Here is a 144,179-nt window from a genome sequence, read left to right on the forward strand (position 1 = left end):
GTCCCCAGCGGAGCCCCCCCTTACATCAGGTGTCCCCAGCAGTGCCCCCCTTACATCAGATGTCCCAGCGGAGCCCCCCGTACATCAGGTGTCCCCAGCGGAGCCCCCCTTACATCAGGTGTCCCCAGCGGAGCCCCCTCTTACATTAGGTGTCCCCAGCGGAGCCCGCTCTTACATCAGATGTCCCCAGAGGAGCCCCCCCTTACATCAGGTGCTCCCAGCGGAGCCCCACCTTACATCAGGTGTCCCCAGCGCAGCCCCCCCTTACATCAGGTGTCCCCAGCGGTGCCCCCCCCTTACCTCAGGTGTCCTAGTAGGAGGGGGTATACAAAATAGTGTCTCCCTCCGCCGGCCACATGGCTACAATAGAACCACCGCCCTTTTCCATAACAGACCGCCAGCGGGGCAGGGGGGTAGGCGGGGCAAGGCGGAATGGGGCGGAGGGTGGGCGGCGACGCAGGAGCTCCGTCTAGCCCCCCAGTCATGTTCCTGGTCTTCTTAAAAATGGCAGCTGGCGGAGACAATGTCCTCTAGCCGCGGCAGGCGGCGGCGGCGAAAATTCGTGAAAAAAAGAATTTCTCCGGACATTTCCCGGGAAACAATAAAATCGGGAATAGAGCCTAAATCCCGGGAATGTCCCGGGAAATCCGAGACAGTTGGTAAGTATGTTCTATGCTTTAAACAATAGAGAAGTTTATTTCCCAGAACAGGAAAAATGTGGGAGAGAGGGGATTGGGCACAGGACACCCTTAGTAACGATCAGCAACCGGCAGATTGGCAGACTCCTTAGACAAAAATAGGTGAGGTAAGGTAGACAGCAGTACAGGAATAAAAGCCTTTAAGTTGAACCAGCACATCTGTACTTTGTAGGACAGGCTGTCTCCTCTAGTAACTGAACTTTACTCACAGCTTCATCTCAGATTCCCTTGGATGAGTTCTCTCTGAAGTCCTCCCAGCCACTTCGTAGCCTCCCGCTCACGAAGAGTCCTCTCTCTGGTGCTTCCTTATAACTCCATCCTTCTCAGAATCAATTCCAGGTCTTTGGCCGGGCTTTCCTGTACATAAACTTGAACACCCGGATAGGCCTCCGACAGGCCTAGCAGCTGGAAGTCACCTGGATAGGCCCCAGGCTTCGGGCCTAGCAGCCAGGAACTGTACACACATCCACCCAGGCCTGAAGCCCCGGGCAGGAAGACTGACCCCGATCACCTGACTTCATTTCATTAAATACCTTTTCCCAGCATCCCTCCCAGCAACCATCGATCCCCCAGCAATATATGACCCCCCCCAGCAACAACAAATTCACGCTAGCATCAATAGATCCCATCCCAGCAACATAAGACCCCCCCCCCAGCAACAATAGATCCCCCAGCGGCCAGCTTCAATAGAGGTCATCCTTTTGGAGAGATCTGGGGGTTAAAAAGACCGTAAAACTCTTCTTTACCTTTAAAAACCAAAGGTACAAAAAAGAAAAACAAGTTTTGATGTTTAACTTTAAAAAAAATAAAATATTTGTTTTCTTCCACCCTGGACCGGAAGTGACGTCATGATGTGACGTTATAATGTGTGCGATTTTTTTTTTTTTTTTTTTTAACATTTCGCAGGTAGGCAAGTGGTTAACCAATAAAAACAAACATTTGGTCGGCCACTGTTGCAGTGGTTTTGGGGGTCACCCCGCAGTTTGGGGCCATTCTTCTGTTGCAGCCCTGAAGGAATGACAATAAAATAGATGAACATTGTACAACAGTGCACAGGTTTTACAAAATCTACTGGGGCCCCATGACTGCATAGACTATTTTCTGGAAATTGTGAACTGAGTCCTGGAGCCTGGAGACTTTGTAGAGTTTGGGGGGAAATAAAGCCTCCATTGCTAGGTCCAGCTCTTACCTGGTAGCCAGACTCTCGTTATTAGTCTCAGCAGGGCACAGGCCTTCATAGATGGGGCACAGTTTTGTAATATCTACTTTGGCCCCTAGACTGCATGGGCTATGTTCTGGATAAGGTGAACTTAGTCCTTGAGTCCTTGTAGAGGCTCGGGTGGGATAAAGCCTCCAGCCCTAGGTCCACATCTTACCCTGTAGTCAGACATCTCAGCAGGGCACATGCCTTCATATATGTTCGTTTTTTGATACCTGCTCTGGCCCCTTGACTGCATAGACTATTTTCTTGAAACTGTGAACTGAGTCCTGAAGCCTGGAGGCTTTGTAGAGTTTTGGGGGAAACAAAGCCTTCATTGCTAGGTCCAAGTTTTACCTGGTAGCTACACTCCATTATTTGTCTCTGCAGGGCACAGGCCCTCATATGTGGGACACAGTTTTTAATATCTACTTTGGCCCCTAGACTGCATGGGCTGTGTTCTGGATAAGGTGAACTTAGTCCTTGAGTCCTGGAGCCCAGAGTCCTTGTAGAGTTTTGGGTGGGATAAAGTCTCCAATCCTAGGTCCACATCTTACCCCATAGCTAGGCCTCTCAGCAGGGCATGGGCCTTCATCTGTGGCCATTTTTTAAAACCTGCTTTGGCCCCTTGACTGCATGGGCAAGTCTGAATAAGCCATGTTTTGGATAAGGTGAACTTAGACCTGGAGCCCAAAGTCCTCGTAGAGTTTTGGGTGGAATAAGGTCTCCAATCCTAAGTCAATATCTTACCCCATAGCTAGGCCTCTCAGCAAGGCATGGGCCTTCATCTGTGGTATCTGCTTTGGCCCCTTGACTGCATGGGCTATTTTCAGGAAAAGGCAAACTCAGGGTCTCATTCACACCTGCAGCTATTATTGCTGCCTGGAACAGGTGCAACCGAGCTACTACCCCCTGTGCAATGCCTAGTAAGCCTCAAGAACACAGCACACAGCCTGTGAAGTCTCTGCAAACCTCCATGTAATCCATGCAAAAAGGAAGAAAGGCTGGTGCCATGGAAGTTGGCCAAAACATCGTTTTATGAAGGCATGTGAACAACAGTCAAAAAAGCCAACACGTTTCGGCCATCAGGCCTTAATCATGGCTCATGGCTATTATTGCTACCCATCTGCAAAGCGATCCACAGTGGAACTCTTTTCAGAGCGCATTTGAAAGGTGGCAAAGAGGTGATATATCTGTTTTACCCCCTCAAAATGCTTGGAGGGCAGGTGATACCTCCTCCATGTTCGCCTCTTTGTTGGGCACCAAGTGTGGGTCACATGGGAGGCCTACCCCTGGGTGGGTTCTTCTGGGCAACGTTAGGCGCTTTGTTACAGGGTCACGTTACACATACCTTTTCTTTGTGCTGTCTTTACAAATGCCTTGGGATAAGGCCGAGGCTACCATGGGGGGGGGGGAGATACTCAACCTTAAGGTGGGCCTCTACGTTTAAAGATGAATGTACACCGTTTACTGGAGACAGACCACTGATGGAAGGAGTACAGACAACATCTGCCTCGCTGCTAGAGGCCACACCACCTATAACAGGTACACTCTACAACTTGACAGATAGTAACCCACGTTTAAAACGTCCGTTTTGCCACAGTTACAAGCCTCGTTTAGCAGCGTTTTGCCGCGTGTGCGTTTAGAAGCGTTTAAAAAAAAAAAATAGCCAAAAATGAGAAAAACGCCTGTAAAATAAAACGCGGCTAAACGCGTGTTACCGCGTTTAGAAGCGTTTGGCGCTTGAAATGCCTGTAAACTCGGCTTCTGAACCCATTTTCCTGTCGCATCATGGCAGCATACACTTTGGGTTGTGACTCCGCCCCCACAACCTGATAGGACTACATAGCTATAAGTTGTAGAGATGGCCCCTGCCCAGTATTCTCTTATTTTTCCTCAACTGAAGGACTGAACATATCAGAAGTAGGGATGAGCTTCGAGTTCGAGTCGAACTCATGTTCGACTCGAACATTGGCTGTTCGCAAGTTCACCGAACAGCGAACAATTTGGGGTGTTCGCGGCAAATTCGAATGCCGCGGAACACCCTTTAAAAGTCTATGGGAGAAATCAAAAGTGCTAATTTTAAAGGCTAATATGCAAGTTATTGTCATAAAAAGTGTTTGGGGACCTGGGTCCTGCCCCAGGGGACATGGATCAATGCAAAAAAAAGTTTTAAAAACGGCCGTTTTTTCAGGAGCAGTGATTTTAATAATACTTAAAGTCAATCAATAAAAGTGTAATATCCCTTTAAATTTCGTACCTGGGGGGTGTCTATAGTGTGCCTGTAAAGGGGCGCATGTTTCCTGTGTTTAGAACAGTCTGACAGCAAAATGACATTTTGAAGGAAAAAACTCATTTAAAACTACCCGCGGCTATTGCATTGCCGACAATACACATAGAAGTTCATTGATAAAAACGGCATGGGAATTCCCCAAAGGGGAACCCCGAACCAAAATTAAAAAAAAAAAATGACGTGGGGGTCCCCCTAAATTCCATACCAGGCCCTTCAGGTCTGGGATGGATATTAAGGGGAACCCCGGCCAAAATTAAAAAAAAAAAATGACGTGGGGTTCCCCCTAAATTCCATACCAGACCCTTCAGGTCTGGTATGGATTTTAAGGGGAACCCCGCGCCAAAAAAAAAAAAAAAAACGGCGTGGGGTCCCCCCAAAAATCCATACCAGACCCTTATCCGAGCACGCAACCTGGCAGGCCGCAGGAAAAGAGGGGGGGACAAGAGTGCGGCCCCCCCTCCCTCCTGAACCGTACCAGGCCACATGCCCTCAACATTGGGAGGGTGCTTTGGGGTAGCCCCCCAAAACACCTTGTCCCCATGTTGATGAGGACAAGGGCCTCATCCTCACAACCCTGGCCGGTGGTTGTGAGGGTTTGCGGGCGGGGGGCTTATCGGAATCTGGAAGCCCCCTTTAACAAGGTGACCCCCAGATCCCGGCCCCCCCCCCTGTGTGAAATGGTAAGGGGGTACATAAGTACCCCTACCATTTCACGAAAAAAGTGTCAAAAATGTTAAAAATGACAAGAGACAGTTTTTGACAATTCCTTTATTTAAATGCTTCTTCTTTCTTCTATCTTGCTTCATCTTCTGGTTCTTCTGGCTCTTCTGGTTCTTCTGGTTCTTCCTCCGGCGTTCTCGTCCAGCATCTCCTCCGCGGCGTCTTCTGTCTTCTTCTCCTCGGGCCGCTCCGCACCCATGGCATGGGGGGGAGGCTCCCGCTCTTCTCTTCTTCTCTTCTTCTTTTCTTCTTTTCTTCTTTTCTTCTCTTCTTCTCTTCTTCTTCATTTTCTTCTCCGGGCCGCTCCGCAATCCATGCTGACATGGAGGGAGGCTCCCGCTGTGTGACGGCGCTCCTCGTCTGACAGTTCTTAAATAACGGAGGGGGGCGGGGCCACCCGGTGACCCCGCCCCCCTCTGACGCACGGTGACTTGACGGGACTTCCCTGTGGCATTCCCCATGACGTCACAGGGAAGTCCCGTCAAGTCACCGTGCGTCAGAGGGGGGCGGGGTCACCGGGTGGCCCCGCCCCCCTCCGTTATTTAAGAACTGTCAGACGAGGAGCGCCGTCACACAGCGGGAGCCTCCCTCCATGCCAGCATGGATTGCGGAGCGGCCCGGAGAAGAAAATGAAGAAGAAGAGAAGAAGAGAAGAAAAGAAGAAAAGAAGAAAAGAAGAAGAGAAGAAGAGAAGAGCGGGAGCCTCCCCCCCATGCCATGGGTGCGGAGCGGCCCGAGGAGAAGAAGACAGAAGACGCCGCGGAGGAGATGCTGGACGAGAACGCCGGAGGAAGAACCAGAAGAACCAGAAGAGCCAGAAGAACCAGAAGATGAAGCAAGATAGAAGAAAGAAGAAGCATTTAAATAAAGGAATTGTCAAAAACTGTCTCTTGTCATTTTTAACATTTTTGACACTTTTTTCGTGAAATGGTAGGGGTACTTATGTACCCCCTTACCATTTCACACAGGGGGGGGGCCGGGATCTGGGGGTCACCTTGTTAAAGGGGGCTTCCAGATTCCGATAAGCCCCCCGCCCGCAAACCCTCACAACCACCGGCCAGGGTTGTGAGGATGAGGCCCTTGTCCTCATCAACATGGGGACAAGGTGTTTTGGGGGGCTACCCCAAAGCACCCTCCCAATGTTGAGGGCATGTGGCCTGGTACGGTTCAGGAGGGAGGGGGGGCCGCACTCTTGTCCCCCCCTCTTTTCCTGCGGCCTGCCAGGTTGCGTGCTCGGATAAGGGTCTGGTATGGATTTTTGGGGGGACCCCACGCCGTTTTTTTTTTTTTTTTTGGCGCGGGGTTCCCCTTAAAATCCATACCAGACCTGAAGGGTCTGGTATGGAATTTAGGGGGAACCCCACGTCATTTTTTTTTTTTAATTTTGGCCGGGGTTCCCCTTAATATCCATCCCAGACCTGAAGGGCCTGGTATGGAATTTAGGGGGACCCCCACGTCATTTTTTTTTTTTAATTTTGGTTCGGGGTTCCCCTTTGGGGAATTCCCATGCCGTTTTTATCAATGAACTTCTATGTGTATTGTCGGCAATGCAATAGCCGCGGGTAGTTTTAAATGAGTTTTTTCCTTCAAAATGTCATTTTGCTGTCAGACTGTTCTAAACACAGGAAACATGCGCCCCTTTACAGGCACACTATAGACACCCCCCAGGTACGAAATTTAAAGGGATATTACACTTTTATTGTTTGACTTTAAGCATTATTAAAATCACTGCTCCTGAAAAAACGGCCGTTTTTAAAACTTTTTTTTGCATTGATCCATGTCCCCTGGGGCAGGACCCAGGTCCCCAAACACTTTTTATGACAATAACTTGCATATAAGCCTTGAAAATTAGCACTTTTGATTATTCATGTTCGTGTCCCATAGACTTTAACGGTGTTCGCATGTTCGAACGAACTTTTTTCCTGTTCGCATGTTCTGGTGCGAACCGAACAGGGGGGTGTTCGGCTCATCCCTAATCAGAAGCACCCCCTTACCGAATTCGCCCCAGCCAGGTTCTAGCCTCTCCTGGGTGGAAGTCCTTACCTGTACAGCCTCTAAACGAGCTAGATGGAAGGAGCCCCGCTCTGGTGATCTCGGGGGTATGTTGCGGTCTAGTATAAGCCTTAAACAGGCTTAGTTGTTGTGCAGTGGTCGCCATGCCTCCTTTTTTCACTTTGTGTCTTTCTCCCTCTTTGCTGGGCTCTGTGGTCCCTCTGTGCCTCCCTACAGGCTTCCCGGGCGTCTCGGCGCTTCTGCGCATGCGCGGTGCGCGCCGTCAGGGCGTCCTTTCGATTTTGCCAGTTTCCAAGATGGCGCCGGGCGCCTCGCGCCGCTACTGCGCATGCGCGAGCGGGTAGTGACCTCGGCGGTCATGGCGGCAAATTTAAAAGCCCTGTTTGTCATTTCTGAGCTCTCCTTGCTTCCTGGAAGACTTCTGACTGCTGTATTTTGAACTTCTGCATTCCTAAAGCTCCCTCTCTCTCTGGGTAAGTGTCTAATACTTATGCACTGTTTTGTGGGACCTGGTTGCATGTTCTTACCTTCCTATACCTTTCTCAGGTATTCACCTTCCTCTCCTATGGAGGCCGCTGCCCCAGCAGATCACCACCAGCCTAATAGGTAAGGGGGGGGGGATTCCAGCGGTAAGTAGAGAAGATTGAAAAAGAGAGCAGGACCGTACTAATGCTACCTAATTGGTCAGCCCTGTCAGGTCCGCAAGATCATCTAAATCAGGACGAAGAGAATCTTCGCACAGGAGAAGCCGCTCCGGCCATAGACGCAGCCGCTCACGCGGAAGAAGCCGCTCAGGCCGCAAGGGGAGTTGCAGACGGAGTCGATCCCACTCAAGGCATAGCCGTTCCTACCGCAGAAGATCCCCTGCACGAGGACACCAATCCTCTACGCACCCTTCCCGCCCAGCCGGGAACGCTTGCTGGGTATGTGGGGCCACGGCCCTCCCAGACAAACTAGCCTGCCGCAAGTGCATAGATGAAGCCACCAGGGAGAAAGAGCCGGATTCCATAGAACCCACTGGAGTCTCTACTCCCCAGGTCTCGACTCCTGATGTGGAGTTTACGCCTATAGCACCTCACCCACCATTCCCAGTGCATCAAGAGAGCAAGAACTACCGTCGGATGATGAAGAGCCGGAAGCTTCAGCTGGCTTTGATTTTGCGCTCATAGAACCGTTCATCAGATCGGTTAAGGAAGCGATTAACTGGGAGGAGCTTGAGGAGACACAGCCTAAACAGAGAAAATATTTCCCAAACCTCAAGAAGGTTCCGGAGGCTTTCCCATTCATCGACGAGTTAGAGGAGCTCATTAAGGAGGAGTGGCAGAATCCGGAAAAGAAGTTCAGTCTGTCCAACAGACTTACCAAACTGTACCCTCTCAAGGAACCCAAAGTATCTCCTTTACTTTCTCCTCCAGTAGTGGATGCATCTTTGATGCGTCTAGCCAGGCACGTGACGCTCCCCATTGAAGATGCAGTAACGTTCAGAGACGTGCTTGACAGGAAGGTGGATACAGACCTTAAGAGAGCTTACCTGTTCGCAGGAGGCGCCTGCAGGCCAGCGGTGGCATTAGCGGCGGTTGGGAAAGCTATCTCCAGCTGGTCCTCAGCTACAGCGAGGCTCGTCACTGAGGGCGCAGATCAAGAACAGATCACTAAGGCCTTACAAGAACTTAGCCTTGCGGGAGATTTCATGGCGGAGGCTTCCGTAGATACTATCAGATCCACCTCAAGGTCTATGTTAGCCTCTGTAATGGCCAGAAGGGCGCTATGGCTTAAACCTTGGTCGGCTGACCCCGCCTCGAAGTCAAACTGGTGCAGGATTCCGTATGATGGGGTGAACCTCTTTGGAGCAAAGCTGGATACCGCAATCTCTAAAGTAACAGGCGGGAAGTCGGGTCTCATACCATCGGACAGAAGGCCGAAACAACAAAGGCCACCTCCCTTTAAACGTAACCTTCCGGAAAGATATAGGGATGCGAAATCCTATAGACCCGGGAAGGAATACAGAAGGAGCTGGAAGAACCCCCAGACGTCCTTCCTTAAGTTCCAGAAACCCAAGACCCCTGCCTCCAATGACCAGAAGTCCTTTTGAAGGTTCGCCCGCCCAACCAGCGGTAGTGGGGGCCAGACTCACAAAGTTCAAGTTGGTCTGGGCGGGAATGATAAAAGACCCATGGACGGTGTCCACCATTCATTTCGGTCACAGGTGGGCATTCAGAGGTCGTCCTCCAAGAGACCAATTCTGCTCAACCAGACTTCCTCCTTCTCAAGAGAAAAGACTATCCCTAGTCCAGTATATCCAAGAGTTGCTCCAGAAACAAGCAATAGTGGAGGTTCCGCCATCCCAAAGAGGCAAAGGTTTCTACTCCCCACTTTTCTTAGTGAAAAAGAAATCAGGGGACCTTCGTCCAGTCTTGGACCTAAAAAACCTCAACCGGTCGATACGGTTAGAAACATTCAAGATGGAAAGCCTTCAATCAATCCTCCAAGCAATAAACTTGGGAGATTGGATGCTGTCAATCGACCTCCAGGACGCGTATTTGCATATCCCTATCCATTCCGAGTTCCAAAAATTTCTCCGGTTTACCCTAAATCATCGGCACTTCCAATTCCGAAGCCTTCCGTTCGGGATCTCTACTGCACCCAGGACGTTTACAAAAGTCCTATTACCTGTAATAGCCCACCTGAGAGAAAACGGGCTGAGGGTCCACCATTACCTGGACGACATCCTACTTCTCTCAGACAGCCAGGACTCTCTTGTCCTTCACAGGGAAATCCTGGTCTCCACATTACAGTCCCTAGGGTGGCTGATAAATTGGAAGAAGAGCAACATCCATCCCACACAGAGAATGGTCTTTCTGGGGGCCGAATTGGACACAAGGGAGAATACGGTGGAACTTCCGGGGGAAAAAATCCCTCCTCTAATTCAAAAGGTGAAAAGGGCAATCTCCACTACAATGCTCCCGGCCAGGACCTGTCTCAGTATCCTGGGCTCCCTAGCTTCCACCATTCCAATGGTCCAATGGGCGCAATGGAATTCGAGGCCTCTTCAGATCTCCTTCCTACGTCAGTGGAAGGGCACATCAATGTCCCAACCAATCCTCATCTCTCAGGAGGTAAAGCAATCGTTGATGTGGTGGGTACGTCCTCACAACTTGAGAAGATGCAGGCATATAGTCACTCCCTATCAAGAAACCGTGACCTCAGATGCCAGTCTACAGGGATGGGGAGCCCACTATCAACAAGGTGGCCGTTGCCTACATCAACAGGCAGGGGGGCACCAGAAGCAGGTCCATGTTACAGGAGGTCCGTCCTGTTCTGGAATGGGCGCAGCTGAATCTACTGGACCTAAGGGCGGTTTATGTCCCGGGAGTCCAGAACACCTTAGCCGACTCACTAAGCAGAAATTTCCACTCCAACAACGAATGGTCTCTGAGTCCACAAGCCTATGCTCTCATATCCCGAACCTGGGGTCCTCCAGAGATAGACCTAGCAGCAACTCCGGAGAACACAAAGTGTCAGAGATTCCTATCAAGGACACCGTTTCCTTCGGCAGAGGGGACGGACTGCCTCCAACACCCCTGGAACTTTCACCTGGGGTACATTTTCCCCCCGACGCCTCTCATAGCGAGATTCCTCCTGAGGCTCAAGAAGTCAACAGCATTGGTGGTAGCAGTGATCCCTTTCTGGCCGAGGAGGCCATGGTTTACTACCCTCATGCAGCTGAACACGGCAGAGCCTCTGCCTCTCCCATTGACGACAGACCTACTCTCCCAGGGACATCTTCTTCACCCGAACCCGGGGAAGCTACACTTGATGGCCTGGAGACTGAAAGGGCTAGGTACCTAGAGCAGGGCTGTTCCCAGAAGGTGGTGGATACCTTACTCCAGGCCAGAAAGCCTACTACCAACATCACGTACAGAAGAGTTTGGGAAAAATTTGTCTCCTTCTCCCACCAGCAAGGTTGGGACTCGTCCTCCCCGTCGGTGTCTCACATCTTGGAGTTCCTTCAATCAGGCCTAGAGAAAGGCCTTAGGTCAAGCACCCTGAAGGTCCAGGTATCGGCCCTGTCCGCCTTGACAGGAGTTAAATGGGCGCAAGAGCCTCTGGTGGTTCAGTTTCAGAGGGCCTGTCTAAAGCTGAGGCCCCCCAGAAAACCGTCATTCCCGGTCTGGGATCTCTCAATTGTTCTAGAGTCATTATCCAAGGAACCCTTTTTTCCAATGCAGAGCATATCCCTCTGGGATCTAACGCTGAAGGTTTCATTTTTAATAGCCATAACATCGGCGAAGCGAGTGTCAGAAATGCAAGCTCTAATGGTTAGCGAACCATACTTGGTTGTTCTTCCAGACAGGCTAGTCCTAAGGCCTTCGGATCGATTCATCCCCAAGGTGTCCTCATCCTTCCATTTTAACCAGGAGATTAATCTTCCAGCACTCAGCACGGATCAGGGAGACCCTCATCCACTAGATGTTAAGGGTACCGTTATAGAATACCTCTCAGCAACAAAATCCATCAGAAAGTCGGAAAACCTCCTAATTATCCCACATGGTTTCAGGAGAGGTCAAGCGGCATCCTCATGCACCATCGCTTCATGGCTAGTAAAGACCATCAAGAGATCTTACTCACTGAGTAACCATCAAGTACCTGAGGGCTTAAGGGCACACTCCACCAGGGCAGTGGCAACCTCCTGGGCGGCATATTGTAGAGTCTCGGCGGAGACGATTTGCAGAGCGGCTACCTGGTCCTCCAGGAACACCTTCATGTCTCATTACAAGGTGGATTCCGCCTGCTTATCCACGGTGGATTTCGGAAGATCCGTTATCCAGGCCAATTCCTCTATTATTTGATTAATAAACTTAGTTTGAATTCCCACCCAGTCTTTGCGAGTTACTCCCCAAAGTGTATGCTGCCATGATGCGACAGGAAAACGGAAAATTGTATACTCACCTTTCCGTAATTTTCCTTTCCTGTCGTATCTTCATGGCAGCATACAATCTCCCACCCGTCTAAGGTGAGATATATATATACGGAGAATACTGGGCAGGGGCCATCTCTACAACTTATAGCTATGTAGTCCTATCAGGTTGTGGGGGCGGAGTCACAACCCAAAGTGTATGCTGCCATGAAGATACGACAGGAAAGGAAAATTACGGAAAGGTGAGTATACAATTTTCCGTTTTTTTTGCGTTCCAAAAAAAGCCTCTAATCTCAACTGCCTAGAAATGACTATAAACGACCCTGTGTACATGGACAGATAAGATAACATAGAGGAGAGTTCAGGGGCAGATGAAAAAAACTGCCAACTGCTCCTAAATGTCCGTCTATCAGCAGCAGTGTACATGAGGCCTTAGGCTATCTATCTACTGTATGTGTGTTTATATATGTGTGTGTATGTGTGTGTGCATGTGCATGTATGTATGTGTGTGCATGTATATGTGTGTATGTATATGTGTGCATGTACGTATGTATGTATGTGTGTGTATGTATATGTGTGCATGTAAGTATGTATGTATGTGTGTGTGTGTGCATGTGTTTATATGTGTGTGCATATGTGCATTTATATATACATGTGTGTATTTATATATGTGTTTGTGTGTAAATACAGTATATATATGTATGTATGTGTGCGTGTGTGTTTACATATATGTATGTGCTTTTAATCCTTACCCCCTATATGTGTACAATCAGAACTAATGCTTTTTTCTTGCTTGTTCATAGTACCAGCAAAAAAAGCTGTTCCTCTGAAAAGCGATCAATGCTCAGATCAATTTTCAGAGGCATTTGACAGCCGGTAAAGAGGAAATATGTTGCCTCCTGACCGCCTGTTTTAACCCCTTAAATTCATCATTACTACGCTGCAACTGCATGCAATGCACAACAGTTGTAGGGTGCAAATGAGCAGGTGCGGCCCTGTGGGTGCCTGTCTTGCAGAACACAGGTCACGAAGATGTGCACATGCATTCAACATCCCCCTCCTAGCACAACCCCACCACCCAAAACACCCTTCCAACCCCCCTCCGAACAACCCCCACCCAAATTCCCTCCTAGCACAACCTCCTAACCCCCTTCTTAGGAAAAGCCCCCCCAGCATCCCCCCCTCCTAGCACAACCCCCTCCACCCAAAACCCCCTCGCAGCACAACCCCCCACCCAAGTCCCCCTCCCAACACACCCAAATCCCCTTCCCAGCACAAGCCCCCCTCACCCAAACCTCCCTCCTAGCACAACCTCACCACCCAAATCACCCTTCCAACCCCCCCTCTGAGCAACCCCCACCCAAATTCCCTCCTAGCACAACCTCCTAACCCCCCTTCTAAGGAAAAGCCCCCCCAGCATCCCCCCCTCCTAGCACAACCTCCCCCCCACCCAAAACCCCCTCCCAGCACAACCCCCCACCCAAGTCCCCCTCCCAACACACCCAAATCCCCTTCCCAGCACAAGCCCCCCTCACCCAAACCCCCCTCCTAGCACAACTCCACCACCCAAATCACCCTTCCAACCCCCTCTCCGAGCAACCCCCACACAAATTCCCTCCTAGCACAACCTCCTAACCCCCCTTCTAAGGAAAAGCCCCCCCAGCATCCCCCCCTCCTAGCACAACCCCCCCACCCAAAACCCCCTCCCAACACACCCAAATCCCCTTCCCAGCACAAGCCCCCCTCACCCAAACCCCCCTCCTAGCACAACCCCACCACCCAAATCACCCTTCCAGCACAACCCCCCCTCACCCAAACCCCCTCCTAGCACAACCCCACCACCCAAATCACCCTTCCAGCACAACCCCCCTCCGAGCAACCCCCACCCAAATTCCCTCCTAGCACAACCTCCCAACCCCCCCTTCCTAGGACAAGCCCCCCAGAAGCCCCCCAGAAGCCCCCCTCCTAGCACAACCCGCCCCCACACACAAATCCCCCTCCCAGCACAACCCCCCCCACCCAAATCCCCCTCCCAACACACCCAAATCCCCTTCCCAGCACAAGCCCCCCTCACCCAAACCCCCCTCCTAGCACAACCCCACCACCCAAATCACTCTTCCAGCACAACCCCCCCTCCGAGCAACCCCCACCCAAATTCCCTCCTAGCACAACCTCCCAACCCCCCTTCGTAGGACAAGCCCCCCAGCATCCCCCCTCCCAGCACAACCCCCCCCACCCAAATCCCCCTCCCAACACACCCAAATCTCCTTCCCAGCACAAACCCCCCTCACCCAAACCCCCCTCCTAGCACAACTCCCCCACCCAAATCCCCCTCCCAGCACATCCCCCCACCCAAATCCCCCTCCCAACACACCCAAATCCCCTTCCCAGCACAAACCGCCACAAATTCTGGACTTTGCTCTGCCTTCTGCCCATCTGCCTGATCCCATGTTGCCAACCTCTGCCTGTACCCTGACAAATTCTGGCCTGCTGTCTATGACTGTATCTGACTGTCTGTTGCTGACCTGGCTTGTCTGACATTGCATCCGGTTGGTTATCTGCCCTGCGTGCACCTGCCTAGCTCACTCTGGAGCTTCCTATACTGTGAGCCCCCAGTCTTCCTGCACCTGCTATCAGCTGCTGTCTACTGCTGCCTGCTGTCTACCAGCCCAGGGTCTGCTGTTCCTGCTGACATCTGCTGTTCCAGCTATCCGGTCCACTCTGGTGACGCACCTGCTATGCATCACTACTACTTCCAGTGGAAGACTACACAGGCACTCATACCTCACCGCGTTCTCACGGCCACTGCCTTAATATCAGTGGTCTCCGAGCCGGGGGCTGTACGAGAGGCCTTCCCTCTGCATGCCAGGCTCAGCCGCAAGGTACATGATGCACCTTTTTAGTATCTGCAGACCAGGCAGGGACAACGCTTCAACACTTTCTTTTAGCAAAAGAGCAAAATGGATATTTCACAGTCCAACAGGCAAACATGATAGTTCCCTAATTCCCTAACCATAAACTGATGTGCTGCCCCGGCATACCTGAAAAAGGTGTAGTTCAGAATGAAAGTAATTCAAACACACGTTCCGGTATTGGGGTCTTCAGGGCGAACCCCCAGGTCTCTACAGACGGGCAGCGGTGAACGGCATTCCCTGGTGCCTCCGGGTCTCTTTCTCCATCTCATCCCCCTAGGGGTCTCGGATTTCTGCTTCTCTTCCTTTATCGTAGCAGCATCCAGCACCAGCCGACTTTGAACAGCCATTCTCGCTCTCTTTGACCCAATTTATATCACACAGGACATTGGGGCGGACCCAGAGCAGAACCCGCCAAAAAAGATCACCGAACAGGACTGGGACATCCGGGACAGCACCTAACTGACTGGTTCAACCTGCCTACATGCTGATCGCCGGTTTTGGAGGGTGGCCCCCATTCAATTGAATCAGTCACGTTCGGCCTGCCCATAGAATGCGGCGCGTTCTTCCATTTTTTTCCATGGCCGTGAGGCAGACCATGTGCACAGCCCTGAGCCGCTGCATTTCTGTACAGTGGGACCTTGGTTAACGAATAACGCGGTTAACGAGCGTTTTCAAAGACCAGCAACTTTTTTTTTTTAAATCCTGACTCAGTTGGTGAGTGTTGTTTGGCAAAACGAGCAGAATTAAAGTTAATAGGGTGTGCAATACCGCATTTGGCCAGAGGGGCGCCAGTGACACTCGAAAGGGTTCGGAGCCGTTCGGAAATACTCGGAACCACTCGGAAATACTCAGTTCCCGAGCCTTTCTGAGGGTTTCCAAGTTCAGCCGAGCTGTCCCCGAGTATTTCCGAGGCTCTCCAGCGCCCCCCCCCCCCCACCTCTGGCCACATGCGGTATTGCATGCAATAGAAGTCAATGCGGAACGAGTTATCTTCGGTTCTATTGACTTCTATGGGGAAACTCGCTTTGATATGCGAGTGCTTTGGATTACAAGCATTCTTCTGGAATGGATTATGCTCGTAATCCAAGGTTCCACTGTATTTAGATGGGTGGGCAGCAGTAAAACCTCAACTCAACCTCTTTCATGTGGCGCCCCCTGGCTGCCTAAATGAGCCTTTAGCTCCGTTACTTCTTGCATAGTAGACAGACTCGTGTAGGTGAGAAACCCAGGTGACACCTATATGCCGCCCACAACCTGGCCTCACAAGGCTCATAGTCCCAAAAAGAACTGCTTCCCGCCCATTGTAGTGGTGGCCGATCCCACCACTGCCGCAACAGGGCAGGGACAGCTCTCCTGGGTCGTCCATGACAGTGGTTCTCAACCCTGTCCTCAATCACCCCACATCAGGACATGTTTTGGGAATTTCTCTTAGATAAAATAGCTGTCCAAAATACCAAGCCATTGACTCTGATTTAAAGCACCTGGGCAAGATAAAGGAAAACCTGCAAACCTGGCCTGTTGGGGGTACTTGAGGATTGAGGTTGAGAACCACTGGTCAATGAGACTTGAAGGAAGAAGAGCGCTTGTTCCAATGGTGCTGGAAGTACGGCCAACGTTTGGGCCCCCCCCCTAGATCACAGGCAGGACGGCCCCAGTCTCACACATTAGTAATGGGGACCTTTGATTGCACTGAGCATTTTATTACAGAGGAGAAACTCAAAGACGGCTTTTTCATAAAACGGACACTAGATGTCACCCAAGTTTAAAGGACTGGAAAGCGAGTTCCCAAAAGTGTATTTACAGCTGTGAGTTGGCCAAGCAACACTTTTTATAAGTTGTTTTCATATGGGCGTCTTTATAAAAGGCTGATATTGCTATTTAACCACTTCAGCCCCGGAAGGATTTACCCCCTTAATGACCAGGCCATTTTTTCGCGATACGGCACCGCGTCGCTTTAACTGACAAATGCGCGGTCCTGCGACGCTGTACCCAAACAAAATCGATGTCCTTTTTTGATTACTGCTTTTTATTTTTTGCGCTATACAAAAAAAAATCAATAAAAAAGCGATAAAAGCGAAAGACCGATAATTTTGAAAAAACAAACAAACAATATTTTTTACTTTTTGCTATAATAAATATCCAAAAAAAAACCCCAAATAAAATAAAAAACTAATTTCTTCATCAGTTTAGGCCAATAAATATTCTTCTACATATTTTTGGTAAAAAAAAAAAATTGCAATAAGCGTATATTGATTGGTTTGCGCAAAAGTTATTGCGTCTACAAAATAGGGGATATATTTATGGCATTTTTATTGTCATTTTTTTTTTTTTTACTAGTAATGGCGGTGATCAGCGATTTTTAGCGGGACTGCGACATTGCAGCGGACATTTCAGACACTTTTGACACTTTTTTGGAACCAGTGACATTTATACAGCGATCAGTTATAAAAATGCACTGATTACTGTATAAATGGCACTGGCAGGGAAGGCGTTAGCACTAGGGGGCGATCGATCAAGGGGTTAAGTGTTCCCTAGGGAGGGGTTTCTAACTGTGGGGGGAGGGTACTGACTGGAGGAGGAGACATATCGCTGTTCCTGAACAGCAGATCTCTCTCTCCTCCCATTCAGAACGTTTGTTTACATACACAGATCCCCGGTCGATCGCGATCACGGGGAGCGATCACTGGTGGGCCGACCGGCATCGTGGCCGCCAGCCACCTACATCAGCTTCGGCGACGTGCCCCCTATCGCTCTTAAAGCAGCCAACGTACAGCTACGGCTATTTGCGCAGCCGTGCCAACCTGCCGCAGTATAATGACGGCGGCTGGTCGGAAAGCGGTTAAAGGGTAACTCCACTTTCGTGGGGAAAAAAAAGTTGAAAAAAAAAAAAAATTATATACAGTCATGACCAAAAATATTGGCCCCCCTGCATTTCTTTCAGATAATGCACCACTTCGCCCAGAAAATTGTTGCAATTACAAATGTTTAGGCATTCTCGTGTTTATTTCTTTTGTTTGTACCGGGAAGTGAAGTACCAGAAGATAAAACATGTTGACTTCCAACAGTATGACATAAAAAAGCGGAGAAACAAAAAGACAAATCTGACATATTCCACGCAAAACTCCGAAAATGGACTGGAAAAAACAACTGAAATCAGTGTCTTCCTGTAACAATCAATGAGTTTCTTACACCTCTCTACTGGAATTTTGGACCACTCTTCTCTCGCCAACTGCTCCAGGTTTCTCAGATTGGAAGGGTTCCTTTTCCCAACTCTCTCTCTGCAGGCAGAGCTGTTTTAATGCATGGGCACCCTTGGGCACTGCCCTGGGGCCCCGGGTGCATGGGGGGCCCCATGCTAATCTTGCGTTACATCATACTTGCCAACCGTCCCAGATCTGCTGGGATAGTCATGCTTTTTACTAAGCTTTCTTGGGATGGCCAGCGTCCCGGGAACCTGTACTTTTCCCCCCCTGATTCCAGTATCTTGCCCTCCTGATCCCCACCCTCTACTTTGCCCTTCTGTCTCCCCCCCTGTACTGGGCCCTTTGCGTTAAATTAGTCTTTGATTTATGGCATGTTTTCTTATTGTTAAAAATCGATTTTATTGAAAGTGCTAATAAATCTATGTTTAACTCTATTGACTATTTATACTTTAATTCTTGAGAGTAGATGCATAAATTTGAGCCATGCTGGTAGGGGCCCCAGTGCATTACTTTGCCCGGGGGGCCCATGATGCTATTAAGATGGCTCTATGTACAAAACGATTCTGCGCTGCCCTATATAGAAACAAAAGCAGCTAACACAATCAACAAGGCATAGACAAGAGAAAAAAACAAAACAGGTGTAGCGCTAGTGAAATGAATGTCCAATATGTAAAGACCATAAATGCTCCCAAAGGTAAACCAAAAAAGGCATCTATATGAGAAGTCCTTCAAGAGACTGAAACTTCAGGGAGACATCTATGATGAAAATAAACACACCACCACCTGAAGATGAAGAGGCTTACCAGATGGGATGGACCCAAAGGGCATACGCCGAGTTGGGTCAGATAGACTTAGGTGGTGAGTGACTCAAGACGACCTGGAAAGATGATACTTGTGGATGAACCGGCTTGATGCTGTATCCCTTTAAATGGTGGATGCCCAAACCAGGGGGGACGATGTAGGTGAAGCAAGCCAGGTGGTGTCGTATCCCTCAGAATTGAGTTTTGGCACTTCTAAACTCGATTCTGAGGGATACGACACCACCTGGCTTGCTTCACCTACATCGCCCCACCTGGTTTGGGCATCCACCATTTAAAGGGATACAGCATCAAGCCGGTTCATCCACAAGTATCATCTTTCCAGGTCGTCTTGAGTCACTCACCACCTAAGTCTATCTGACCCAACTCGGCGTATGCCCTTTGGGTCCATCCCATCTGGGAAGCCTCTTCATCTTCAGGTGGTGGTGTGTTTATTTTCATCATAGATGTCTCCCTGAAGTTTCAGTCTCTTGAAGGACTTCTCATATAGATGCCTTTTTTGGTTTACCTTTGGGAGCATTTACGGTCTTTACATATTGGACATTCATTTCACTAGCGCTACACCTGTTTTGTTTTTTTCTCCTATTAAGATGGCTCTGCCTGCAGGTGCTCTATGGGATTTAGATCTGGACTCATTGCTGGCCTAGTTCAGTACTCCCCAGTGCTTTGCCCTAAACCATTTCTTGGTGTTATTTGACGTGTGCTTTGGGTCATTGTCCTACTGGAAGACCCATGACTTCTGATGGAGACCCAACTTTCTGACACTGGGTCCTTCATTGCACCCCAGAATTCTTTGGTAGTCTTCAGATTTTATAATGCCATACACATGACCAAGACATCCAGTGCCTGGAGCAGCAAAGCACCCCCAAAACATCAGTGAACCTCCATAATGTGTAACTGTAGTGACCGTATTCTTTTCTTTAAAGGCCTCATTTCTTTTTCTGAAAACAGTAGAATGATAGACTTTTACCAAAAAAGCTGTCATTTGTTTTGTCTGTCCACAGCACATTCTCCCAAAAGGATTTTGGCTTCCTCAGGTAAGTTTTGGCAAACTCCAATCTGGCTTTTTTATGCTTCTGTGTCAGCAGTGGGGTCCTCCTGGGTCTCCTACCAGAGCGTTCCTTTTCATCTAAATGGCAACGTATAGTGCGAGCTGACACAGTTGTACCTGGTGCCTGGAGGCCAGCTTGAAGTTGTCTGGAAGTTGATCGAGGTTCTTTATCCACCATTCCAACAATCCTTTGTTGTAATGTTTGACCAAGTTTTCTCTTTCGTTCACGTCTCGGGAGATTAGCTACAGTGCCATGGGCTGTAAACTTCTTGACAATGTTGCGCACAGCGGACACAGGAACATGAAGATCTCTGGAGGTGGACTTGTAACCTTAAAATTGTCCATGCGTTTCCACAATTTTTGTTCTCAAATCCCCAGACAATTCTTTGCTGCTCTTTCTCTTCACCATGTTCCATGCGGCACACAGAGACACACAACAGAAAGTTTGAGCCAATTTTTCAAGATTTAACTGCCAGTTGCCGGTTTGATTTCTATATTGTCAGCACCTGTTCATTAATACAGGTGAGTTTAATTACAAATGACTGGAGCATCACAAACTTGGAATGCAATTATTTCTTACAATTTTTAGAAGGTGCCAATAATCCAGTCAGTTTTTGGAGTTTTGCGTGGAATGTGTCAGATTTGCCTTTTTGTTTCTCCACTTTTTTGTGACATACCAATCCAGTAATGGACCTAGAATGATGCCAGTGGCCCGGAGCGACTCGTGTAATGGACCTGGAATGATGGCAGTGGTCCGGAGCTACTCGTGTAATGGACCTGGAATGATGGCAGTGGCCCGGAGCTACACGTGTAATGAACCTGGAATGATGGCAGTGGCCTGGAGCTACACGTGTAATGGACCTGGAATGATGCCAGTGGCCAGGAGCGACTCGTGTAATGGACCTGGAATGATGCCAGTGGCCCGGAGCAACTCATGTAATGGACCTGGAATGATGCCAGTGGCCCGGAGCAACTCATGTAATGGACCTGGAATGATGCCAGTGGCCAAAAGCGACTCGTGTAATGGACCTGGAATGATGCCAGTGGCCAAAAGTGACTCATGTAATGGACCTGGAATTATTATATTATTATTATACAAGATTTATATAGCGCCAACAGTTTACGCAGCGCTTTACAATGTATAGGGGGGACAACACAATTACAGTACAGTTCAATACAGAAGGCACAGGAGGGTCCTGCTCGTAGAGCTTACATTCTAAAGGGAGGGGGTGGTGGTACAAAAGGTAATAGCTGCAGAGAATGATTTGATGGGGGTGGCTCGGGGACAGTTCTTAGGTGGGTGTGGGATAGGCTTCCCGGAATAAATGAGTTTTCAGGGATCTCCTAAAGGTGGACAGGGTAGGGGCTGATCAGACATACCAGGGCAGGGAGTTCCAGAGGATGGGAGAGGCTCTGGAGAAGTCCTGAAGGCAAGCATGGGAGGAGGTAACAAGGGAGCTAGAGAGCAGGAGGTCCTGGGAGGAGCGGAGGGCACGATTTGGGCGATATCTGCAGATGAGGTTGGTGATGTAGATGGGGGTGATGTTGTGAATGGCCTTGTAGGTTATGGTTAGCATTTTGAATTTTACACGGTGGGGTAGGGGAAGCCAGTGAAGAGATTGGCAGAGAGGGGCGGCAGTCATGGATCGATTAGTGAGGTGTATTACTCTAGCAGTAGCATTCATAATAGACTGAAGGGGGAATGATGCCAGTGGCCAAAAGCAACTTGTGTAATGCATCTGGAATGATGCCAGTGGCCAGGAGCGACTCGTGTAATGGACCCTGAATGTTGCCAGTGGCCAGAAACGACTCGTCTAATGGACCTGGAATGATGCCAGTGGCCAAAAGCGACTTGTGTAATGTATCAAATGCCAGTGGCCACTAGCAACTCGTGTAATGGACCTGGAATGATGCCAGTGGCCAAAAGCAACTTGTGTAATGCATCTGGAATGTCTGTCCTAAAACCCCTCCTATATGGAGCTGCAGGATCTCTCCAGGTATTCCCTAGATAGGTAATACCAATCACTAGAAGCACTACATCTCTGTAGTATAGGTCACACCAAGACCCATGGGGGCCAGCTCCTTAATCTAAATCCTGCTCTCTGGACTCTACTCTACCTAAATTCCACCTACTCTCACTCTCTCATGTAACCCACTATTTATCTATTGGAAGGGTGCTACTTTAGTGGCCAAACAGAAAATGGTGCCAACATCCCCTTACAGACTGGTTCTCTCTCCTCCCCCTATAGTTCCGCTGCCTTCAAAGCCTCTGTGAAAAGGTCTATGCAGCGGGTGGCTTGCATCTCCACCAGTCGGAATTGTCCATGTCACACAGACAGTGACATGGACAGCCAGTAGAAGGACCTGCTGGATCTAAACAAAAGAAAAGAGGAAGCTCAGTACCCCAACATCACATAACCACGGCTTCAGGTAAGTAAATAGACCCCTGCCTCATGGTCCAATCAAAGTGGTAACTCCCCAATTTCCGGGTTCAGGAAAATATCAGATTACCTTTCATTTGGCCTCTGTTCATTCATGGTGTATTTTTATTTTTTTTTGCAAGTAATTCCTTTTTTATTGTTCTTTTGTCAGCTTTAGAAGTTTATGGCTGGCTGCAGAGTGGACATTTTTCCATTGTTAACTTACAAAATAGCTTGGAAAGCATTTGCAGTTGCATGATCAATTTGAAGCTTTCCTTTAACTTTTAATTGATGTTTTTTTTTTTCTTTAACATGCGTTAGTTGGACAATACATGAGTTATTGTGTTGGTGCAAAACTTGCCAAGCCTGGGGAAGTTCTGAATAAATGCAACGTAAAGTAGGATTGCCACCTGTCCGGGATTCACCTGGACAGTTCGCGTTTGGAATCATGCGTCCGGGTCTCAGACTGTCTGAAACCCAGACACATGATTCAGACCGGACTAAAGCCTCATACACACGATCGGACTTTGTACAAACTTTCCCATGGATTTTTGTACAAAGGGCGTTGGCCGTAAACTAATTAAGCATACACACGGCAGGACTTTTTCAGCCAACTTTCACCAAATCGTGTGTTTTTTCAGCTCTTTACCATCAGCCTTTCGTCAACTTCTGTATTGTTGTCTGATCTTTTGCATTGGTTCTGAGCATGCGTGTTTGTACTTTGGACTAAAGTCCGATGGTTTTGTGTACACACGATCGGACTAGCCGACCTAGGACTTTTGTTGCCGCCAAGTTTGTCTGTTTGCACAGCCAACATTTGTCCGCTGAAAACCGAAAAAGTTTGCCCGATGGAGCGTACACACGGTCGGATGTTGCCTTAAAACAGCTAATTTGCATGTTTGTTGTCAAAAAGTCCGATCGTGTGTATGGGCCTTATGGCTTCCCAGCAGGGTTGCTGACTCCAGTTGTCTAAGCTGAGAGTGTCTGTAAAGGCCCATACACTCGATCAGGCTTTTTGACAACAAACATGCAAATTAGCTGTTTTAAGGCAACATCTGACCGTGTGTACGCTCCATCAGGCAAACTTTTTCGGTTTTCAGCGGACAAATGTTGGCTGTGCAAACAGACAAACTTGGCGGCAACAAAAGTCCTAGGTCGGCTAGTCCGATCGTGTGTACACAAAACCATTGGACTTTAGTCCAAAGTACAAACATGTATGCTCAGAACCAATGCAAAAGATCAGACAACAGTACAGAAGTTGACCAAAGGGTGGCGGTAAAGAGCTGAAAAACCACGTGATTTGGTGAAAGTTGGCTGAAAAAGTCCTGACGTGTGTATGCAGAACAAGTTCATGGCCAACGCCCTTTGGACAGAAATCCTCGGAAAAGTTTGTTTGAAGTCCGATCGTGTGTACGAGGCTTATCACTCTATTTCACACTGCCCAAAGCCAGCATTAACAATCCCCCCCCTTTATACACATACAGACAGAAGAGGAGAGAGGGCTCGATCTGCGCCTCTTTCTCCCGCCCCTCCCCCTCTGTGTCTACCCACACTCCAATCCCCAGCACTGTGCCTCAGAAAAGGGAAGTGGGGGGCTGGAAATTTGAAGTCCAGCAGCCTCAGATACATCTGGATGAGAGGTGCTGACTGCCAAGGGGTGAGTGAGCTCACCATCCATCCCTGTCTGTGACTGAAGTCTCCCCCCTTCTATCTCCTGCCTCTGAGTGAGTACACTAAGGTAAATCAGGGTTCTCAGAGCACCCCTTACATCAGAGTTCCTGTTTACACCAGAGGCCACAGTGTTCCCCTTTACATCAGAGTCTTCTCCGTACATCAGAGTTCTCAGTGTTCCCCCTTAAATCAGGGTTCCCAGAGCATCCCTTATGTCAGAGTCCCCAGAGTTCTCCCTTACATCAGAGTCTGCAGTCTCCCCTTACAGTGTAAGTGAACTCTGCGGATTCAGATGTAAAAGGGGAACTCTGTGGACTCTGATGTAAAGGGGGACTCTTGTAATTAACTTCATATGATTAGACATGTTATTTAACCACTTACAGACCGCACCGCCGCCGTTTTACGTCGCTACTTTGAAGAGGAATACCATTGTTATGGCAGCAGCTAGCTACCATAACCCTGGTATCCTCTTCTTCAGCGGGCGATCCGCTTCAAGATAAAAGTGGTCTCTGTGGGCCCCCCCCTCCCGTCGCTCTCCGTTGCCCTCTGCCGCTTACCGGAGCCGTCGGTAGGGGCGGAGGCGATCGGATCCTTCTTATGGCCTGACATGGAGACGAGTGAGGGGAAGATGGCCCCCACCCATCTCCATATCATTGCAGGGCAGTAGCGACGTCAAAACGTCACTTCCGCCCAATGCTCCTAAAGGGACATTTATATATATATATATATATATATATATATATATATATATATATATATATATATATATATATATATATATTTTTTTTTAAAATTACATAATTTTTTTTTTCATTGTATTTTAGTGTAAATATGAGATGTGAAGTCTTTTTGACCCCAGATCTCATATTTAAGAGGTCCTGTCATGCTTTTTTTCTATTACAAGGGATGTTTACATTCTATGTAATATGAATAAAAGTGACCCAATTTTTTGTTTAAAAGAACAGTGTAAAAATAAAAAATAAAAGGTAAAATAAATAAGAAAAAAAAAAAAAAAACTTTAGACGTGTCCCGTCCGTCCGAGCTTGCACGCAGAAGCGAACGCATACGTGAGCAGCGACCTCATATGAAAATGGTGTTCAAACCACACACGTGAGGTATCGCCGCGATCGTTATGCCCCACACGGGTCCTTAAGTGGTTAATAGCAAAATATATGTATAGTTTATACTACAAAAAAATACTACTACAAAAAAAAATTGCTGTGCGCTGCTAAAGTGTTCGGGTTTGATTTGAAGAAAAGGTGGCAACCCTAACGTAAAGCCACCAACGTGGACATTTTTCTGTGTATAATTTCTGTTTTTAAATGGCAAGAATCATAAATCACTAGTCAGGATGAGGAGCTCCCTGTCTCCGATTGAAGGTACAGCCATTTCGATGTGACTCAGCCCCGGTCCGAGGGGCCCCCCAGGCTAGCCAGACAGCTCAGCCTACGGACAAACATCCTGCAAGATGTAAACAGGCCATTTCCCAGGCCGATTGTCTTCTCCGCTATCTGTCTAGGCCACAAGGACTTTTACACTAGAATAAGATTAGCTGGCCAGGAAGAACATCTGATATATTCTCATCTGATGATAAAATCCCCCCCCACAGATACGTATCATAGCGCCGCTCACAGGCTGGCTCTCGTCTAGGGTAGCCGGATGGCACCCGTTCTTCCCTTTATGTCTGACAGTGATGGGCGCCAGAGAGATGCTTGGCTGTGCCACCCGGTCTGTGATGGAGGATTTTATGGAATTCCCATTAAAATGTAATCCTTTACTTATCAATGGTGACAGCTCAAACAGTTTACATACATGTGTGTAGTTTAATAGTTACAAAGTTACATAGTTAATCTGGTTGAAAAAAAGACAATCCAGTTCAACCTACTGAAAAAAAGAAAAAAAAAAAAACGACAGAAAACCTCCATAGATACAATCCTATACCTACAGTTGATCCAGAGGAAGGCAAAAAAAATAAATAAAGCATGATCCAATTTGCTCCAGCGGTGGAAAAAATTAATTACTGATCCCCCGAGAGACAATCTGATGTTCCCTGGATGAACGTTACCTATAAATGTTGGTATCCTGTTATATTATGTACATTTGGGAAAGTATCCAGGCCTTTTTAAAAGCAATCTACTGAGCTGGCCAGAACCACCTCTGGAGGAAGTCTATTCCAAATTTTCACAGCTCTAATGCCGCGTACACACGACCCACTTTGCCGTCGGAATAAACTCCGAAGCCTTGTCAGTGCCCATCAAATGCAGCCTCATTAGTGCCCATCAAATGCAGCCTCATCAGTGGCCATCAATGCGGCCTCATCAGTGCCCATCAAATGCAGCCTGCCATTGCCCATCAAATGCAGCCTTATTAGTGCCCATGAAATGCAGCTTTATCAGTGCCCATGAAATGCAGCCTCATTAGTGCCCATCAAATGCAGCCTCATCAGTGCCCATCAATGCGGCCTCATCAGTGCCCATCAAATGCAGCCTGCCATTGCCCATCAAATGCAGCCTTATTAGCGCCCATTAAATGCAGCTTCATCAGTGCCCATGAAATGCAGCCTCATTAGTGCCCATCAAGTGCAGCCTCATCAGTGCCCATCTAATGCAGCCTTATCAGTGCCCATCAAATGCAGCCTCATCAGTGCCCATCAAGTGCAGCCTCATCAGTGCCCATCAATGCGGCCTCATCAGTGCCCATCTAATGCAGCCTTATCAGTGACCATCAAATGCAGCCTCATCAGTGCCCATCAAATGCAGCCTTATCAGTGCCCATCAAATGCAGCCTCATCGGTGCCCATCAAATACAGCCTACCGGTGCCCATCAAATGCAGCCCCATCAGCGACCATCAAATGCAGCCTTATCAGTAGAGTATGTGTCCTCATTAGGGGGACCCCATAGAGCAGACGTCCCCATTAGAATGTCTCCATCAGAGAGCAGGTGTCCCCATCAGAGCATACCCATAGAGCAGGTGTCCCCATTAGAGTGTCTCCATCGGAGAGCAGGTGTCCCCATCACAGCATACCCATAGAGCAGGTGTCCCCATCAGAGCGTACCCATGGAGCAAATGTCCCTATTACATCAGACAGCAGGTGTCCCCATCAGAGAGAAGGTGTCCCCATCAGAGAGAAGGTGTCCCCTTTAGAATGCCCCCATAGAGCAGCAGGTGTCCCCATCAGAGAGCAGGAGTCCCTATCAGAGTCTACCCATAGAGCAGGTGTCCCCATCAGAGTCTACCCATAGAGCAGGTGTCCCCATCAGAGTCTACCCATAGAGCAGTTGTCCTCACTAGAGTGCCCATCCATAAATTTCCATTGTGAACCATCACAGTGCAACTGTAGATTGGTATTTGGATAAGTCTCTTGTAGCCAGGCAGGTTGGGGGGTGGGTAGAGTGAGCGCTTGAAGAAGAAGTATGCTGCAGGGGGCCTGAGCTTGGTGGAGAAACTTGCTGAAGAGGGCAGGGCGCACAATAGACTTCATTGGTTGCTAGGAGGCTGACAGTCCTCTAGATCCCAAGACAGTAGTGAAGTGTGGATCCAGCGCTGCAGACTGGCAGGCTGACGGTCCAGACGGGTGTGTCACTCAGGCCGGGTCCAGACCACGATCCGCCATTTAATGAAGGCTGCCCTAGGCTGAGCCTGATCTGTCGGTGGGTGCGGGATGGGTGCTTGTGTGCCTGGCAGCCTCGGCACTACACGAGAGACCTGGATGTATTCTTAGTGGCCCTTTAGGGATTAAGCTCTACATGTCCATAGTCTGGGCACAGACTTTAAAGGAAAGAAGATCAGCGCCAGCGATTATTCTGAAATAGCAGCATCAATGCTCAAAGTCATCTCTTGTTTTGCTTTCATATTGTTGTATAGCCTTATTATCATGTTTAGGGTTTCACATTCACGTCAGTTATATATCTATAACCTTGTAACTTTTTTTTGAAACTTGTATTGTACAGAATGTGATCTTGGCATTTAGTGAATGCACATTTGTGTCACCGGCTTACTCATTGAATTGCAGTATTGTCTGTATACCGGTGTGTACATGATGACAGTAGCAAGAAACCGGGATTCATGAAACAATTGTCTTCGCTGTTCTAGGTAAGAGTGGTGACTCCAGAGCTGTTTTATCCGGGCCGTTTCCTCAGTATGTTGACTTTCCATGTCTTATTCTTTATATTCGACGCAAAAAATTTTGAACATAATTATTAACAGCAATACATGATTCTTTTGTAGATTGTTTTGCACCAATATGTAGTGCAGCTGGAGGGGGCTGTACATACAGTGGGGATGGAAAGTATTCAGACCCCCTTAAATTTTTCACTCTTTGTTATATTGCAGCCATTTGCTAAAATCATTTAAGTTCATTTTTTTCCTCATTAATGTACACACAGCACCCCATATTGACAGAAAAACACAGAATTGTTGACATTTTTGCAGATTTATTAAAAAAGAAAAACTGAAATATCACATGGTCCTAAGTATTCAGACCCTTTCCTCAGTATTTAGTAGAAGCACCCTTATGATCTAATACAGCCATGAGTCTTTTTGGGAAAGATACAAGTTTTTCACACCTGGATTTGGGGATCCTCTGCCATTCCTCCTTGCAGATCCTCTCCAGTTCTGTCAGGTTGGATGGTAAACGTTGGTGGACGGACATTTTTAGGTCTCTCCAGAGATGCTCAATTGGGTTTAAGTCAGGGCTCTGGCTGCGCCATTCAAGAGCAATCACAGAGTTGTTGTGAAGCCACTCCTTCGTTATTTTAGCTGTTTGCTTAGGGTCATTGTCTTGTTGGAAGGTAAACCTTCGGCCCAGTCTGAGGTCCTGAGCACTCTGGGGAAGGTTTTCGTCCAGGATATCCCTGTATTTGGCCGCATTCATCTTTCCCTCGATTGCAACCAGTCGTTCTGTCCCTGCAGCTGAAAAACACCCCCACATCATGATGCTGCCACCACCATGCTTCACTGTTGGGACTGTATTGGACAGGTGATGAGCAGTGCCTGGTTTTCTCCACACATACCGCTTAGAATTAAGGCCAAAAAGTTCTATCTTGGTCTCATCAGACCAGAGAATCTTATTTCTCACCATCTTGGAGTCCTTCAGGTGTTTTTTAGCAAACTCCATGCGGGCTTTCATGTGTCTTGCACTGAGGAGAGGCTTGCGTAGGGCCACTCTGCCATAAAGCCCCGACTGGTGGAGGGCTGCAGTGATGGTTGTCTTTCTACAACTTTCTCCCATCTCCCGACTGCATCTCTGGAGCTCAGCCTTAGTGATCTTTGGTTTCTTCTTTACCTCTCTCACCAAGGCTCTTCTCCCCCGATAGCTCAGTGTCAGGGACATGGCCGTCCTAGTACTGGCAATGTTGCCCAAACCCTCCATGGATGCCCACGGAGGATCCTGAGATGTGCACGAGTATGCGCCGCACATCAGCGTGCATTGGTGCACGCTGGCGCGCACCGGTGCACACGCACGCGCAATACGGCGTGCATTGGCGCACTCGCAATGCGGCACGTGCGCAACGGCACACAAGTGGCGTGACTGATGCTGGCGCCAGTGGCCCTATTTAAATCAGCCTGTGACCACAGGACGTTGTTGGATTTTCTTCTCAGCTTCCTTGTGTACTTGACCTTGCTTCCTGATCTGTGGATACCTGTTGTTACCCGGCTTGCTTTGACCTTGCTTCCTGATCTCCTTGTTTGACCCTTGGCCTTCTTCTGGATTCCGCTTCTGCATCCGGATCTCCCGGCTTGACCTTCGGCTTGTACCTGGACCCTGCCTGTGCATGACCTCTGCTCGCCCTTGTACTCTCTCTGGACTGATTTATCCGTGTATGACCCCTGGCCTGTCTCCTGGTTTCTCCTTTTACCTGGACACTGCAAGTTCTGCTTGCCAGCATTGACCATCCCTCCGTGGCTGAGCTCCTTGGACTGCAGACAAGCACCTGGCCAACCGTGCTTCTTTGGGCACCGCGCTTCCTGTTCCCAAATCCAGGAACGTGCTGCACTTAGCCGCAAGGGGAGCCCTCTTAGCATCTCGATCTCCATACCCGCATTTGACACTCAGTTTGGCCGGACGGCCAGCTCTAGGAAGGGTTCTGGTCATCCCAAACATCTTCCATTTAAGGATTATGGAGGCCACTGTGCTCTTAGGAACCTTAAGTGCAGCAGAAATTTTTTTGTAACCTTGGCCAGATCTGTGCCTTGCCACAATTCTGTCTCTGAGCTCTTCAGGCAGTTCCTTTGACCTCATGATTCTCATTTGCTCTGACATGCACTGTGAGCTGTAAGGTCTTATATAGACAGGCGTGTGGCTTTCCTAATCAAGTCCAATCAGTATAATCAAACACAGCTGGACTCAAATGAAGGTGTAGAACCATCTCAAGGATGATCAGAAGTAATGGACAGCACCTGAGTTAAATATATGAGTGTCACAGAAAAGGGTCTGAATACTTAGGACCATGTGATATTTCAGTTTTTATTTTTTAATAAATCTGCAAAAATTTCAAAAATTCTGTGTTTTTCTGTCAATATGAGGTGCTGTGTGTACATTAATGAGGAAAAAAATGAACTTAAATGATTTTATCAAATGGCTGAAATATAACAAAGAGTGAAAAATTTAAGGGGGTCTGAATACTTTCTGTCCCCACTGTATTCTATGCCTGCAATGCTTTGCTTCACAGCAAAAATGATACCCCATGTAGGAACAAGGGTACAAAAAAATGGCAGCAAGTGCTCTGAACTAATGAGTCAAAATTTAACATTTTTTGCTGTAGCAGGAGGCACTTTGTTGGCAAAGGACTGGAGAGCAGTACAATGAGTGTCTGCAGCCAACTGTGAAGCATGGTGGAGGTTCCTTGCAAGTTTGGGGCTCCATTTCCGCAAATGGAGTTGGAGATTTGGTCAGGATCAATGGCGTTCTCATTGCTGAGAAATGCAGGCAGATACTTCTCCATCATGCATTACCATCAGGGAGGCGTATGATCGGCCCCAAAGTTATTCTGCAGCAGGGCAACGCCCCCAAACATACAGTTAATGTCATTAAAGAGGAGCTCCAGGCTCCCCCCCCCCGCAAAAAAATGAAAAGTCTGTAGCTAATGACTTTTAGTATAAGGACACTTACCTGCCCCTGGATCCAGTGATGTCCTCAACTGAGCCAATTCTTTAATCGGCTTCTGGTGGAGGCACCAGCATCTGAAGTAAGGGAAAGAGAAAGTGAAGCCTTGCAGCTTCACAGCCAGTTTCATACTGCACATGTGTCGCGCTGAACCTTGTGAATGGTCCAGTAATCTTCTTGGACCTGTGATGTGTCCAAGAAGACTGTGGCAGAAGGACATTGGGTCGAACTCCCGCCTCATTTCGCCACGGCGATCAGAGCCGGAAGTGTGAGCGGGTACCTGTCAAAACCAGGTACCCGCTCCCCCCCACAAAGTTCCAAAGGAGGGGAGTGGGGAGGAGGGGAGTGGGTCGAGCTTCGCTTTAAGAACTATCTTCAGAGTAAAGAAGAACAAGGAGTCCTGGAAGTGATGGTTTGGCCACCACAGAGCCCTGATCTCACCATCGTGGAGTTTGTCTGGGATGACGTAAAGAGACAGAAGGATTGGAGGCAGCCAACATCCGCAGAAGATCTGTGCTTATTACTCCAAGATGTACATAGAACAACCTACCTGCCGAGTTCCTTCAAAAACTGTGTGCAAGTCTACCTAGAAGAATTGAAGAACTGATGCTGGTTTGAAGGCAAAGGGCGGTTACACCAAATATTGATTTGGATTTCTCTTCTCTTCATTTACTTTCCATTTTGTTAATTGACAAAAAAAAAATCTAGCACCCTGATGTTTAGGCAGATTCGCTATTAAATTTAGTTGCCAGGCGATAGTTGCCTTGGCCAACTGTTAGGAGGTCAATTGATTCCTCTAAATCTGGACTTGTTGCACCCTTTCCTTTCTGTCACTGGGTGGCACTGTGCTAGTGACATTAGATAAGACAGGGGTGTCTTAGCCAATGGGCAGGGATTTTCTTTGGTCCCTTGCCCTGCTGGGAGAGCCCACTTATTTGGGTGGAGTCAGGGGATTGGGGTTCTGTGCCACCTGGACAGCTGAGGCCTATCCCGGGGACATCTGGCTGCTAGGCTGTCTGAGGCCTATCCAGAAGCATGAGAGCAGCACAGGGTTGGGACTACTGGCATGCAGTCCAACGAGAAGTAGTGGTTCAGCCTCAAACTCAACGGTTCAAAAACAGAACTTCTTCTCCTACACGCAAACCAAAATGCCAAAAACAAGACTCTGTGGACACCACCCACCATCTTAGGACAGACCATCTCTCCGAGCACCAAAGTCAAGAGTCTCGGAGTTATCTTTGACTCAGAAATGACAATGGATGTACAAATAGGATCGGTAGTCAGTGGATCCCACCATCTCCTCTGCCTGTTACGTAGACTTATCCCCTTCATCCCAGAGGAGGACAAAGCAGCAGTAGTTGGAACAATCATCGATTCCCGACTCGACTACGCTAACTCGCTCTATATAGGATTACCCCAATATCAGCTTGCGCGCTTACAACTCATCCAAAATACGGCGGCAAGACTGTTAACAGGAAAAAAACCCTGGGAGTCAATCTCCCCATCTCTGAGGAGCCTACATTGGCTAACCGTAAAGAATCGGATCACATTCAAGACCCTCTGCCTCACCCACAAATGCATACAAGGAAACGCGCCTCAATACCTTCGAGAGACAATAAAACACTACACACCAAATCGCAATCTTCGATCATCTAACCAAAACCTCCTTCTCATTCCCAAATACCGCTACAAAGCAAAGGGTGAACGAAGGTTCGCAGTCCAAGGACCTCGACTATGGAACGCACTTCCGCCCCACATCCGCATGGAAGAAAACCATCTGGCTTTCAGGAAAAAACTCAAGACCTTCCTCTTCTAGAAGCTAACAACACCAATCGCATTAGCGCCTTGAGGCGATTCAGTTCGCATTTCCAGCGCTCTATAAATTTTTCATTCATTCATTCATTCAGCCGGACGGGGAACCATCTGTGGTCGGAGGTAGAAGGGGAAGCTGTCGCCACTAAGGGACCATCCACCTTGTTACCGGAGACCACTGTGAATAATCTGAAGTCAGTACCAGAACAGTCTTCTCGCCAGCCGGGGACGGTGAAGAAGTGGGAAAACATTAGTGAGTGCCAAGCCAGGGACCCAGCGGGACAGCAGAGGTGACGCTTGCGGAGCATTAGTGGGTGCCAAGCCAGGGACCTAGCGGGTCAGCGGGGGTGACGCTTGAAGAGTATCTGTGAGTGCCAAGCCAGGGAGCTAGCAGTGAAAAGGGGGTGAGGTTTGAGGAAGATACTAACGGTGAAGGAGCTCAGGGGATCCAGTGGCTATTGGATCTGAAGTCTAGTGAAAGACTGGGAGTTCATTGAGCGAAGATCCACAGTGAGTAATTGAGGAGTAAACAGAGAACTGCTTGTGTTGTCAATAGTTGAATATACTACCGTTAGTATCTACTAAAAGACTGTTGCCATAGGAGACAGCGGCCCTACCTATACAGAAGTGGTGTCCGCCTGGAGGCCTTTACCTGTATAGCTGTCTTCCTATAGACGTCTCGGAGTCTGCTAATTATAATTGCATCTCCTTAAGAGTGTCCTGGCCCTAACCCTCTCTCCCACAGTTCTGTTCAAGAGACAATAAATCTTTTTGCATTCAAAAAGTGTCTGGCGCCCACCATCTTGCATTACACCCACCATGCCTTGCAACCCACTATACACAGAAGCTGTCCTTTACTCTGGAGGTCACCACTAGACCTTTGGAGGTCTCGGACCTTGCTACATAAACTATTAACACTTCTATTTCTGAAAAGCGTTCTTCATTTACAGCATTAGCAACACATCTGCCTAAAACATTTGCACAGTACTGTATATATATATAAATATAGGGTTGCACCGTTAGCGTTTTTTTACCAACGAGTACGGATGCTTTCGGTCAAGTACTCGGCGATACCGAGTACCGGTACCTTTGCAGAGCGTTTTGAGCCCATCCAAAATGAATGGGCTCAAATTGCACTGCAAAGAATCGCATATGATTTGAACAGGAATGTGGTGGGATTCCTGTCCGAATCACATGCGATTTCCCCCCCACCGCTCCTGTGTGAACCCAGGTTGAAATCACTATGACAAGCCTGGGTTCACACAGGAGCAGTGTGGTAAACCGCATGTGTTTCAGACAGAAACCGCACCACGTTCCTGTTCAAATCGCATGCGATTCTATGCAGTGCGATTTGAGGTTATTCATTTTGTATGGGCTCAAATCGTACCGCAAAGGTATCGGTTTCTAGGATCGGAGCATTTTCATAAATAGAAATTACTCTAGAAAATACTTGGTACCAGCACCCTTATGGATGGTCTGGTATGGATTTTAAGGGGAACTCCATGTCAAAATTATTTTTAAAAAATGGTGTGGGGGTCCCCCCCCCAAATCCATATCAGACCCTTATCTGAGCATGCGGCCTGGCAGGTTGGTAACGTCACATAAGGGCGGTGCCACCAGGGGATATCCCCAGGTGGCTGTGCCCCTTACCTATATAAGAACTGTAAAATGGCTGAGCTTGCAGTCGGTGGTTAGCCTTCGTCGCCTGCAGAGCAGCGGACGTCGTGATTGATGATGGATCTACATCGGGGAGGAATTGTCAAAAACTGTGTGTGTGTTTTTATTTATTTTTGACACTTTTTTGGTAAATGGGTTGGGGTACTGTGTATCCCATACTCAATAACATGGGGGGTGGGGCTGGGATCTAAGGGCCACCTTGTTAAAGGGGGCTTCCAGATTATGATAAGCCCCTGCCTGCAGACCCCCACAACCACAGCCCAGGGTTGTCAGGAAGAGGCCCTTGTCCTCATCAACATGGGGACAAGGTGCTTTGGGGTAGGGGGGCCAAGCTTTGTATGGTTTTGGGGGGGCACCCCTTTCCTGGCCTGCCAGGCTGCATGCTCAGATAAGGGTCTGGTACGGATTTTGGGGGGGACCCCATGCCTTTTTAAAAAATGAATTTGGTGTGGGCGTGACCCAAAGGGCCCCCACGCCGTTTTTTAAACATTTTTCTATTGCCGGCAATGGCATAATAAATTTCTTTTTTTTTTTTCTTTATAAATGTCAGTTTTGCTGCAGCAGGTTCTATACACAGTACAGATGCGCCACTTTACAGGCAGAATAAGGTGACCCCTCAGGAATTTTTCATTTGCATTGTTTCACTTTAAGCATCCTTAAAATCATTGCTCCTTAAAAATGATCTTTTTACAAAAACTTTTTTGCATTGATACATGTTACCTAGGGCAGTACCTGGCCCTACATACCAGTGGTGGCTGGTGCTGGAGGATTATGGGGGGGTGCCAGCAGGCCCCTCCAGGTCCGCACTCACCCTATGGGTGGAGCCCTCCAGCGGTCACGGCTCCCCTGTTGCCCGGCACCGCGGCTTCTGTGTTGACCCTGTCTTCTTTCTGGGTTCTGGGTCTTTGGCCTCCTGTCCTGAATGGCCAGGCGGAAGCCGGAAGCCGATGGCAAGTGTTGATTCGCTGGTATCGCAGGGTGGGAGGGTTCGAGGTGCAGTGATCTGCGCCCCGAAGACAACATGAAACAGACCAATTGGGGCCTCAGGCTCGGGTCACGTGCTTGTGAGGGGGTGACAGACTTAGTAGAGACCTGTTGGTCCGGCGCCCCGCACAGTGCACGGTCACACACATGGTGCGGGCTTGGCGCCCCTACACCCCTTGTGGACCAGCCGCCACTGCCACTGCCCCCATACCCTTTTTATGGCCAATTACTTGCATATAAGCCTTCAAAATGGGGACTTTTGATTTTTCAAACTCGGGTTCCATAAATTTTAATATGGTTCGCGGCTCGGCTCTAAACTTTTTATATGTTTGGGAGTTCTGGTGTGAACATAACAGGGGGGGGTGTTCGGCCCAACCCTACTGGTGATGTTGTATAACCAAAACTTGTATCGGCTTCAATTGTTATATGAGAAAAGCCTCAAGCTGCCCAATAATGTTTCGAAATGCTCTATATTACATGTTGTGTTCCCTTAGAATTCAGTAAAATTCTTTGAAGCCAAAGTGAAAATCCCAAAAACTTTCCTTCTGTTCATAATAGAAAACTGGTCCTCTAATAGGACTATCAACATGTTCTATATTCTTAACTTTCAGTGAGTCCAGGTTGCATATTATTAACTTGAACAAAATGGTTAGCCACATTAGAACCATTTTTATTATTTATAAATTAAAGTTAGTCCCTAAATCTGTCACACAATCTCCAGGTGGTTCTCCCAGTGTATTGGTTTGGGCAATCTGCAAGTTATTACATTCAGATCGATTGTTGCAATTGACTACATATAATCAAACAGTGTTCCTTGGGCCATAAAGAAGGGAGAAAAGCTACACCTACAACTCGACATGTGAAATCGACCTCTTGGTAGGTATGTCATCACAATTTGAAGACATACTTCACATGGTGCGAGGCACGGAAATTTCACCCTGGGTGATACTCCGTGGGACATTTGCTGTCCTGTCTCCAGTCTAGGCTGATGCAACATGTGGCTTGGAGCACCCTGACCTGTCAAATTTTGGCCTTGGCTATTCTCTTTCAGAGACCTCTAGCAGTTCATTCATTGGTGAAGGCTTATGTTTGGTGGGGGACCAGCGTTCATGCACCTGTCTTGCTCTAGGATCTTAACTTAGGCCTGTTGGCTCTACAGAACCTTTGAGCCTATTTGAGATATTCCCCTGACTGTCCTTCCTCGTAAGGTAGTTTTTTTCTTGGTTATCACATCAGCGATTCGGGCCTCAGAACTGGAGGCCTTATCCTGTAAAGACAATCCTTTCCTTGTTCTAGACATGATGGTCTCTTCCTTCCACCTTAATTCTCTCTTAGTCCTCTCTTTGTCTTTGTTTGCTCCATAGGAACACCGAAGAGATCATCCTACACTGTAGTGTACACAAGTGCGAGTTTATCCCTCGGCCACTGCTTCCAACCAAGGTTTGGATTCTCTCTCTTATATGCCTGTGAGCTCTTGCAAAGGGTGTCCTGCATTTCCCTCCACCATTTCTAGGTGGATTGGACAAGTTTTTACTTCGGTTTTCACTTTGAAGGATAGGATTCCTCCCTTCCCTGTTAAGGCCTACTTGACTTGTTCAGTCGGTACTTCTTAGCATTTTTTTTCAGATTTGCAAGGCCACCACCTGCTCCCCCCCATTCTTATGTCAAGTTTTATCAAGTGGATGCTCAGGCCTCTGCTGATAATGACCTCGGCTGAAAGGTGCTTCAAGCATCCCTTTAAGTTGGGGACCAGATTCTTGTTTTAGGTACGTTGGCATTATTTGCTGTGTTGCCCATCCTTCATTTGTATTGCTTGGTGACAGAGTTTATAACTTACCTGTAAAATCTTTTTTTTTGGTGTACAGTTCACAGGCCATTGAGGCCACCCTCCCCTCTGTCCAGGTGTTTTCCTCTGATTACTCGCTAAAAAAAAAATTAAGATTGCTTGGAGCAGAATGGGTTATATGGGCTGTCCTAACAACTTTGTTTACCCACATCCTTACCTGAAGGTGGGAGCATAATCCAGTAGGTTAATATTGCATGAGTAGCACCCTGTAGTTTAGGCAGGGAGCTCATGGCAAATTTACTTGCCAGGAGTAGTTATCCTGGTTGATTGATAGAGATCTATTGAATTCTCCCTAAGTTTGGCCTTGTTGCACTTTTCTCTTCTACCACTAGGTGGCCGGGTACTTGGTGGTGCTAGATATGAGAAGGGCAACCCAAGGTCAAGTTATGGGTATGTGGGGTATCTCAGCCAATGGGCAGGGGTTTTCTTGAATCCCTTGGCCTTTAGACATCAAAGAAATTCTGGACAGCCGCACTCCGAAAATATTTGTCTTTATTCAATAAGGTGTAATCCAAAATACAGGTCACAGCAAAGTGGAACAAAGCTTACGCGTTTTGCCCTACAAGGAGTGCTTAGTCATAGCTCCCTTGGCCTGCTGGGAGAACCTATATATTTAGGTGGAGTCAGGTGATCTATGTTCTGTGCCACCTGGACGGTTGTCTGGGTGGACGTGTGTTGTGTGCCCTGGGCTGCTAGGCCGGAGATTGTGCCTATCCTGGGAGCATCTGGCTGCTAGGCTGTGTGAGGGCCTATCCAGACACAAGAGAGCAGTGCAGGATTGGGATTGCGGCTTGCAGTCCAACCAGAAGTGACGGTTCTGCCGGCCGGAGAACCTGTCAGTGGTCGGAGGTAGAAAGGGAAGCTGTTACCACAAAGGGACCATCCACCTTATTACCAGGGACCACAGTGAGTAACTGAAGCAAGTACCGGAGCAGCATTCTCACCGAACAAGCACAGCGGAGAATCGGAAAACTTCAGGCGGTGACCAAGTCAGGGACCCAACCAGCGGAGGTGATGCTTGCAGAGCAGCCTTGTGTGTTAAGCCAGGGACAGAGCCGGTCAGGAGGGGCGAAGCTTGAGAAGTATCTGGAGTGCCAAACGAGCGACCCAGCAAGGAAGCGGGGGTGATGCTTGAGGGAGATACCACCTCAAAGATTGGAGGAGCTCAAGGGATTCAGAGTCAGTGAATCAGAGGGTCTAGTGAGAGACTGGGAGCTCAAGTGCGGCCCTCGTCTCAAGTGGGGATGAGGCCCTTGTCCCCATCAACATGGGGACAAGGTGCTTTGGGGGCGACCCCAAAGCATCTTCCCATGTTGAGGCCATGTGGCCTGGTACGGTTAAGGGGGGGGGCGCTCTCTCGTCCTCCCCCTATTTTCCTGCGGCCTGCCAGGTTGCGGGCTCGGATTAGGGTCTGGTATGGATTTTGGGGGGACCCCTTTGCAATTTAAAAAAAAAATTGGTGTAGGGTTCCCCTTAATATCCATACCAGAACTGAAGGGCCTGGTATGGATTTTGGGGGGACCCCCATGCATTTTCTGTTTTAAATTTTGGCGAGGGGTTCCCCCCAGTCCAAAGGGCCTGGCAATGGACTGGGGGGGACCCATGCCATTTTTTTCAATGATTTTTATTGTTTAACTTTAAGCATTATTAAAATCACTGCTCCCGAAAAAACTGTAGTTTTTAAAACTTTTTTTTGCATTGATACATGTTCCCTGGGGCAGGACCTGGGTCCCCATACTGTTTTTTTCAATGATTTTTATCTATATTGCTGGAATCCAATACATTACATTTGCGAGTAGTTTTAAATGACATTTTTCCTTTAGAAATGTCATTTTGCTGTGGTACTGTTCTAAACACTGGAAAAATGTGCCACTTTACAGGCATACCAAGAACACCCCCCCAGGCACGATATTTAAAGGAATATTTCATTTTTATGGTTTCACTTTAGGCATTATTAAAATCACTGCTCCTGAAAAAACAGAAGTTTTTAAAACTTTTTTTTGCATTGATCCTTGTCCCCTGGGGCAGGACCCGGGTCCCCAAACACTTTTTATGACAAAAACTTGCATATAAGCCTTTAAAATGAGCACTTTTGATTTTTCATGTTCGTGTCCCATAGACGGTGTTCCTTGTTCATACAAATTTTTTGCTTGTTCGCATGTTCTGGTGCGAAACTGAACCGGGGGTGGGGGGGGGGTTGTTCTTGTTCGGTTCATCCCTACTTGCTACACATGTTACACATTTATAGCGTGAGGGCTGCTGCAAAGTCTGCCCTTAGCACCCTTATCTTGACTGCCAGTCCCATACTCTTATCTTAGAATCACGGTTGAATTTTTAAGAAGTGTCTCAGACTGTTTTTTGGTCCCATCATCTTGTCAGGTTGGGCTGGAAGGAGCTTCCTAAACCATTCTTCACACTTTTTCATCTTTTGCTGCTCTATACTATACATTTTGTTGGCATCCAGTTTGGATTCCATTAACTTCAATGGGACTTTCAGTTCAGGAAGTCCACATTTCTGAGAAACAACAGTTTTTGGGAAGCTTGGTTGCACCACAACTGATCAAACATTTGCAGAAGTCTACTAAGTCTAACATGTTCAAATATATAGGGGGTCCATATAGTGAACTTGGTGTTGAGTTATTCACTTTAAGGTCATCACAGAGGACAAGGGGGCACTCTTTACATCTAGAGGAAAAAAGATTTCATCTCCAAATACGGAAAGGTTTCTTCACAGTGAGAGCTGTGAAAATGTGGAATAGACTCCCTCCAGAGGTGGTTCTGGCCAGCTCAGTAGATTGCTTTAAGAAAGGTCTGGATACTTTCCTAAATGTACATAATATAACTGGGTACTGACATTTATAGGTAAAGTTGATCCAGGGAAAATCCGATTGCCTCTTGGGGGATCAGGAAGGAATTTTTTCCCCTGCCGTAGCAAATTGGAGCATGCTCTGCTGGGGTTTTTTGCCTTCCTCTGGATCAACTGTGGGTATAGTATTGGGTATATTGGATTGTACAATATTTTTTTTTTATGGTTGAACTGGATGGACTTGTGTCTTTTTTCAACCTGACTAACTATGTAATTATGTAACATTCTTTTTTATAATAAATATAATAAATTTTATAACATTTTTTTTGTTTCTTAGATGCTTTGTAATATTATATATACAGTGGCCACCATTCAGCCTTCATGATTGACAGTTGAGATATGATCTCAGCCAGACAGAGAGTGGATTGTTTCCAGTCTGGTCCTAAGCTTTTCTTATTAAATTATCTTCAGATTTACCTTGAGATATGTAGTGGAAGTACCTGCCTGATTGCATACATAATACACTATATTACTAAAAGTTTTGGGACACCTGCTTTTACACGCACATGAACTTTAATGGCATCCCAGTCTTAGACCGTACAGTTCAATATTGAGTTGGCTCACCCTTTGCAGCTATAACAGCTTCAACTTTTCTAGGAAGGCTTTGCACAAGGTTTAGGAGGATGTCTATGCTTTGTGCACTGGTCCAAGTCATTTGGACCAGTGCACATTAGCCAGATTAGCCAATCCAAACTCTGATCCTCAACATCAACAGAACTCACATGATCAAATGCTTGGCCTGCCAAAACATGGCCAGCACTGCATTTGGTGGAGGGAGGATTATGGTGTGGGGTTGTTTTTCAGGGGTTGGGCTTGGCCCCTTAGTTTTTAGGGAACTCTGAAGGTATCAGCATACCAAGACATTTTGGACAATTTCATGCTCCCAACTTTGTGGGAACAGTTTGGGGATGGCCCCTTCCTGTTCCAACATGACTGCACACCAGTGCACAAAGCAAGGTCCATAAAGACATGGATGAGCGAAATTGGGGTGGAGGAACTTGACTGGCCTGCACAAAGTCCTGACCTCAACCCGATATAATTCACCCCAAAGGTGTTGTGAGTGGAGACTGTGAGCCAGGCCTTCTCATCCAACATCAGTGCCTGACCTCACAAATGCACTTCTGGAAGAATGGTCAAACATTCCCATAGACACACTCCTAAACCTTGTGGACAGCCTTCCCAGAAGAGCTGAAGCTGTTATAGCTGCAAAGGGTGGGCCAACTCAATATTGAACCCTACAGACTAAGACTGAGATGCCATTAAAGTTCTTGTGTGTGTAAAGGCAGGCGTCCCAATACTTCTGGTAATATAGTGTATATTATATAATGTATGGCCAGCCTTACTTGGTAGACTTGCACTGAGCGAGAGCAACAATAAGGTATACCCAGGGCTGGTGCTTGACTATTCTGCCCCTAGGCAAGACCAGCTACCCCCCCCAAAAAAAACAACCCCTATACTTACAGCACACTCCATGCATTCCCTATACACCCCTATACTCACAGCACACTGCATGCATTTAGCAGTCCTTCGTCTTCGTTCTCCTCGTTTTTCCAGGGTCTCTCCATGCCCCACCCACCTATATCGTTCTGTACATCATCCTCTATAAAATCTATAAAATCTGGGATGTAGTAGATTCACCTTGAAATGTGACCCACCCGACACATCTGCCCTTCTGCTGGGCAACTCACTCAACATTTTGGAATGTTTTCCGGTGCTTGAATAAAGTTTTCTCCATACAAACCCTTGCATTCTGGGAAATATAGTTCTGAGCTGTGTCGGCTGCCCCAACACGGAGGAGGATGTGGGCCATGGATTTCCCAGAGTGAAGTGCATGGCCCAGTGTTCTACATTAGGCAGGGATTGGCTGGGAGAGAAGTCGGTGTCTCTGTGCTGGGATAGAGTAAGATGGTGGAGACACCAGCTTCCGGAGAAGATCCTCTGCTCCGGGAGCTGGTGTGGAAGAGAACCACTGAGACCGGACAAGGTCCGCTTCCTCTGGAGGGGGGACCCGAGACAGCAGTTGTGAGATCCTGTATAATGTGATCAGTATACCAGCCCTAAGCGGCTGCCTAGTTCGCCTGGCGGTAGCTCCAGCCTTGGGTATACCCAGAGTATATGACAAATGAAGAGAGACCACAACTTACATATGTAGTGATCAAACTATACATAGAGAAACATTTATAAGATATTAACACACAATGATAAAGCCAAGTTCACCATTACCAGGAAACTATAAAGTTTGTGAACCAGTTTTATTTTAGTTTATACAGCTAAAAATTTTGTTTTTATATCTGTTTATTTACATTTTGTATACAACCTTTGCTTTACAAATAACATTTCATACATTACAAAGGATTCCCAGAGCACAATGAGTTATCTAAAGAGACACATCATTCAATGTCTTCTTTCAGGCAGATTAACTCTCATTGAAACCTCTGGGAGAGGGTGAGTCACTATGAGGAATCATTGAGTTCTGTGTGCAAATTTTACATATTGATATCTTTAAAATAACAAAAACGTATTCCATGGCTAAAAAACAAAACAAAACATAAAAACACTATAATTTCCTTTTAAAATGGACCTATACTAAGATATTAGGCTATGTTAGCAGCCTTGCAGGGCAGTAGTAGTAGGGTAGAAAAGAGTAGAGTACAGTAGAGTAGATTAGAGTAATAAAAGTACCTTTCCTGGAATGCTGCTGTGGACTCCCCTCAATGCTGTCCAGTTGTCTAAAGACCTAAGTTCTTGTTCATGTGATTTTTTTTTTTTTTTACTGAAGGGGAAGATTAGCCAATCTAAACTCTGATCCTCAACATCAACAGAGATCATATCATCAAATGCTATGCCTGCCAAAACATGGCCAGCACTGCAGCTAGCTTGAACCAACCTTTTGTCCAGGAATGGTGTTTCAGTCCTTCTATTACTCATAGTTTATCTATTCTAGCAAGACTGTTAACATAGCTTTAAGTTAACATTTGAATATACAGTGCCTTGAAAAAGTATTCATACCCCTTGAAATTTTCCACATTTTGTCATGTTACAACCAAAAATGTAAATGTATTTTATTGGGATTTTATGTGATATACCAACACAAAGTGGCACATAATTGGGAAGTGGAAGGAAAATGATAAATGGTTTTCAATTTTTTTTACATATAAATATGTGAAAAGTGTGGCGTGCGTTTGTACTCAGCCCCCCTGAGTCAATACTTTGTAGAACCCCCTTTCTCTGCAATTACAGCTGCAAGTCTTTTTGGGGATGTCTCTACCAGTTTTGCACATCTAGAGAGGGACATTTTTGCCCATTCTTCTTTGCAAAATAGCTCAAGCTCTGTCAGATTGGATGGAGAGCGTCTGCGAACAGCAATTTTCAAGTCTTGCCACAGATTCTCAATGGGATTTAGGCCTGGACTTTGCTTGGGTCATTCTAACACATGAATACCTAAACCATTCCATTGTAGCTCTGGCTGTATGTTTAGGGTCGTTGTCCTGCTGGAAGGTGAATCTCCGGCCCCTGTCTCACAGTCTAATGCCCCGTACACACGGTCGGACTTTGTTCAGACATTCCGACAACAAAATCCTAGGATTTTTTCTGACGGATGTTGGCTCAAACTTGTCTTGCATACACACGGTCACACAAAGTTGTCGGAAAATCCGATCGTTGTAAACGCGGTGACGTAAAACACGTACGTCGGGACTATAAACGGGGCAGTGGCCAATAGCTTTCATCTCTTTATTTATTCTGAGCATGCGTGGCACTTTGTTCGTCGGATTTGTGTACACACGATCGGAATTTCCGACGATGGTATTTGTTGTCGGAAAATTTTATCTCCTGCTCTCCAACTTTGTGTGTCGGAAAATCCGATGGAAAATGTTCGATGGAGCCCACACACGGTCGGAATTTCCAACAACACGCTCCGATCGGACATTTTCCATCGGAAAATCCGACCGTGTGTACGGGGCATGTCAGGTTTTCTTCTAAGATTGCCCTGTATTTGGCTCCATCCATCTTCCCACCAACTCTGTCTCTGTTGAAAAAAAGCATCCCCACAACATGATGCTTTCACCACCACATTTCACAGTGGGGATGGTGTGTTCAGGGTGATGTGCAATGTTAGTTTTCCACCACACATAGCGTTTTGCTTTTAGGCTAAAAAGTTCAATTTTGGTCTCATCTGACCAGAGCACCTTCTTCTACATGTTTGCTGTGTTCCCCACATGGCTTCAAACTGCACACGGGACTTCTTATGGGTTTCATTTAACAATGGCTTTCTTCTTGCCACTCTTCCATAAAGGGCAGATTTGTGGAGAACACGACTAATAGTTGTCCTGTGGACAGATTCTCCCATTTGAGCTGTGGATCTCTGCAGCTCCTCCAGAGTTACCATGGGTCTCCTGGCTGCTTCTCTGATTAATGCTCTCCTTGCCCAGCCTGTCAGTTTAGGTGGACGGCCATGTCTTGGTTGGTTTGCAGTTGTGCCATACTTTTTCCATTTTCGAATGATGGATTGAACAGAGCTCTGTGAGATGTTCAAAGCTTGGGATATTTTTTTATAATGTAACCCCGCTTTAAACATCTCCATAACTTTATCCCTGACCTGTCTGGTATGTTCCTTGGCTTTCATGATGCTGTTTGTTCATTAAGGTTCTCTAGCAAACCTCTGAGGGCCTCACAGAATTGCTGTATTTATGCTGTGATTAAATTACACACAGGTGGACTTTATTTACTAATTAGGCGACTTCTGAAGGCAATTGGTTCCACTAGATTTTAGTTAGGGGTATCACAGTAAAGGGGGCTGAATGCAAATGCACCCCACACTTTTCAGATATTTATTTGTAAAAAATTTGGAAAACCATTTATCATTTTACTTCCACTTCGCAATTATGTGCCACTTTTTGTTGGTCTATCACATAGAATCCCAATAAAATACATTTACGTTTTTGGTTGTACCATGACAAAATGTGGAAAATTTAAAGGGGTATGAATTTTTTTTCAAGGCACTGTAATTCTCGATTTAAAAGGAGCTGATTTACTCCTGAATTCTAACAACAGTTTAAAATATATAACTTATATAGTGACCTTTTTGGTAATTCTGTTGAGATTAGGTAAAAATGTTCATGTCTCCAAACACAACCAGGTTCTGGTTGAAAATATTTATAGGACCAGGTTCTGAATGGGTATAAGTTAAACATGTTCATGTCTCCAAACAACTAGGTTCGGTTTGCAAATATTTAAGTCTCCCAATAGGACCAGGTTCTGGATGGGTATTAGTTAAAAATGTTTACGTCTCCTAACACGACCAGGTTCTAGTTGGATGTTAGGTAAAAATATTCAGGTCTCCTAACAGGACCAGGTTCTGGCCGGACGTTAGTTATAAATATTCAGGCCTCCTAACATGACCAGATTCTGGCTGGGAATTAGTTAAAAATGTTCAAGTGCCCTAACATGACAAGGTTCTGCTTGGACATTAGGGGAAAATGCTCTAATTCCATAATATGAACAGATTCTGCTTAGATATCGAGTAAAATGTTGAAGTCTCCTAACACAACCAGGTTCTGGTGGCACATTCATTAAAATGTTCAGGTCTTCTGACATAATCAGGTTCTGGTTGAAAATTTCAAGTCTCCTAACCCAACCACGTTCTGGTTGGACATTTGTTATAAATGTTCAAGTCTCCTAACATGTCCAGGTTCTTGTTGGACGTTAGGTAAAAAAGTATGAGTCTTCTAACATGACCAGGTTCTAGTTGAATGCTAGGTAAAAATATTTAGGTCTCCTAACACGACCAGGTTCTGGCTAGGGATTAGTTAGGAATGTCCAGGTCCCCTAACATGACCAGATACTGCATGGACATTGGGAAATATTGAAGTCTCCTAACAAAACTATGTTCTGGTTGCACATTTGTAATAAATGCTCAGGTCTCCTAACATGACCAGATTCTGGGTGGACGTTAGGAAAAATGTTCAAGTCTTCTGACATGACCAAGTTCTAGTTCCATGTTAGGTAAAAATATTTAGGTCTCCTAACACGACCAGGTTCTGGCTAGAGATTAGTTAGGAATGTTCAGGTCTTCTAACATGACCAGATTCAGGTAAAATGTTGAAGTCTCCTAACAGAACTGCATTCTGGTTGCATATTATTTAAAACTGTGCAGCTCTTCAGACCTGATAAAGTTCTGGTTGAAAATATTTAAGTCTCCTAACCCAACTGCATTCTGGTTGGACATTTATTATAAATGTTCAGGTCTCCTAACATGACCAGATTCTGGCTGGGTATTAGTTAAAAATGTTCAAGTACCCCTAACATGACCAGTTTCTGGTTGGACATTAGTTATAAATGTTCAGGTCTCCTAAAGTGACCAGGTTCTGGTTGGAGGTTAGTGAAAAATGTTCAAGTCTCAACATTACCAGATTCCGGTTTGACATTAGTTAAAAATGTTCAAGTCTCTTGCAACCAAGTTCTGGCCGGGCATTATAAAATAAAATGAATATACAATAACACTTTCAGTCTGAGATGATTTATGTGGTCACATTTGGAGATATGTGCACAGTCGTTGTGTATTCAGCCTCCACAAGGAAGTGTGGTGTCACGTGGTTGATGTTTTTGGAGCAGTGATGGTTTCTTCTTCGTGGTATTCTGAAGGTAGATGGACCAGGGGCTCCAGAGTATAGTCCTCCTGGCCCTTTTCTTCTGTCTTGGGGATTGCACGTGAGGTGAAGGTTCCTTTTACTGTTCCATGAACAGCGTCTTGTAGCTGTGGAAATTCAGAGATTAAATGGATGAATGTTTGATGTCATGATCGTTATGAACGATCCTTACACACAGGCTTTTTTTAAGTAAATATACAGTACATGTAATATCTGTTGAGTTGTATACAATTCTTGGCAATTCCATGGGCCAGCTCTCTGAAATGCTTAAGTGTCCTTTCCATAAAATTTTCTTGGTGAGTTTTTTACAAGGCAAGTTGCCAGTACTTTACTTAACCCTCCCCATCTGCTTGCAGTTTTAGAATTGATTTCCACTTTAAGTCATCCTACTAAAATGTTGCTCAAACACATTTACAAATAGCTTTAAATACAGGGCCATTGTCAGGGCCTTGCCAGGGATGGATGGCGACTAAGTTGGGCATTTTTGCTGGATCCCTCCTGATGCTGGTTGCTAGGGCACACAGCACCATAACAGCCACTGATGCTGTGTCCCCCGGGGATGAATATTCAGGCTGGTCTCAGTGCTGCCCCCCACCGTGCTTCCATAAGTCCTATCTAAGTGTGGTTGCCTTAAATGGCCTCATGGGTGGCAGGACCTGGCCGTTATTTATAGTTTATCAGTAGTGAACTCTGTGCTTGCTTGACTTTTGAGTTGTTCATCCTAAGTTGGAAGGTGGTAGAACTCTACCTGAAGCCTTTGAATATTGTGAGGCAGTGTTTGCCAAACTCTCTACTGTTGTCTATGGAGGAGGAGTTGTGAGTTTACATGAACCGCCAGTTTCTGAATCTTAAGCAGTGATTCCTTTAGCCTGTTCAGACCCATCCATTCAGACAGGTTGCATTGCAATCAGTTGTAAAGTTCATCTGTGTCTAGCAGACTTACTACGTAATTTTAGTGTGCATACTCGAAATTAACACTAGGTGCAAGAATGCACAAAAAAGTGCACAAGGTGTACACATGGTTCTTCCCTAAAGAGAAAGGACCCTAGCACTCATTCCTCACAAGATCCCTAACCGGGACTGGGGTGCTCAAGGTTCACCTGGCTTAAACCGGCTTGAGCCCATAATTCAGGTGACCTGCCGAGGCAAGGTCCACCCAAGTACTAGGTGGAGCTCCCTTGAAGGGTGACTCTGACCATAAGGCCACATGCTCTCCCCTCCAAGACTTTCACAGGCAGTCCAAGGATCTATGCCCTACTAGTATGGAGTGAGTAAGTGCCACAAGCTGTGCAAAGTGACCTATGATGTCATACCTCAGTCAGGGAGACGACTCCTACCAGCCGTCCTGTGTTGGTGACATAGGCCCTGCGCAGACCGAGGAGGTTGAACAAGTCGTAAACCTAAAGAGAGAGGAGAACATTTCCACATAAGAACTTGTTACTGAACATGAAAGTGTGTCGCTGTGTCATTATTCTGAACCTTTCTGTCCTGGGGGGTGACCACAAAAATTTCACCTTTCATGAAAGGGACAGAATAAAGTGTATCGTGCAAAATGGTGCCACTGTGACTGGTGGGCATAGTGAAAGGTGGGTCTTCCTAAAGAATGTGGCTTATGATGACAAACCTTGTCGCACCATCCAGCTTCCTTTGCACCTTTCGGCATTCGGTCACATGCCATCTCAGAGCCGTACAGGAAGTTGGTGCTGGAAGACTTGCCTCTGCTAGGTGCTGTAACCACATATCTGAAAGAGGTAGCTTTATAATGACCACCATTTGTTGCTGACTCTGAGTCCCTCAACCCAGTTCTCCTCTGGCTGCAAGCTTTTGTTGTTTAGACTTTCCACTCCTCCAAAGTCTGACACCCCATACCCTAATTCAGTGGTCTCCAAACTGTGGCCTGGTGGCCGGATTTGGCCCTTTGCTTGCTTGTATCCGGTGCTTGGGTCATTATTTTATCCTCTGACACCAACAATGGGTCATACTTTTCCCCACTGACACCAATAATGGGGCTCAGTTCCTCCCAATGACACAAACAATGGGGCATGATTCCTCCCATCCAATGACACCATCAGTGGGGCACAGTTCCTCCCAGTGACACCAATGATGGGGAATGATTCCTTCCATCCAATGACACCAACGATGGGGCACAATTCCTCTCACTGACACCAAGGATGGGGCATTGTTTACTTCTACCGATGCCAGGACATTTTCTACTTCCAATTGCCGCAGTTCAGCCCCCCTAAAGTCTGAAGGACAATTAACTGGCCCTTTGGAAAGTTTGGAGACCCCTGCCCTAGCTGAAGGAGATAGAAGTATTAGGTAAAAGAAAGGTCTTAAAATTGAAACTAAAGATGAGAGAACTGAGCCGTAGAGGTCAAGATCCAACTCAGATCATCTGATCAACCTCTGATTCTTCCTTACCTGGTAAAGAGTCTGCTTCTCCAGAAGCCTGTACGGAGCTGGATCGATCATCAGGTCCACTATAGGCACCACTTCATTAAGCTGACGGCACTCCCATTCCTCCACCTATTAAATAAAGTTCTGTTAGGATACAATGAAACTTAACCTGGTAAGTCAGCAATATTTACCATCAAATGTGTGGTTTGCTGGCATACCTGACTGGATTGTTTAAAAGACATCTGTACTCTTCCTACAAGTTGTCCCTTAATGAATATAGCTATCCTGCAGAGAACAGCCCACCTAGTCGTAGACTCATCATCCACCTCCATCCAGCAATCTTCACTCTGCGGCCTTGTTGACCCCTTAATCATAAAATGTCCTCTGTGGGTCCTCTTCAGCCTGTGCATGCACTTCACAGTCCTCTTTATTCCTATGAGGCTATGAGGGGAACCGTATGCATGGCGACCTCCAGCGGTCATACAGAGTATAGTTGTCCCCCCCCAAGCTAAACTCCGGCCTTCCCTTTAGTCTTGCACAGGTACTGACTCCTCTCCTGGACTGAAATTACTTACTCTGGTTTCACTGGATATTGCGAGCTTCTCAGAATGTGCATTAGAAGCTGCAGAAAGTCAGATAGAACCCTCTTCTTTTCCTGCCTTGAGGGCATCCAGCATCATCTAGTTCTAACTTGCCCATCCCCTTCATTTAATGAAATGTAGTTTTTTCAATCATGGAGGCTCAGCATCACATGTGGGCATTACTGTACCTATTGTGGTCTGCATGCAAACACAGTCTGTCTAGGAACACCCACTCCTCCAGACTGACATCCACCCATCAAGGCATTTTGATATTTACATAACTCTTCCCCAAGAACCAGCCCAATGCTTGGACCAGGGCTGAAAGCTCATGAGTTATAAAGACCCGTCACCCACTGTATAAAGGTCCGTCACACAAGGTTTATAGATCCATCACCCATGGTATAAAGGCCCGCTACCTACTGTATAAAGGCCTGTAACCCATGTCACCCCCAGGATAAAAAGGTCCATCACCCATGGTATGAAGACCTGTCACCCACGGTATAAAGGTCCGTCACCCATGGTATAAATATAAAGGTTTAAATGTACAGTATATGGTATAATGGCCCGTCACCCACGGTATAAAGACATGTCACCTACGGTATAAAGACCTGGCACATAGGTATAAAGACCTGTCAGCTATGACATAAAGACCCATCAGCCTTGGTCTAAAGACCTCTCAGTTATGACATAAAGACCCGTCAACCAAGGTATAAAGACCCATCAGCCATGGTGTAAATACCTGTCACCCATGATAAAAAGGTCTGTCAGCCATAGTATAAAGACACGTCACCCATGATATATAGACCTGTCACCTACATTAGAAAGGCCTGTCACCCATGGTATAAATGCCTGTCACCCATGGTATAAATGCCTGTCACCCATGGTATAAAGACCCGTAACCCATTATATATAGACCTGTCATCTACGTTATAAAGGCCTGTCATCCACAGTATAAAGACCCATCATCCATGATATATAGATCTGTCACTCATGGTATAAAGGCCTGTCACCCACGGTATTAAGAGCCGTCACCCACGGTCTAAAGAGCCGCCACCCACGGTATTAAGAGCCGTCACCCACGGTGTAAAGAGCCTTCACCCACGGTGTAAAGAGCCGTCACCCACGGTGTAAAGAGCCGTCACCCACGGTGTAAAGAGCCGTCACCCATGGTGTAAAGAGCCGTCACCCACGGTGTAAAGAGCCGTCACCCACGGTGTAAAGAGCCGTCACCCACGGTGTAAAGAGCCGTCACCCACGGTGTAAAGAGCCGTCACCCACGGTGTAAAGAGCCGTCACCCACGGTGTAAAGAGCCGTCACCCACGGTGTAAAGAGCCGTCACCCACGGTGTAAAGAGCCGTCACCCACGGTGTAAAGAGCCGTCACCCACGGTGTAAAGAGCCGTCACCCACGGTATAAAGAGCCGTCACCCACGGTCTAAAGAGCCGTCACCCACGGTATAAAAAGAGCCGCCACCCACGGTATAAAGAGCCATCACCCACGGTATAAAAAGAGCCGCCACCCACGGTATAAAGAGCCGTCACCCACGGTATAAAGAGCCGTCACCCACGGTATAAAAAGAGCCGTCACCCACGGTATAAAGAGCCGTCACCCACGGTATAAAGAGCCGTCACCCACGGTATAAAGAGCCGTCACCCACGGTATAAAGAGCCATCACCCACGGTAAAAAGAGCCGCCACCCACGGTATAAAGATCCGTCTCTCATGGTATATGGACCTGGCCAATACAGCACAGTGGTGTATCTTCACACATGTCTGATTTGACCTCCTTCCAGCACACAGACCCTCCTTCAGTATGATTACTGAGATTGGCTTTAGTATTATAAATCCTCCAAGTAAATGTGAGTGATGTGTGCACAGCCCCGGTGTGACTTGTATCATTGCATTGTAGTAGAAGCTCTCACCATCTTCAGGTACTGGCTGCGGAACCTGCCCGAGCGTCTCCTGCGGCTTTCACTCCTTGGCTTAGGCGTCTGTAACAAAGAGAACACGGAAGATTTTTTAGTTTACTAAATGAAGCCAAAGCCCAGGTAACAAGGGCTGGTAGGCATAGGTGTTAGAAGGGGGGGGGGGGGCAGTTTTAAGGGTAGCTAGGGTTAACCCTGGAATTCTACTTTAATGAAAATAATTTCCGGTAATAGAAACTTCCTATTATGGGGTGGCAACACTCTCCCTTGTCTCCCAGTTGTGGTCCTGGGCTGACACCCCATCTAATGGGCTTCCGATGGAGACTACAACGGGTCATTTCAACAATCAGGCATGGTCAACTGTTGGCACCATCAGGAGAAATGCCATGCAGCCTCCTCACTGCCTGCTTTAGCCTCCTAAATGCTGCACTACTTTGCCACAGCCGCTAGTAGGCAGGTGCAGTCTGTATTCTTCACTGCAGGTGGCGCTCGAACATGTTTCTTCTATGGCTTCCTTGGTCACAAGGGGGCGGATATCTGATTGGATGCGGGCACCCCATGTGACTCTGACTGCCATCTTGGGTCAGGCAGAGTCTATTGAAGACTCCCGCCTCCCAGGCTTGGCGCACTGAATGTGAGTGACTGGTGTGGGGAAAGGATCCCAGTCTGTCAGGGACAGTACTAGATAGGAAAATGTTGTGGAGGAGTAGGAACAGTTTAGGTTTTTAAGTCTACCTTCCAGGAAGCCTTCACTTTTGGATGTGGACTGTTCCACATGGCAGGCGCTGTCGGCATCTTGCATTTCGCATCTCACTGGCTCACCGTTGTCTCTGTTGTAGTGGCTCTGGTCAGGGGTGCTCCCCCGCTGTGCTTGTTGTATTTACTGAACTTTTCTACCATATTTTGTTACTATCAAACTGTGTTCACTGCCCGCCGCACAAAGCTGCACCCATTAGGTGTGCGCACAGGGTGTGCTGGATGTGCCTGGGCACACCCTAATCACTCCATGTGGTACTGATTCCCCCTGCTTCTGGCACCCCCCTGTCTCCCCCGTGCAGTGCTGCCAGCCCCCCCCCCTCCGCCCACTCTGGGGGTTGTTTCAGGATTGAGAGTGGGAAAAGGGGCCGGTGAATATTTTATTTCCCGGCCCCTTCCTTTTCTGAAAAAAACACAGGGTCAGCGATCTGTACCGATCGCTCCTGTGTTCATTCCTAACTGAAGCATAGTAAACTGTGCCGCTCAGCACAGAACACTTCCCATGCCTTCGCTGTCCAATGCAGCTGAGGCTGCAGAGAAAGGGACTGAGGAATCTCTGTCCTAAGTTCCTTCCTCTTTCTCAAAAGTGAGACCTCAGGGGTCTGTTTAGACCCTTGATGTTTCACCAAAGCTCCCAAAAAAAAAAAAAAATGGTAAAAACAAATAAAAAATATCGTAAAAAAAAAAATTGTAAATAATAATAATAAAAAACGACTGACACCGTCCGTCCACCGCCCTACTGACACCAATCTTTGCTCTACTGACTCCGTCCACTGCTCTGCTGATATACACGCATGTGTGTTTTTGCTCTGGGGTGCACTCCCTAATGCAGGGGTCCCAAACTGGCAGCCCTCCAGCTGTTGCAAAACTACAAGTCCCATGAGGCATTGCCAGGGCTTTTCTTCTCAGAATAGGTACAGGAACTCACTCCTTATGAGTCCCCCTTCGTCTCTGCCCCCTACCCACCTCCGAGCAATGTCTCGTGGCTCCACCCCCTACCCACCTCCCAGTACCACCCCATTTTAGGGAATACAGAACCATCATTTTGTGCTACTAAATTGTATGGAATTTGATAGACCCCACCCAAGCAGCAACAGAAACCACCACAGCAACAATAGATCCCCCACACACAACGACAGACCTCCCCCCAGCAACAATGGGCCCCCCGCAACAAGATACCACCCCAGCAACAGTAGACCCCCACAAAAAAAATATTTTCCCAGTGACAATAGATCCCCCAGCAGTCAGCAATTTATTGACTCTCCAGCACACTTTGCCATAGAATACATTCAGTGCTGGAGGTGCCGGAACTGCGTTCCCCCGCGTTCCCGCTGAAAAAAAGCCCTGGGCATTGCAAGGCTGACAGTTACAAGCATGACTCCCTCAGGTAGAGGCATGATGGGACTTGTAGTTCCGCAACCGCTGGAGGGCCAATAGGTAGAGACCCCTGCCCTAATGCAATAGGTTGCACACACCTATGGCTGCACCCACCCACACATGTGCGTTGTGCGTGGCTGTGGTTGCAGCGTGACCCCATTCATTTGAATGGGTCATGTTTGGCATGTGAAAGAGCCCTCAAGGAGAAGCCAGCAACTGCCACTCCCATACATCTACCATCCATTTATTGACTGACTTGCATACGGTATATAGGGGCTCATTCACACCTCTGTATTCTTTTGTTTTGCGTGGTGCGTTTTTTTTTTTTAAAGTGGTCTACCTGTGGGAGGTGCAATGTCTGGAAATCGCACAAACATGCAGCAAGCAGCATTTTTTAAAATCTTGCACGCCAATGTGAGTTCTATAACTTACCTCTTCACTTTCAAATGTGACGGTGTCCTGGTTGCTGTACGCGATTTCTGTAGCTTCTGACTCTGGTAAAGTGAAAAAAAAAAAAAAAAGCATACAAGGGTTTAAGGAAATAACTCCAGCCTGAACCCATTCCTTCACCTACGTATTTCCTCAAACAGCTGGAAGTGGCTTCTAAAAGCTAAGACTGGAGCTAAAACTGAAATCAGCCTTGCAGTGGGTGTGCCTTTTGGATGGGTGTGGGAGGTACCATGGTGACCTTCCAGGAGGGGGGTGGGTAGGGTGGAGGTGGTGGGAACCATTTGTAGTTTGGTGTGCAGAATGGAGACCTGCTGCTGGTATTGCGGTCTACATGCAGTCATAGTTACATAGTAGGTGAGGTTGAAAAAAGACACAAGTCCATCAAGTCCAACCTATGTGTGTGATTATGTGTCAGTATTACATTACATATCCCTGTATGTTGTGGTCATTCAGGTGCTTATCTAATAGTTTCTTGAAGCTATCAATGCTCCCCGCTGAGACCACTGCCTGTGGAAGGGAATTCCACATCCTTGCCGCTCTTACAGTAAAGAACCCTCTACGTAGTTTAAGGTTAAACCTCTTTTCTTCTAATTTTTAATGAGTGGCCACGAGTCTTGTTAAACTCTCTTCTGCGAAAAAGTTTTATCCCTATTGTGGGGTCACCAGTCCGGTATTTGTAAATTGAAATCATATCCCCTCTCAAGCGTCTCTTCTCCAGAGAGAATAAGTTCAGTGCTCGCAACCTTTCCTCATAACTAATATCCTCCAGACCCTTTATTAGCTTTGTTGCCCTTCTTTGTACTCGCTCCATTTCCAGTACATCCTTCCTGAGGACTGGTGCCCAGAACTGGACTGCATACTCTAGGTGCGGCCGGACCAGAGTCTTGTAGAGCGGGAGAATTATCGTTTTATCTCTGGAGTTGATCCCCCTTTTAATGCATGCCAATATTCTGTTTGCTTTGTTAGCAGCAGCTTGGCATTGCCTGCCATTGCTGAGCCTATCATCTACTAGGATCCCCAGGTCCTTTTCCATCCTAGATTCCCCCAGAGGTTCTCCCCCCAGTGTATAGATTGCATTCATATTTTTGCCACCCAAATGCATTATTTTACATTTTTCTACATTGAACCTCATTTGCCATGTAGTCGCCCACCCCATTAATTTGTTCAGGTCTTTTTGCAAGGTTTCCACGTCCTGCGGAGAAGTTATTGCCCTGCTTAGCTTAGTATCGTCTGCAAATACAGAGATTGAACTGTTTATCCCATCCTCCAGATCGTTTATGAACAAATTAAATAGGATTGGTCCCAGCACAGAACCCTGGGGAACCCCACTACCCACCCCTGACCATTCTGAGTACTCCCCATTTATCACCACCCTCTGAACTCGCCCTTGTAGCCAGTTTTCAATCCATGTACTCACCCTATGGTCCATGCCAATGGACCTTATTTTGTACAGTAAACATTTATGAGGAACTGTGTCAAATGCTTTTGCAAAATCCAGATACACCACGTCTACAGGCCTTCCTTTATCTAGATGGCAACTCACCTCCTCATAGAAGGTTAATAGATTGGTTTGGCAAGAACTATTCTTCATGAATCCATGCTGATTACTGCTAATGATATCGTTCGTATTACTAAAATCCTGTATATAGTCCCTTATCATCCTCTCCAAGAGTTTACATACTATCGATGTTAGGCTAACTGGTCTGTAATTCCCAGGGATGTATTTTGGGCCCTTTTTAAATATAGGTGCTACATTGGCTTTTCTCCAATCAGCTGGTACCATTCCAGTCAGTAGACTATCTGTAAAAATTAGGAACAAACGGTCTGGCAATCACATGACTGAGTTCCCTAAGTACCTAAGATGCAAGCCATCTGGTCCCTGTGATTTATTAATGTTAAGTTTCTCAAGTCTAATTTTAATTCCGTCCTCTGTTAACCATGGAGGTGCTTCCTGTGTTGTGTCATGAGGATAAACACTGCAGTTTTGGTTACTGAAGCCCCCCGATTCACTTGTGAAGACTGAGGAGAAGAATAAATTCAATACCTTTGCCATCTCCCCATCCTTTGTAACCAGATGTCCTTCCTCATTCTTTATGGGGCCAATATGGTCTGTCCTCCCTTTTTTACTGTTTACATACTTAAAGAATTTCTTGGGATTTTTTTTGCTCTCCTCCGCTATGTGTCTTTCATGTTCTATCTTAGCCATCCTAATTGCACCTTTACATTTCCTGTTACATTCTTTATAAAGTCTGAATGCTGTGGATGATCCCTCAACCTTGTATTTTTTGAAGGCCTTCTCCTTTGCTTTTATATGCATTTTTACATTGGAATTAAGCCATCCAGGACATTTGTTCGCTCTTTTAAATTTATTACCCAATGGGATACATTGGCTAATGCCCTTATTTAATATGCTCTTAAAGCAAACCCATCTCTCCTCCGTATTCTTTGTTTCTAATATTTTATCCCAGTTTATGCCTTTTAGCAAGGTTTGTAGTTTAGGGAAGTTGGCTCTTTTGAAATTCAGTGTCTTTGTATTCCCTTTATGTTTCCTATTTGTGTGATTTATACTGAAACTAATTGACCTGTGATCGCTGTTACCTAAATTGCCCCGCATTTCCACATCTGTGATCAGGTCTGTATTGTTGGTAATCAGTAGATCCAGTAATGTTTTATTTCTAGTTGGTGCGTCTACCATCTGACCCATAAAATTGTCCTGCAAGACATTAAGGAACTGGCGAGCCTTAAATGAATGCGCGGTTCCCTCCGCCCAGTCTATGTCTGGATAATTAAAATCCCCCATTATGATAACACTTCCCATCCTTGCTGCTACTCCAATTTGTGATAGGAGATCCGTCTCCACTTCCTCCCTCAGGTTAGGGGGCCTATAGCATACTCCCAGTATTATTTTCCCCTTAGCTTTATCCCTTTGGAGCTCTACCCATAAGGATTCCACCTCCTCTCTAGCTCCCTCAGTGATGTCATCTCTCACATTCACTTGTACATTATTCTTGATATATAGGCATACCCCTCCCCCTTTTTTACCCTCTCTATCCTTGCGGTATAGGGTATACCCTTGAATGTTTGCCAGCCAATCATGAGAGCTGTTGAACCAGGTCTCTGAAATTCCCACAAAATCCAAATCCTCCTCGTACAACAGTATCTCTAGTTCACCCATCTTGTCCGCCATGCTCCTGGCATTGGTGAACATGCCACATAGTTTAGACCGGTCACATATTGTCTTCATATTGGGTGTTTCGAGATTGCAACTAGGACTTGCTACTATACTCACCTTGTGTTTTTGTGCTTTGGTTAACCTACCACTAATGCCCCCAATACTACCCTCTGGAATATCTTCCGCGCTGGCTATCTCTGCCTCTGGACCCTCCCCCCCATCGCCTAGTTTAAAAACCCCTCTAACTTTTTGGCCATCTTCCTTCCCAGCAGATCTGCACCCTCCTCATTTAGGTGCAGTCCGTCCCTTCTATAGTACCGGTTACCGACTGAGAAGTCGACCCAGTCCTCCAGGAACCCAAACCCCTCCTTACTACACCAGCTCTTCAGCCACTTGTTTACTTCCCTAATCTCCCTCTTCCTTTCTGGTGTGGCTCGATGTACCGGTAGTATTCCTGAGAATAGCACTGTAGAATTTTTTTTTAATTTTTTAGATCATTCTAATTGTATATCATTTTAAGTAATGTTTAAGTAATGTTATTATGTTATGTATCATGTTATGTATCATGTTATGTATATCATTTTAAGTAAAATCTTACCTGTTCTGTTGAGACGGGGTTTGGATGTGTACAATTCTCCCATAGACTGAAATAAAGAAAAATTACTTTTAATTTGTGTTCTATAATTGCTACATGGATATTCATTCTATAGGCCGCAAGCAAGTGCATGTCAGTGCAGTGGTAGAGTCTGGTGCAGTGTCAAAGGGTGCAGAAGTGTGTCAGTACAGTGGGGGAAAGTAAGACGTGCATATCGGTACATCGGTATGAGTGCATCCTTGGAGTGGTGGTGAGTGCAGAAGTGTGCATCTGTGGAGTGGCGGTGAGTGCAGAAGTGTGCATCTGTGGAGTGGCGGTGAGTGCAGAAGTGTGCATCCGTGGAGTGGTGGGGAGTGCAGAAGTGTGCATCTGTGGAGTGGCGGTGAGTGCAGAAGTGTGCATCTGTGAAGTGGCGGTGAGTGCAGAAGTGTGCATCCGTGGAGTGGCGGTGAGTGCAGAAGTGTGCATCCGTGGAGTGGCGGTGAGTGCAGAAGTGTGCATCTGTGGAGTGGCGGTGAGTGCAGAAGTGTGCATCTGTGGAGTGGTGGGGAGTGCAGAAGTGTGCATCTGTGGAGTGGCATTGAGTGCAGAAGTGTGCACCTGTGGAGTGGTGGTGAGTGCAGAAGTGTGCATCCATGGAGTGGCGGTGAGTGCAGAAGTGCATGTTGGTGCAGTGGCATAGTGTGGGGTAGTGTGCGATGGTGCAGTGGTGAAGAATGCAGAAGGGTGCTCTGGTGCAGTGACAGTGAATGCAAAAGTATGTGTGAATGCAGTGGGTATGACAGTGCAACAGCAGTGAGTGGGATAATGCACGTTGGTGAGATAGGGCATATTGGTTCAGGGGCAGCAAGGGAATTAAGCGTCGGAGCAATGGATATGAGTGCAGAAATGAGCGTTGGTGCAGAAGCGGCAAGTGAAGAAGTGCGAATTGGTGCACCGCAGTGTCGTGAAAAAGTACATGTGGATGCACTGAGGCAAATACTAATATTGCAGACAATGCCGAGGTTGCCTTTTGTGAGTAGACCGGTTTTAGATGTTTTACATAATGAAATGAACACCTTCATGAGCAAAGTCAAAACAAATCTTAATGCCCGAGCATGTACTTTTGCAACTTTGGCATGTACACATGTAACAGCAGTAATGCCCCGTACACACGGTCGGACTTTGTTCGGACATTCTGACAACAAAATCCTAGGATTTTTTCCGGCGGATGTTGGCTCAAACTTGTCTTGCATACACACGGTCACACAAAGTTGTCGGAAAATCCGATCGTTCTAAACGCAGTGACGTAAAACGCGTATGTCGGGACTATAAACAGGGCAGTGGCCAATAGCTTTCATCTCTTTATTTATTCTGAGCATGCGTGGTGCTTTGTCCGTCGGATTTGTGTACACACAATTGGAATTTCCGCCAACGGATTTTGTTGTCGGAAAATTTTATAGCCTGCTCTCAAACTTTGTGTGTCGGAAAATCCGATGGAAAATGTCTGATGGAGCCCACACACGGTTGGAATTTCCGACAACACGCTCCGATCGGACATTTTCCATCGGAAAATCCGACCGTGTGTACGGGGCATAACACTGTATGGACACAAGAATCATGTCAGCATACGTTCACTTTGGAAACCTGCAAAGGATTCAGGTGCAGAATGGATGTTCAGCTCTTCTACTCCCCTAGCTGGGATCTACTAAACCTCAACCCAACCTTAGGGCCATTGTGGTTGGATTCAGAGTCCCAAGGCATTGGCAATTATGTCAGCATACGTTCACTTTGGAAAGCTGCAAAGGATCTAAATGCAGAATGTTCAGCTCTTCTACTCCCCTAGCTGGGATCTACTAAACCTCAACCCAAACTTAGAGCCATTGTGGTTTGGTTTAGAATGGATGTTCAGCTCTTCTACTCGCCTATCTGGAATCTACTAAACCTCAACCCAACCCTAGGGCCATTGTGGTTGGATTTAAAGTCCCAAGGCATTGGGATTTATGTCAGCATATGTTCACTTTGGAAACTTGCAAAGGATTCAGGTGCAGAATGGATGTTAAACTCTTCTACTCCCCTAGTTGGGATCTACTAAACCTTAACCCAACCTTAGGGCCATTGTGGTTTGGGTTAGAATGGATGTTCAGCTCTTCTACTTTCCTATTTGAAATCTAGTAAACCTCACCCCAACCTAACTGGAATCTATTAAACCTCAACCCAACCTTAGGGCCATTGTGGTTGGGTTCAGAGACCCGCATTGGGAATTATGTCAGCATACGTCCACTTTGGAAAGCTGCAAAGGTTCCAAATGCAGAATGAATGTTCAGCTCTTCTACTCCCCTAGCTGGGATCTACTAAACCTCAACCAACCCTAGGACCATTGTGGTTGAATTCAGAATCCCAAGGCATTGGGATTTATGTCAACATATGTTCACTTTGGAAACTTGCAAAGGATTTATGTGCAGAATGGGTGTTCAGCTCTTCTATTCCCCTAGCTGGGATCTACTAAACCTCAACCCAAACTTAGAGCCATTGTGGTTTGGGTTAGAATGGATGTTTAGCTCTTCTACTTTCCTATTTGAAATCTAGTAAACCTCACCCAACCTAGCTGGAATCTACTAAACCTCAACTCAACCTTAGGGCCATTGTGGTTGGGTTCAGAGTCCCAAGGCACTGGGAATTATGTCAGCATATGTTTACTGTGGAAACCTGCAAAGGATCCAGGGGTAGAATGGATGGTCAGTTCTTCCTCTCCCCTAGATGGGATCTACTAAACCTCAACCTAACCTTAGGGTCAATGTGGTTTGGTTTATAATGAATGTTCAGCTCTTCTACTCTCCTATCTGGAATCTACTAAACCTCAATCCAACCATAGGGCCATTGTGGTTGGGTTCATGGTCCCAAGTCATTTGGGAATTATTTCAGCATACGTTCACTTTGGAAACTAGCAAAGGATCCAGGGGAAGAATGGATGTTCAGTTCCTCTACTTCCCTAGCTGGAATATACAAAACCTCAACTCAACCAGGTGCAGAAGGGATGTTGAACTTTTACACTCCCCTAGCTGGGATCTTCTAAAACTCAACCCAACCTTAGGGCCATTGTGGTTGGGTTCAGAGTCCCAAGGTAGACGGGACTGCATGTGAGCCTCACCCCTCTTCCGGATATTGCATGCACCGATACGTAGTGTTGATATTGCTGTTTGCTGCCATTGTTTCAGAAAATATCAACAGTGCATGTCCTCACTATTGACATTTTCAACACTGTGTCTGATGGCTGCTGTTGGACAGCTAAAAGACCTGCAGTGCTGTCTGGCACCGGCCAGGAGGTGAGAGGGGGAGTGACGTTAGCTATCCCTCTCACCTCCTGGGTTTTTCTATGATAAGTATAGGATTTTGTACCCTTCACCCCTCAGTTAAGTCCCCAACAGTTGTCTTACAGTAACAGTTAGGTTGCTGTCCAGGTGGGTGCCAGTTTGGTTTATCATGAATTGGATCCTGCGTTCTGTGCTGAGCTGATCTGCCAAGAGTTTGCTGAGGGATTTTTTGCTGACCGAGCCGAGGAGGATCTTAGAGTCTGGGTGAGATAAGAAAAGAGGGTTCAGTGGCATATTGGGAGAGAGAGAGAGAAACACAACAGCAGAGACTGAGCTTATAGTAGAACAATTACTTTTTTTCAGCTGCATTTGGATGTGTTCATTTAAAAATAAAGAGACTGTAGAGTGTTTTTTGTACATATATTCTGTGTATATAAATATTACTGTATGTAGCCTTCTCTCCAGCCAGCAGAGGGAGCACTCGGCTCATTTTTACATGTTTTAAGGGTTCTTCCTAGCTACTCTGCCTGCTTATGGTGCTCACTAGTGCAAATTAAGTTTGCACTTACTGGTCAATGGGTTAGTGCCTATCCCAGCATGTTTCTTCTTAGAAGGCTTCTTCAGGAACATTGACTGCTCCTGAGAAAGTCTTCTAAGGCAAAATGCATTGGGGGCAGGGCTAAGCATTGTGAGGTCATCATACACAGTGGCAACGACTCAGAAGTAGTAAGTGCCCTGTGGTGCAGCGTCCTTGGATGAGTAGATGTGACATACAACTAGTACAGAGCTGAGAGTTGCTTTTGTAAAGTAATATTTTTTTTAACTAAATCACATTTTATGAAGCGAGAATTTCTCCTTTTGAATAGGGAAGGAGAGCACACTGTGCATGCGCAGGTCTTGAAAGCAGGAGATCGCTCATTCCATGCCGGGACCGCGCCCAACATTCGGGGCATCCTAGATCACAGGCAGGATGGTGCAGAATTTAGTCGCTTTTTTAGCCAGGCTGCTGGTAAGCTGCGATTGGCCTATAAGTACAGCACTTAAATCAAACTCCATATTTTAAAGCTTTGCATTCTTTTACAACACATGGGGGTCCCTGTACAGCACGGTACTCGTTATTACAATGGTGACCTTAGCCTTCAAGGCTACAGATATAGAAAAGGGGAAGGTACCAACCTTCGGAGTCCACGATGGGGTACTGCTTTAGATCAGAGGTTTTCAGCAGGTGTCGGATGTCCTTGTACTTAAACCCTTTCACCAGATATCTCAACTCTGTCACCATGAAGTCCTCGGCACACACGTCATGGGCACTGGGAGGGGAAGAGCACATAATTAGGTCCACTATAGAGAAAAATAATATATTCTGGTTACTGTACGTGTTTAAAACCTCTAATCATTGTATTGAGAATACCTAGGCCTCGTTCACATGGGCCGTACCATAGCGTACACCCATGCAGGGCCATGTTTACCCTCACAGGTGTTCTGTGCATTCCCATACAGGGAGTTCCATCGGTGTCAATTCAGATGCAGTTCTAAGAGGACCCTAATACAAGAGACACTTGTACCCCCCTGGTACAAAGGGACTTTGAAGGTGAACCAAGGAAATTTTTATAAAAACATGTTATTTTTTTGAAAAAATGCTTAGAAACGCATGTATAAAACCATAATAGTAATCTATACAAAACATTGGTACAATACAAGACAGTTTGCACATAGTATATTCTCTAAAAATTCAAAGGTGAGTACAAATTCCTCCATAAGCCTAACATGTTTCACGATGGTGTCCCTTCTTCAGAGGCGTTATTAGAAGAGGAAAAAAGTATGTTCAGTATTGAATTATATAAAGAACTGTGTATATATATATATATATATATATATATATATATATAAAGATATGTGCAGAAAAAGCGATTTCCTTAGAGGGTTAGATAAACTTTCGCCATCAATTGTCCAACCAAAGGGAGGATAAATTCCGTCCGAGCCCGGAAAAGCCCACACAAAGGTCCCAGAGTGGAATGACCACAACAACAGCCACAGTGAAGCCTTTCTTGAAAGCAGGAGGCTGGACAGGAGGCTGGACCGTTGTTGTCAGGCGAAGTTTTTCAAATAAATAACATGTTTTTATAAAAATTTCCTTGGTTCGCCTTCAAAGTCCCTTTGTACCAGGGGGTATAAGTGTCCCTTGTATTAGGGTCCTCTTAGAATAATATATTTTGGGGCGTTGGCAACGCCTTATTGAGAATTCAAATTTTCTCTTTGTGGTTTACCCATGTATACAATTCAGATGCAGCGACTTCACGGACATAGACACTGCTCCCGGTATGACCTCTGTGCTGGTGCGTGTCCTCAAATGCAAACAGTGCGAATTCGGGGACATGCACCTGCCCGGATGTCATATTGGGAGCAGTGGCTGTGTCCGTAAAGATGCTGCACCCTAAATAACATCAATGGCACTGACTGCATGGAACACCTCTGCATCCCCATGCGGGTAAACATGGGCCTGCATGAGCGTACGCAATGGTACGGCCCATATGAACGTTGCCTTATTTTTTTATGTTGTTTTACATGCCTTTACTAATAATTTTCTCCACATTTACATGCAGACCAAGCTATCCATAGCAGCCTTTTCCTATGGTTCAAACCCAAAAGAGAAAAAAAAAAAAAAGAAACCTGTTGTTGTAGCTGCTTAGAGTGGAGCTCCACCCAAAAGGGGATGCTTCGTCTGTCTGCCTCCTCCCCCCTGCCGCTGCCACATTTGGAACCTTTTGGGGGGGGGGGCGGGTACCTGGGTTTGAGAATTACCCACTACCACTTCCAGCTCAGTTCACCGCGGCCCCCCTCCTTCCCCCGCAGCATTCAAGGAAACTTCACAGGTCCGAGAAGACTGCGGCCCATTCACAAAGCGCAGCGCTCTTCGCGCATGCCCAGTAGGAAACCGGCTGTGAAGCCTCAAGGCCCGCTTCCTGATTTGCTGGGAGGAGAAACATGAAGACATTAGTGAATAATAATTCATCATTGTCACACAACTGGGTGGGCTCACTGTGCCCCAAGCCCACCCTTTTTGAAGCCAATTAGAGCCTCAGGCTCTAATCACGTGCTTCGAAAAAAAACCCCATTAGAATCCGAATTAGCGTCCGGTGCCCTGCATGCAGATTAGGAGTCAGGCGCATGGATTAGGGGGGCGGTGCCCCTGCGCCCTGCAAGAGCAGCCACCACTGGTGCTGGAGTGTTTGCGTGCAAAATAAAATAAAAAAGGCCCCCAGGAGCGAAAAGGGTTAATGCTACTTTCACCCAGCAGAATCAATCCCATAATTAACCGATTTGTGCATTACCAGTTCTTCCCAATTTTCAGCTTGGGGAGGTACGGCAGTTTCTTGATGATGATGATGAGGTCGAAGAAGGAGTTCTGGCAGCTCTGGCTGATGGCATTGGCTATGAGAACAGCGATGAGGACCGGCAGAATGTGGGACATTTGTCCCGTCAGCTCAAACACCAGCAGAGCTGTAGAGAGGGTGTGGGTGACCGCTCCGGAATACGCCGCGGCACCTGCGGGAAGGAGAAAATACGGCGTGAGGAGAGGGGCAAGATGGCAGAACATCACAGGGTATAAAAGGATTGAAGGAACTGAAATCCAATGAATGAAAGGGGAAGGATAGTCAAGCTGGAGTTGATGCTGGATGTCCACCAACCAGGAAATGAGGAAGACTCTGGACGACTTGCTGCAGCTTCTAATGCACCGAGTGCGGTGAAATCGGAGGAAGCGATTTCATTCCAGGAGAGGAGCCGGTACAACCAGGGCAGTCTTTAACTCAGGGCAAAAGGGGAAGCTGCCCTGGGCCCAGTCATTGTTGTGGGGCCCAAAGCAGCTGCCCCTTGAGTCCGCACTGCCAGCAAATAGTTGATAAGTGGATTCGGGAGGGCCCAAGAAAATGTTTGTCCAGGGTCCAATCAATATTAAAGATGGCCATGGGTACAACTGTGGAATGCTGAAGGAAAGGCCGGAGATCACATTTAAGAGCACGTGTTATTTTGTAACCTGCGAGTGCGTATCCTGCCGGAGTGATCTTGATGGGGATGCCTTCTGAGATGAAGCCATTTGGGAAGATCTTTGCCATAATTTCTCCGTACAGTCGTCCGAGGCCGGCACCTGTAAGAGACACGAAATACGAGGATGTGAATGACATCTTAAGTGACCACCCCAGACGGGAAAACCATCCAATATCTAATGGAGGGCTTCTAGGAACCTAATATGGAATCACTAATCTTTTTACCTAGGAATACCATCTGCTTGTAATTAATCTGAATGATTAAAGCGTAGTAATGGTTTATAACCCCTATTATTGTGTCTGTGTAGGGTGGTAGCCATATTTGACCTTTTATTTCTCCAGCCACTGCCTCCTGTTCGGGGATTTCACTTTTTCTGCTCCTTGCATCCAATGCAAATCTTCCCAACTGACCTGATAATTATTTTGCAGACTTTCTTTCTGCAGACGTGTTCAAGAAGTGCAAAAGATACCAGATGATCCTGCCAGAAATCCAGTGAGCTGATGACTGATTGCGCTCTCTGTCTGTGCTGCACTGTTCACAGTTAACATTGTTCCTAGCTACAGAACATCTCTCCCAATCTTCTGGAGATGAGGAGACTGGGGGGCGTTCTGTAGTCAGGCTTCTCCTCTATAGATACAGTGCAGCGATTGAGCATTGTCACCTTAGGACAGGACTACAGAAAACCTATATAGGAAAAGACTACAGTGCTGCTGTAGCCTCCCAGAGATGCACTAGGGTAGATGTGAGGGACAAATTGAATCCACATTCTGGAATATGGACACTCAGAGCGAAGAGGCAGCTCCCCTGTAGAGGTCCTGAGTCAACCTAGTAAACATAAAAAAAGAGCAGAGGGCACCTCCATCTGAGTGTAGAGTGTGCAAGCCAGCAAATCGTATAAATAGATGAAAATAATGCACTCACATGTGGTAGAGGAAATGTCAGCATGACATGTGAGTGTATTATTTTATCTATTATCTATTAACTGACAATTGCACGGTTGTGTGACGCAGTACCCAAATAAAATGTATGTAATTTTTTCCCCACAAAGAGAGCTTCCTTTTGGTGGTATTTGATCACCTCTGTGGTTTTTATTTTTTGTGCTATAAACAAAAAAAAAAGGACAATTAAAAACAAACCCAAAAAACAAAACAATATTTTTTAAATTCTGCTTATAAAACATATCCAATAAAAACATAAAAAAAATGTAATTTCTTCATAAATGTAGGTAAATATGTATTCTGCTACATATTTTTGGTAAAAAAAAAAAATCCCAGTAAGCGTATATTGATTGGTTTACGCAAACGTTATAGTGTCTCCAAACTATGGGGTATTTTTAAGGAATTTTTATTTGTTAATTTTTTACACTAGTAATGGCGGAGGTCAGCGACCTATAGCGGGACTGCGATATTTTGCGGCGAACAATCGGGCACTAACTGACACTTTTGACACTAATACAGTGATCAGCGCTAACAATATACACTGTCACTGTACTAATGACACTGGCTGGGAAGGGGTTAAACATCTAGAGCGATGAACGGGCAAAATGTGTGCCTAGCCAGCGTTTATGTGTACTTTGTGTGCTGTTTTTACTCCGGGAAGAGATGGATTTTGATCTTAGCTTTGCAGGGACACAAAATCCATCCCTTCTCCCCTGTCAGAACGAAGACCTGCCTTGTTTACATAGGCAGGTCTCCGAATCTGTGTGTTTTACCCACCGACGATCGGTGGGTGCCGATGGACATTCAGTCCCTGGAACCCGCAGATCGGCTTCCGCTGTGATTAATCGCAGCAGAAGCGGCCCGTGCGCGCCCCCTGTAGGTGGAAGTGTATATTCATGTATATATACGTGATCCTGCACAGGAGGGCCGCCCTATAGCAGTAAATCTGCTATAGGGCAGTCCGGAAGTGGTTAAATGAGAAATGTGCTACTGGTACATGAATAGAATGTCAACAAAACATTCATGAATGGCTTCCGTTCATAACTGTTTTACTTAGTTACTGTGATGCTGGGATTGGCCCACAGCTATCACATTGTGTCTGGGCCAATCACAGCACCCTGTACCCTGTGCTTAGCTGTATCCAGTCAGAGATCACAATAGTAAATCAAACTGTCATGAATGAACGCCATTCATGACATCTAAAACTATTGCTTACAACAGTGATCATCACTGTTATAAGCAATAATAAAGTAAAATTAAAAAAAAAAAAAAAAAACCCACCCCAAAGAAAAAAGGTAAAAAAATTGAATAAAAAATTATTATTATTACTTTTCAATATTTTTTCATTTATATGCTAAAAAAAACAAAACAAAACAGAAAACGCAATGGTGATGAAATCCCACCAAAAGAAAGTTCTATTTGTGTGAACAAAATTATAGCAAATTTCATTTGGGTACAGTGTTGCATGACCACGCAATTACCAGTTAAAGTAGTGCAGTACTGAATAGCAAAAAAATGGTCATGTAGGGGGATAAATCTTCCGGAGGTCAGGCGGTTAAGGAGGAGTTTCAACGTCATTACAAATATCCAAGGATGGAACTTCTTTCTCCTATCTCTTAGCTAACAGGCCATTAGGGTGTAGGGACTGATGTGAATGTATAATGTATATGTAAAGCGCTGCGTAAATTGACGGCGCTATATAAGTACCTGAAATAAAATAAAATAAAATAATTACAGTCCCTCTTTAGCTCTCTAACAATCCATAGATAGCAGCTGTGATAACTCGGTGTAAAAATTCTGATTTGCAATCTCTGTGTTGGGCCTGCCTGGATACAGTAACGTCATCTTTCCTTTTCTGATTGGCTGCAATTATTCTTTTTCTACTGACTGACCCCAACCAATATATTGCACTACGTGTCGGAGTGACTTTACGTTGACAGATGGAGGAGGAGTCCCGTAGTGTAGAGGTAACTCACCATAGACAAACACAGGCAGGAAATACCCGGCGGGGATGATCATGGTGTTTGCAAACAGCAGCATGAAGAACTATGGAGAGGAGAAGAGCGCTGTCAGTGTCTCAGAAGATACAATACTCGCAGTCATTGGACTGTGGGAGAACTTTAGAGTGACTGTAAGCTCCTCTGGTGCAGAGACTGATGTGACCGGCTCAGTGATCCCTGTACAGCACTGCGGTATATGTAAGAGCTATATAAATGTATAATAATAATAATAATAATAGTGTGTGAATGTTGGGGGACAGTAGAGTGTAAGCTCCTCTGGTACAAAGTCTGATGTGACTGGCTCAGTGTTCTCTGTACAGCACTGCGGTATATGTCAGAGCTATATAAATGTATAATAATAAAGTGTGACTGTGGGGGGACATTAGAGTGTAAGCTCCTCTGGTGCAGGGTTAAAGCATATATTATATCTGTAATTAGACATAATTTTCCTCATCTATTCCACCCTAAAGTTTCCATTACCACCTTATATCTATGGGCCTCCTTTCATGGTAAAGCTGAGGTTACAGTAGAGGCATGGACTGGTGACAACTGACAGGAGTCGTACCTACCTTGAGAACCATGAAGATGGCGAGCTTCTCTACAGCTGACAGTTGTGGGTGTGTCCATTGCAGCCAATTGTCATCATATGTGGGATTCGGCGGCTGTCGCGAGGCATTCAAAGTCAAGGACAATTCTTCCTCTCCCCATGTGATATTGTTGATGAAAGTCTCTATATGTTCTTTCATCGTCAGCTGCAAAAAAAAAATATAACACAATTTATATAATATAATAATTATAATATATACTGTATAATTGAATATAATCAATATAATACAATGTATATAAATACAATCTAATGTATACTGTATAACATAATATAATACCGTTTATATAATATGTATATATTTATATATTATATAATATAAACTGTATAATATATACTGTATAATACAATATAATATGATATAATTAATATAATACAATATAATATAAACTGTATAATATAATAGGATACAATTAATATCATATAATACAATTTATATAAATATATATATATATATAATAAATATACTGTATACTGTATAATATAATGTAATTGATATAATATAACACAATTTATGATTATATATATATATATATATATATATATATATATATATATATATATATATATAAAAAATATATATATATCTGTATAGGTCTCCAATCCTGGACTACAGAACACCATCCCCAGGAATACATTTTAATAATTAAAGGGGTAGTTAAAATATAAATAAATAAATAGGTGAACACCCAACACCCTCCCGGTCCCTACTGTACTGACCTCTGTAGGTGATAAGCTGTCAGTGCCCTGGGTATTTGAAATCCCCGCTCTCCCTTACCTTCATTCTGTGGGGCTTCTGGGACAGATCAAAGGGATTCTGATTAGTTCAGCGCCGTCAAGTGTGATGCTTTGACCAATCAGAATCGGTCTGATCCATCCCGGAAGCCCCACAGAAAGAAGGGGAAGAAGAGCAGAGGACTCCAGATCCCCAGAGCGCTACACCCACTGCGTGGGCACCATTAGCTGCTCAGCCACAAAGGTAAGTACAGCAGGGGCCGGGGTCAGGGGGTGGGCAGGAGGGGCAGCTGCCCCGGGCGCAGTGAAGCAAGGGGGCAGAGAATAGGAGCAGAGATGTACACCCATTCTATGGCATGTATTAACAGTGGAGGTAGTTGAGGTGCAATTCTGGATCCTTGCCCTGGGCAATGGACCACCCTGTCCCGGTACTGGCCGGGGTAGGTGAAAAGGTGAACTTACACTTTAATATTTTGTTTATTGCATTTGCTCTTGCCACTGAGATTTTCACAGTTTTCCTTCCCGTTAAGCAGCCTCGGTGACTGCACAGTGTACTTACCCGAGTCCCCCCCATGTACTGTCCAAACCCATGAGGAAAGGTGATGCTGGCCAATACCAGGGAAACAAATGCAGCGTAGACAATGCGACTGTAAAATAAAAGTATCACATGGGCGTCAGCGTGACTGTCAGCTCTCTTGACTACTACAAAAAAAGATTTACAAATAAATCCGTATGCTAACTGTCCTCAGTTGTCACTGCCAGCTCAGGACCCCACTAACTATCAGGAACCAATCAGGGCGGTTCCCGATCATGTGATCTCTATTGCCCGCTATGGTGGAGCATTCAATGACAAAATAAGTATCAGCCTGCAGGTGGCAGTGCAGATGCTGCTGAGGCACAACGCTGGCAGCGTTCATTTGTTTACCACTGTAATTGTCAGATACAATTACAATATTGCAAAAATAAATAAATTAATGAATAATTAAAAAAATATAACATCTTTGCACATTTGTCAGCTCATATAAAACAGGAGTTTCTTTTATTATAAAAATAATAATAATATATATCCTTTAAAAAAAAATATATAAAAATTGTCAAATACTGTAATTGTAATTTTAAAGAAGATATGAGCAGGGCTGCTGATAAGGCAGTACAGCCAGCCCTCCTGTACTGGGCCCCGGGCTCCGTCAGTTCAAAAGGGGGGCCCAGGCACCTGCTGAGCCCGAGGTCCGGCTGTACTGTCTTATTGCAGACACCGATCCGCTTCTGCCTCCCCCTGCAGCGCTCCCAGCTTCTCCTCATTCCTCCTCCAGCTGCACTGCAGGGGGATGGGTTCTAGCACATGCGCCCCTTCCATCTGCTGTCCGGGCCCCCCTGTGAGCTTCCCTCCTCTCCTTTCCGGCTGGCAACTGCTGGGGATGTTTCATGATAGAGAGCAGGGGATGGGGTCGGTAAATAAGTTATTTATTGGCCCCTTCCTTTCCTGAATGAACACAGTGAGCGATCAGTACCAATCACTCCTGTGCCCATTCATCACTGAAGCATAGTAAACTGTGTTTATTATGCTTCAGTTTGTGAATGAGCAGGAAGCCTTGGAGCGCTTGCTATTCATTCATCTGTGCAGCTGAGCCTACAGAGGAAAGGGACTGATAAATGTATGTCCGTTCAGCCGGGGGGGGGGTAGGGGGCCTGTAGGGTAGACTGTATGGGGCCCCCGTGATTTCTAACAGCAGCCCTGGATATGAGGATTTTAATTTATTTGAAATAACCCCCTTCCCTTTTTTTATAGGCTGACAAATTTGCAAAGATGTAAAAAAAAAAAAAAAAAAAATTTTGATTTTTTTTTTTTAATTAAAAAAAAAAAAAAGTGTTGTACTACTGTTATTGTATTGCAAAAAAAATTGTGAAAAATTGAAAAAAAAAAAAAAAAAAAAAAAAGTAGTTGTACATCTTTCAAAAAACAGAGCAGGGGGAAAGAAGACCCCCCCTGAGAAAAGGAAGTCACGGGCGGACCAAGCTGCTTATCAAGGGAACTTTATTATTGCACAATTAATGAAAACAAGAATACAAAAACTAGGTACCCACCACCAACACCTAGACTAATAGTAAAATAAGACAACGTTGTCTATATAAAAGCAGCTGCGTCACGTATATACAGGCACACACAACCCATATGCACCCAAGTGAATAGGCGGTTAGATAGGCACGTAAGTCCTGGTGACTAGCGCCATCACTAAACGTGCATATCCCTTCACTATTAACCATCAAGCCCCCTGCTGGGGGGTTAAGGGGGTAATTTATTGGGAATTCACACACTTGAAAAGTAGACCCTATAAAGAGTGATGCCACTGGGTTAACTTAGTTGACTCTTATTCCACTGGTGATAAACACTTTATAGAGGGTGGCATATAGCCACAAGTAGTCAGTAATTCGTTCAGGTTTTCAGCTTCAGGCCAAGCCGTATAAGCAAGGGTAACCCAGTGTAAAGTTTATTTAACTAGGATAGTGGGTAAAGCTCATCTGCAGGTCAGGACACAAGCATTGTGCAATGATATGGACAATCACAGGACCAATGGTCCGCTCACCCTGACCGTTGTGGACAAGAGTCTCTAATAGATGGCAGGTGTCCCAGGTATCTCTATAGGATGCCGTCTCTAAGGGGATCTCTCGCGAGCATCCTATGGAGATACCTGGGACACCTGCCAGCTATTAGAGACTCTGACTTGTTCACAACGGTCGGATGAGGGGACCAGCGAGATCCCCTTAGAGACGGCATCCTATTGAGATACCTGGGACACCTGACAGCTATTAGAGACTCTTGTCCACAACGGTCGGGTGAGGGGACCAGGGAGATCCCCTTAGAGACGGCATCCTATAAAGATATCTGGGACACCTGCCAGCTATTAGAGACTCTCATCCACAACGGTCGGGTGAGGGGACCAGCGAAATCCCCTTAAAGACGGCATCCTATGGAGATACCTGGGACACCTGCCAGCTATTAGAGACTCTTGTCCACAAGGGTCGGGTGAGGGGACCAACAAGATCCCCTTAGAGATGGCATCCTATGGAGATACCTGGGACACTTGCCAGCTATTAGAGACTCTTGTCCACAACGGTCGGGTGAGGGGACCAGCGAGATCCCCTTAGAGATGGCATCCTATGGAGATACCTGGGACACTTGCCAGCTATTAGAGACTCTTGTCCACAACGGTCGGGTGAGGGGATCCGCGAGATCCCCTTAAAGACGGCATCCTATGGAGATACCTGGGACACCTGACAGCTATTAGAGACTCTTGTCCACAACGGTCGGGTGAGGGGATCCGCGAGATCCCCTTAAAGACGGCATCCTATGGAGATACCTGGGACACCTGACAGCTATTAGAGACTCTTGTCCACAACGGTCGGATGAGGGGGCCAGCGAGATCCCCTTAGAGACGGCATCCTATGGAGATACCTGGGACACTTGCCAGCTATTAGAGACTTGTGCGCAATGGTCTGGTGAGGGGACCAGGGAGATCCCCTTAGAGACGGCATCCTATGAAGATATCTGGGACACCTGCCAGCTATTAGAGACTCTCGTCCACAACGGTCAGGTGAAGGGACCAGCGAGATCCCCTTAGAGACGGCATCCTATGGAGATACCTGGGACACCTGCCAGCTATTAGAGACTCTCCTCCACAACGGTCGGATGAGGGGACCAGCGAGATCCCCTTAGAGACGGCATCCTATGGAGATACCTGGGACACCTGCCAGCTATTAGAGACTCTTGTCCACAACGGTCGGGTGAGGGGACCAGCGAGATCCCCTTAGAGACGGCATCCTATGGAGATACCTGGGACACCTGCCAGCTATTAGAGACTCTTGTCCACAACGGTCGGGTGAGGGGACCAGCGAGATCCCCTTAGAGATGGCATCCTATGGAGATACCTGGGACACCTGCCAGCTATTAGAGACTCTCGTCCACAACGGTCGGATGAGGGGACCAGCGAGATCCCCTTAGAGACGGAATCCTATGGAGATATCTGGGACACCTGCCAGCTATTAGAGACTCTTGTCCACAATGGTCTGGTGAGGGGACCAGGGCGATCCCCTTAGAGACAGCATCCTATGGAGATACCTGGGACACTTGCCAGCTATTAGAGACTCTTGTCCACAATGGTCTGGTGAGGGGACCAGGGCGATCCCCTTAGAGACGGCATCCTATGGAGATACCTGGGACACTTGCCAGCTATTAGAGACTCTTGTCCACAACGGTCGGGTGAGGGGACCAGCAAGATCCCCTTAGAGACCGCATCCTATAAGGATACCTGGGACACTTGACAGCTATTAGAGACTTTTGTCCATACCGGTCGGGTGAGGGGACCAGCAAGATCCCCTTAGAGACAGCATCCTATGGAGATACCTGGGACACTTGCCAGCCATTAGAGACTTGTGCGCAATGGTCTGGTGAGGGGACCAGGGAGATCCCCTTAGAGACGGCATCCTATGAAGATATCTGGGACACCTGCCAGCTATTAGAGACTCTTGTCCACAATGGTCTGGTGAGGGGACCAGCGAGATCCCCTTAGAGACGGCATCCTATGAATATATCTGGGACACCTGCCAGCTATTAGAGACTCTTGTCCACAACGGTCGTGTGAGCAGACCAGTGGTCCTGTGATTGTCTATATCATTGCACAATACTTCTGTCCTGACCTGCAGATGAGCTTTACCCACTATCCTAGTTAACTTTACACTGGGTTACCCTTATACAGCTTGGCCTGAAGCTGAAAACCTGAACAAATTACTGACTACTTGTGGCTATATGCCACCCTCTATAAGTGTTCATCACTAGTGGAATAAGAATCAAGTAAGTAAACCCAGTGGCATCGCTCTTTATAGGGTCTACTTTTCAAGTGTGTGAATTCCCAATAAATTACCCCCTTATCCCCCAGCTGGGGGCTTGATGGTTAATAGTGACGGGATATGCACATTTAGTGATGGTGCTAGCCACCAGGACTTATGTGCCTATCTAACCGCCTATTCACCTGGGTGCATGTGGGGTGTGTGTGCCTGTATATACGTGACGCAGCTGCTTTTATATAGACAACGTTGTCTTATTTTACTATTAGTCTAGGTGTTGGTGGTGGGTACCTAGTTTTTTTATTCTTGTTTTCATTAATTGTGCAATAATAAAGTTCCCTTAGCCCCGGTTCACACTGGGACGACTTGTCAGGCGACCTAGTCGCCTGAGGAGTAGCATCCCGTTCTGTGCAATGGAACCGTTCTAATCGGAGCGACGCAAGTCACTCCGACTTAGAAAAAGGTTCCTGTACGACTTTGGGGGTGACTTGCATTGACTTCTATACAGAACTCATCTTGCAATTTGCCGCTGAGTCGTGTCCTGGGTCGCCTGAGGCAGTCGCGCTGTAAGTCGTGCTGCCTCAGTGTGAACCGACCCTTAATAAGCAGCTTGGTCCGCCCGTGACTTCCTTTCTCAGGTGGGTCTTCTTTCCCCCTGTTCTATTTTTGTCCGAATTTAAGCCCCCCCGGAGACAGCACCATAGCCGGTGAGCCTGCATCTTAAGGGACGCTACACCTGTTACGCACATCAGCTTGATGGTGCAGTGTATATACAATAGTGAGCTGATGGTTCCCTATCATTTTGCACTAGTTGTACATCTTTTCACATTTCTCAGCCTCAGGAAAAAACAGAATTGCAGTTTTACAGAAAAAAAAAAATATAAAAGAATATAATATCTTAGATATCAGGATAAGCCACTTAGAGATGGCGTTCTATTCATTCTCGCTGAGCAGACCGATTAACCAACGTTGAGAATGACACTTACTTGTTGCGGAAGAATTTGCCGACGCGCTCGTTGTTGTTGATGAAGAGTAAGGTGACGCGGTGTAAATACAGGTAGACACAGCACACACAGCCGCACACAACGCTGGAAAGACAAGAGAGCACAATAAACAGTAAAAGAGGGTCTGTGAGTCTACAATAAAGTGCGCTCATTACACTCCATCAGGTGGTCATTCAGTGGTTCAAATATTCCTGCCATAGTTAGAAACATAGAAGAGCGATGGCAGATGGTCCATCAAGTCCACCATTTTTTTGTTAACATATTGGGTTAAAATGTCCTGAGCTGTACAGTCTTTTCAACAAAGACATCTTACTGAGCATGCTCACTGCGGCCTCATTCATATCTATAGGTGGGCCTTACTCACTATGGTTCTCATTCATACCTATAGGTGGGCCTTACTCACTGTGGCCTCATTCATACCTATAGGTGGGCCTTACTCACTGTGGCCTTATTCATACCTATAGGTGGGCCTTACTCACTACAGCCTCATTCATACCTATAGGTGGGCCTTACTCACTATGGCTTCATTCATACCTATAGGTGGGCCTTACTCACTACGGCCTCATTCATACCTATAGGTGGGCCTTACTCACTATGGTTCTCATTCATACCTATAGAGGGTCGTTTATTTGTTGCAGTGCCGTGTGGCCTTCAATATGTGGGCAGGACTAAGCGCCTTCTCCAGGTGCGACTTAACGAACACATCACTAATATTATCACGGGATTCAGGTATCATTCAGTGTCTAAGCACTACTTATTGGTGCACGATAGGGACCCCTCAGGTACCCTTTTTTTAGGGATAGATAAGTTTAGACCTCATTGGAGGGGTAGTGCACTAATTAGGAGTATATCCCAGCTTGAGATGAGCTGGATCCATAGGTTAAGGACGTATACACCCTATGGGTTAAACATTGACATGGATGTGAAGGCGTTTATTGATAACTCATGAGGTGACTTTATTGTATTTTTTATCTATACCTTTTTATATGTCTATATGTGTGAAATGTACCCGTTCTGAGATGTTCGCTAGAGGACGCCATGTTCATTATTTGATGTATTCTATATATAGATATTTTTCCTCTTTATTCACTTTTTAATTCTTTCACATTTATTTATATTGTTGGGAGGTTTGAATATACTCCTACAATACTTACTCCCTCCTACTATGAGCCTTATTACAGGGGGTTTTGGTCACTTTTTCACATTTAGGTATGTGGTAACATTTTTTTATTCTTTATTTTTGTTTAATATTTCACGATATTAAACTTCCACATTTTGGTAGAATTGTTATGTAATATTTTTTGGGCACGTTGTTGGTTTTTTGCGTGCCCTAATTTAGGGTGCGTTTTTCGCCCGTTCTTTAATGGTTAGGGCACTTGCCCATACCCATTATGGTGTTTTAACGTGTTCCTGTTGACATTGTGTGCATATCAGCCAACTACATGCTTCAGGGATAATTAGGGCTTTTCGCCCACATTTAAGATGGCGTCCTCGCCATCTTGAATGGCACTTGCCCATACTCATTATGGTGTTTTAACCTGTTCCTGTTGACATTGTGTGCATATCAGCCAACCACACGCTTCAGGGAGAATTAAGGCTTTTGCCCACATTTAAGATGGCGTCCTCGCGCTCGCAACTCAGAACGAGGCTTGGATGTCTATTTATTGGTGGTGGCTCACTGCGTTGCTCGTCCCCATTGAGAACGTCCTTTTGATGACGAAACGCGTCTGGGTACGCACGCAGCGACGCTACCACGAGACCAGGAAGTAGGACGAGCTTCGCTTCCATGCTTGTATGCCGGCCGGCGACATATACTTATGCGATATAAGTGCTTTTATTCTGTGAGTGCAATATTTTATTTATTAAATTCGTTTTTAAACGTACTTCACCATGGAGAGTTTATTTTTTATATTCTGGGTGGTTTACTGACGATGTGAACTTCGGGTTAATGAGGACGTATCAAGGTGCTCTATGTCAGCTCCTAACCTATTAAGAACCTGTTTATCATCGTGAGTTGGTAAGCACAATCTACAGCCACGGTGGTGGGGTTTTTTTCACTTCCCTCCCCCTTTTTTTTGGTTGTTTTTATGTGCACACCAGGGTGATTGGTATGTTCGTATGTCCATGTTTAGCATTTAACATACTACACTATGGCCAGTTTTTCTTGTGTTTGCTTCTCTCCTGCATTCATTGAGGGGATTTTGATCTGACCACGGACGGTGCTGATTGGTCCAATACCTCAGAGGCCCTGGCAAGGGTTTTTTGCCATCCGCTTATATCTTTGGATTTCTGGTAAGAGCAATCATAGCTCATTTGGAACAGCATCCACATTTATACTGAATACCTACTACTTTGGGAATTTGGACTTTTATTTACTGGACTTGTTTTCTATATTTTTGTTGGTGTTAGGTCACACTATTAACTCACCCAACACATATAGCCTTTGTTTTAGCGCAGTTTATTTATTTTTATTTGTTTTGTTGGTGTTGTCGCACTGTTTACTGCTGCTTATTCTTTTGTATTTCTAGCGCGGAATTTTTTCTGTTTTATACCTATAGGTGGGCCTTACTCACTGTGGCCTCATTCATACCTATAGGTGGGCCTTACTCACTACAGCCTCATTCATACCTATAGGTGGGCCTTACTCACTACAGCCTCATTCATACCTATAGGTGGGCCTTACTCACTATGGCCTCATTCATACCTATAGGTGGGCCTTACTCACTATGGCCTCATTCATACCTATAGGTGGGCCTTACTCACTGTGGCCTCATTCATCCCTATAGGTGGGCCTTACTCACTGTGGCCTCATTCATCCCTATAGGTGGGCCTTACTCACTGTGGCCTCATTCATCCCTATAGGTGGGCCTTACTCACTGTGGCCTCATTCATCCCTATAGGTGGGCCTTACTCACTGTGGCCTCATTCATCCCTATAGGTGGGCCTTACTCACTGTGGCCTCATTCATCCCTATAGGTGGGCCTTACTATGGCCTCATTCATACCTATAGGTGGGCCTTACTCACTACGGCCTCATTCATACCTATAGGTGGGCCTTACTCACTACGGCCCCATTCATACCTATAGGTGGGCCTTACTCACTACGGCCTCATTCATACCTATAGGTGGGCCTTACTCACTACGGCCTCATTCATACCTATAGGAGGGTCTTACTCACTGCAGCCCCATTCATCCCTATAGGTGGGCCTTACTCACTGTGGCCTCTTTCATACCTATAGGTGGGCCTTACTCACTATGGCCTCATTCATACCTATAGGTGGGCCTTACTCACTGCAGCCTCATTCATACCTATAGGTGGGCCTTACTCACTGCGGCCTCATTCATACTTATAGGTGGGCCTTACTCACTACGGCCTCATTCATACCTATAGGTGGGCCTTACTCACTACGGCCTCATTCATACCTATAGATATGTTGCCACCTCATCCCTTTAAACCCGAACACATATGAATTACACAGGTTCTGTGGCTGATTAAGGTGCTAATTAAACTCACTTGGTGCCTTATCTGCATTAAATTAGCCTCAGAACCTGTGTAATTCATAGGTGTTTGGGTTTAAAGGGATGAGGTGGCAACCCTACCTATAGGTGGGTCTTACTCACTGTGGCCTCATTCATACCTTTAGGTGGGTCCTACTCACTATGGCCTCCAACTGTCTAATGGAGTTTGGCTCACCCATAAGAATAAATGAGGGTCATGGTGCGTATGCAGAATAAGAAGGGGGCTTACTTACAGAAAAGGCTGTGCAGTACCGCAGGGTCACACAGTGAAGATCACAGGGATGGGAGGAAGGTTAGTATTCGATCGGGTGGGCTGCACTACAAGGGTGGCAGTTTTCATATAGAGAAAGAGAGAAAAATAATAGAGAGTGAGCAAAAGAAGAGTGCACAAGAGAGAAGAGGCAGAGAAAGAAAAGGAAGAGATACTAAAAAAAGAAAGTAGAGAAAGATTAAAAAAAAGAGACAACTTTTTCAGGAGTCAGACATGTGACTAAAGGAAATGCACAAGGAGCCAGGAGAGGAGACCTCTATATGGGGCATGGTCTATATGGGCAATTGCCCTTCTCAATAGTGCTCCATTGATCCATGGGCATATGTGGTCCTTGCATGGGAGAAGGTAGAGAGTGAGACTGACACACTGAAAATCAATAGCAATGTTGTGGTTGTTGGAAATGTATCCCTGAGGAAGAAATTGATTCTGGAGGTTCGAAACATGTTGGATTACCCATTCCATTAAGCAAGCTACAACTAGGAATCATACCTGTGGAATGTAAATGGTTTTGGGAATACCACCCAGCATGTATACACAATTTGTTGCCAAATCTTTTTGTGTAACGGATGTTTTTGTACACCAATTTTCACTATGTGAGATTTAAAATTATTCAGAGATTAAAGATGCAACTTTATAGAGACTACAAAAATTATTTTGATTTTTTGACTTTGTTGGGTTGCCCTCAAATCCCATAGAGGGTTTAATCAAATAAAAGAGAAAGAGAAGGAGAGAGAGAGAGAGAGAGAGAGAAGAGAGAGAGAGAGAGAGAGAGAGAAAAAAAGGAGAGAGAAAGGAGAAAGAAAAAAGGAGAGAGAAAGGAGAAAGAAAAAGGAGAGAGGTGGAATTTTGAAAAAGGAGAGAAAGAAAGAGAGAGATGGAAAAAATGAGAGAGAAAGAGAGAGAGAGGAAAGAAAAGGGGAAGAGAGAATAAGAAGTGGGAAGAGAGAATAAGAAGGAGAAAGAAAAATAAGAGAGGGAGAAAGGAGAGAGAGAGAGAGAGAGAGGGGGGGAGAAAGGAGAGAGAGAGAGAGAGAGAGAGAGGGAGAAAGGAGAGAGAGAGAGAGAGAGAGAGAGAGAGAGAGGGAGAAAGGAGAGAGAGAGAGAGAGAGAGAGAGAGAGGGGGAGAAAGGAGAGAGAGAGAGAGAGAGAGAGAGAGAGAGAGAGGGAGAAAGGAGAGAGAGAGAGAGAGAGAGGGAGAAAGGAGAGAGAGAGAGAGAGAGAGAGAGAGAGAGAGAGAGAGAGAGAGAGAGAGAGAGAGAGAGAGAGAGAGAGAGAGAGAGAGAAAAGAGGAAGAGAGAATAAGAAGAGAGAGAAGAGAAAGACACATAAGGAGAGAGAAAGAAAAATAAGAGAGAGAGAAAGAAAGAAAGAAAAGGGTGAGAAAGAAGAGAGAGCTAGAAAAAGAAAAGAGAAAAAAAAGGGAAGAGGATAAGAAGAGGGAGAGGAGTAATAAAAAGGACAGAGAAAGAAAAATAAGAGAGAACAAGGAGAGAAAGAGAGAATGAAAAGTCAAAAAGGAATAGAGAAAGAGAAGAGAGAAAAGGAGAGAAAGAAGAGAGAGATTGAAAATTGAGAGAGAGAGAAAGAAAAGAGAAAAGGGGAAGAGAATAACAAGAGAGAGAAGAAAAAGAAGAGAGGTAAAAAAAAATAGGAGAGAGAGACAGAAAAGAGAGAAAAAAAAAGGAGAGTGAAAGAGAAAGAAGATAGATATAAAAAAGAAAAGAGAAAGAAGGGAGAGAGAGAGAGAGAGAAAGAAAAGAGAAAAAAAAAGGAAGAAAGAAAAATAAGAGACAGAAAGAAAAGAAAAAAGGGAAGAGTGAATAAGAAGAAAGAGAAGAGAAAGAAATATAAGAGAGAAAGAAGAGAGAGAAAAGGGAGAGAGAGAAAGAAAAGTGACAAGGGAAAGATAATAAGAGGAAGAGAAAGAAAAATGAGAGAGAGAAAGAAAAGAGAAAAAAGAAGAGAAATAAGAGAGAGATAGAAAAAGAAAAGAAAAAGGGAAGAGAGAGAAGAGAAAGAAAAAGAAGAGAGAAAGAGATAAAGAAGAGAGCGAGAGAAGAGAGACTAATGCCCCGTACACACGGTCGGACATTGATCGGACATTCCGACAACAAAATCCTAGGATTTTTTCCGATGGATGTTGGCTCAAACTTGTCTTGCATACACACGGTCACACAAAGTTGTTGGAAAATACGATCGTTCTGAACGCAGTGACGTAAAACACGTACGTCGGGACTATAAATGGGGCAATAGCCTATAGATTTCACCTCTTAATTTATTCTGAGCATGCGCGGCACTTTGTCTGTTGGATTTGTCTACACATGATTGGAATTTAAAGGATCGGATTTTGTTGTCGGAAAATTTTACAGCCTGCTCTCAAACTTTGTGTGTCGGAAATTCCGATGGAAAAAGTCCAATGGAGCCCACACACGGTCGGAATTTCCGGCAACAAGCTCCGATCGCACATATTCCGTCGGAAAGTCTGACTGTGTGTACAGGGCATGAAGGTATACAGGTAGTCATCCTTCAAAGTCTAACTAAACCCTCAGCAATAAAGTCATACAATTTTACAGGTCATTATAAAAAATAAAAAAAAAACATCTATTTTTTTTTTTTTTATGATCAGAAGGTTCCATGTGTAATTATAGAATTGCTCCTCTATACTCCATGTTTGGACCATGCACGGTCCAAAGCGCTGATGTATGCAGCAGGTGTCTGGGTACACTGAGGGAGAGTGTGCATTCTGAGGGTGACTCTGCATTTGGCATCCATTTACCATTAAATATAATATACTTGTGCGCTGCTATGGACCTCACAACCAACCAAAACTGATATACAAAAAAAATACCAAAGAATATTATATCACTCTAAAAATACACATGAAAAAACTGCAACCATTAGCAAGTGACCTCAACACTCTAAAACAAATAATGATAATAAAAATGGCGTGCTATTAAATTATTAGCGAACGATTTTTATTATCATCCATTTCACATATTAGTGAGATGATACTCAGATGTTTTTAATATATAGGTAATGCGACATTGCCTTACATTACTCTCCGTACTCACAGGAGCTTGACTTTAATATCTACATGTACTCAGCCAAACTGTATGACTGGTAGGAAGTTCATATTTTGTCTATGGCTCCTTCATGGAAAGTCACTATATTTATTACCATCAACCCGCGACCTTTGTGCTCAAGTTTATGCAGATGTTTTTTGTTGATAAGGAATGAGGTGAAATGCATCTCAGGAGGTGATTGCTGGGAATCCTTTGAATTTGTTTTGTACATGTGAACTCCTATATATGTAGGGACCTGCCCTAAGCAGGAGTTTCCTGCAGCCTAAATGTAGGGTTGAAGCTGGGCTGTAGCTGAGCTTGGATGGTTATAGCTCTGCTTTTGTTGGGTTTCCCCTAAGCATGGAGTATTGTTTACTTCTGCCTGTGTTAGAGTAGTGTAATATTGCTGACTTATAAATATTCGTGTCCACCTGGCTAATCACTAGGAGGTTTATTGCCAGTGCTGCATGCTGGAGAAAGATTTAAATATGTGGGGTGTCCTTCTAGAAGGATCATTGTCTCCTGGGCTCCTGCCAATAGAGGAGATCCTTGTGTTTTAAGCTGTGGTCAGCAGAGGAGATCCTGGTCTCCTAGCTGTGGTCAGGAGAGGAAATCCTTGTCTCCTAAGCCGTGGTCAGGAGAGGAGATCCTTGCCTCTTAGGCACTGTGGTCAGGAGAGGAGATCCTGGTACTCTAGGCTGTGGTCAGGAGAGCAGATCCTTGTCTCCAAGGCTGTGGTCAGGAGAGGAGATCCTGGTCTCCTAGGCTGTGGTCAGGAGAGGAGATCCTGGTCTCCTAGGCTGTGGTCAGGAGAGGAGATCCTGGTCTCCTAGGCTGTGGTCAGGAGAGGAGATCCTTGCCTCCTAGGCTGTGGTCAGGAGAGGAGATCCTTGCCTCCTAGGCTAAGGTCAGGAGAGGAGGTCCTTGCCTCCTAGGCTAAGGTCAGGAGAGGAGATCCTTGCCTCCTAGGCTGTGGTCAGGAGAGAGGATCCTTGCCTCCTAAGGTGTGGTCAGGAAATGAGATCCTTGCCTCCTAAGGTATGGTCAGGAAATGAGATCCTTGCCTCCTAAGCTGTGGTCAGGAGAGGAGATCCTTACCTCCTAGGATGTGGTCAGGAGAGGCAATCCTTGTTTCCTACGCTGTGGTCAGGAGCGAAGATCCTTGTCTCCTAGGCTGTGGTCAGGAGAGAAGATCCTTGCCTCTTGGGCTGTGGTCAGGAAAGGAGATCCTTGTCTCCTAGGCTGTTGCCAGGAGAGGAGGTCTCTATTGGAAGTCTCTGCCTCCCAGGCCTGCTACCTGGGGAGGGTGAAGCTAAGAGTTGGCCTGTGTTTAGGGGCTGAAAAGTCAAACATAAAAGAAGATCAGGAGAGGTGATCCTGGTACTCTAGGCTGTGGTCAGGAGAGGAGATCCTTGTATCCAAGGCTGTGGTCATGAGAGGAGATTCTGGTCTCCTAAGCTGTGGTCAGGAGATCCTTGCCTCCTAGGCTGTGGTCAGGAGAGGAGATCCTTGTCTCCTAGGCTGTGGTCAGGAGTGGAGATTCTGGTCTCCTAGGCTGTGATCAAGATAGGAGATCCTTGCCTCCTAGGCTGTGGTCAGTAGAGGAGATCCTTGCCTCCTAAGCTGTGGTCAGGAGAGGAGATCCTTGTCTCCTAGGCTGTGGTCAGGAGAGAAGATCCTTGCCTCTTGGGCTGTGGTCAGGAGAGGAGATCCTTGTCTCCTAGGCTGTTGCCAGGAGAGGAGGTCTCTATTGGAAGTCTCTGCCTCCCAGGCCTGCTGCCTGGGGAGGGTCAGGTGAAGCTAAGAGTTGGCCTGTGTTTAGGGGCTGGAAAGTCAAACATAAAAAGTACGGCTACTACTACTAGTACTTCTTCTACTAGTACTACTACTTCTCCTGTTACTGATATCGGCCAACATGATATGCTTGTCTGTGTGAACTGGTGCAGAGCGTTTAAAATAACTTGTCAGGCTACAATGTGCTACAAAAAACTGGCAACCGATCCCACACAGGACGTCGACTCACTGTTACCAAAGCTAAATCAGGTAACGTAAGATGGCTTCAGTTCTGCTCTCCACCCGCAGAAGAGGTTCCTCAGACGTGTTTCAGCCCCTAGTGGATTTAATCGATAATCAACGATTAGTCCCACTTGGGGGTGAAACGTGTCTGGGGGACCTTTTCTGCGGGTGGAGAACAGGGCTGAAGCCATCCTACATCACCTGGTTTAGTTTTGGGGTCCTGTGTGAGATCAGTTGCCATTTTTCTGTAGGGGCTGGACGGGTTTTACATCACCTTTAGAGTGCATCAAGGAGGAATGGAGCAGGAAGATGGCTGCCTGTATGGGGCATCTTGAGCATTGAGCGCTGCTGGACATTGCAGGATGCCAGAGATGCTTGTTCTAAAGGTACTCTTGATGTTGGGTGATGTTCCACAATCTGAAGAGTACAGATTGCTGGTTTCAGCTTGAAGGCTCCTAGCTCTGTACTGACTGTGCATAAAAGCCTGGAGTTGCACTTTGTCCTTTTTTGGGTATCCCGTGCCTCTCTAAAATGTTCTAAACTGATTGGTGCCCAATTTCTTCAAACCCACAAAGAGTCAAGGATTGTGAGGTTAAAAATGCTGGCCCACCAAGGAATGTCCTCACCTGCCTCTCAGGGGTAAGGGGGTGCTTCATATACAGCACCTATTGATGGTCTACTTTTATACTGAAGGTGGACAGAAACTCTCTACCATCATTTCATTCATGTACTGCCGGGACCATTTCACATGATTTACTAGAAAACTAAAGAGCATTATGGTGCCCTAAAAAACCCAAGACCCTGCTTCCTGGTTTCAGGAGGGAATGCATCCCACAGTGCATTGTGGGGAACTTTTTAGTAGGCTGTTCTGGCTCCACATTGCATGGAGAGATGCTCCAGAGGCGATCTTCATCTCTGACTTTTGGAAAAGCAACAAATGTGTATACTGCAGAGGACTGGTTTTCAGAGGGGTCCTGGGGATGCACTTCAGCAGTATACCAAAGTCATACCAAGCAGCTTCGGGTGGTGAGAAGTATTGTAATACACGGGGACACATGAGGAAATGCAGGGCACATAGGGACACAGAAATATAATAATAATTTAATCCTCAGCTTGGGGCAGTAAGCATGGGGTCACTGTAATCTTTGGAGGCTCCCCAGAGTTCCCCCTACTCCAAGGGTGGGTGGAGCAGTGATCAGTGTCCTATCACTAGGCAGAATGGGGAAATGCTTGTTTACATTAGCATTTTCCCGTTCTTCCTCTCCGTGAAACGATCGCGGGTATCCCCGCGGACATCGATTCGGCGGGACCCGCGATCACACTCACGGTGCTCCCGGCGGGTGCGCGCGCCCGCAAGCCGCCTCTTAAAGGTCAACGTACAGGTACGTTAATCTGCCTGTACGTGCCCTTCTGCCGCAGTATATCTGTGTGAGCCGGTCGGGAACTGGTTAAGACCAGGCCTTGTCTGACACTTTTTGTTTTGTTTGTAAAAATCTGTATTTTTTGCGCGAAAATTACATAGAACACCCAAACATTATATATATATATATATATATATATATATATATTTTTAGCAGAGACCCTAGAGAAAAAAAAAAAAAAAAACGACATGGATGAGCGAGTTTGGGGAGGAGGAACTTGACTGGCCTGCGCAGAGTCCTGACCTCAACCCGATAGAACACCTTTCGGATGAATTAGAGCGGAGACTGCGAGCCAGGTTTTCCCGTCCAACATCAGTGCCTGACCTCACAAATGCGCTTCTGGAAGAATGGTCAAACATTCCCATAGATACACTCCTAAACCTTGTGGACAGCCTTCCCAGATGAGGTGAAGCTGTTATAGCTGCAAAGGGTGGGCCAACTCAATATTGAACCCTACGGACTAAGACTGGGAGGTCATTAAAGTTCATGTGCGTGTAAAGGCAGGCGTCTCAATACTTTTGACATTATAGTGTATTGCGGTCAGCAAGTGGTTAATTACTTTTAACATTGTGATAACATTTTTTATTGGGCTCATATTGCACCGCAAAGATATTGGTACTCGGTATAGGCGAGTACTTGACCGAAAGTACTGGTACTCGTTGGTGCAAAAAAACGGTATCGGTGCAACCCTACTAATATTACAAATTATAAAATGATGAAGTCTTCTCACCACCAGCATTATATATACACCGTACTTGACTATTCTAAACCAGAAGCGGTGAGCCGCAGGATCACTCACCCCAGAATGGCGTAGGAGAAAAATTCCGGCAGATCAAACGGGAATTCCACTTTCCAGCCGGTATTAAAAAGAACGGCGACGGTCTCTGAAAGAATGGTGAGAAATCGAGAGAAGATCATTAGAGGATATCAACAAAAAAGTCAGTGCTACTACCCATACATCACATAGAAAGCAGAGATCCCAGGTGCTCGATCCACAGTCGCTGGCTGAGTAGGAAAATGAGGAAAAGATGATCCGCACTCTGGTGATTGCTCTTAGGAAGTATAATATTTATTGACAAGCCACAGTGACCAAACGCAAATAAGAACAGTTGACGCGTTTCAGCCTATAAGGCCTTAGTCATAACTGCGGTTCTGACTAAGGCCTTATAGGCTGAAACACGTCAACTGTTCTTATTTGCGTTTGGTCACTGTGGCTTGTCAATAAATATTATACTTCCTAAGAGCAATCACCAGAGTGCGGATCATCTTTTCCTCATCATTAGAGGAGCCAGACTGCCGGCGACAATCAACTTTAGACAGTTTTTGTTTCCTTTTATGTTGATTTGTATCTGTTCTCTTGTCTTTGAGGCCCCATTCACACTTCGATCTAAAGTAGCGGAGCGGAATCACCGCGACTCCAAATTGCGTGGCAATCGCTGCAAAGCGTGTTATGCATTTGGCCGCCATTCATTCTAAATGGCACCCCAAACACGGCTCGACCTTGCCGCGATAGAATTGCGGCAAAACGCGCCTTTGAAAATCTCGTCGCCCCCAAAAAAGAAGCAAAAAAAGAAGCATGAGCTTGTGGAGGGTCCAGGATAGAGCATAAAAAAAAAAGGTAAGCTGCAATTTTTTTTTAAATTTTTTTTTTTTAAGTTGAGCTATGTGAATGAGACATGTAACACATATAAAAAGTAGGTATTATCCCAATTCGGCTGCAAACGTGGAAATACACTTTAACCACTTGCCTTGCCCCCTTCCTTCCCAGGCCAATTTTCAACTTTCTGCGCTGTCACACTTTGAATGACAATTACGCGGTCATATAACACTGCGCCCATATAACATTTCTACCATTTCTTTGAGACAAATAGAGCTTTCTTTTGGTGGTATTTAATCCCCACTGGGGTTTTTTTAGTTTTTGCTAAACAAACAAAAAAGACCGAAAATTGTGAACCCCCCCCTACATTTTTCTTAGTTTCGGTTCGAAATAAGTAATTTTCCTCTTTCACTGATGTGCGCTGATGAGACTGCACTGATGGGCACTGATAGGTAACACTGATGTGCGCTGATAAGGTTGCACTGATGGGCACTGATAGGTGGCACTGATGTGCGCTGATAGGTGGCATGATGTGCACTGATGAAGCTGCACTGATGTGCGCGGATAAGGCTGCACTGATGGGAACTGATAGGTGGCACTGATGTGCACTGATGAGGCGGCACTGACAGGTGGCCCTGATGGGCACTGATGAGGCTGCACTGATGGGCATTGACAGGTGGTACTGATGAGGTGACACTGACAGGTGGCACGGATGTGCAATGATGAGGCTGCACTGATGGGCACTGATCGGTGGCACTGATGTGCGCTGATGAGGCTCCACTGATGGGCACTAATAGGTGGCACTGATGTGCGCTGATGAGGCTGCACTGATGGGAACTGATAGGTGGCACTGATGGGCACTGATGAGGCTGCACTGATGGGCATTGACAGGTGGTACTGATGGGCACTGACAGGTGGCACGGATGTGCAATGATGAGGCTGCACTAATGGGTACTGACAGGTAGCACTGATGGGCACTCATAGGCATCACTGATGGGCACTGACAGGCATCACTGATGGGCACTGACAGGCATTACTGATGGCCACTGATTGGCAGCACTGGTGGGTACAGATGGGCAGTGATAGGTGGCACTAATAGGAACTGATGTGCACTGATGAGGCTGCACTGATGGGAACTGATAGGTGGCACTGATGTGCGCTGATGAGGTGGCACTGACAGGTGGCACTGATGGGCACTGATGAGGCTGCACTGATGGGCATTGACAGGTGGTACTGATGAGGTGGCACTGACAGGTGGCATGGCTGTGCAATGATGAGGCTGCACTAATGGGCACTGACAGATAGCACTGATGGGCACTCATAGGCATCACTGATGGGCACTGACAGGCTTTACTGATGGCCACTGATTGGCAGCACTGGTGGCCACTGATTGGCAGCACTGGTAGGTACAGATGGGTAGTGATAGGTGGCACTGATGAGGCTGCACTGATGGGCACTGATAGGTGGCTCTGATGTGCACTGATGAGGTGGCACTGACAGGTGACACTGATGAGGCGGCACTGATCACCAGGATACTGATGATCAGTGCCCTGATTGTCAGTGTAGGTGTCCCCTCTCACTGTCAGCGTAAGGAGAGCATTGCCAATAACCGTCAAATCCTATTTACACCGTGATCAGCTGTGATTGTAACATCTACGAGACTTCACATTTCTCCAGTATCCGCTGGATTTCCCTGATCTCCGAGGACTCACCTCTTTCGTGGTTAATCACGGCCAACAGACGGAACATTAAAGCTGCACACGTGGCTGCGAAGAATCCTCGCCAGTAGTTGCGTACGGCAAAGTGTGTGGCTGTGGCCTCTATGCTGAACAGGACACCTGGGGAGGAGAACAACCAGGAGGTCAGCCACATAGCAGGCCTATTTTTAAAAAAAAATTTTTCATTTAATACATTTTTATTGAATCGAGATACAATAAAAAAAATATCACAAAACAAGGAGAGAATTAGATACAATAACCTTCACCATTATTGACGTACACATAATATTTAATATGCATAAAAACCTCAAATAATTTCTAGAATATATAAAACATATATAATAAAAAAAAAAGTAAAAGTGAAAAGAAAAGAAGAAATGGAAAAAAAAAGGGGGTATAAGAATGAAAGATGCAGAAGGAAACTATGTCATACTAGCATGCTTTATAGTGGCAAACAATATAAAAATTTAACAAGTACTAAAAAAACCCCCAAAAAAACAAAAACACAGGCACCTAACCAATCAAACATGACTATCTCTAAAGTGGACACCTGATATCTACATAGCGCAATGTAGACCCAAAGGCCAACCTTCATGCCCATATCCCAGTAGCCAATGATTGGGCGTTATGGCCTTCAAAAACAATGTCTTCCTTGGAGCAGTTGTAATCCCTTGTTTGTAACCAAGATCTCAAGGTAGACTTTATTTTTTCCCCTTTCTTCAGAATATATGAAAGAGGGAGAAAAAATAGTGAGCGCTACCCCACGTGCAAAAATTGTGAGGGATTAGTGCTCAGAGCGTCAAACCCTGAAGTGAACAACACATACAACACTAATGTTCAGAAACACTCAAACTAAGCAGCCTATTAATAAAGAATGATGGAACGTGGGTCCAATGCAGGTCCTTCACCAACAGATTACCTGTCCTATTATTGGCTTTGTTTACAAACCTCCATTGCCCGGATTCGCAACATTCCCCGTTATTTTCCAGCCGCTGTTTTTTGCCCAGTGGAGGAGCCAGGCCTCAGTAACTTTCACAGTATTTATCGTGCAGTCAGTTACATTCATGAGTGGTCATCATTCATTATTTTACAGCTTACAGTCTAAGACAACGTTTCTCAACCTCTTTTGCAGTCACGGCACCCTTTAAAATTCTCAAGCACCCCATTCCAAAAAATGTAAGAAAAGGGAAACTAATAGTTTTGCACAAGTTTTTTTTCCCTTCTCAGAGAACAGTTAGGGTTGCCACCCGTCTGGAATTCACCCGGACAGTCCGGGTTTTGAATCACGTGTCCGGGTTTCAGACCACTTGAAACCCGGACACAATATTCAGAATAGACTGTGGCTCCCCAAGTAACAAAGTACCACACCCGCAGAGTGCATAGGTGTGTACATGGGCCCATACACGGACAGGAGAGGAGAGAGGGCTTGATCTGCTCCTCCTCCTCTCGCCCCTACCCCTCTGTCTGCCCTCCTACACTCCAATCCCCGGCGTTCTGTGCCTCAGGAAAGGGGATGTGAGGGCTGGAAGTTTGAAGCTCAGCAACCGGCAGATACATCGTGGATGAACGGTGTTGATGCCTGAGCCTCCATCTTCCGGTGAGTGTGCTCACCATCAAATGTCTGTGTCTGAAGTCTCCCCCCTCCCTCCCATCTCTCTGCTGCCTCCAAGCAAGTGAGTACACTAAGGTAAGGGGGACTCAGATGTATGGGGGGGGCCCTTTGGACTCTGATGTAAGGGGGGCTTTGGGAACCTTAATTTAGGGGGGGGGGGGGGGGGGCTGGGAACTCTGATGTAAGTACGAGGTTTGGTGAGCAGAAACCCCCTTACATCAGAGTTCCCCTTTACACCAAAGTCCACAGCGTTCCCCCTTAAAAATAAAAATTTGCAGCTAAAGGGTTCTGGTTTGGCTTGAAGAAAAAGGTGGCAACCCTATCTCCACCCCCTACCCACCTCCGAGTACCGTCCCTTGGTTCCACCCCCTGTACCGCCCTTTTTAGAGAATGCAGAACCAAGTATCATTTTGTGGTGCTAAGTAAGTTGTCCCCAGGCACTTTATTAGGTCCATCTTGCTAGTACCAGGTTGGACCCCCTTTTGCCTTCAGAACTGCCTTTATTCTTGGTAGCATAGATTCAACAAGGTGTTGGAAACATCCCTCAGAGATTTTGGTCCATAGTGACATGATGGCATCACTCAGTTGCTGCAGATTTGTCGGCTCCACATCCATGATGCCAATCTCCTGTTCCACCAAATTCCAAAGGTGCTCAATTGGATTGAGATCTGGTGAGTGTGGAGGACATTGGAGTACAGGGACCTCATTGTCCAGTGGTGAGATGATTTGAGCTTTGTGACATGGTGCATTATCCTGCTGGAAGGAGCCATCAGAAGATGGGGACACTGTAGTCATAAAGAGATGGACATGGTCAGCAACAATACTCAGGTAGGTCGTGGTGATTAAAGGATGTTCAATGGGTACTAAGGGGCCCAAAGTGTGCCAAGAAAATATCCCCCCCACCATTACACCACCACCAGCCTGAACCATTGATACAAGGCAGGATGGATCCATGCTTTCATGTGGTTTACACCAAATTCTGACCCCACCATCTGAATGTCGCAGATGAAATCCAGACTCATCAGACCAGGCAACGTTTTTTCAATCTTCTATTGTCCAATTTTGGTGATCCTGTGCGAATTGTAGCCTCAGTTTCCTGTTGTTGGCTGACAGGAGTGGCACCCGGTGTGGTCTTCTGCTGCTGTAGCCCATCTGCTTCAAGATTCAATGTGTTATGCATTCAGAGATGGTATTCTGCATACCTTTGATGTAACGAGTGGTTATTTGAGTTACTGTTGCCTTTCTATCATCTGGAACCAGTCTGCCCGTTCTCCTCTGACCTCTGATATTAACAAGGCATTTTCCTCCACACAACTGCCACTCACTGGATATTTTCTCTTTTTCCCACCATTCTCTGTAAACCCGAGAGATGGTTGTGTGTGAAAATCCCAGTAGATCAGCAGTTTTTTAAATTCTCAGACCAGCCCATCTGCTACCAACAACCATGCCACGTTCAAAGTCACTTAAACCCCCTTTCTTTCCCATTCTGATGCTCAGTTTGAACTTCAGCAAGCCGTCTTCACCACATCTAGATGTCTAAGTGCATTGAGTTGCTGCGACGTGATTGGCTGATTAGCAATTTGTGTTACCAAGCAATTGAACAGGTGTACCTAATAAAATGGCCAGTCAGTGTAGATCCTCTGCAGCCAGCAACAATATAATCCCCAGCAACAATAGATCTCCCAGCAACCAGCACCAATAGACCCTCCAGCAGCTAGAAACAATAGACCCCTCCCTCAACAGTAGGTCCCTTCAAGCAACAACAACTGACCCCCCCAGGAACATAAGACCCTTCCCCGCAGCAATAGATCCTCCACCAGCAACAATAGACCCCTTCATCAACAAAAGATCCGCATGCGTGACGAGAATGGGAGAACGTCATATGAATGAGATTGCTCCCGCCCGTCCGTCAATTTGCTATACGGCAGGCGGGAACCAGTTAAAAAGCTCGGAGACCCCTGATCTAAGGCATAGCCCCCAACTGTCCCTGATTTCGAGGGACTGTCCCTGATTTGGAACAATGTCCCTCTATTCCTCTTTCCTCCTCCTTTGACCCTCATTTTGGTCTGATCTATAGAGTTGTATGTAAAATGCACTTTTTATCTTTCTAAAAGTGTTTCCCAGCGCTAAAACTTTCATCCAAATTTTTCAATTCAAAAGCCATCATAAAGAAATAGCAGTGGTAAAAAATAAAGCACTTGTGGGTTAAACTAATTTTTTTTTTTGTATAATTCTTCTTTAAGGTGGCGTCACATGGGGTGTGTCCTATGCCTACAAACTTTTGCCAATAGGTGTCCCTCATTCCCATCTGAAAAAAGTTGGGAGGTATGCTAAGGCGCTGCTGCCTCTGACTTCTAGTCTCAGGGGCTTTGGTGATGCCACTACTGTGTGGCCTACTGTTCTGGTTGTGCTTCCGTCAGGACCCCGGTCTGAACCCACAACATCTGCTGTATCTAGCAGTATCTCTTCTTGCTGAGCCACCTGGAATGCTGGACAGTGGCCTGGAAAGTTCTTTGAATAATCTTGCCTTGAACCTTGCTTCTCCTGAGCCTTGAACTCTTTGCTTCTCCCATGAACTTCCTGATTTAAGCCATGTCTTTGCACTTCCTGTTTGCCAGATTGTGCTCTCTCCAGCCAATATTTCGCTCTTGTCAATCCTGCTGCCATCCGTATCCCCACTACCATTCGTTACCGACCTTTGGCTTGTACCCCAACAGCGCTTCTGTTTAATCCCAACCTGCGACCACTTGTTACTGACCATTTGCTTGCTCGACTACACTACTGTTTAAACCCAACCTGCGACCACTTGTTTTCAACCTTTGGCTTGTTCCTCAACTATGCTTCTGTTTAATGCCAACCTGTGACCAATTTTTACCAACTTTTGGCTTGTTATTCAACTACGCTTCTACTTAATCCCAACCTGTGACCACTTGTCGACCTTTGGCTTGTTCCTCAACTACGCTTCTGTTTAATCCCAACCTGCAACCACTTGTTACTGACCTTTGGCTTGTTCCTCAACTACACTTCTGTTTGATCCTAACCTGCAACCACTTGTTACCAACCTTTGGCTTATTCCCCAACCACGCTTCTGCTTGATCCCAACCTGCGACCACTGGTTACTAACCTTTGGCTTGTTCCTCTACTATGCTTCTATTTAAGCCCAACCTGCAACCACTTGTTACTGACCTTTGGCTTGTTCCTCAACTACACTTCTGTTTGATCCTAACCTGAAACCACTTGTTACCAACCTTTGGCTTGTTTCTCAACTACGCTTCTGTTTAATCCCAAACTGCAACCACTTGTTACTGACTCTGGCTTGTTTACTGACTACGCTTCTGCTTGACCCCTACCTGCTATATCTGCTACTTGACCCCAGTTTGTTCACCTCCTGGTGGGGCGATCCTGAGGCCTGTCACCTTGTACTAACATGCAACAAAACCCATGTCCACCATCAGGCGCTCTAGTAAACACCAATTAGTGCTTAGACTTCATGCCTCGGGTGAGCCCCAGGGTGATCTACTTGTATACCTATCCTGCTGGTTGGTGAGAGCCTCTCTACTGCTATAGTTACCAGACTCTGAGACTGACCCCTTACCATGACAGCTAACTTGCTTGAGGCTCTGACATAAGGAAGCAGATCCCTGCCCCCGAGATGGCCACCTCCACACAGAGACAGAAACAAGGTATGGTAATACCGTGTACACACGACCGGACTTTCCATCAGAATAGACTCCGACGGTCTTTCTGACGGAGTTCCGACAGAGTTCCGCTGAAACGGACTTGCCTACACACGATCACACCAAAGTCCGATCGTTTAGAATTCAACAAGACTAGAAAAAGGAAGTTCAATAGCCAGTAGCCAATAGCTGCCCTTGCTTTGTTTTTGGTCCGTCGGAATAGCATACAGACGAGCGTTTTTTCCGAGAGGAACTGATTCCATCGGAAAGATTTGAAACATGTTTTCTATTTCTAGGTCCGTCAGAATTTTAGAAAGAAAAAGTCAGATGAAGCCCACACACGATCGGAATGTCCGACGTTGTGATTCCGTCGGACCTTTTCTGCCGGAAAGTCTGGTCGTGTGTGGATACGCGGCATAAGCCAATAATGGGAAGAGATCAACTGCATGGAAACAACAGGCAATACTGGTGACTATTCAAGTGGACCTTTGCCCTTTGCCTGCCTTTATTTGGACACAGCTTCCAGAGTCCAGGTCCTCTTTAATTAGTTGGTAGAATTTGTACATCTGCAAACCCAATGTGTGTTAAAAGCCGTTGGGAGCAACAGTTGTGTCCATGCTCAACTGACATGAAGGGAACTGCCTACACAGGTATGCAGGAAACACCTGTGCATCCCCGTGGGGGAAAAAACAGCCCTTGCGCGGGTGTACCCTGTAGTATACCTGTGTGAACGAGGTCTTTGACATGCAACCCTTGACATTTTTATTGACCTTTGCTAAGCAAGTAAAGGCTTGTTAAAAAGCAATCCCATGCGAAAAAAAAAATGTTTTTGCTGGGAACTGATTAACTAAATTGGTGAATGAGATTAAAAGCGGCTTGCTCCAGTTCTGAATCTTTACCAGCCCCTTCGTATTATAACAATATCTTGTACCGAGCAGCAAAGAAGACAAAGTTCACTGAACAAGAAAGGAAACTGCACACATAACCTGATAACTGGTGACAATTACTAACTGGAATTCTACTCTAAACACTTGCTGCATGGCTGTCAGTGTGTAATATGTGGTTACAAATCGAAAGCTTGGTATAATAAAAACATAATAATGTAGACCACCTACCTCCTACTGGGGCAACAAAGCAACAAGCCACACCCACCGCAGCTCCGGCAATCAACAGTTCATACTTGCGGCTTGGATTCTAGATGGCGCCAACAAGAGAAAAATCAGGTACACCAATCATTCTACAGGTACAGCTCCACACGAACTGGAGAAAGTAGATCGCATGCTGCAAGGCTTCAGCTATAAGTGGATCAGTGAAGCACAGTCTTACCTCTTTGGTGCCGACAAGTTTAAGCATGACCTTTCCCAGCAGAGTTGCGAGTATGGTGGCCATATGGACAAAAGGCCCCTATTAAAACATGAAAATTACAATTACTGTACCTTCATCCCAGGCTGCACCTCCCCAGAATTCCTCTACTGACCCCTCACACAGTTCTGTATGTCCAACCTGTATATCTACTATTTCTGTACTGACCCCTCACACAGCGCTGTCACTACACCTCCATCCCGCCTTGGATATCTGTACTATTCTTATAGGGCGTACACACGGTCGGACTTTGTTCGGACATTCCGACAACAAAATCCTAGGATTTTTTCCGACGGATGTTGGCTCAAACTTGTTTTGTCTACACACGGTCGCACAAAGTTGTCGGAAAATACGTCGGGACTATAAACGGGGCAGTGGCCAATAGCTTTCATCTCTTTATTTATTCTGAGCATGCGTGGCACTTTGTCCGCCGGATTTGTGTACACACGATCGGAATTTCCGACAAAGGATTTTGTTGTCGGAAAATTTTATCTCCTGCTGTCCAACTTTGTGTGTCGGAAAATCCGATGGAAAATGTCCGATGGAGCCCACACACGGTCGGAATTTCCGACAACACGTACACACGGAAAATCCGACCGTGTGTACGGGGCATTATACTGTTCCCTCATACTGCTATGACACGACATCTCCATCCTGTCCTATATATCTACTAATTATGTATTGATAGTATAGTGCCACCATCAGGTGACAGAGGGGCTGTGGTGCGGAGACTCTTTACGATGCAGTAGACCAGAGAGTAGTTGGGTCCAGGCAGAAGTTATGACTGGTGACAGGCAAGAGGGCAGTCAGATGCAGGCAAGTCAAAGATGCAAAGTCACCAGCATAAGAAACCAATGTTTTGGGGTTCCCTCAGGGTCCCTTTCTTAAGGTAACTTAGTGACACAATTGGCCACTATGTTGCCTTGAGAAAGGAACCCCGCGAGGTCCCAAAACCTTGATTTCTTAGGCCTTATATGACACTAGCTTCAAAATGAACACGTGAAAGGCATTCATTTGGAGTGCTGGCATTCACTTTGAGCACCCATTATTTTGAGGTCGAATACTGCGAGGAGTGCACTAGTTTCCATTTTGGACTTTATAAAGGTCCAGGCAGGGGTCCTAGAAGGTAGCAGCCAAGACAGTAGTCAAGTTCGAGCAGGGTTCCGGCCAGGAAATGTGGTGGGTTGGCAGCAAACAGGCAACTGGCAGATAAGTATTATATCTCTTAAAGCGGTGTTCCGCGCCCCAAAAAAAATTTAAAGCCAGCAGCTACACATACTGCAGCTGCTGGCTTTTAACAATAGGACATTTACCTGTCCAGCTGATGTTTTCCTACTGCGCAGGCGCGAGGCCCCGCTCCTCTCTCCTACTGGCCAGGCGACAGGGAGAGGAGGAGGGAGCCCCGCGGTGTTGTCACAGGCTGTGTCCCAGACTCCCTGAAGTAGGAACTGTTAAAGACAGGTATCCTGTCCCCCCTCCCCCCCGAAAGGTGCCAATTGTGGAACCGGAGGGGGAGAGGAGACAAATGAGCAGAAGTTCCACTTTTGGGTGGAACTCCACTTTAAGCTCACAGGCAGCTTGTGATGAAACACAGTACCAGCCTGTCAGAGGACGTCTCCTGCCTCTGCTCGCCGGGCTCCTGCGCGGCGGACTGGCGCTTCGGCGCACACCCATACATGGCCAGATGGTGCGGCGCGTGCGGGTGCACAACAGTCCCCGGGTGCGCGCGGTCGCTCGTGCGGGTGCACGGTAGCGCGTCGCGGGTGTTTGGCGCACGCCGACGCACGCACTGTGGCGGGACTACTTTAGATGGCTCCAGCGCCCAGACGGGTTGCTGGTTTGTCGTCAGCTTCCCGTAGTTCCTGTTTACCGTGTTGCTTCTTCTGATCACCTGCTTTACCCCGGATTGTTGTACCCGACTTCGCCACCTATCTCCTCGATCTGACCCTCGGCTACCCAAACGGACTCTGCTTGATCTGATTACCTGCGCTTGACCCTCGGCTTACTCTAAACGGACTCTGCTTTGATCTGCTTACCTGTGCTGACCCCTGGCCTGCCTTACGCATTTACTTGTCTGCTCACCTTGGTTTTTGACCCCTGGCTTGTTTCGCGGACTTCTCTGTTTATCCTGCACCTGATCCTCCGGCCCTGTATTAGGACCTCCAGTCAGTTTTTGAAACTTAACCACCCTGCATATAGTCCTTCGAATCCTCTGGAAAACTCACCTGCTGGTGGCCCGTGCCTCTGCATGCCCCCTGTTCCCTGTATCATCTCCGGGGGACAGGGTGCGCGTGGTCGTAAGGGCGAGCCGCTCTCGGCATCTTGGCCTCGGTAAGTACTAGTCGTGACACAGCCCCTTCAAAGGCTGGAGCCTAAATACCCTTCTGGCCAGAGGACAAGCCCCATCATCTTTAGTGGGAACACAGAAGGTCCTGAAGGTAGTGGAGATCATTGGCATCCCTGCAGGGTTCCTGCAAGGAATCCAGGAAAGATCCTGCAAGTATGCTTTGAGGAATCCTGAAAGACCTGGAAGGTATCATGCAAGTACTGCTAACATCGAACCACCCCACAGGTAGCTTCTGGATGCCCATAGAGCTAGTTTTTTAAGGATGTGCACAGTAAATGAGGAAAAGCTCCGATCATCCTGGGGGCACACATGGCTTGCAAGATCCCTAGAGTTTTTCACTGTGCCAAACCCTTTTCAATGTAATCAGATACTGAATGTCAGGAAGGGCATGCCAGCAGACAAGATGGCTCCCCTGGGAAGATTCCTGTTCAAGGCTCTTCACGTGCACATAGGAAATGTGCACATGCTCGTGCTCACCTGCATGCGCATTCGTGCACATAGATATGTGCGAGCGCGCATTAGCGTGCGGCGCGCACACGCACCCTGTAACAAATGTTGGCACCAAATAGACTATTTAAACTGGGCCAGTACTCAGGATCAGTGCTGTCTTGTCCACAGTGTTCTGTGTTAACCTGCATCCTGTTACTCTTCATCTGTCTCCAGTTATTGACCTGGCTTGCCTTGAATACTCCTGAACTCTGCCTGCCTCAACCCCAGCTTGTCTCTGACCTTGCTTCTGCCTGTGTCCATTACTGCTACTTTGCTGATTTGTTACTGACCTGGCCTGTACTGTGACTTTGCTCTTGCTTCCGCATCTGTACCTGATCTGTCTGCCTGTGTATGACCCAGCTTGTCTGACCCTGTCTATGTTCCAGTCATTACTGGATTTCCAAGCTGTAAGCATGTGCCTGTTATCCACTGGTGCCTGTTCTCCATCTGTCTGCAACCTGCCTGAGGTTCACCTTCTTGCTGCCTCTAGTGCCAGCCTGTTCCTGCCTACTGTTCATTGGCTGCTACCTGGCATCTCTGCTTGCTGTAATTAACTGACGACAATCCACTGCTTGACCAGAAGATCCTGTCCAGCCCTGCAGCTAGCAAGAACATCAGCCACTTGTGCCACTCTGTACTCCTGCGCTACCTGTCTACTCCATCAGGAACCCTGAGTCAGAGGCCTTCCTCATTGTATCAGGCTCTTCCACCAGGTACGTGACACTGAAGTTGTCCAATGTCCATGTAGAATTCACAATTGTTTTAGCTTTGAATTCTTGGGAGCCATCCATGGGAATAGGAGGTGGTGGTGATATTGATCGGTCGGAAAAAGGACCCAGAGCTACTGGCTTCAAACAAGAAATGTAGAACACCAGGTGGACCTGTAACAAGTCAAAAAACTTGACTTTGATTGCTACTGGGTTGAAGATTTCGGGGATGGCAAACAGGTCACTCAGCTTCTTCTTTGCCTATGACTAAGCGCAAGAAAGGGACTCTTGCAACTTCAAGTTTGAAATGAAGAAAGCAAAGTGCTTTTACACATTGAGGACAGGGTATTCTGAGAAGCAATTAGGAAGGGCAAGAGGATGAAAACTATAAATGATGAAGAAGGGGGAATGGGAGGGAGGGAGAGGAGAGGACGGCTTCCAATCCAGAAGGCCTCACATGAAAATTATAAAGGAAGTGACCCAAGGTCCCACAATAGAGAGAGAGGTTAGTCTGAGGATGACACAGGTGTTCTTCAGAGGTCTGGAAAGGTTGAGGTGAAACTTATGCCTGAGGGCGGCACACTCCACCAACAAGAGCGGATTCTGCTTTGGCAGCTCGGTGAGGGTCATCATATACTTCAGCCACTGCCTCAGATAAGGATAAGACTTTGGTCAATAACTCGCTTCCATGTTCCAAGAGATAAAAAGTCCAAACTTCATGCTCTTCTTGAAATAGAGAGACTCTGGTGCCCACTCTGGTGCATTTGTCAGCGATGGCTTTGGGACACAGAGAGCAGTATAGGAGATAAGCACTGTGAAAGACCCTAAACTCCAGAGAAACGGTCCCGAAGGGAAACTTTGAGCTCAGGTGCAATTGGCGAAGATGAGGCATGAGTGACTGAGGGACCAGCAGAGTACTGGCAGAGGATGGCGCAGAAGTAAACAGGGATTAAAAGTGGCTCTGTAGCTGGAAATACCAACTTGCTGGGACAGAAGGACAATGGAGGTTGTTCACGATGCATTAGACAATAGAGTGGTTGGGTCCAGTTAGGGGTTATGCCAGGTGGCACACAAGATAGTAGTCTGGTCCAGGTAGGGATCATGGCAGGCAGCACACAATAGAGTAGTCAGGTCCTGGTAGGGGTCATGGCAGGCGGCACACAAGAGGGTGGTCCGGTCCAGGTGAGGTCATGGCAGACGGCACACAAGAGAGAAGTCTGGTCCTGGTAGGGGTGATGGCAGACGGCACACAAGAGGGTAGTCCAGTCCAGGTAAGGTCATGGCAGGTGGCACACAAGAGGGTAGTACGGTCCAGGTAGGGGTCATGGCAGGTGGCACACAAGAGAGTAGTCTGGTCCAGGTAGGGGTGATGGCAGACGGCACACAAGAGGGTAGTCCGGTCCAGGTGAGGTCATGGCAGGTGGCACACAAGAGGGTAGTACGGTCCAGGTAGGGGTCATGGCAGGTGGCACACAAGAGAGTAGTCTGGTCCAGGTAGGGGTGATGGCAGACGGCACACAAGAGGGTAGTCCGGTCCAGGTGAGGTCATGGCAGGTGGCACACAAGAGGGTAGTACGGTCCAGGTAGGGGTCATGGCAGGTGGCACACAAGAGAGTAGTCTGGTCCAGGTAGGGGTGATGGCAGGCAGCACACAAGAGGGTAGTCCGGTCCAGGTGAGGTCATGGCAGGTGGCACACAAGAGGGAAGTACGGTCCAGGTAGGGGTCATGGCAGGTGGCACACAAGAGAGTAGTCTGGTCCAGGTAGGGGTCTTGGCAGGCCGCAGGCAAGAAAAGATTCAGGTCCAGGCATGGGTTGTGGTAGGCAGCACAAAAAAAGAGTAGTCAGGTCAATATGGGTTGACAACCAGCAGGTAAGTATTATAGCTCCTTGGCTCTCAGATAGCTGGTGAAAACAAACAGCACTAGACACTTCAAAGGCTGGAGCTTAAATACCCTTCTGGTCAGAGGACATGCCCAAGAACTCAAGAATTCTTGGTAATGGTGACCATATGAATCCAGGAAATTCTGTCAGGGATCCTGCGAGGAATCTTGGAAATTCTGGAAAGAATCCTGTGAGGAATCCTTGAAGACCTGGCAGGGATCCTACTAGTACTGCAACAACTAACACCTCATACAGCTCTGTCGCTACACCTCCATCCTGTCCCGTATCTCTTCTTCTGTAATGACCTGTGCAGTGATACTTACCACTTTCCCAAGGAATATTGTACTTCCAGCAGCAAGGGTGCAGGTGACACCGATTAATTTGGCAATAAATGTGCGGAAAGTGAAAAATTCAGTAAGGACGACCCCTCTCAACGTAACCTTGATCTCCGGAATACCAGAACCTGCAAAAGTTTAAAAAAGACCATTAGCTTTTTTTTTTTTAAAACATCTCTGGAAAAGGAGAGACAAATATTTCCTTTAGTGTGTGTCACCCTGCAGGAGGAGGACAGGCTCATATCTCCTTCTATATGTGTCACCCTGCAGGAGGAGAACAGACTCATATCTCCTTCTATATGTGTCACCCTGCAGGAGGAGGACAGACTCATAGTAGGGATATGCTTATAGATTCTTTCTTAATGGAAAATGTATAGAGACTGGACACCATACCTGCAGCTTGAGGTGAGATATACTTGGCCACTGCCGCTGATATACACATGAGTACAACATGATAAAGGACCCAGGAGAAGTACTGCAGATACAGGTATTGGTCGAGGGCATCGTACACCCACAGGTTAACTGTGCAAGAAAAAAAAAAAAAAGGTAGAATGAGACTATTTTAATTTAATTAAATTTATATCTTGATTTTAAATTTTTAGATATCAGTGTGGATGTTATAATTTACATTAAGAATGCAAATGCTTAAAATAATGAAGGTCTGAATTAGGGTTGCACCATTACTGATAGAGGTCTCGGTGCCGATACTAAGCATTCGCTCCGTGCAAATGCTCCGACACCTGAAACTGATACATTTTAAGGCTCGGCTCTTTCATCCGTCAGTGGGATTCCCCAACTGACAGCTGAATTGTAAAAAAAAAAAAAAAAAAAAAAAAAAAAAGCCGTCAATACCGATTGTTAAGGAGCGCGACTGCCGCGTCCTTAACAACCGATGACTCATTCAGCTGTCAGCGGGGTTCCCCTGTTGACAGCTGAAGTGTAAACAAAGTCACGGCTATTGGAGCCGTCAAAAAAAAAGAAAAAAAAAAAAGAAGAAGCAGCCGGGCAATGTTTATCAACAACATTGCTCAGCCAGAAACATAAAAAAGAAACATTGTTTCTTTTTGTATCTTTCTGTTTTATTCATCTACAGATGAAAGGGACATGGATCGGCAGATGAAGTCAGTTTAACCGCTTCAGCCCCGGAAGATTTTACCCCCTTCCTGACCAGAGCACTTTTTGCGATTCGGCACTGCGTCGCTTTAACTGACAATTGTGCAGGCGTGGGCAATTGTCAGCAACAAAGAAATTTGTTTTGTTTTTTGGGATATTTATTATAGCAAAAAGTAAAAAATATTATTATTATTTATTTATTTTTTTTTAATTGTCGCTCTTTTTTTGTTTATAGCGCAAAAAAAAAAAAAAAAAACACAGCAGAGGTGATCAAATACCACCAAAAGAAAGCTCTATTTGTGGGAAATAAAGGACGTCAATTTTGTTTGGGTGCAACGATTTTGTTTGGCTGCACCCAAACAAAATTGAAGTCCTTTGTTTCCCACAAATAGAGCTTTCTTTTGGTGGTATTTGATCACCTCTGCTGTGTTTTTTTTTTTTGCGCTAGAAAAAAAAAAAAAAAAAAAAGCGACAATTAAAAAAAAAAAAAAAAAAAAAAAAAAAATGATATTTTTTACTTTTTGCTATAATAAATATCCCAAAAAACAAAACACATTTCTTTATCAATTTAGGTCAATGTGTATTCTTTTACATATTTTTGGTAAAAAAAAAAAAATTGCAATAAGTGTATATTGATTGGTTTGCGCAAAAGTTATCGCAGCTACAAACTATGGGATATATTTATGGAATTTTTATTATTCATTTATTTTTTACTAGTAATGGCGGTGATCAGCGATTTTTAGCGGGATTGCGACATTGCGGCGGACAGATCTGACACTTTTGACACTTTTTTAGGACCAGTGACATTTATACAGCGATCAGAGCTAAAAATAGCCACTGATTACTGTATAAATGTCACTGGCAGGGAAGGAGTTAAACACTAGGGGGTGATAAAGGGGTTAAATGTGTCCTAGGGAGGTGTTTCTAACTTTGGGGGGGAGGGGACTGACTGGGAGTAGAGAGACATCGCTGTTCCCGATCACTAGGAACAGCAGATCTCTCTCTACTTCCCTGACAGAACGGGGGATCTGTCTGTTTCCATTGACAGATCCCCTTTCTGGCTCCCTGAGGAGCGATGGCGGGTCACCGGCGGACATCGCGGCCGCCGGCCATGTGATTCGGCTCCGGCGGTGCAGGCCCCCTATAGCCCTTAAAGCATCGGCCGTACAGCTACGGCTGAAACAAACATTTTTTACCTTATTGCAATGAATGCATTAAGGTAAAAAAATATTTAGGTTTTACAACCACTTTAATTAACTCCTTATTCTCCTTCTCCATTAAATTATATTTTGCTGCTGTTTTTTTTTTTTTTGTTCACTCCTATTTTACAAACTATAAATAATTAAAACGTTTGTTTTTGTTTGCTTTGTTCGTAAATATTTTACACCTTAAACATATATTTATACATTTAACATTAAAAAAAGTGCAAAATAAAAATAAAATAAAATAAAAAATTCCATTTGTAAATAACTTTTCAGTGCTTTGTACCATTGTTGACAGCTGAAGTGTAAACAGAATAGTTGTGGTAGGTATTACCCCCCCCCCCCTCGCTCCCCTTCGTGACCAGGCCATTTTATTGCTATCCAGTACTGCGCTATTTTAAATGACAATTGCGCAGTCATGCAACGCTGTACCCAAATTAAGTTACTATCATTTTTTTTCACACATATGGAGCTTTCTTTTGGTGACATTTAATCACCTCTGTTTTTTTTTTCCAGATATATTTTGCTATATAAACGAAAAAAAAAAAATACAGAAAATTTTGAAAAAAATATAACACATTAACAATAACAATAACAAATAATCTTTTTTCATAAAAATGTATTCTGCTTCATTTCTTTTGTGAAAAAAAACCCAAATCAGTGTTTATTATTTGCTCTGTAGGAAAGTTATAGAGTCCAAAAACTATGAGATATATATAGATATTTATATATATATAGATATCTATATCTATATCTATATCTATATCTATATCTATATCTATATATATATATATATATATATATATGAAAATTGATCAATCCCGATGTACTGATCTAATTTCTTGAGGGCCGAAAATGTCAGGACATTACAAATACCCATCAAATGACCCCCTTTTTGGAAAGTAGACAGTCCAAGGTATTTAGTAAGAGGAATTTTTTTGTCACAATTTTTTTGAAAATTACGAAATGTAATACATTTTTTTTTTTCTGTACATACTGTCACCAGTTCATTTGGGTCCAGTGCTGCATGACCGCGCAATTGTCATTCAAAATGCGACAGCGCTGAAAGCTGAAAATTGGCCTGGGCAGGAAGGGGGTGAAAGTGCCCGGTATTGAAGGGGTTAATATGATGGCGTGTAAAAAGTGCTCCTATGACAATGGTCAGAGGCCGGGTGATTTTGCCACAGTGATCTCTCCTACATGGATACTCACGTCGTTGTAGTTTGGCAATGGTGACATCCAGACCAAAGCTGATTGTAGCCATACTAATCCCCAACAAGAATAGGAAGATCCAGTCTTCGCCGAATCGCTTCAGAGCGTAACGTATGGCCCTGCCCACAGCTGTGATTAATAGACAAATCACAATTAATACATTCTAATAAATTAATAGACAATCAACACATTCTAATAATGGTAAGATAGTATTATATTGTACATGTTGAGCCCTCCTACAAAGGGCTACCTATCAATTCTCTGAAGGAAATTTTTGCCTTGTCTGTGCTCACGGAAGTCCGGGGCCTCCTCGCTCACCCATATCCGACAGTGCAGTCTCCGGACACAGCAATCATTTTTCACAGTGCTCAATAAAACCACATTTTTTAAATCAGTGCATAGACTGTAAACATGATACAAGAGATGGTCAGAGACTGCAGACTTGATACAGGAGATGATCAGAGACTGCAGACATGATACAGGAGATAAGAGACTGCAGACGTGATACAGGAGATGATCAGAGACTGCAGACATGAAAAAAAGATGGTCAGAGACTGTAGACATAATACTGGAGATGGTCAGAGACTGCAAACATGAGACAAGAGAAGGTCAGAGACTGCAAACATGAGACAAGAGACGGTCAGAGACTGCAGACATGATACAAGAGATGATCAGAGACAGCAGACAGGATACAAGAGATGGTCAGAAACTGCAGACAGGCTACAAGAGATGGTTAGAGACTGCAGACATGATACAAGAGAAGGTCAGAGACTGCAGACATAATCCTGGAGATGGTCAGAGAGGATGTACAGCACATGCTAAGGAGTGTGACAACTTAGCTGCCAACCAGGGCTCAGCCAGGTTATGCAGTTTGATGGAGCGAAGCCTGGTGGACATTGTGTTCTGCAGGACATTAAGAGTGGTTCTGAATTCTTTCTTTAAAGTTCAAATTCATCTAACGCAACGATATATATATATTAGAAAAGAGAAGGGTTAGCTGTCTATGTCTCCACTTGGGATGTGAGGGAATACCCAACATTATGAATGGTCACAGCAACAATAGTGGTGTGGGCTCCTTGTTAGTTCCTCGCTCCTTGGTGTATTTTTGATGTTCAAAAGGAAATAGACAGCCTCAGTAGGTCATGGCCAGGAAAGGTGACCAATTGTTCTAGATTTGTTCATCAAGATCATAAGACAATCAGATAACTACCTCTGTTGGTCATATTATAAGACGATGAGCCTATGATAGTCATAGGCTGTATTACTGGTCATGAGGTAACAAAATCCAGTAGGTGTGTAAATGACTGCCAATGTAATGGACTTCATGGACTGACCCTGTACACGGCTGATTGGAAATCCACCAATCTGAGAATGAGGTTGGACCTGGACAACCATCTTTTATGAGAAACGAGAACCACCTCTTTTCACAGGACACGGGAAGTGATTACATATTTTCGATATAACATATTAGACTAGAATATGCCCACCGGAAGATTTCCCCTCTACTGTTCCAATAAAATGTGGGGTTTTATCTCATTTTCAATTCTGGTGAGAAGAAGGAATTCAGGACCATTCTGGATATCTTGTAGGCCTGACTGACCACCAGGCTTTGCTCCACCACTCTGGATAGCCTGGCTCAACCCTGGCGGGCAGCCAAGCTATCACACTCCCTAGTTCATGGTTTTCTATTATCCACAGTATTGGAGAACATACAAGGCTACATATACTAAAGCTGTTCCTATGTAGGCAGGTGCAGTTTGTTCTCTCCACTGTAGGTGGCGCTCAACCGCAGCATGCAGAGGGAGAGGGAGTTAGGAGGAACATGGTTTCTCTATGGTTTCCTAAATCTTTTGGGCAGAGATCTGATTGAATGCTGGCTGCTCATGTGACACTGGCAGCCATCTTGGATGTGGCAGAGTCGATTTAAGACTACTGGGTTTGCCACGGTGAGTAAGTAAAGTGTAAGACTCTGCACTCTTTGGACACCTTTCCATTTGGGCTTGGAATGGCCAGGCCACATTCCACCCCTCCAGACAGATGCTGTCAGTTTGGCTGAAACCTGCTCTGGCACACGCTGTTGGCATCTCTGAGTGTTCCTAGCTGGGCCTCCTCTCCTCCCACTGGGTTTGTTGTGAATTTGTTTGCCTTTACTTCAATACAAGTTCTACTTTTTTAACCTGGACTGTGTGTGTGTGTGTGTTATTGCCGCCACACCACGCTGCACCCACCCACACATAGACCGATCGGTTCAGCAGGACACATTTCCACCCATCTATGGGCAGGCTGGCTGTACTTTTTTCCTTGTTTGATCACTGCCTGTGGCTATAGCTGCCGGCAGTGATCATTGTATTTTGATGGTTGGGAAACCTCCCGCTGTCAGAATACAATAGCGCAGTGGGAGGGATTCCCCCATCAACACTGATTGTGTTTGATTGATGGGGGAATCAAGCAATTTTCTTTTCTTCAACCTGTGGTTGAAGAAGAAAATTGTATAATGTATGGCCAGATTTAGGCATAAAGGGTGAAGGCTGGGACACACAGGCTGAATATCAGCTGGTATCAGCCGGTTCAACAGAAACTGGACATTGTTCAGCCAGTGTGTACAGCAGCCTGTCTGGCAGAAGCCAGTCCAACAACCGGTTTCTGTCAAAAGGGCGTGCTGGAAGTCAATGGCTGCAAACACTGATCATTGTGTTCTGCTGGGGGGGGCAGTTCCCCCATCAGAATACATTACCATAGCGCATTAATTTCAGTCTGTAGTGAAGTTCAGAGGTCAATAAATCCACACTGCTAAGACTGATAAGTAAAAGCTTCTTATTGCACAGAGGGGGATCTGTGACTGGTGAGGTCCTTAGGTCTAACTTCAGCCCCTTCTATACTGGAAAACATAACACTTTACCTTTACAGCCTCCCTAATGGGGCCATCTTCCTACCCAAGGCCCCATAGCAGTCACGTGGGCTGCTATGGATATTGTTACATCAATGGTCACTTGTTAGTCCCTGAAAATGTGTAAAGCCGGCCATAGATGGATCCAATCTCAGCTAGTTCAGTAGGGACCAGCTGAGATTCGATCTATCTATGGGCAGGCCAATTGGATCGACTTGGGCACAACCAGCATATCTAGCATGTGATTATTGCCAGTGGCTATAGTGTGTGTTCTCCCGGCTTCCTGTTCCACACCCCTCACCCCCTGGCCGAAGAACCCAATAGCTTCACGGGATGGAGATCCTATTGACACTGACTGTATTAACGGGGGAAATTAGCGATTTTCTATGGCCTGTTCAGGAAGAGTCTGCAGTGCTTGTGCCCCTGGCAGTGGCAGTCCAGGGGGTGCCGGAAAAACTCACTTTGGGATAACACAGTGTTTTTATTAAGGCAGTTAATTCACAGCGCCCCTGCATGCTTTTTTCTACACTGGCCTCCCGGGTTGGGCTTTTAATGCCAACCTAAAGGCCGGGCATTGTCCTGCACTTGGGCACCCTTAAGCATTATTTATTTTTGCACATGCACATTACTCTCTTGGGATTAGAAGGGTGTAGGTCCTTGGACTTGCCCTGAAAGTCTCAGGGAGGAGGGCACACGACCTTATGGTCAGATTCTCCCCCTCCCATGGGTAGTCCTTTTGAGGATCCCTATCTAGTACTTGGGTGGATCTTGCTTTCCCTTTGTGGAAGCCCCACATAGTACTTTGGTGGACCTTGCTTTCCCCTGGGGGGAGCCCCACCTAGCACTTGGGTGGACCTTGCTTTCCCTTTGGGGAGCCACACCTAGTACTTGGGGGGACCTTGCTTTCCCTTTGGGGGAGTCCCACCTAGTACTTGGGCGGAACCTTGCTTTCCGCTTGGTGGAGCCCCACCTAGTACTTGGCTGGGCCTTGCTTTCCCTTTGGGGAAGGCCCACCTAGTACTTGGGCGGACCTTGCGTTTTCTTTAGGGGAGCCCCACCACGTTCTTGAGCGGACCTTGCTTTCCCTTTGAGGGAGCCCCACCCAGTTCTTGGGCGGACCTTGCTTTCCCTTTGGGGGAGCCCCACCTAGTACTTGGGGGGACCTTGCTTTCCCTTTGGGAAACTCACCTAGTACTTGGGCGGACCTTGCTTTCCCTTTGGGGGAGCCCCACCTAGTACTTCGGGCAGATCTTGCTTTCCCTTTGGGGGAGCCCCACCTAGTACTTTTGGCGGACCTTGCTTTCATTTTGGGGAGCCACACCTAGTACTTGGGGGGGATCTTGCTTTCCCTTTGGGGGACCCCACTTTTTCTTTGGTGGAGCCCCACCTAGTACTTGGGCTGACCTTGATTTCCCTTTGGGGGAGCCCCACCTAGTACTTATGCGAATCTTGCTTTCCCATTGGGGGAGCCCCACCTAGTATTTTGGAGGACCTTGCTTTCCCTTTGGGGAACCCACCTAGTACTTGTGGGGACCCCCACCTAGTACTTGGGCGAACCTTGCTTTCCCTTTTGGGGAGCCCCACCTAGTACTTTGGCGGACCTTGCTTTCCCTTTGGGGAGCCCCACCTAGTACTTTGGTGGACCTTGCTTTCCCTTTGGGGAGCCCCACCTAGTACTCGGGCAGACTTTGCTTTCCCTTTGGGGGAGGCCCACCTAGTACTTGGGGGGACCTTGTCTCGGCAGGTCTGCTGAAAAATGGTGTCTGCCTGGTTTCAGCTGGTAGTACCTTGTCCCCACCAGGAGTTTAGGACCATGTGTTGCACCCTGTGCACTTTTTTGTATGCTCACTTGGGAGCCGTCTCTGCTGGGAGAACACAGTGATTACTGCCAGCGGCTATAACCGCTGGCAAAAATCGCATGCTAAAAATCCGACATGCTGGTTGTACCCAAGTCAATTCATGGATGGACTTTGGTACAATTAGCTTGGCCATAGATGGACTAAATCTCCGCCGCTCCCTGCCGAACCAGCCGAGATTCGAACCATCTATGGCCAGGGGATGTCTGCAGGGGTAAGGATGACCATACACAAAGCGACCTGTGCTCATTTTAGATACCAGCGATTCATCGTAAATTAAATAAAACAATTGATGCAATTTTTACGACATTGCTCCGGACATTTATAATCGGCTTAAAATATTGATCGGTAATCCAGCCTATCAGTTATAAATGCAAAGGGCCTATTAAAAGTTATAATTAAATGGTTTCCAAATCAAGATCGGTTCTCCCACATATGCTCGGATATTTGTTCAGCTGATCAGAAGCGATCGTCAAAATTTCACCATGGCAGATCACAAAATTGATTAAACAGAAAGTCTTTGCTTTGCAATATTTTTTTTTTTTTCCAAGTCAATCAGTTTAGTCGCATTAAAAAAAATCAGTTTTAACGATCATATTGATACCGTGTGCCCACCATTAAAAGTGTATTTGCAGATATAAAAACTTACAATCATAATGACTTGTATCAGGCGCCATCATTTGGACTTTCCCTGAGCCTCTCCCATCCTATGGAACTCCCTACCCCAATCTGTCTATTTTTTTTTAGGCAATCCCTGGAAACCCTTCTCTTCAGAGAAACCTATCCCGCCTCCACCCAACTACTGTACTTTTAATTTTCTCAAACAGCTCGTCCCCCACAGTATCACTTGACCCCCCCCCCCCTTTTTAGATTGTAAGCTCTAATGAGCAAGGCCCTCTGACTCCTCCTTTATTGAATTGTATTGTAATTGTACTGTCTGCCCTAACAATGCAAAGTGCTGTGCAAACTGTTGGCGCTATATAAATCCTGTATAATAATAATAAATAAATAAATCAATAATAAATAATAATAAAAAAGTCATGCATGTTGCGTCTAGAGTTCAGCGGTAATGTGCCTAAAATGAAACACACCAAAAAAGATTGCAAAATCATAAGGGCTTATTCACACTTGTGGTTGAGGGGGGTGGTAAAACCCTATAGTTGAGCCATGTTTTTACCCACAACCCTTCCCCTTTAGCATATGCCACAACGCTTGCTTCTGAGCTGCTGTAGGAATTATACCCCTTGTTGCTTTGGGTGGGCACGGTGAGCGGAAACCCACTCAGGTGCATGCGGCTGCTCTGCACGCACTAGCGTGGGGTCCATTTGGTTAAAGTAGGCAGTGAGGAGGGGATAGAATGCCTCTTCGCTGCCTGTCACATCCTCTTTGAAGAGCAATCCAAAACGTGGATCGCTCTTCAGAGACCAAAGCAAGTGCGCAGGAGCCCCTTAGAGTTGCACCTGCTCTTTTCAATTTCGTGAATTTTTTTCTTTCTCAGAAAGGAAAATCCTCGTCCTTATCCTATAGAGCAGGGGGGCTCCAAATTTTTCAAGCAAAGGGCCAGTTTACTGGGGGTAAAAATGCCCTGGGGCCGAGCATCAGTGAGAATAAACACGGCCTTAGTGTTAGTGGTCAGTAGGAGGAGGAATAGTGCTCCATCATTGGTATTAGTGGAAGAAATAGTGCCCCATTGTTGGTGTCAGTGGAAGAAATAGTGCCCCATTGTTGGTGTCAGTGGAAGAAATAGTGCCCCATCATTGGTATTAGAGGGAGGAATGGTGCCCCATCATTGGTATTAGAGGGAGGAATGGTGCCCCATCATTGGTATTAGAGGGAGGAATGGTGCCCCATCATTGGTATTAGAGGGAGGAATCGTGCCCCATCATTGGTATTAGAGGGAGGAATGGTGCCCCATCATTGGTATTAGAGGGAGGAATGGTGCCCCATCATTGGTATTAGAGGGAGGAATGGTGCCCCATCATTGGTATTAGAGGGAGGAATGGTACCCCATCATTGGTATTAGAGGGAGGAATGGTGCCCCATCATTGGTATTAGAGGGAGGAATGGTGCCCCATCATTGGTGTCAGTGGGAGGAATGGTGCCCCATCATTGGTGTCAGTGGGAGGAATGGTGCCCCATCATTGGTGTCAGTGGGAGGAATAGTGCCTCATATCATTAGGAGCAATAGTGTCCCAAGGGCCAGATGAAGGCTAGCAAAGGGCCACATCCGGCCCTTGGGCCACAGTTTGGAGAGCCCTGCTTTAGAGTATATTTAGTATGATAGGCATGCTATGCTTGTAAACCCCCCCCCCCCCACCCTGGCTCTACCGTCTAAAAAAAAATGAAAATAAATCGAAATTAAAAAAAATACATAAAAATAAATCTAAATAAAGAAAAACATAAATAGAAATAAAAGTAAATCTAAATAAAAACAATGCATAAAAATAAATCTAAATTAAAAAAAAAATACATATAAATAGAAATGAAAAAAAAAAAAAAATTAAATTATAAACAAAAAAAAAATAAATATATAAAATAAAAATAGTGCAGCTGTACTTACGCCTCATACAGGTCAGGAAACGGGACCAGATGAGGAGGACCGTGCTCTGGTTCTCCTTCTCCTTCGGGTTGTAGGAATAGGCCTCGCTCTCCGTCATCTCGCTCTCGGCGTTGCTCTCCCCCCTCTTCTCCTTCCTCTCCGGCAGCTCCGCCATCTCCGTCTTCTGCTCCATCACATTTTGCTCCTCCAACTTGACTTGAGTCATGGTGGCCATACAGAAATCTGGAATGTGGCTCTGCTCATCCTTATATACCGAGATATCTAGATTGCAGCCACACCTGCCAGCCCTGCCCAGCACAGTCCAGGAATGAGAGACACTGAGTGTGTGTGTGCAATCACAACACTGATTGTTTGTCATCCCTGTCTACATGGAGGGGGGGGGAGAGAAATGTTCCTTGAAGATAAGTACTCAACTGGAAGTGAGAATTCCAGCAAACTCTGCACAGGTGCCAAAGCCGAATGTCCTCTCAGGTCATTACCAGGAAATTCAGTTTTTTCAAAATTGGCTCAAAGTAAGCTCTTATTATTGTGGATTAGCGTTTTATAAAACTCATCTCTGTCTTTAGATTAGAATTGTCCATGAAGTATAAAGTGCTTATTAGTGCTGCCTAGTACTTGTGCTTAACTGTTCCTTCCTATGACAGTGGTAGACTGTCGGTGTACCTCTTTAGTGAAGCATCTGTCCAGCACCATGATTGCTGCTATACACAGAGAGCCACTGGAGAAACCTTTCCCAGGGTTCCTCCAGAGTTTGCTGGGGTTCCATGAGCATGGAGCAATTTTTGCCTCTCAGATAAGTAACCACTGACTGCCAATGTAAGGAACATTCTTCCCACTGACCACCAATGTAAGGAACATTCTTCCCACTGATCACCAATGTAAGGAACATTCTTCCCACTGATCACCAATGTAAGGAACATTCTTCTCACTGATCACCAATGTAAGGAACATTCTTCTCACTGATCACCAATGTAAGGAACATTCTTCCCACTGATCACCAATGTAAGGAGCATTCTTCCCACTGATCACCAATGTAAGGGACATTCTTCTCACTGACCACCAATGTAAGGAACATTCTTCCCACTGATCACCAATGTAAGGAGCATTCTTCCCACTGATCACCAATGTAAGGAACATTCTTCCCACTGATCACCAATGTAAGGAACATTCTTCCCACTGATCACCAATGTAAGGGACATTCTTCTCACTGATCACCAATGTAAGGAACATTCTTCTCACTGATCACCAATGTAAGGGACATTCTTCTCACTGATCACCAATGTAAGGAACATTCTTCTAACTGATCACCAATGTAAGGAACATTCTTCCCACTGATCACCAATGTAAGGAACATTCTTCCCACTGATCACCAATGTAAGGAGCATTCTTCCCACTGATCACCAATGTAAGGAACATTCTTCTCACTGATCACCAATGTAAGGAACATTCTTCCCACTGATCACCAATGTAAGGGACATTCTTCTCACTGACCACCAATGTAAGGAACATTCTTCCCACTGACCACCAATGTAAGGAACATTCTTCCCCTTCCCACTGATCACCAATGTAAGGAACATTCTTCTCACTGATCACCAATATAAGGAACATTCTTCCCACTGATCACCAATGTAAGGGACATTCTTCTCACTGATCACCAATGTAAGGAGCATTCTTCCCACTGATCACCAATGCAAGGAACATTCTTCTCACTGATCACCAATGTAAGGAACATTCTTCCCCTTCCCACTGATCACCAATGTAAGGAACATTCTTCTCACTGATCACCAATGTAAGGGACATTCTTCTCACTGATCACCAATGTAAAGAACATTCTTCTAACTGATCACCAATGTAAGGAACATTCTTCCCACTGATCACCAATGTAAGGAACATTCTTCCCACTGATCACCAATGTAAGGAGCATTCTTCCCACTGATCACCAATGTAAGGAACATTCTTCTCACTGATCACCAATGTAAGGAACATTCTTCCCACTGATCACCAATGTAAGGGACATTCTTCTCACTGACCACCAATGTAAGGAACATTCTTCCCACTGACCACCAATGTAAGGGACATTCTTCTCACTGATCACCAATGTAAGGAACATTCTTCTCACTGATCACCAATGTAAGGAACATTCTTCCCACTGATCACCAATGTAAGGGACATTCTTCTCACTGACCACCAATGTAAGGAACATTCTTCCCACTGACCACCAATGTAAGGGACATTCTTCTCACTGATCACCAATGTAAGGATCATTCTTCTCACTGATCACCAATGTAAGGAACATTCTTCACACTGGCCACCAATGTAAGGAGCATTCTTCTCAATGATCACCAATGTAAGGGACATTTACATTGGTGATCAGTGGGAAGAATATCCCTTACATTGGTGGTCAGTGGATAGAATGTTCCTTACATTGGAGGTCAGTGGGAAGAATGTCCCTTAAATTGGAGGTCAATTGGAAGAATACCCCTTACATTGGTGGTCAGTGAGAAGAATGTTCCTTACATTGGTGATTAGTGGGAAGAATGTTCCTTACATTGGTGATCAGTGGGAAGAATGCTCCTTACATTGGTGATCAGTGGGAAGAAAATTCCTTACATTGGTAGTCCGTGAAAAGATTTCCCCTTGCATTGGTGGTCAGTGGGAAGGAGGAGGAGGACACACCCAAGGAGCTCTCTGAGAACCAGCCTTTTTTCAATCCTGGGCCTTGCCTGTTAGCTTGGCCCAGGAATAATGCCTGATCCTGGGGGAGGCCCAGGGAGGGATCCCCCTAATGACACCGGGCCTAGTGAGGAGGAGGTGGAGGATCTGACTGTGGGTCCAGGCCCTGGTATGGATGCAAGTATCTTCAGACAGAAGATTGTTGATCGTTTTAGGGAAATTGGAAGGGCTGAAGAGAAACTTCAAGTTTTGAAAACTGAACATAAGAACTTCAGAGCCAAATACTTCCAGGCCTGGAGTAGAAATCGCACAGCCATGAAGCCTGAGTTACAGGAATTAGAGGAAAAAGTAAAGCAGCAAACTTTATTGTTGGAGAAGTTAAAAGCCAGAAGTGGAGCTTTTAAAGAAAAATTTGACAATGAGAAGAGATTTGCCAGCCAGTCGTCAGTAAGTTGCATGGATCAGCAGCCTCAGGTTATGGATGACCCGGGTCCATCTGCCTCTGCACCTCTCCCCCCATGTAAGGCCTTGGAATCGCCAGCGGCAACCAGCCAGGGGGTTGAGAGTGAGCATGGCACCCTGACCTTCATCCAGCAGATGGAGTCACCCCTGAGAGCAGACAAGGTTGCCATTTCTGATGATCCATCAGAAATCCCTGAGGATGAGAGGAAAAATAAACCAGGGAATGAAGATGGACCTGCACCAAACACCCTGAACATGGATGTTTCTACTCCTGCATTTGCTGAGACCAGTAGTTCCTCTACCAAGTTTTCTGCATGTGTTTCACACAGTATGGCTGACACCAGCAAAGAGATTGCCTCACCTGAGCCTCTCTGTGTTCCAGCAGAGCTGATTGATGCTGATGGGGGAGGGGATCAGCACATTGCACCATGTGCAGTGGAAGCCATGGATGTGTCAGACCAGCCTGCTGAAAGTCCTGTCCTGATGGAAGAGAACAGGCCAGCTGAAGATTCCACCAGCACAGCAGTGGGAACTGACACTGTTGGGAAGACTACAGGAACTGTGAATATACCACAAGTATTAAGAATGACAGTAATGATAAAACAATGAATGTGGTGGGTGGTGGTGAAGGGGTTAATACTGCTGGGAAAAATAAAAATGACATTGCTCTCCCTGCTCAGCAGAGGAAAGACTCATCGATTGTTCAGACCAAATCTGTACAATCGATATCTGCTAGAAATGTGTTAGACGGTTCAAAACACACAAATGTTTCTTCTGCTGGGAGAAATGTGGGCAGTTATGCGTCTGTTCTGGGGAGTTGCACCAAGGAGGGTGGAGGGAATTTTAGTGGTCACAATTTGGGGGGGCTTGGTGGTGGGATGGTTGGTGGGTACAGGAGGAGGAATGTGGTTCAATTGAAGTGGGAGGGGACCCCACCAGTAAGGGGGAGGGTGGCTGAGTTGGTTCTGGAAATGGGGTTTAAAGCCTTGGATATCTTTGCTTTGATTTGCCCAGTGGGGAGTTATGAATTTGATTTGTCCTTTGTAAAGCCTGAGGGTCTGGATTTATTTTGGGAGAGGTATAGTAGGTGCAAGGGCCTTCCGCAGTGGAGTGGTTTGGTGCCAAAGGTGATTTCCAGGCAGCCTCTGATAAAGTCGGTGACGATCTTGGTGCGTAACGAATCCATACCAGAGGCTGATTTGATAGTATGGCTACGCCGATATGGTGAGGTCCTCGCTCCACTGCGGAAGGTCCTTGATGAGCATGGAATATGGACAGGGGCCTGGACAGTGTCACTAAAATTGGGGGTGCTTGGAAATGTAGTTCAACACCTTCCCTGTTCAGCTTTTCTGGGGAGAGATAGGCTGACTATTTTTTACCAGGGTCAGCCTAAAGTCTGTAATAAATGTGGTGACAAAGGCCATTTTGCATCTACCTGTACCCGTAAGAAATGCTCACTATGCCAGGATCTGGACCATTTGGCTAAGGATTGTACTGAAATTCGGTGCAATTTGTGCCAAAAGCTGGGTCATCCTTATAGTCAGTGCCTGGAGGCATTACATAACTTGCCAGGATTGGAGGCTGAGTTGCAGAGACTTGATAAGGAGGATGAGGCCGCTAAAACTGTTATTGCCCCTCCTGTTTCTTTTATATCTGTTCCAGATTCTGTTTCCCCTAGTAATGTGGTCCCTGAGTCTGTCCCTCTTGTGTCTGTTACATCTGTTGTTTCGGATTCTGTTTCACCTAGTAATGTGGTCCCTGAGTCTGTCCCCCCTGTGGTGGTCCCTAATCCTACTGTACGTAGATCTTCCAGACTGGCAGAAGCTGCTGGGGGGGCAGGTTTGGCGGATCTTCCCACTCGGCCTCCAGTCCCTGTCCCTCAGCGGCACAAACGTGGTCAGGGGAATGTGGGGGTGCTGGATGGGGGTGGGGCTGATAGAAGGGTGTCCATGTCTCACCCTCTGTTGAGGGGGATTCGGATGATGAGGGGTGGGAGAAGTTTAGGAGGAAGAAGAAGAAGAGGAAGACAAGTAAAGTGGTCATTTCTTCCTCAGGGTCAGACCCAGGAGGGGTTCCTCTTGGTAATACCTTTTCAGTTTTGTCGGGTGATGAGATGTCTGATATATCTTTCTCTTTATCATCCATGGATGAGGGGGAGTCACGTAGTCTGAAGAGAGCTGTTTCTGGTGATGAGAGTGTGGCAAAGGTTAAGAAACGACTACCCCAATCATCCTGATGGCAGTTCCCACTCCGATAAAGGTGGCGACTATTAATGTCGCCAGCATTAAATCTGCAAGAGCTCGTGATATTGCCTTATTTTTGCTCAGCGAGTTTGATGCCGAGATTTTATTTTTGCAAGAGACCTGGCTCAATACTTTGGCCGATGTCCATCTAGCAAAAAGGGAGTGGAGATGCGGTCCCTCCTTTTGGTCTCTTGCGGCTGAGCCCTGCAGCGGAGTTGCGGTCCTTTTTAAAACCGATGTGGTAACGTGCCGGCGGGTAATTGAGGTAGAAATGGGGAGATGCATGGTCTTAGACGTCTCTGTTAGGGGGCAGGACCTGCGCCTAATCAATATCTATGGACCGCGGTCAAAATGGGGCAGGAAATGCCTCCTCACAGAGATCAACCCTTCCTTTTTACGTCCCAGCAGGTTGTCTTTGGAGGTGATTTTAACACCATAATTAGGCCTGAAGACAGGAGAGGCTCCATAGACAGGCTGGGTTACGATAGCGTTTTTCTTAGAGATATGGTGAGACAAGCAGGCCTGGTAGATGTGCATATTAAGCACTGCCCTGGCAGCACGGGATTCACATTTCAGAGAGGAAATAGTCAGAGTAGGATAGATAGGTTTTTTTTTAAAGGAGAACTCTGCTTTCTCGGCTCCTGAGTTGAGGGCGGTGGAGTTCTCTGACCACTGTATGCTGTCTGTGACTCTGAATGCCTCGGACACTCCCACCCAGGGGAAGGGGTACCTGGAAACTGAATTCGACTCTCCTGGAAGATGTAGAGGTAAGACAATCCTTTGAGGTTTTTTTTCAGGCACAGGTTTCTATTCTGGACTTTTGCAGCAGTAAGTCAGAGTGGTGGGAGCTTGTGAAACAAAGGGCAATTGGACTTTTCAAGGCCATAAGTAAGAAGAAGCAGCTTGGTATGTACATTGCCTACCAGCATTTGCGGAGGAAGCTTGATCGTCTTGTCTCGTATAGAGGAGATCCAGGGGAGATCTCTGAGGTGAAGTTTCTTCTTAGGAAGTGTCAATATGACCGGCATGCCTCCTTGGATCTGGAGAGGGATTATGGAAAATATCACTCGCCTGATCCTTACCAGAACTGTAAGCAAGGCATAGCAGTTAAGACGGTCATAGGCCTGAGGGATAGTACGGGTTCCCTGGTGAAGTCCAGATCAGGGATCCTGGAGATCTTCAGATCATATTACGCAGACCTTCTGGGAAGAAAGGACCTTTGTCGGGACAGGATGGAAAGCTTTCTGGATTCTACTCCAGGATTGGGAAATGGTACGTTGCCTTTGATGGATTTGACAGAACCAATTTCAGTGGATGAGGTAGTTAATGCTATAGAGAAGCTGGCAACCAAAAAATCGCCTGGGCCAGATGGGTTGACAGCTGAATTCTACAAGTGTTTTAAGTCCATTCTGGCTCCCTTTTTAGCAGAGGTTTATAACAGCTGTCTAGAAGAGGGTTCGCTCCCTCCCTCCATGAGGCAATCCGCTGTGATTCTTCTGTCAAAAGGTAAAGACCCCTCAATGATTGAGAACTGGCGCCCCATCAGTCTTCTCAATGTTGATAGATCCTGGCGAAGATTCTTTTTTGGCGCTTGTCGTCAGTAGCAGGCGATTTGTTGTCCAGTCATCAGCACTGCTCAGTCCAAGGTAGAAGTACCTTTTCAGCGGTTTTAGCTGTCCGGGAGGCTTTGGAACGATGCAGGGCTGCTGGATGGAGAAAGTACTTGCTGGCATTGGATCAGGCGAAGGCTTTTGATAAAGTCAATCACGAGTACCTGTATTTGCTACTTGGTAGATACGGCCTGCAGGGGAGGTTTATAGATTGGCTGAAGACATTATATAGAGGGGCTGAGACCTTCCCACTGGTTAATGGTTGGGTTGGACGGCCTTTTGAGGTTGGCTCTGGTGTGCGCCAGGGATGTCCTCTGAGCCCCCTGTTATATGTATTCGCAATCGACCCCTTCATAAGAAGGCTAGAGAGTGGATCTTTGTGCGGGGTGCCTTTGGGCATTGCTGGTGTGCCGCCTCTGAAGGTCGTGGCCAATGCAGATGATGTGTCTGTTATTGTCTCTGGGACAGAGGAGGCCCAGGAGGTGGTCTCTATAATAGAGCAGTACACGGAGGCTTCTGGTTCTAAAGTCAACCATGAAAAGAGTGAAGTTTTCTGGATGGGTGAGGAGGGTGAAAGCTTCAAACTTCCGGATGCCTTCCCAGAGCCCCAGCAGGAAATTAAAGTATTGGGCATCAAATTTGGTCCTGGTGACTATGGTCATTGAAATTGGGAAAGCAGGTTGGTGTGTGCCAATGCCAAAGTAGCAAGCTGGAAGAAATGGAAGCTTTCCTTGAGGGAGAGGGTTGACTTGATCAAAATGTACCTGGTCCCAATCTTTTTATATGTCAGCTTCGTCTGTATCTTGCCAGCATCTCTCTATGCAAGGGTGTACAGCTGTTTTTTCCAACTGTTATGGGGAAGTAGGCTGAACCTGATCAAACGCAATGTAACTTACCTGTCTAGGCGGGAGGGTGGCCTAGGAATGGTCAACCCAATAGTTTTCTTTTCTCTGCTCTTTTTAAAGTACAATCTTGGTAACATGCTAGCAGAGAACCCGCCGGGATGGGTGGGCATTTTTCAATCTTGTTTTAGGCCTTTTCTGCGATGCTGGGAAGATGGCGGGCCAGTGAAAAGTCTGAGAGTCCGACATGGCAAGCTCCCGGCTTATGTTGCCCCGTGTCTGAAAATACTTCGGCAGTGGCAGGTGACAGTGGAGGATATCAAGTCCCTCCCCAGGAAGCTTCTGGAGAAGAGGATTTTGAGCTCTGCTTTCAGTGTGTCACTGGCCTTAAGGGATTGCCCAGGCTCTGTAATAAGGGAGGGGTTGCGTTTAATCAATTTAGAAAGAATTCCCTTGAAGTTTAGGGATCAAGCCTGGCTCGCTTTCCATGGAAGGCTCTATGTCAGAGGGAACTTGAAGCATCGCCCTGTGGATGATCGGGATTGTCCTAGAGCGGAGTGTGTTGGTAAAGTGGAGTCTATGGACCACTTTTTGCTGCAGTGTCCCTTTAACATAGAGGTGTATAAAAGGGTGGGGAGGGCTCTAGGCATCCCCTTTTTCTATTGCATGAGTTATGCGGAGTGGGCGTACGGGGCATTCCCGACTTGCTGGGATTTTGATTTGGATACACTGTTTTTAGTTAGTATAGTTGTCCGTTACTTCACATGGAATGCACGGTGCCAGATTACCCTGCGGAAAAAAGTCCTCTCTGTTGAGGTGGTGGTGCACGATATTCTGGGTGAGGTTGGGAAAATTCGGGGTCTTGAGAGGGGCAGGGAGCCTCGGGCGGTCTGGAAAAGGGCGTGGAGGAATATCAGACCTGCCTTTGGTGAACTGCCCATCTCTGGGTGAGGTGCTGTTTTCTTTTTCTATTTCTTTCACTCCCTTAGTTTTTGTTGGTTAGTAGCTTCTTTTTGAAGAAGGGCTGCATGCATAATGGGTGCGGGTTTGTTTCTTGACCTCACAGTTTGGATGTCTGGTGTATTGGTGTGAGTTGTAGTGAGATTATCCCCAATAATGACATGTTCATGATGAGTTTTGTTTTTGCTGTAAAGTCATTTTTTGTTTGAGAGCAGATTTGCTATATTTATTTTCATTTATGTAAATATGTATATATTTATGTATATTATATATAGTGATTTTATGCTTATTGATTGCAAGACTTTTAATAAAGAAAAATTGGGAAGAATGTTCCTTACATTGGTGGTCGGTGAGAAGAATGATCCTTATGCCGCGTACACACGAGCGGACTTTACGGCAGACGGGATTTGGTCGGACAATTTGATCGTGTGTGGGCTCCAGCGGACTTTGTTTTCTCAAAAGTTAGTCGGTCTTAGATTTGAAACATGTTTTAAATCTATCCGTCGAACTCGAGTCCGGTCGAAAATGTCCGCTCATCTGTATGCTAGTTCGACGGACAAAAAGCCACGCTAGGGCAGCTATTGGCTACTGGCTATGAACTTCCTTGTTTTAGTCCGGTCCTACGTCATCACGTACGAATTCGACAGACTTTAGTGGATTGTGTGTAGACAAGTCCGTTCATTCGGAAAGTCCGTCATAAAGTCCGTCGAAAAGTCCGCCGGGCAAAGTCTGCCGTAAAGTTCACTCGTGTGTACGCGGCATTACATTGGTGATAAGTGGGAAGAATGTTCCTTACATTGGTGGTCAGTGGGAAGAATGTCCCTTACATTGGTGATCAGTGGTAAGAATGTTCCTTACATTGGTGATCAGTGAGAAGAATGCTCCTTACATTGGTGATCAGTAGGAAGAATGTCCCTTACATTGGTGATCAGTGGGAAGAATGCCCCTTACACTGGAGATCAGTGGGAAGAATGCCCCTTACATTGGTGATCAGTGGGAAGAATGCTCCTTACATTGGTGATCAGTGGGAAGAATCTCCCTTACATTGGTGATCATTGAGAAGAATGCCCCTTATGTTGGTGGTCAGTGGGAAGAGTTTTGCCCTTACAGAAAGCTTAAGAGAGTATTAGTGTCATTGGTAACTTATCTGAGAGGCATAAATAGCTAATTTCTGAAGGAACCCCTGGCAACCTCTGGAGAAAACCCATGGTTTCACACTACCCTGGTTGATCCAAAGTACTTCATAATACTGGACAGTGTCAACACAATGTTTCCAAGTGTACACAGATGTTGGGACATACAGTATGTGCACCAAACAGACAGAGCCACGAAAGGCCCACTAGCTGAAGAGCAAGCAATAGAATGCTCACTGTCACAGAGAGGACCGGCATGTTACATCACAAGGAAGTGGGGACTTGAGGGGTCCACAGACTGCTCTGTAATTCAGGTGGCCAAGGAACGATCTGAATGATGATGTGTTATTTTACTACGGCTGCAAAGCGATTGGATGATTAGGGAGCAGCAAAACACTGATGAGCACGTCCTTCTCTCCCTTTAAGCAAAACTCATGGCCCCCAATACCAGTTATGATACTGTGTTTCCATTCTTTTTTTTTTGTAAGAAAAATAAGGATTACAAATGCACCCGAAAAGGACAACACACATTTTCTTCCGAGGTATACAAAACTAAAAATTTCAGAACAGGTAAATGAATTAGAGATAAAATCAAAGATAAGTCAAATGTTTTAAGAGTAAAATAATAAATAAATGTCCCAAGTGGAGGGGGATTAAAAATGACCAGTACGTGGGAAAATTGGAGATAGATTAGCCATACGGGGATGGAACAAACGATTTAAGTGAAGTGGGAGGGGGGATGCTGAGGGTATTATGGGAAACGGGAGAGGAAAAAAAAAAGGGGGGGGGGGGTTGGTTGATGGTGGTGAAAAAAGACCTGGGGTGGCGGATCACATGGGGAGCAGGATCAAGTAAGCCTTACCCTCCTCAGAGAATGTGAAGTTCAGCCAGTAGAACCAGGTCTTCTTGAAGGCATTGTTTTTTTTTGGGGAGGAGGAGAGGATAAGGTCCACCATATAACAAAATGTCTTCAACATTATGTAACCAGAGTGAGATCATTGGGGGAGGGGTTGGTGTCTTTCCATTTATTTTGGGAGGAGAGGATAAGGTCCTCCATAAAGCAAATGTCTACATCTTTATGTAACTAGAGTGCGACCTTAGGGGGGTTGGCTTCTTTTCATTTTTTTGGGGGAGGAGAGGATAAGGTCCTCCATATAGTAAATGCCTACATACAGTATGTATGTAACCAGAGTGAGACCATAGAGAGTTGGCGTCTTTACATTTATTATGGGAGGAGAGGATAAAGTCCTCCATATAGTAAACTTCTACAACTCTATGTAACCAGAATGAGACCGTAGGGAGGGTGGCATCTTACCATATATTTTGGGAGGAGAGGATAAGGTCCTCCATATAGTAAATGTCTACAATTTTACTTAACCAGAGTGAGACCGTGGGGGGGGGGTTGGCATCTTTCCATTTATTTTGGGAGGAGAGGATAAGATCCTCCATATAGTAAATGTCTACAACTTTACGTAACCAGAATTAGATCATAGGGGGGTTGGCCTCTTTCCATTAATTTGGGGAGGAGAGGATAAGGTCCTCCATATAGTAAATGTCTACAAATGTATGTAACCAGAGTGAGACCATAGTGGGGTTGGCGTCTTTCCTTTTATTTTGGGAGTAGAGGATAAGGTCTTCCATATAGTAATTGTCTACAACTTTACGTAACCAGAAAGAGATCGTAGGGGGGTTGACATCTTTCCATTTATTTTGGGAGGAGAGGATAAGGTCCTTCATATTACAAATGTCTACAGCTTTACGTAACCAGAATTAGATCATAGGGGGGTTGAACTCTTTCCATTAGTTTTGGGAGGAGAGGATAAGGTCCTCCATATAGTAAATGTCTACAAATGCATGTAATTAGAGTGAGACCGTGGGGGGGGGGGGTGTTATCTTTCCATTTATTTTGGGAAGAATAAGGTCCTTCATAAAGCACATGTCTACAACTGTACCAGAGTGAGACCATAGTGGGGTTGGCATCTTTCCATTAATTTTGGGAGGAGAGGAGAAGGTCCTCCATATAGTAAATGTCTACAAATGTATGTAACCAGAGTAAGACCATAGGGGGGTTGGCGTCTTTCCATTTTTTTTGGAGGAGAGGATAAGGTCCTCCATATAACAAATGTCTACAACATTACATAACCAGGGTTAGACTGTAGGAACTGACCTGTACAAATGACATAAGTGCTCTGTTTCATTTGCAACTGAAAATGCGTTAGCAGAGCTCTGACTATCTCGAAACCCACTGGAGACTTGAAAACAGGGACAAGACAACTGTACAACTGTGTAAGACTGAAGGGAAGACCGGAGGTCAGATTTTAATTGGCCGTATCTGCATTTCACATGCCATGTGACCTACAAACCCCTTTTCTAGTTAATGCTGTCATATCTTGTTTTTTTATCAGTGAAGGTTTTATGTATTGTAGAGGAATTTTCATACTACAGTACAAGAGGGCCACGTGTTAGTGTTTCACAGGGAAAAAAAATGGCTAATAAAAAATATTGACAGAGCCAGCGAATTGGAGCTGTAACCTCCAGCGGACTTTGTAAGCGTACTCAGATCTTCCATAAGCAATGTCCTTCACTACAACCATGTGAACGATGTAATGGCTGTAAAAGAGGGAACCTCCAGAAAGGACTGGAACGTTGCACTGGAATGTCTTGCTTCGGGTGCCTACGGGACAGAAGCAGGTAAGGATTTTTGTCAAACCGCTTGCAAAGGACCTTTGCTTGCTGTTCAGGTGTGGAAATAGATTTTTACTATAAATTATTAAATATTATTATAAATTCAGGAAGATATAAAAAAAGAAGAGAAACCCCCTACACTATCCAATCATTGATATCCTAAAAGCCCCTGCACAGCAGAACTGAGGAAAGGAGGAGCCATTACTGTGAGCCAATCAAAGCTCTACTACCGGAAGCAAAACGCCAACCCTGCCGCACCATATTTTTTACTTTTCACACACTTGATAAAATACAATGCAATACCCGACCCCTTCCCACCCCTCCTGGCAGCCCCTTTATGTAGGTCTTTACCCTGGGAGACTGGACAGAAGTCTGTCTTAGTACCAGTCCTCCCAATCGTACATAGAGACCAAGAGCTGTCTGCGGCAACTCAGTCACTGTGCTGGGAGCGCACACTCAGCTCAGAAACCTTGGACCTCCATTGATGTATACTGCACAGTGCATATAGCAAATGGGCATTAAGGCCCACCCACCCTTTCAATGTACATAGACGTTACATAGCTGGCAAGACGTTAAAACCCAAAACAATCATAAAATGATGGCAGTTGCAGTTTTTTTGTCACATGATATTTGAGCCGAAGACATAAACATGATACAATCAGCACATTTCCTGGGAAATGCAAAAGATGAGATTGTGTTGACTAAATATACACCAAATATGTCAAGCCTCACCTTGACAGTGCCATAGATGTGATCGGGTTTCCACATGCCTAGATCCCTCCCACTACAAAAACTGAAATCTGTTAAGGGATGGAAACACAGGGATCTCCCAGAAATTCACTGATTTCACTCTACCGGATGACCCAGCTTTCCTTCTACTCCACCACTCCACGAGTACCACCAAAAAGGAAGGTGAAATCTATTCTCTACCATCTCTTAAACGCCACTAAATCTTGCATTCCCCCAAAATGGAAAGACATCAACCCCCTTCCCCCCTACGGTCTCACTCTGGTTACGTAAAGTTGTATACATTTACTATATGGAGGACCTTATCCTCTCCCTCCAAAATAAATGGAAAGATGCCAACCCCCCTGCCCCTATGGTCTCACTCTGATATATAAAGTTGTAGATATTTACTATATGGAGGACCTAATCCTTTCCTTCCAAAATGAATGGAAAGACGCCAACCCCCCATGGTCTCACGCTGGTTATGTAAAGTTGTAGACATTTACTATATGGAGGACCTTATCCTCTCCCCCCCAAATAAATGGAAAGATGGCAATCCCCCTACAGTCTCACTCTGGTTACGTAAAGCTGTAGACATTTGCTATATGGAGGACCTTATCCTCTCCTTCCAAAATAAATGGAAAGACGCCAACCCCCCTGCCCCTATGTTCTCACGCTGGTTATTTACATTTGAAGATATTTACTATATGGAGGACCTTAAAAATCCCCCCCCCCCCCATGATCTCACTCTGGTTATATAAAGTTGTAGACATTTATGGAGGACCTTATCCTCTCCCCCCAAAATAACTGGAAAGATGCCAACCCCCCCTACAGTCTCATTCTGGTTATGTAAAGCTGTAGACATTTGCTATATGGAGGACCTTATCCTCTCCCCCCCAAAAAAATGGAAAGATGCCAACCCCCTTGCCCCTATGGTCTCACTCTGGTTATATAAAGTTGTAGATATTTACTATAGGGAGGACCTAATCCTTTCCTCCCAAAATAAATGGAAAGATGCCAACCCCCCTGCCCTTATGGTCTCACTCTGGTTATGTAAAGTTGTAGACATTTATATATGGTGGACCTTATCCTCTCCCCCAAAATAAATGGAAATACACCAACCCCCCCATCAATCTCGTGTCTCAGACGCCAACCCCCCCCCCCCCTCATGATCTCGCTCTGGTTATGTAAAGTTGTAGACATTTACCATATGGAGGACCTTATCCTCTCCCCCCAAAATAATTGGAAACATGCCAACCCCCCTACAGTCTCACTCTGGTTATGTAAAGCTGTAGACATTTGCTATATGGAGGACCTTATTCTCTCCCCCCCAAAAAAATGGAAAGATGCCGACCCCCCTGCCCCTATTGTCTCACTCTGATTATATAAAGTTGTAGATATTTACTATGTGGAGGACCTAATTCTTTCCTTCCAAAACAAATGGAAAGATGCCAACCCCCCCCCCCCCCCCTCCCCTCCCATGGTCTCAATCTGGTTATGTAAAGAGACATTTACTATATGGAGGGATATGGGATAGAGGAAGGTGGCGCTGCCCCTTAACTGAAGAGTGACCTTCAGAAGTGTATCACACTTCACATCAGTGAGTACAAGAGTTAAATTGATCCGCAATAGTGTAGTGTATTAAACCACTATAAATGCTTATGATAGCAAATAAACTATAAAGTGCTAATATATCACCAAATGTCTGACACAGCTTTACCATGAATGTGCATGATTACTCAAATACACAATTAATTCCAAATAAAAACTGTGAGTATATGAAAAAAAAATATAAACTGCTCTAAAAATAATCCTCAAAAAAATAAATAAATTATATAATAAACCGAAAACAAAGTGTCCTCATGTGAAAAAAAAAAAAATATATATATATAATTAAAAAATCAGTCTTTAGTATAAATATATGCAATATTCCCAAGTGACTTGTGCAGATGTGCTCAGTGCATACACTTATTCGTGACTCCAGTGCAGCGAAATGATGAAGTGACAGTAGTGCCCCCCCTTCGGTTCCACACCCACCAGATCTTTGTACCCCTGCTGGGGTAAAGCGCGTGTAATCAAGTTTGCTTTAGTAGCAATATCCGGACCGATCACCCATCCATGGTACACCAGGCACAGGATATCCTCATATAAGTGGACATAAAAAATGAGTACTCATAACGTGACTCCGTTTGATAAGAATATTTATTAGTCACACAGTGTAAAAAGCGGGGCAAACCTTATGCCCGAGCAACAAAATCAAGGGAATGCAGTAAAATGCAGTGAAGCCGTTTAAACTGACGTGAGTTCCACAGACTGGAAAAAAACACAGACCGCAAGTGACGTGGGTGCGTACTAAGCTCCGCTTGCGCGTTTCGTCATAGGAAGTCATCTGAGGCGGTGCCATCTTAGTACACCTCACATCATATATGGTGAGCGATGGTGCTGGGCCAACCTCCTGTAATTAGGTGTGTCATATTCGTGGGGCAGGAAAACGTCAGTTGGATATGCCTGCAACTACGCCAGTCTAGTTTTAATAAAGTTTGTTTTAGGCATAAACGTATATAATGGGCAAAGTGATCCTCACAGGGAATCCTGCTGAAGTTGGGACCAGACGCCCCTAGTGGTCATATAGGAATAGCTCCCTGCACGTCCACTCACCATGTACAGTACAGATATTACCTGGTAAAACTGACATCAAAATAATCCTTGTTAAAAAATGTTCAGTTTCAAAAAGAGGGAGAAGAATAACAACTCATAACATCATTTGCGCTTTTTAAAGCACCTGTTCCCTTCAAATTTACTTAAAACAAGGACAAAAACGAATGGAAAAATGTATAAATAAAATGATATATAATGCTGTGGTCCCCCACATGCTGCTCTGGTCCCCCATATGCTTATCTCCCCCCCCCCTCATGCTGCTCTGGTCCCCCACATGCTCCTCTCCCCCCATGCTGCTCTGGTCCCCCATATGCTCCTCTCCCCCCCCCCATGCTGCTCATGTCCCCCATATGCTCCCCTCTTTTCTACCCCCCCTCATGGTGCTCTGGTCCCCCATATGCTCACTCCCTCCAATGCTGCTCTGGTCGAGTGCCGAGGAAGGTTATGTTATGTTACAGCTCAGCTGTGTGCGGCCGCCCTCCTTCAGGACACTGAGCTTCTCAGTGTCAGACTCCTGAGCATCATGTCTGTGTTCAGGCGTGTTGCATAACTAGCCAGGGAGAGGAGGTGAGCACCGCGGGGGGGGGGGGGACAGAGAATCGGAGGGGGGCAGCGGTCACCGAAACCGGCCCACTGAGCCATCGGCCCACCGGGAAACTCCCGGTAGTCCCGATGGCCAGTACATGCCTGCATGAGTCTCTGAACCAGAGGAGCTTACAATCTAATGTCCCCCCACAGTCACACACTATTATACATTTATATAGCTCTATAATATACCGCAGTGGTGTACAGAGAACACCGAGCCAGTCACATCAGTCGTTGTACCAGAAGAGCTTACAATCTAATGTCCCCCCACAGTCACACACACTATCCCCACTAAAGCCGCACAATTGACCATCCTGGGGGTCAGCTTTGGGATCGGTTGGTATAAAGGTGATATTTTTATTGTCATGAATTTCCTATTAGTAGCTGTCCTGTAACAGGTGTCACTTTGAGGATACGTTTGTCTTCCTCTATCTGATGACTGATCAGGGAGATTCTCTTGTAAAGTCCTTGATATGACAGCTCCATCAATAACCTTTTACGTTCCATTCATGGCACTTTCACTGTTCTATTTGTTGTTGGTGGATTGGTCCTCCATTTCCAGGTTGTATGACATGGATTGTTTCGTGTTAATGACACTTTCTATGACCCTCTCAGGACATGGACGAGATGGGTGTTTGAGTTTCCAGAAGAAGAATGGGCTGTAACTTAGGAGGAATGATCCCTCTCGGGTATTGTGTTCCATACAATGGGAGGCTGCAAACATAGACAATGGGTGGTTCTGAGCTGATCTTATCATGGCACTTAGCCCATTAATCTGTAACAGATTTTCAGCATGGTTGGCTAGTATCATGTCTCTCCAGCTTGTAAAACAAGGCTCCTTTAATATATCTTCAACTAACCATAGACTTTAGAGCAGGGGTGTCAAACTCTATTTCATTGCGGGCTGCATCAGCATTATGGTTACCCTCAAAGGGCCGGTTGTATCTGTAGGATTACATAAATGTGTCTACTCTTTATCATATTAAATAATGGCATCTGCATTCAAATATTATTACTTTTAGACTTCATACTTTTTATTGTAAGTTTCAAAAGTTTAATACAGAGACTATTGGGCATACCTAGGCTCGTGGGATAGCTTTAGGGGCATAAACAAGTAATAAACCTAAAAAGAGTTCTGGAAGCCCTACGAGAAGCTAGAGGGTCTACCAGTCTTTGCAGACACACCTCAATCAATCCTAAGGGGCACCTGAATGGTGATGACAGAGATAATGAAGTCACCGCCATCCAGAAGATCTGAATTTGGGGACACTGACAGAAGACATGGATGAAATCAGCTGAGACTGACCCACACTTCCAGCCGTTGGTGGGGACAGACGGGTATATCCTATGCAGACCCATGGGGGTAAGGTAGATTCTATGCAGGCTCTAAAACTGCATGAGTCTATCTCTGGTGGACACTAATTGTGAAAAAGAGCTTTCCCACATCTCCTTCCAATCTTCCTCATCTAATTCAGGGAAGTCAACAAGCCACTTAGTTCTGAGGGACTCCAGTCTTTATGGACCTTGCTATGTGCACTGGTCCAAATCACTTGGTGGAGGGGGTGGTGTGGGGTTGCTTTTCAGGGGTTGGGCTTGGCCCCTTAGTTCCAGTGAAGGGAACTCTTAAGGCTTCAGCATGTTTTGGACAATTTCATGCTCCCAACTTTGTGGAAACAGTTTGGGGTTGGTCCTTCCTATTCCAACATGACTGCGTACCAGTGTAAAAAGCAAGGTCCATAAAGACTTGGATGAGCGAGTCCTGACCTCAACCCGATAGAACACATTTGGAATGAATTGGAGCGAAGACTGCGAGCCAGGCCTTCTCACCCACATTGGTGCCTGACCTCACAAATACGATTCTGGAAGAGTGGTCAAACAGTCCCATAAACCTTGTGGATAGCATTCCCAGAAGAGTTGAAGCTGTTATAGCTGCAAAGTTTGGGCCAACTCAATATTGAACCCTACACGAAGACTGGGATGTCATTAAAGTTCATGTGCATGTAAAGGCAGGTGTCCCAATACTTTTGACAATATAGTGCATTAACACTAACCCTCCCGACCGGGGCAGCATAGAACTCAACCTGCTTACAAACCAGTTAATTGGAGCTCATGAGGAAAATGCTCTTTACATTGGTGCGCAGTAGGAAACATAGAACCCTTACACCGGCCATAGACGGTTCAGATCTGAGCCGGTTGTGCAGGAACTGGCCAGGAATCGAACCGTGTATGGGCAGGCTGAATGTACCAAGTTGATCAGCTTGGATACAACCAGCCTGCTGGATTTTACTTGTGATTATTGCTAGCAGCTGGAATACCCCCTAGCATTCACTGTTTTCCTCCAGTGGGGACAGGGAAGAAAGGGTTACAGTAGTTATAAACCCTCAAAACCACCAAAGTCAGTTTCGGCTGGTTGCTCAGTTTTCTAATTGAGCATTTTATATTTGATCGGCACATGACTTACAAAAGTAATAGTACCTTGTGCTATCTAGAAGAAAACTCAGTTTACAGTATCTCACAAAATTGAGTACACCTCTTGCATTTTTGTAAATATTTTATTCTATCTTTTCATGTGACAACACTGAAGAAATGACACTTGTCTACAATGTAAAGTAGTGAGTGTACAACTTGTATAACAGTGTAAATTTGCTGTCCCCTTAAAATAACTCAACACACAGCCATTAATGTCTAAACCGCTGGCAACAAAAGTGAGTACACCCCTAAGTAAAAATGTCCAAATTGGGCATAAAGTGTCAATATTTTGCGTGGCCACCATTATTTTCCAGCACTGCCTTAACCCTCTTGGGCATGGAGTTCTCCAGAGCTTAACAGGTTACCACTGGAGTCTCTTCTACTCCTCCATGACGACATCACAGAGCTGGTGGATGTTAGAGACCTTGCGCTCCTCCACCTCTCATTTGAGGATGCCCCACAGATGCTCAATAGGGTTTAGGTCTGGAGATATGCTTGGCCAGTCCATCACCATTACCCTCAGCTTCTTTAGCAAGGCAGTGGTCATCTTGGAGGTGTGCTTGGGATCGTTATCATGTTGGAATACTGCCAGTCTCTGAAGGGAGAGGATCATGCTCTGCTTCAGTATGTCACAGTACATGTTGGTATTCATGGTTCCCTCAATGAACTGTAGCTCCCCAGTGTCGGCAGCACTAATGCAGCCCCAGACCATGACACCCCCACCACCATGCTTGACTGTAGGCAAGACACACTTGTCTTTGTACTCCTCACCTGGTTGCCACCACACACGCGTGACACCATCTGAACCAAATAAGTTTATCTTGGTCTCATCAGACCACAGGACATGGTTCCAGTAATCCATGTCCTTATTATGTAGAAAAAAATCCGTGCTAGTGTGTTATCAAAAGTAAATACAGCAGCTGTGCACTAAAACCTAAATACCAGGTCAATCAAAAATGTATGCCCTAAAAGTGCAGTGCTAAATAAAATTACCATGTGCAAAACACCATATATGACATAGTGCAAAACCTTTGAAGTGAACAGAAAATCCAATGAAAATATTATTCAATCCAAAAATGTCCTTATGCAAAAGTTCAAAATATATTATATTCATAAAGTGCAAAGTTCATAAAATGATCACTAAAGTGCTCCTGTGCAAACAATTCATGCATGCCAGTGTCCCACACTGGATAGATCGATCCTGACGGTGCAGTGCTCAGACATTCACTGTTGTGACACCTTCACCATAAATCAGATGGGGCTTACCAGATCACCAGCGATCTTCCTTATGCCGCGTACACACGAGCGGACTTTCTGGCAGACTTTGTACATCGGACAGGACTCTGTTGGACAATCGATCGTGTGTTGTCTCCAGCTGACTTTTTTTTCCCAAAAGTCCGACGGACCTAGAAATAAAACATGTTTCAAATCTTTCCGACGGACTCGAGTCCGGTCGAAAAATCAGCTCGTCTGTATGCTAGTCCGACGGACAAAAAAGGAGACTGAAGAGAGGGTCGTTCTCAGGTGAGAGAAAAGAGAGAGAGACAGGCTTTCCACACAGCACTACAGAGAGAGTGCTGACAGAAGATCTGAGGAGGGTTGTCTGAGGAGAGTGAGGAGAGCGGTCTGAGGTACCAGCATCTGATTGAGGGGAGAGACACAGGCTGACACCAGGGACTGTGTGACAGAGGGAGAGAAAGCCACGTTTCTCTTGAGACTACCGGGGAGAGTTATCGTGAGTGGAGGGGATAGAGGACAGGAGTGGTGAGGTGACGGGACTGTGTAGTGGAACTCCACCTAAGAGAGAGAGAGCCACACTGTCTACCAGCATCTGAGAGAGAGAGAGCCATGCTTTTCCCGAGACTGCTGCCAAGAGACTGAGGATAAAGGACCCAGGAACAGTGTCACCCACACGGGTCTTCACCGTTCAGCCCGCGGACCTTGCTCAGCAACTCAGCACCATCTAACCCAGCGGAGACAACCCACGCACCGCTTCGGGGATCAGAAGACCCATCCTGGTGTCCTGTTGGCCGTTGTCTGATCACCCTGCCAGTTCAGCTACCAGCCATCCTAATCGGCCGACAGGAGGTTATCCAGTGCCTTACAACATTGCCAGGAGCCTGAACCACCATTTGGGACTTCCGTTGTGTCATCACCCAGAGGACTGCTTCTATCTGCTTATGGCTTTGACTGTCTAAAAGGGTACAAGGATATTGGTTTGCTGACCTGCTACTGATCCATCTGATATCAAGGCCCCCAACTTTTCAACACAGTGAAGCTATCTGGTTTTTGATGGTGGTCCGGAGTGATTATTCCTTAACAGCTTACCCAGACCCTCTGTAGCGGGGGGTCATGGGCCTCTGGTAAGCGGCCAGTCTTTATATTTGGTGATGGTGGATCTGACACTTCATATCATCAACAAACCTTCAATATTCATCAGCACTTTGGGTGGTCATCGCATTAATTATATGGACTTTTAATATGTCTTAAGACTTGCACTGATGCACATGATTATGCACTTCTGCACATGCGTTTAATACATATTTTTTATGAGTAATTATATACAGTATATGCTCCATATATTCACATGGCCTTTTTTTGCACTCTATGATGGTCATTGTCATTTATATCCATTAGCGCAGTTTCACATTTTCTTATTTGGTTCAATTTATGTCTGTGTTATCCATAGGAACTGCAGCTTTCTAATTTGTTTATATATTTACCTATGCGCAGTTTTATCTCTTTTCTTTTGCATTTTAATTGTACCCGGCTGGCCCTGGGGGTTCCCCTCATCCTCTTCTCTCCTAACGACACACGGAGGGAGGAAGTTGCCATATGTAAGGATGCTGCGGAGGAGGGTAGGAGGAGCATTAAGCTCTGCCTCAGCCACTCGCATTAAGCGTGGCTGGTCTGGTCAGTCACCGCCCATTTTATGGGGGCACCAGTCCCTGATCCCCCCTCTGGCAAGTACGCCCTATAAATGGCACCAGTCCCTGCCCAGTCTGCCCCATAATAACACTGGCACTACAGCAAGCCCCCGGCTGCTGGGGACCGTTCTTGTGCGTGAGACGAGAGAAGGGGGGGCTTTTTTCGTGCCGGGGTGGCTTTTTTGCCGCCCCCCCGCAAAGTGCCGCCCTAGGCCTGGGCCTTGTCAGCCTAGGCCAAGACACAGTGTTGCTGATAAGGCTGCACTGATGTGTACTGATGAGGCTGCACTGATGGGTACTGATGAGGCTGCACTGATGGGTACTGATGAGGCTGCACTGATGGGTACTGATGAGGCTGCACTCATGGGCACTGATAAAGCTGCACTGATGAGCACTGATGAGGCAGTACTGATGGGCACTGATAAGCTGCACTGTTAAGGCGACACTGATGGGCACTGTTAGGCGGCACTGACAGGCACTGATAGGCGGAACTGATATGCTGCACTGATGGACATTGATATGTTGCACTGATGAGGCTGCATTGATGGGCACTGATGAGGATGCACTGATGGGCACAGATGAGGCGGCACTGATGGGCACAGATAAGCTGCACTGATAAGACGGCAGTGATGGGCACTGATAGGCGGCACTGGCAGGCACTGATAGGCGGCAGTGATATGCTGCACTGATGGACACTGATATGTTGCACTGATGAGGCTGCACTGATGGACACTAGTGAGGCTGCATTGATGGGCACTGATAAGGCTGCACTGATGAGGCTGTGCTAATGGGCACTGTTAGGCGGCACTGACAAGCACTGATATTCTGCACAGATGGACACTGATATGTTGCACTGATGAGGCTACACTGATGGACACTGATGAGGCTGCACTGATGGACACTGATGAGGCTGCACTGATGGGTACTGATGAGGCTGCACTGATGGGCACTGATGAGGCTACACTGATGGGTACTGATGAGGCGGCACTAATGGTCACTGATAAGCTGCACTGATAAGGCGACACTGATGGGCACTAACAGGCATTGGTAGGCGACACTGATATGTTGCACTGATGGGGCTGCACTGATAATCAGAGCACTGATGATCTCAGTGTAAATGTCCCCTGTAACTGGAAAGCCGGTTTTCAGCTTTCCTGTCCTCAGACACTGACAGCGCTGAGGAAAGAAAATGCCGATAACTGGCATTTGTTTACATGTGATTGGACACAGCTGATCACATGGTAAAAGACCTACAGTCTGTCATTGGCTCTTTACCCCGATGCACTGTGTACGAAAGACACAGCTCACCACCGATCGTCGCCACCCGGGGTCACGCACGAGTGACGCATTCTAAAGGACGTCATATGATGTCCAGTCAGAACGGTAAAGCCCCTCCTAGCGAACTTCACACCTTCCGATCCAATCTATAGCAGACTGACTGCCGAGCGGGAAGGTGTGAAGTTCGCTAGGGGTGCGGCTTTCCTAAAGTAATAATTGGGACCAGGGCGTGCATGTACAGTACACAGCGTCTGTTCTCAGTAGAATTTCTTCTTGCTGGAGGCTGCCATTTTGCATTCTGAAGCCCAGAGCCCCTGAGCAGCAGCCAATCTTTAGTCTGTCAGCAGATCGGCACAGTGCTGAAAAATAGAGAGCGACTGAGCATGTGCAGAGCAGAGTGAGACCGTGGATTACTGGATTTTAACCAGTACAGGCACTTATTTTCAATGTTTTACATATCTACAGCTATGTATTGCTACCTGCGGATATAGATACCTGCAAAAGGGGCCATCCTGAAGTCCTCCAGCAGGACTTCATTTTCTGACTAAAGTTACACTTTAAACATCATCCAATTATGTGTAAAATGTTTTTCTTTTATTTCCATTGCATGTATGTAGCACCCTGATGTTCAGGCAGGGTGGCTACTAAATGTATCTTCCAAGTGATGGTTGCCTTGGCCAATTGATAGGAGGTCAAATGATTCCACCCTAATTCTGGAATTGCTGCACTTCTTTCTTCTGTCACTATATGGCCGGGTATCTGGTGGCATTAGATAAGACAAGGGCATTGCAAGAACAGATTAGCAATGAATGGGGTATCGCAGCCAATAGGCAGGGATTTTCTTGGGTCTTTTGGCCTGCTGGGAGCACCTATTTATTTGGGTGGGGTCAGGTGATCTGGGGTTCGGTGCCACCTATACGGCTGTCTGGGTGGACGTGTGTCGTCTTGCCCCGGGCTACTAGGCCATAAGCCTTGGGCCTCTTCCGGGACATCTGCCTGCTGGGCTGTCTGAGGGCCTATTCAGAAGCAGGAGAGCAGAGTAGGGTTGGGACTGCGGCTTGCAGTCCAAGCAGAAGTGACGGTTCCGCCGGCCGGGGAACCAGTTGTGGTCGCAGGTAGAGGGGAAGCTGCCGTGCCGTGTTGGTAGGACGCGGTGCGACCCCGATCTCTGTAAAGAGCCACATCCGTGGCTCTTTAACCATGTCCAATCACAGCCGGTCACATGTGAACAGGGAGATGCCGGCAATCGGCACTCCTTGCTTCAAACTGACAGAGTGTGAGGAGAGGAGAGCCGATCAGCGGCATCTCCTCACAGGAGACATGTATACATGTAATCAGGGCACTGATCATCAGTGCCCTGATTTCAATAGTGACACCAGTGCCACAAATCAGTGCCAGCGATGAGTGCCCACCAGTGCAGGCAATCAGTGCCTATCACTGCCAGCAATCAGTGCCCACCACTGCCCATAAGTGCCACCAATCAGTGCCCATTAGTGATGCCAGTCCGTGCTGGCTATCAGTCCCGCCTATCAGTGCTGTCCATCAATGCCCATCGGTGTCGCCCATCAGTGCCACCCATTAATGCTCATCAGTGCCTATCAGTAACGCCTATCAGTGCCCACCAGTGCTGCCTATCAGTGCCCATCAGTGCCACTTAACAGTGCCCATCAGTGCCACCAATCAGTGCCCATTAGTGATGCCCGTCCGTGCTGGCTATCAGTCCCGCCTATCAGTGCTGTCCATCAATGCCCATCGGTGTCGCCCATCAGTTCCACCCATTAATGCTCATCAGTGCCTATCAGTAACGCCTATCAGTGCCCACCAGTGCTGCCTATCAGTGCCTATCAGTGCCACCTAACAGTGCCCATCAGTGCCCATTAGTGATGCCGTCCGTGCTGGCTATCAGTCCCGCCTATCAGTGCTGTCCATCAATGCTCATCGGTGTCGCCCATCAATGCTCATCAGTGCCTATCAGTAACGCCTATCAGTGCCCACCAGTGCTGCCTATCAGTGCCACGTATTAGTGCCCATCAGTGCCACCTAACAGTGCCCATCAGTGCCACCCATAAGTGCCACCAATCAGTGCCCATTAGTGATGCCAATCCATGCTGGCTATCAGTCCCGCCTATCAGTGCTGTCCATCAATGCCCATCGGTGTCGCCCATCAGTGCCACCCATCAATGCTCATCAGTGCCTATCAGTAACGCCTATCAGTGCCCACCAGTGCTGCCTATCAGTGGCAAGTATTAGTGCCCATCAGTGCCACATATCAGTGCCCATAAGTGCGGCATATTAGTGTCTCCTCATCAGTGCCACCTTATCAGTGCCCATAAGTGCCGCCTCATCAGTGCCCACCAGTTCAGCCTATCAGTGACGCCTCATCAGCGCACATCAGTGAAGGAGAAAAAATACTTAGTTACAAAATTTACTTACAGAAACTAAGTAAAAAAAAATATTTTTTCAAATTTTTTGGTTTTTTTTTTTTTTTTAGTAAAAAATAAAAAACCCAGCAGTGATTAAATACCACCAAAAGAAAGCTCTATTTTTGTGAAGAAATAAAAATTTAATTTGGGTACAGTGTTGTATGCCCGCGCAATTGTCATTCAAAGTGGGAGAGCGCTGAAAGCTGAAAAATGGCCTGGGCACTGCAGGAAGGGGGTGTAAGTACCCTGTAGGCAAGTGGTTAACCACTTCAATACCAGGCACTTAGACACCTTCCTGCCCAGGCCAATTTTCAGCTTTCAGCGCGGTTTCAATTAGGATGACAATTGCACGGTCATACAACACTGTACCTAAACAAATTTTTTAACATTTTGTTCCCACAAATAGAGCTTTATTTTGGTGGTATTTGATCACCTCTGCGATTTTTATTTTTTGCGCAACAAATAAAAAAATACAGAAAATTTTGAAAAAAAAACAAGTTTTTTTTTGTTTCTGTTAAAATACTTTGTAAATAAGTACGTTTTCTTCTTCAAAAACGGGCACTGATATGGCTGCACTGATGGGCACTGATAAGGCGGCACTGATGGGCACCGATGAGGTGGCACTGATGATGGGCACTGATAGGCAGCACTGATGGGCACGGATAGGCAGCACTGATGGGCACGGATAGGTGGCACTGATGGGCACTGATAGGTGGCACTGATGGGCACTGATAGGTGGCACTCATAGGTGGCACTGATGGGCACTCGTAGGCGGAACTGATGGGCACCAATGAGGTGGCACTGATGGGCACTCATAGGCGGCACTGATTAGTACTTATGGGTGGTCCTGATGGGTACTTATGGGTGGCACTGATAGGTGGCATGGATGGGCACTGATAGGTGGGCACTGATGGGCATGGATGGGCACTGATAGGTGGCACTGATGGACACTGATGGGTGGCACTGATGACACTGATGGGTGGCATTGCTGGGCATTACTGATGTCATTTGTTACATAATGGTGCCAGTCAGTGCCCATTTGTGGGCACTGATTGGCACAGATTGGGCATTTATTTGCACATGTGGATGGCCATGAGGTACATACCTGGCCATCCACATGTTGCCCCCTTCCCTGGTGGTCCTGGCGGCTTCCCTGGGGGTCTAGTGTGGGCATCCACGGGGGGGGGGCTGCGCTGATAAACAATCAGTGCAGACCCCCCCTGTCAGGAGAGCCGCCAATCGGCTCTCCTCTACTCACGTCTGTCACATTGTAAAGAGCCTCCATCAGAAGCTCTTTACCGAGATCAGTGTAGCGGTGTGTCAGACGGACACACCGCACCACCGATCGCCGCGATGCGCACACCCCCACGGACGCACAGTCAGGATAACTGAACCGCCGCCTGGCCGTCATTTTGCTATAGGCCGGGCGGGAAGTGGTTAAACATTATGCACTTAGAAAAGTCAGTTCCAGCACAACAATTCACAACAAATGTGAGCATAAACACTACAAAAAAAAAAAAAACAGCATAGGCTCGCATTAGCACACCCAACCAGTATTTTTCCAGTACCAGTTAACTGTACAGACCGTAGAAACCTACAGAACATCCGAAACCAAAACTCACTGTATCTCAATATCTCTCAGCTTTCATAGGGTGAGGTATGCAGTGGGGAAAATAATGATTTGATCCCCTGCAGATTTTGTAAGTTTGCCCACTTACAAAGAAATGAAGGGTCTATAATTTTTATCATAGGTGTATTTTAAATGGTAGAGACAAAATACCAACCAAAAATCCAGAAAAAACACATGATACAAATGTTATAAATTGAGTTGCAGGTCATCGAGTAAAATAAGTATTTGATTCCCCTACCAACCAACAATAATTCTGGCTCCCACAGACTGGTTACAGAAGGTGCTCATGTGGTACACAGTTTAGTCCTGTTAATATAAGAAGGAGCTCCTAACGAAAACTCGTTATGTGTATAAAAGACACCTATCCACAGAATTTCTTCCTTCTACTCAAACCTCACCATCATGGGCAAGACCAAAGAGCTGTCAAAAGAACATCAGGGACAAGATTGTAGACCTGCTGTAAGAGTCCAGGGCTTACTACGCATGCACCAATGGCCGCAAGAGGAAATCCGTGCCAACTGAGCATGCGCCAAAGACGCCTCAGTGCGCTAATCCGCACCTGCACAAAAGACTTGATGGAAAAATGCAGGAAAATGCCTAGGACACACACAGGAAGTGACTTCAACCTGATTGAAAAAGACGGGAAAATGCCCAGGAGGCGCACAAGAAGTGACCTCAAACTACCCTATATAAGCCCAGCCCAGACACTACCAAATTGCTTGATTATCTTCAGTCCCCCCTTGTTCCAGTGTTGGTGTGATCTGTCTGAACTTGTTTTGACCTGGAAACCTATTTGACTACTCTTGTTTGCTGCTTGCCATTGACCTCGGATTTGTACCTTAACCATTCCAATTCTTTGCCCCTTTTGTACTCAGCTGCCAGATTGGAACTGAGCCCGGCTTGGATCTCGACCATTCTTCTTCTGAGTAACCCTTTTATACTTTGTTGCCCAACTGGACTTGACCTCGGCTCGGATGTCGGACTAAGGCTTGCACGGTGCTCCGCACCCCTGGCACCCGTGCCACTCGGTGTCCACCAAGTCTCTGTCTCCATCTCAAGAGGCTTCAAGGACCCGAAGTGCAAGGGAGGCCTCCCCTCTACTTCGGTCCCACATCAGGTACTTGGCTCTCGTGACACCTGCACAAGGCTGGAATGGGCTACAAAACCATCAGCAAGAAGCTTGGTGAGAAGGAGATAACTGTTGGAGCAATTATTCTCAAATGGAAGACAAACAAAATAACCATCAATCGCCCTCGGTCTGGAGCTCAATGCATGATTTCACCTTATGGGGTAAGGTTGATCATGTGAAAAAAGAGGGAATCAGCCCAGAACTACACAGGAGGAGCTTGTAAATTATCTCAAGGCAGTTGGGAGCACAGTCCCCAAACAAACCATTGGTAGCTCAATACGCCACCATGGATTGAAATCCGGTGTCACCCATAAGGTCCCCCTCCTCAAGAAGGCACATGTACAGGCCCATTTGAAGTTTGCCAATGAACATCTAAATGATTCCGAGAAGGATTGGGAGAAAGTGCTGTGGTCAGATAGGACCAAAATTGAGCTCTTTGGCAATAACTTGACTCACCGTGTTTGGAGGAAGAAAAATGCTGACTATGATCCTAAGAACACCATCCCTACAGTCAAGTACGGAGGTGGAAACATCATGCTTTGGGGCTGTTTCTCTGCTAAAGGTACAGGACGACTTTGCTGCATTGAGGGGCCAAAGGACGGGGCCATGTATTGTAAAAGCTTGGATGAGAACCTTCTTCCCTCAGCCAGAACACTGAAGATGGGTGGTAGATGGGTCTTTCAGCATGACAATGACCCAAAACATACCGCCAAGGCAAGGAGGGAGCACATTAAGCTCATGGAGTGACCTAGCCAGTCTCCAGACCTTTAAAAAGAAATTATGGAGGGAGCTGAAACTTCGAGTTGCCAAGGGACAGCCAAGAAACTTTAAGGATTTAGAAATCTGTAAAGAAGCGTGGACCAAAATTCCTCCTGAGATGTGTGCAAACCTGGTAACCAACTACAAGAAATGTCTTACCTCTGTGCTTGCCAACAAGGGTTTCTCCACCAAGTACTAACTCATGTTTTGCTTGGGGATCAAATAGTTATTTTACTGAATTGCAACTCAATTTATATGTAGCGACTTCCCCGACCTCCAAAGGCCTAATGGTGACCTCCAGAGTGAAGGAGAGCTGACATCCTTCTTCACAGTATGGGTTACTAGGCATGGTGAGTGTAATGCAAGTTGAAAACATGGTCGCCAGTCACTTTTTAGAATGCAAAAAAAGAGATTTATTGTCTCTTAACAAGAACTGAGGGAGAGAGGGTTAGAGCCAGGACACCCTTAGGCAGATGCAATAGCAATGGGTAGACTCCAAAACAAAAATAGGCAGACAGCTATACAGGTTGAGGGCCTTTAACCCCTTCCCGCCGACCGAACGCACATATGCGTCCTCGGCTTTCCGGGGTCATACCGGGATGATGCCCGCAGCTGCAGGCATCATCCCGGTACCGTTGTTTTCAGCGGGCGATCGGCTACCCGAATATAACAACCGATGCGGCTAAAAGTTTAAACACAATTTATAAAAGTACAAAAATAAATAAAATAAATAAATAAAAAAAAAAAAAAATTTTTAAAGCGACCCCGTCCCCGCGAGCTCGCGCAGCGAAGAAAACGCATACGGAAGTCGCGCCCGCATATGTAAACGGTGTTCAAACCACACATGTGAGGTATCGCCGCGATCGTCAGAGTGAGAGCAATAATTCTAGCCCTAGACCTCCTCTGTAGCTCAAACCTGGTAACCGTAAAAATTTTTTTAAAGCGTCGCCTATGGAAATTCATAGGTACCGTAGTTCGTCGCCATTCCACGAGTGCGTGCAATTATAAAGGGTGACATGTTTGGTATCTATTTACTCGGCGTAACATCATCTTTCACATTATACAAAAAAATTGGGGTAACTTTACTGTTTGGATTTTTTAAAATTCATGAAAGTGTCACTTTTCCAAAAATTTGCGTTTAAAACACCGCTGCACAAATACCGTGTGATAAAAAATATTGCAACAATCGCCATTTTATTCTTTAGACTCTCTTCTAAAAAAATATATATAATGTTTGGGGGTTCTAAGTAATTTTCTAGCAAAAAATACGGATTTTAACTTGTAAACACCAAATTTCAAAAATAGGCTTAGTCATGAAAGGGTTAAGCTGGATGCAGCAACTGTATTTGTAGAACTGCTGTCTCCTACAGCAACTGAACTTTGAACAGTCAATAGAGATCCATACACATAACTCACAGTAACCCATTATAGATCTTTTCTCACATCTCACAGTATCCTACTGTAGATCTCCACTCACTGAGCTCCCAGTCTGTCACTAGACTTCCAGATCCCAGTTGCCAAGGGATCCCCTGAGTTCTTCCACAGCTAACCTGCCGTATTCTCCTAAAGTGTCACCCCTGCTAACCCGCTGGGTCCCTGGCTTGGAACTATGCTGAAGCTTTTCCACTTGTTCAGTTGAATAACAATATGTGCGGCGCTGAGACCAACCAGGGAATAGAATAAAAAGAATAAAAAATGCAATATAATAGGGTGAACAACTATAGGAATAACCTAGTACACAAATCTAATAATAAATATTTTGAATTGTTAATAAATTAACCCTGTGCAAATAGTCCAAAAACGTGCAGATAACATTCAAGTATTATAACGTCAAAAATAAAGTGCAAGTGCTCCGTGTGCTGCACGCTATCCTTAATATATTGAGTAATAATCCTGACAGTCCATCATAGGGAGATGGATAAAAGTGATGCTGGTGCCTTCATGCAGTGTACACAAAATCCTGGTGTACCCCTCCACCGGATGTACCCTCACCTTAAGAGCTTTTTGAAAAAGCCTGTAGTTTGTGTGTATCAGTGTAGGGATTCCTCATGTGGTTCCTTTTTCTGGATTTTTGGTAGATATTCTGTCTCTATCATTTAAAATACACCTATGATAACAATTATAGATCCTTGATTTCTTTGTAAGTGGGCAAACTTACAAAATCTGCAGGTAATCAAATCATTATTTTCCCCACTGTATAATGCATATGACTACTAAGAGTCCATATGATCAGTCTGGAAATGTGGGGTATTATTCATAAATTACACGTGTGAATTTTAATATTTTAATTCACCTTCTAGGCAGGTGCAGTCTGTATTCGCCAGTGCAGGGGGTGCTCAACTGAAGCGGCAATGCAGGAGAAGGAAGTTGTGAGGAACTTGGTTCCTCTATGATTTCCTCGGTCACCAGAAGACAGCTGTCCAATTTGGTGCTGGCACCCCACGTGACTTCCACGGCCATCTTGGGTTAGGCAGAGTCTTTTTAAGACTCCGGCTCCTGGGTTTGGCATGCTTTATGCGAGTGGCTAGTGTAGGGACAGGTTTCCTGTCTAGTAGGGACAGTGCTTAGAG

The 144,179-nt window shown here is 46.1% G+C and overlaps 1 protein-coding gene across 1 annotated transcript; it reads right to left on the bottom strand.

The window, feature by feature from the left end:
* Positions 1-42,447: 42,447 nt before the first annotated feature.
* On the bottom strand, positions 42,448-112,775 carry LOC141133641 (chloride channel protein ClC-Kb-like). The gene is made up of 22 exons (XM_073623136.1): positions 112,418-112,775; positions 105,115-105,243; positions 101,981-102,109; positions 101,576-101,715; positions 95,791-95,868; positions 95,580-95,658; positions 89,170-89,295; positions 86,660-86,744; positions 75,555-75,656; positions 70,286-70,373; positions 68,957-69,139; positions 68,364-68,433; positions 65,439-65,549; positions 64,735-64,948; positions 62,579-62,712; positions 61,526-61,662; positions 58,113-58,158; positions 54,325-54,386; positions 51,757-51,825; positions 49,278-49,382; positions 48,170-48,256; positions 42,448-46,963 (listed from the first exon to the last, which is right to left on the bottom strand). Exons 1-22 carry the CDS (start codon positions 112,773-112,775, stop codon positions 46,796-46,798), a joined length of 2,700 nt encoding a protein of 899 aa, XP_073479237.1. The 3' UTR covers positions 42,448-46,795.
* Between the last annotated feature and the right edge of the window lie 31,404 nt (positions 112,776-144,179).

The sequence above is a fragment of the Aquarana catesbeiana genome, linkage group LG03, assembly GCF_042186555.1.
Source record: "Aquarana catesbeiana isolate 2022-GZ linkage group LG03, ASM4218655v1, whole genome shotgun sequence".
In the NCBI taxonomy this organism is placed as follows: Eukaryota; Metazoa; Chordata; class Amphibia; order Anura; family Ranidae; genus Aquarana; species Aquarana catesbeiana.

What these genes read in the sequence shown, in the direction of transcription:
- LOC141133641 (XM_073623136.1), bottom strand. Translation starts at nt 112,775, where the DNA reads ATGACAAACAATCAGTGTTGTGATTGCACACACACACTCAGTGTCTCT. An exon ending in AGTACATGGGGGGGACTCGG is followed by an intron (nt 69,140 to 70,285) that starts GTAAGTACACTG and finishes TTTTTTTTGCAG; the next exon opens with CTGACGATGAAAGAACATAT. An exon ending in CTGAAAATTGGGAAGAACTG is followed by an intron (nt 62,713 to 64,734) that starts GTAATGCACAAA and finishes TTCCCCTCCCAG; the next exon opens with TGCCCATGACGTGTGTGCCG.